Source organism: Liolophura sinensis, chromosome 12 (assembly GCF_032854445.1).
Source record: "Liolophura sinensis isolate JHLJ2023 chromosome 12, CUHK_Ljap_v2, whole genome shotgun sequence".
NCBI classification, from domain to species: Eukaryota; Metazoa; Mollusca; class Polyplacophora; order Chitonida; family Chitonidae; genus Liolophura; species Liolophura sinensis.
The window spans coordinates 16,149,873-16,290,204 of NC_088306.1; the positions used below are offsets into that span (position 1 = coordinate 16,149,873).

At 39.5% G+C, this 140,332-nt stretch overlaps 4 protein-coding genes across 6 annotated transcripts; 3 read left to right on the forward strand and 1 right to left on the reverse strand.

The window, feature by feature from the left end:
* The first annotated feature begins 13,174 nt into the window (after window positions 1–13,174).
* On the forward strand, window positions 13,175–29,368 carry LOC135479736 (monocarboxylate transporter 13-like). Its single transcript, XM_064759639.1, has 5 exons — window positions 13,175–13,322; window positions 24,327–24,526; window positions 26,169–27,011; window positions 27,527–27,758; window positions 29,226–29,368. The coding sequence occupies exons 1-5, from the start codon at window positions 13,175–13,177 to the stop codon at window positions 29,366–29,368; spliced, it is 1,566 nt and encodes a 521-aa protein (XP_064615709.1).
* A 10,279-nt stretch (window positions 29,369–39,647) lies between these two features.
* Window positions 39,648–73,464, forward strand: LOC135479165 (transcriptional coactivator YAP1-like). Of its 3 annotated transcripts, none has more exons than XM_064758928.1 (8): window positions 39,648–40,253; window positions 60,416–60,660; window positions 61,558–61,751; window positions 63,946–63,960; window positions 69,810–69,963; window positions 71,097–71,180; window positions 71,668–71,777; window positions 72,692–73,464. In XM_064758928.1, the coding sequence occupies exons 1-8, from the start codon at window positions 39,799–39,801 to the stop codon at window positions 72,773–72,775; spliced, it is 1,341 nt and encodes a 446-aa protein (XP_064614998.1). In that variant the 5' UTR covers window positions 39,648–39,798; the 3' UTR covers window positions 72,776–73,464. The 3 variants fall into 3 exon arrangements, with proteins under 3 accessions (XP_064614998.1, XP_064614999.1, XP_064615000.1); XM_064758929.1 differs by having other exon boundaries at window positions 39,648–40,241; XM_064758930.1 differs by lacking the exon at window positions 63,946–63,960.
* An 8,617-nt stretch (window positions 73,465–82,081) lies between these two features.
* Window positions 82,082–88,699, reverse strand: LOC135479453 (zinc finger HIT domain-containing protein 1-like). The gene is made up of 6 exons (XM_064759282.1): window positions 88,675–88,699; window positions 87,823–87,999; window positions 86,435–86,526; window positions 86,075–86,163; window positions 85,320–85,400; window positions 82,082–82,652 (listed from the first exon to the last, which is right to left on the reverse strand). The coding sequence occupies exons 1-6, from the start codon at window positions 88,697–88,699 to the stop codon at window positions 82,631–82,633; spliced, it is 486 nt and encodes a 161-aa protein (XP_064615352.1). The 3' UTR covers window positions 82,082–82,630.
* A 260-nt stretch (window positions 88,700–88,959) lies between these two features.
* On the forward strand, window positions 88,960–95,341 carry LOC135479269 (mitochondrial import inner membrane translocase subunit TIM14-like). Its single transcript, XM_064759086.1, has 6 exons — window positions 88,960–89,092; window positions 91,653–91,704; window positions 92,243–92,319; window positions 92,967–93,043; window positions 94,194–94,264; window positions 94,928–95,341. Exons 1-6 carry the CDS (start codon window positions 89,090–89,092, stop codon window positions 94,993–94,995), a joined length of 348 nt encoding a protein of 115 aa, XP_064615156.1. The 5' UTR covers window positions 88,960–89,089; the 3' UTR covers window positions 94,996–95,341.
* Window positions 95,342–140,332: the final 44,991 nt, after the last annotated feature.

Sequence of the window (140,332 nt, forward strand, 5' to 3'; positions counted from 1 at the left end):
CCCACAATGCAACGTTTGCTCGTGAATCGCTCCTGTAAACATTATGATTGACTGAAAGCCAATTACAAGTCTATTGAACCAAATGCGACCTTCATTTCTATCGATAATGTATTAAAAGTATTCGTAATTCTCAACGATCTGTAGGGCAGAACTGAAGTTACTTGGTACTCCGCATAACTACACAGTGCGATGTCTGACATTTGTTTACTGAACATCTCCGGTCGTCTGCACTATAAGGGCAGATAGGCCAGTCAAAAGGTCAGTTTTCGGGCATATGTTTCTAAATATAAGGATTTGAGAGAGTTGGTGGACGAAGGGAAGCCCCGGATCATTCGATTGTTCACTCAAAGGTAAATACTTGTCTTTAAACATCAACAAGTCTCATGTTTATGTGGATGACTTTTAAAATAACAGAACAATTTTTTCGACGTCGGTAATATGGCTCTTTCAGGAATGTTTACTTGTTCTAGTTCACGTCATATTGGCCTTGCGTTCGTCTCTGACGCCATTTGCACGTCCCGGACAATAGTAGACTCAAGCCAGCCGCAAACAGCAATGCTCCTATTGTTTGAAATGGCACTTCGTAGTCCCCTGTCAAGTCTCGCAAATGTCCTAAAGCAAAGTAATGCACATATGTATAAATATATACAGCGTCATAAGGGTGAACCGTTGGAGCTCTCGTGTAGTACCAGATAGTAATTACACTGTTCAGGAAACACTTTCAACTGTAAAATCTACTAGGTAAACTGTCAGGTAGTGAAATATCTCTAAGGACATAAATGTACTGTCTAGTAAACGAAGTACACAGCGAGCACAGAGAATTGATTTATTTGAATTATTTGACTGGTGTTTTACGCCTTACTCAAGAATATTTCGCGTAAACGACGGCGGCCAGCATTATGGTGGGAGGAAACCGGGCAGAGCCCGGGGGAAACCCACGACCATCTGCAGGTTGCTGTCAGATCTTCCCACTTATGGCCGGAGAGGAAGCCAGCATGATCTGGACTTGAACTCACAGCGACCGCATTGGTGAGAGACTCCTGGGTCATTACGCTGTGCTAGCGCGTTAACCAACTGAGCCACGGAGGCCCCACATCCACAACACCCCCACCCCCACCCTCACCCTCATCCTTAACAATCTTTAAAAGCATTTATCACAATCTCGCGTTCTTCTAGGATTTGATCCACATGTATCCTATCTTCAACGCAATGCTTAGCTGCGCAGGAGAAGTGTACGAATTAATGCTTAATGAATGTCACAAATGTTTTGTTTGAAACATGCAAATATGTATTTGATAAATCACATCAGGTTTATAATCGTCCGAAATTTATCCTTTTTTAGCTTTTCATAGCTTTCCTCGTCACCCAAGTATCTCTACGGCATATCATGGTAGTATGGACAAAGCCAAATGAGTAAGTTAGCCAAAAATGAATAGACAGAGTCTTAGGAATTCAGACCGTTTACGTAAATGTACTTACCGATTAGCGGACCAACACTAATATATCCCACGCTAGCCACAAAATTACTGATGCCCATTAATCTGTTCATTTCCCTGAGGCCAAAGAAATCAATCAATATCACAGCCCTGAAGACGTAGCCGGTACCATATGTCAGGCCAATGATGACGGCTATGATACCCTGGGACCAGAATTCTGTGCCGAATCTAGAGAGGAAACAAGTCGTTCCGAGAACAAATTGTACAATCAAAACCAGTTTGTAGCGTGCGATGAAGTTGTAGTCAGCCAGAAAGGTTAACCCAAGGCTGCTTAGCAAATCTCCAAATCCAGTAATAGACAATAGGAAGGCGGACTGGTATTCTGACATCCCTAGTTCCCTGGTGGAAGCCGGATAAAACTGTATCACGCTTTCACTGCCCACTGTGTGGAGAAGCATGAACATTTGAAGAAGGGGCAACACAGGATTTTTCAGTAGAGAAGCGCTGGGTAGCATCGTCCTACAAACTGACATATTCACAGGTCTGTCTCTGGTGTCTTTCAGGGAGAATTGTCTTACAGCTAGTTTAACAGCTTCAAAATAACTTGGAGATCGGCGATCATCTGCTGTATTATCTCTCTTTGAAACGCGGGCTACTTCTCTGTCGGTTTGGGAGACAACCTCTTCCATTTCAGTGACACATACCGCATTTGTGCACCCGTTGGTGGCAATGTTTACGGCTTCATGTTGATAAGGTGAAACTTCTACGACAGTGATAGCAGCGGTATTTGAAAGATCTGTTTCTGCCATCTTGTCTGAACCTGCAGTACCAGACAGCACTCCTTGATCATTTTGTTCTGGGGAAACCTTTTTTGGTTTTACTGTTCTAGGAACTGGCTTCATTAGCAAACAACATACCAGTGAATTCAGAGTCAAACCTGCGGAGATTAAAGCGGTTCCTCTGTAAGTATATTCGTTTAGCAGCCACTGCAAAACAGGGGGAAACACTAAAACTCCTAAACTACCACCACACATCACGATTCCGTTTGCAAGAGTCCGTCTTTTATCAAAATACTGGCCAACCAAACTCAGGCCACATGTGACTCCAATCTGCATGGCTGCTCCTGTAGGGATGCAATTATAATCATGAAATTATTGATAATACACACACTGAACAAAATGCTGGAAAACTTGCCACTAAGAAGTTTGTTTCTTTGATAAAATACTAAGGCACAGAGACTGTTATATTGGAGAATAGTCGGGCAAAAGTCCAGACTTACTGGGCTGAGCATCCTTAATGTCGGGTGAATTTCGTGTTCGATTAAAGCTGCTGTTTGGTAGGTAGACATGCTTATAGCTGGAGGAAACCGGTCGCCGGATAGACTGAACGATTTATTGATTTATTCATGGCCCTATAACGCCACACTCAAGAATATTTTTATGAGCACAGTGTCGGTTGTTTTGTGGATGCAGGACATGTGAGTGACCTAGGTAAACCAGTGACCTTTGGCAAGTTAGTGAAGGACGTTTGTCCGCGCAAACGATCCCAGGGGTAGTGAGTGTCGTCTATTGCTTATGGTCACCAAGAAGCAAAAGAGTAGTGACGGCGGAGAAAATGACGATTGTCTGTTTTTAACCCTAGATTCTTACCTGTAAAAAATCCCTGGGCACAAACGTGTTCAATTCTTGTGCTGAAGAAGGTCGCTACAAATCCACAGAAAGCCAGTAAGGTGGAAGTGGCAACCAGCGCCCTCTCGTGGAAAACGTCTCCAACCCCAAAGATGTAGATGATAGCTTGTATGGCGAAATGGAAATTAGGATTTCAAAGCAGAATCAGTTGTATTCTATGAGAAAGACAAAGAGTGCTGATCTATGATGGAACATTTCTTTGTTACATGCTATTTAATATCTTCAATATCTTAAATATCTAGTTTTAAAAAGACATAATGGCAGGACTTGCTGACACAGAGCTAATCATAGAACGTCATGAGAATCTGTCAAATCTAGAGCAATATGTCAGAAAATAAAATAGAAAATAGAAATAGACACCAGGAATGTGATGAGATATAATAACAGACTTAGAACTTAGAGTACAACAGAATTAACATTCACAAAATTACTGAATAAACAAGAAACAAAAGATATAAACGTATAAACCAGAATTATACGAGGTTTGGATACTGACTAACTTCATTCACCTAAAATATTCCCACGACTTTCCGTCATCAACAAAGGCTGTCGACCGCTCAGATGCATATATCTCTCCTAATTTTTTACTTTATATACGGGTACTTTGGTGGATTGTGTTGGGGTGAAAATTGACCTGAATTTTCCAGTTTGGATTGACGATTGGTATACTATATGGCTATTTGGACGCTTTACTAGATAAAGACTATACCCGACCACACAATGCTTGCATCGTGCCATCGCTTCATGTCATCGTACCATTGCTTCGCACCATTGGGTCATCAAGGAAACGATGGTACGATGGTACAATGATGGTCATATCCGGCTTCCATACCCAACATGCACTTGTCCCAGCCTGAGCACAGGCATTCGGCCTCATCTTGATCAAACTTTAACATAGAGAGTTTCTTGCTTTCCTCCAATGTGTTTCGTCAGTGTTAGAGTTGAGTGTAGTTTTTGGATTTCAAACATGGGGATGAACATGCGATTCTTATCGCTGAGATGACATCGTAGAGGGCGCTGTACAGGGGCGGCCATTAATACTTCAGTATTTTTATTTCTATTGTAACTTCAGAGATGCAGACTATGGGGCATCATGTGTCACTTTCTGATTTACCTACATTATTTATACATCTCTAATTTTTCACCTTCACTTTTCAGAAATCGAATAAAATTGTCCTCCAAACCTGAACTTAACTTAAAACGTGTTGATGAGCGCAGGACTTTACCTGACGTAAATTTATTTATTTATTTAACTGATTGGTGTTTTACGCCGTACTCAAGAATATTTCATTCCTGACGTAAATTATCATGTCCCTCACACTGTGCATAAACATGTGTTTGTATTTGACGTCTTCTGCCCCTCAAACTGTGAGTAGACATATGTGTACTTTTATTGACATATATATGTACATACACATATGTCTTTTTATTTCTATCTATCAAACTGTTTATAGACATATGTCTACTTTTAGTTGATGCCTTTTATCAATCAGACTGTGCACGAGATATGTGTACTTTAATTTGATGCGTTCTATCCCTCAAACTGTATACACACATATGTGTGCTTTATTTGATGCGCTCCATAACCCAAACTGTTAATAGGCATATGTGTACTTTATTTCATGCGTTCTATCCATTAAACTGTATATAGACATATGTGTACTTTATTTGATACGTTCTGTCCAGCAAACTGTATACAGACATATGTTTACTTTATTTGATGCATTCTATCCCTCAAACTGTATATAGACAGAGGCGTACTTCTATTTAATGTGTTCTATCCGTCTAGCCCCACACAAACTCACATGTTACACCGAATCCCATTGCGACACAGCTGAAGATTAACGACACCATAGCTGCCGGTGCTTCGTATATTTCCATCAACTCAACAGCAAAAATGCCCAGAGTGCGATACAATCCCAGCTGGAGGAAGGAGTTCACCATGGAAGCTGGAAACAGTAAAGGGGAACTTGAAAAAACTCACTTTAACGGGAACAAAATCAAAACTTATAGCAATAAAATGATATAAGCACAAACTAGCTGAAAGTATTAAATTAAATTTGAAAAATAACATGTAGCAGACTGATGTAACAAGTCAAATTTGAAAAGATAAATAACGTCTAGAATCAGTAAATTAAAATTGGAAAATAGCATTGTAGTAATAAATCGAATTAAAAAAATGACGACTGGAAGCAAGACACCAAATTTGAAAAGTATCTGCGGCCTTGTCTAAAACAATGGGTACTTCGTTTTTCCTGTAGTTACCACAGCGTATATACACACATTATTTTTTAACTTTAAACTCTCGTGAATTGGCACTTTTTAAATACCATGTAGAAAACTGCAAGGAATACAGCATGATGAATCTTTCGAAAGAAATGTTCTGTTCGCTGCTTAGCAAATCTTCTTTCCAACACAGATAAGGTCAAGGTCAACTTCTAAATGAACACACAGGTGTGTTTATGAGAAATCTGTACGTCAAAACAGACATTCGTATACGAGCGTCAACCAAGATGGACGGCTTACGGGCAATAATCACAAGGCCAATTACCAAAACGACTTTTATTTTATTTATTTATTTATTTGATTGGTGTTTTACGCAGAGGCCAGGGAATCCCATGACCATCCGCAGGTTGCTGTAGACCTTCCCAAGTACTGGCGGAGAGGAAGTCAGCATGGGCTGGACGTGAACTCATAGCAACCGCATTTATGAGAGACTCCCGGGTCATAACGCTGCGCTCGCGCGCTAACCAGCTGAGCCACGGATGCCCCTGCAAAAAGTCGTTTATCACAAACCACCAAAGAACTAACAAAATGTATAAAACATTAAATTAAAACGGATTCATGTAAACAGAATCAGTCAACAGTCCCAATGATATTGGAAAGGTGCAAGAAATGTCCCAGATGAATGAAAGAAATCATTCAGTATCGAAATCGCGTACCAGTTTATAAGCTATCGATAATCCAAATATGTGTCTCAGTTGTGCTCTGACTGCCATATCCAAAATCACGTCTGAGTTGATCAGTACCATATTTTAGGTCAGCCATCTGGTACAAGTTTTCAATCTTTGCCTCCATTTGAGGCGGCCCCTTCGTGATGTATAATTAAAGACGTACAGCAATGACAGTAAAAGCAGAGTAGCAACCACAGTGTGGTCAAGATATGTATATATTAAAGACATCTTAGAGCTTTAAACAAAAAAGGGGCAACCACATAGATTTTATATTGTCATATTTAATCGGCTTCATGCTCTGTATATGCACTAGTGCAGAACCAACCTTCGATGCGTAAAATTAGCATGAATTTTATTTTTAGTATTTTCCTTGGATTGTCAGCGAAAATAGCTTATAGACAGCATAATTTATCACCTCGGTGTCCTTGTCCGATATCACACATGGATCACTTTGACTACCGTAGTATTGAGGTTAGCAGTGTCGGTGACGTATTGTCTGCCGCGTGAAGTTATGTGAGATCTGTGTATTTATTTATCTTAATTGTTCTTTTGGCCCCGGGATCACGAAGCAATTAAGTCAAAATTTTAATCATTAAACTTGGCATGTTCCTTTCCGTTATTATAGCGAAAATTTGTTATATAATAATTACCCAGAATTTACGTTCTCAAACAATAGTTTGACCTTATCAAGAAATAAAGATCTTAAAATGACTTGAAATTTGGGCCTAAGTTTAAGATCGTTTCGCGATTTTGGGGCCTGGCCTCTAAACCAGAGAGACCTGGATAAGCCCCGCTTGAACAAGTCAACTGACAGCCTTGCTTTTGTGAGATACGAATTCTATATGACCGGTAGAAGTGAGCAAGTAAGTACATATGAAGTAAAATCCAATGGTAATACGGTCATAGGTTATCACGCGTCAATTACACTTATGAGTCGTCACAAACATGTATATATGTGATCATAAGACGGCAAATCCTGTGAAACGTATGCGAACTCACACAGATACATCACGTGACATGTGTCCTTCTCTTTCTCACAGCCGTGTATGCGTAGTATGTATTTTTATTAAAGTGGAGTACGTATTTTGCCTGGGTAGTACGTATTTTGTATGTGTAGTGCCGTATGTAATTCGCCAGAATAGTGTGTATTTTGTATGCGTTGTACGTATTTCGTCTTTGTATTATATATTTTGTCTTTGTATTATGTATTTTGTCTTTGTGTTATGTATTTTGTCTGGGTAGCATGTGTTTTACCTGGTGGTATGTATTTTGCCTGTGTTGTATATATTTTGTATGTGTTGTATGTATTTTGTATGTGTTGTATGCATTTTGCTTGTGTATTACGTAGTTTGTGTCTGTTGAATGTATGTTTGTTGTGTCCTGCGTATTTTGCCCGTGTAGTATGTATTTTGCTTGTGTTGTACGTTTTTTGTATCTGTTGTATGTATTATCTGTGTGTAGTATGTTTTACCTATACGTTCAACACGGGAGAGGTCTTTACCTAACTTCACTAGACATGACACATTTTGTTTCCCTAAAAATAGATGGTTGCACACAGTTTCATTTATTTTAATTGTTTAACAATAGGTTTTAACGAATGTAAATGGAGACATTTTTCTTTAATTTACATCCAGTTCGTCAAACGTGTAACCAGTCAAACAACAAAATGTATATGCCAAGTTAATTCTACTCATTATACAGATGTATTAGAAACGAGACGTTATTCCCCTGCCTTCTCAAACACAGCGCTAAACACAACTCAATCCATGAATCAATCATTTATCCTTCTCATCTGTTAAAAATCATGACCTAACATTATAGCCAAATCCGGACATACACCTATAAAACATAATGGACTATACAGCGACGACAATGTGATAGTTAGCGAGTCTCTCAAATCAACTATATATTTACTTAACATTTATCCGTATTCACAAGAATTATTTATTTATTTATTACTTTGATTTGTGTATTAAACAAGAATATGTCTTTGAGAATATTTCACTTGCAGAAAAATAGTGCAAATCAAAAGCAAATACTAGAGGTAAAAAGTATACTCGAGATGTGGACGTAATGACAACTAGCGGAAACCTCTTTATACATTGTTACATTTCCGACCAAAACTGATTTAGTACAGCTAACTTCATGTTAGTCATCAGGCCTCGCAGTGTGGTTCGATACATGTCTCGTTCAGGGAAGTTTTTTCTTTTCTTTTTTTTTTTTAAATTTCCCGGCTGTCATTTTTACCGATGCCTTGTCAATAAACGGTCAACAATTTTGTATTTCAAACCTTCCTAAGATTTTTGGTGGAGTGTGTTTTAAAAGTAACATTTTTCATTTCATTCTATAGATTCTGTTTTCTAACGTCTTCACTTTGTTTCAAGTAGGCGCTCAACTGCGTACTTTCCCTACTTCCTGCGAATTACTTACCGATGGCCACAATCCATGCCTTTCCACCGTCTGGCCTCCACTGACCATCCGGAGGGTTGCTGGAATCTTTCTCCGCCTTTCCAGGCCTTGTGCTAGGTCTACGTCTGACTTACATAATAAACTGTACCCAACGCTAGACCTTCAACATATGGCGATTTACCGGGAATGCTATGATTTTATAGATGGTGTTTTTTGTTTTCGTTTTTTTTTTTTTTCTTTGTCTTTTATTTTTAATTTTTTTTTCATTTTATCAAAAATCAATTATGTTAAGGGGCGACATGGTTTGATGGAAAAATACTAATTCTCGTAGTAATTCTGGCAGAGGCCAGCAGAGGTCCAGCAACACCTGCGGGTCCGTACGGTGGACAGCAGTCGAGACGTATTTAAGGTCAGACGTTACGCCCCACGGGCTGACTTAGACAGATATGTTCATAAGAGTCATGTCCATTTTTATGTGTGAATCGCCTGAGTAAAAACACTTGCTTGTGGCAGAATATTTTACAATTGAACCATTGGCAAATACACCAAGACGCACGAAAAACAAATGAAATAGTTAGACATAAGTCATTGTAGATAGTAATTTATATTGCTTTGTGTGGTCGCGCACAGTAAAACAGCTGCCAGAGTTCAAATGTAATAATATTTTGTGAAGATGAGAAAGTGGAATTTATTTCACGAAGTGTTTCAGTATGTTCATAGTGAAGAGTGTAAAACTCTGTAGTGTACTGTTATGTTATCAGTTACTCTTGTTAATGGGAATATAGATCTGGCTCTTCACGTTTTTATGTGTAAGAAGACCTGACGTGATATAACCGTTTGCATTGGTGCCGTCCCTCAGTGTAACGGAAGAAGCTTTTCAGTGCATATTCTACGTATAGTTGGAATTAAAAACTTATACTTTTAATAGTCTACATGACTATAAATTACATGACTATCCCGATGTAGGGACATCTGAGTTAATGTCACGATTTGAGCGATGAAATAAATCCTTCAGCCATAAAGCCTCAAAGGTTCGATCAGGTTAGTTAAGTTTAAAAGATACTGTTACTAAAACTAACTTACTAAACTACACAACATACCTTTGCACACATACATTAGGGCATGAGCGGTCAGTTAACTTAACAAGTAATTCACGATAAAAGCAAACCCACTCGTGTATTATTGTGCTTATTTATGTATTTTTTTTGATTGGTGTTTAACGCCGTACCCAAAAATTCCACACACCTACACGTGATGACGACGACCAGGTGTATGAGTGCTTAGAAAAATCCACTGACATTTGGCAGGTATATTACAAACTTCCTGACGTAAAGCACTAGGTGTCGGTAAAAATGTGTTATGTACCGGGTATATGTAGATTGACTGAAAACCACATGGAAATAAAACATATGTGTACAGTGTCGTTTGTCGATTTCATCGCTTAAGGGTTGTATAGTTTAAATCTTTGCTCCGTGGGGCATCAAACTCTTTACAATTAACAAGAGACGAGGAAATAAGCATTTGTGAAAAAATGATATGCAACGATTAATAAACAAATAGTCCAGATTTAATGAGTTTTACAGAAGAGATATTAATTTCGGTAACTATTAATACTGTGGACGAAAATACTGCATACCTTTTACAAAACATAAATTTGCCGATAAATTTTAAGAATGAGTTTCACGTAAAGTAACTCTGAAAAAGGAAAGATTCATTTTAACTCATAGTCTCAGCATTTCATTTTATCACCATGACTCCTGGCGAAGGTAGTGATATGCCTTACTCCTTTTTCCCTTTCTCTATACAAATCTTGGTTACAACGGTACAAAGTAAGTTGTAACATTTCGTCAATGAACATAATGTATGTATACATAAGAGACACACATTTGTGACATAAACTCACCTAGGTATCAAACTATAAGAATTTGTACTGCCCTTTTTAGCGATATAGATTGACACCAGGAGAGTTTCAGCTTAAAAGCAGTATTCGTGGCTCCGTGAACGAATGGTTAGCGCGCAATGATCCAGAAGTCTCCCACCAATGCGGTTGCTTAAGTTCAGCGCAGTGACTCAATAAATCGGTTTGTTGCTCGGCTTATTGATATGGACTGTTTGACTTAGAGGATGATTCTGTCGACGACGTTAAATGCCAACAGGTTCAATGACTTGCTCAATCATCCGACGATTCCACTAGATTCCTTCTTCTCTTCACTTGTCGTCGACGTTCACACTGCTTCGTTATACCCGTGGCCAGAAGACTGGATCCACTGGCAAAGAAAATGATCCCAAGCAGCTGTAGAGGAAGCTTAAAATCGCCCGTGGCGTCTCTCAAAGCCCCTAAAAGTACAAACATGCAGGGTGGGTTTACTGCTTGATGTATGCGGTGAAAATGTGTTTATGTTAATGGGTGTTAACCTGAGTGCTGTTCATCTGAAACGCACATATAGGTAAAGGTAAATTTTTAAACTGCCACGTTATTCTTTCTTTGTGATATTGACACGATGGAAATGTAAACGTGTCTGTCGCAACTGTTTTTATCATTTGTGGTCAACAAATAATGATGACGCTGGGCATATGCAGTTCTACAGTTTTATACTTATATTTCTCCCCACCTTCTTGCTTTACATTTATATTTCTCCCCACCTGTGTGCTTTACATTTATATTTATCCCACCTTTGTGCTTTACACACGTATTTATCCCACCTGTGTGCTTTACATTTATATTTCTTCCCACCTTTGTGCGTTACATTTATATTTATCCCCACCTGTGTGCTTTACATTTATATTTCTTCCCACCTTTGTGCGTTACATTTATATTTATCCCCACCTGTGTGCTTTACACACGTATTTATCCCACCTGTGTGCTTTACATTTATATTTCTTCCCACCTTTGTGCGTTACATTTATATTTATCCCCACCTGTGTGCTTTACATTTATATTTATCCCCACCTTTGTGCTTTACACTTATATTTATCCCACCTTTGTGCTTTACACATATACTTATCCCACCTGTGTGCTTTACATTTATATTTATCCCCACTTTTGTGCTTTACACTTATATTTATCCCACCTTTGTGCTTTACATTTATATTTCTTCCCGCTTTTGTGCTTTACACTTATATTTATCCCCACCTATGTGTTTACACTTATATTTATCCCGCCTTTGTGCTTTACACTTATATTTATTCCACCTTTGTACTTTACACATATACTTATCCCACCTGTGTGCTTTACATTTATATTTATCCCCACCTGTGTGCTTTACACATATACTTATCCCACCTGTGTGCTTTACATTTATATTTATCCCACCTTTGTGCTTTACACTTATATTTATCCCACCTTTGTGCTTTACACATATACTTATCCCACCTGTGTGCTTTACATTTATATTTATCCCCACCTGTGTGCTTTACATTTATATTTATCCCCACCTGTGTGCTTTACATTTATATTTATCCCCACCTTTGTGCTTTACACTTATATTTATCCCACCTTTGTGCTTTACATTTATATTTCTTCCCGCTTTTGTGCTTTACACTTATATTTATCCCTACCTATGGGGTTTACATTTATATATATCCCCACCTGTGTGTTTTACATCTATATTTATCCTCACCTTTATCTATCACAATTATATTTATCCCCACCTTTGTGCTTTACACTTATATTTATTCTCCTCTTTACATTTATATTGTTTAAAACATATTCCAAATCGATAAAATTTGCAATTACATGTACTTACCAAGAATTGCATTGCCTGTCATGTTTGCTATACCCGTGATGAAATTCGTTAATCCAAGTCTCCTTGACAGGGTCTGAAGGCCAAAGAAGTCCACCAGCAACACTGCTCGAAAGCCAAACGAAGTTCCATAGTTAAATCCAATGACAACGGCAAAGATAACTTGCGACCAAAACACTGTGGCAAACCTTAATAAGAAACATGAGGCGCTGAGGATTAACTGGGGAATCATGAGTTGTTTGTAACGCTCAGAGAAGCCGCAATCTCCAACCCATCCGAAGAAAAGTCTTCCTACCAGATCTGCGCCTCCAACCATGGACAACAGAAAGGCTGACTCATAATCTGACATTCCTAACTCCTTCGTGAAAGCAGGGTAAAACTGGATCAGACTGTCGCTCGCTATTGTCGAAAGGAAAATGAAACATTCGAAAAATATAAATGATGGGTCCTTGAAGAAGGTGAAACTTAACTTCAAAGTGTTTCGTGCAGGTACTTTCTTTGTCTTGTTCATTGAAGACTGAAGAGCAAATTGCTTGATCGATGTAAATACCGCAGAGCAAAAGGACCTTCTAGTCTTACCAGTGCCAGCCCTGCCGTCGCTCTTCACGTTTTGTGGCTCAAGACATTTTGTTTCATACAATTGCATCGAGTCACCTTCATTGTTACTGGATTTTGTCGAAATTTCTGTTGAAGTCTCATCTATTTCAGACAGTTCGCTCACTCCAGGAACATGATTGATTTCCCTCTTTGGGTCAGAAAGATCTATCATTTCCGTTTGTTCTGTACCACATTCGGTCGCTGCTGATGTTGTGGTATTATTTGTTGTTTTAGGCCTCATTAGAGCCGAGCAGACAAGGATATTCAGGGAGACACCTGCTAATATCAATGCAGCTCCCTTATACGTGAACTCGTCAAACAGCCACTGTACAAAGGGCGGCAACACAATGGTTGCCAGACTAACCCCGGCCATTATCAGCCCCATTGCAAGAGAGAAACGTTTTTTAAAATACTTCCCAGCCATTGTGGAAGCACAGATTAGTCCAGTTTGCATAGACGCCCCTGGAAATGAGAAGAAAAAGAAAACGGGCGAAAGTAAGAACAACACTACACTCAAAAAATTAATCTGTTAATTTTAAAAGAAAGTCTGTTGTCTGAGTGATGCCGGATTGTATTTTGTTATTGCAGCAGATTGTTCTGTTAAACATAACATACATATTCTATTAATCCAACATAAAGCTTCTATTGGACTAACAGAATATTATGTTGAATACGACAGAATATTGTGTTTTATAATGACCGAATACATTCTATTTCTGTTAAAATTAACAAATCAATTTTTTAGTGTAATGAACCGAACTTGGTATCTCAATATCGCATTGTATATTTTCCCATTTTACATAACTTGGATATTACCGCTGCATTTGTTCTTAGTATATTTTATATTTCAGGAAGGGACCTACCGACGGCTTACCGACGGCTTACCGACGGCTTACCGACGAATAGAAAAGCACAGGCTTCATTAGTGACGGCAGTTTTGGACAAGGAACGCTGTACCAACGTAGTTTAGTGAACATTTGGATTGTATTATTATCAAATAAACGAACAGGATTTGAATAGATGATCGGTCATTTATTAAACCCCCTAAAACGCTTTGGTGTATTGAATTTAATACATATCACTAATTAATGTTTAATTAATTAATTAATAAAGGAAGCAAGACGTAATTAACATTTTAATGTTAACATTCATTAACACAACTCTTTAATCATTTATTTGGCCTTAAGAAAATTTTTCTGTTTCATAATACTTGTTTCGAAAAAGATATTTTGCGGGTGATCGCGAATTAAAAACGGTGCAACTCATTATCTTTGACTTTTATTAACCTTAGAACACTAGCTGTCGCAAGAAGAAACACAGCGCCTCCTCGTAACAAGAGACGCTACACCCCCAGCACTGTCCAAAACGACGCATTGATTATACGCTATGCCCGTACCCAGGTAAGCTCCAGTGTGACATAATAAATCTCGTTGATTATATTAGTATGGTCGTATTGTACTGAGATACGAACAGTTTTGCGTCACGATTTGCTTAGCGAAGCGACAGCCGAGCCAAATGAAACCGAACTCTGTCCCTCGAAATGCTATCACGTCAGCATGCAGCCATTTACGAAATCTGATCCGTTAATGTAAACATAAAGTCAGCCAGTAGAGCTGAAACAATTAATAAAGTAGTATTCCAGAAATGTTCTAAAAATATTTTTAAAATTCTATACCGCTTATCTATAGTACCCAGCCACTCATTTGGTGACGCCATTTTGCCATGTTATAGCCATTTAGAGTGACGTCACAAAACCTAGGAGCTCTCCCGTACCATTGGTATTAAACAATGTGACAATGAGAAACCACAAACAAAAACGCATGATACCCAACCAGAGAGTACTAGTATCAGCTCTGTTCCGTGCTCAAAGGGCCGATGTTTCTATTACTTCGGTCAGTCAGGCTCGGTCAGGCGTTGTATTTTAGCGGTCCGGCTCGTCCGGCATGGGTATAAGCATTTGGCCTAGGTAGCAGGACCTTCTGGTTGTCATTCTCATTCAGATTTTGGGAAGATATTTTCGTAATAAATCTGACTTTGTCACAATATTTTGCTTCAAGTAAGGATCCTCTCGAGGCGGTTTTCTTGCCAGCTCACCCTGACAAGTTATTGCATTATCCTGCCCAACATGTACGCATTGTCACATGGGCAGTTGTTTTTAGTTCCCTGCTTATACATGTGTTTCCCAAAATGCATCAGTTTACACTTAAACTAACCGAAAAATCCAATTCATTGCATCTATATCTGTCTATTCACTATAAGAAACCACACTGACAATCGAAAGCTAATAGGTTTTTTGATGTAACAGCTAATTATCATAGGACGCTTTGAGCGCTAGTAATTGGCCAGGTTCATAGGGGCTTCAACAACATGGCAGCTCGGAGAGAATTGTCCGACTGTGCCATATCCGCAATACTGAACTTTATCTTCTCGGTTTTTAAGACTTTACTGAATGTTTTACATATTTTTCTGTGATAACTGTGTCCTATATACTTTTACTATGTGTATATAGTGGCAGACATTATGTCCACTTTAAGACATTTTAAACACTATACTACATGTATTTACAATTTTCGGCTCCTTCCTAAGCTTCATTCCAACTCTTCATTCCTGGTTAAACACGTACGCTGAAAATTATGCGATCATCTTAACATAGCCATCAATAAACGTTTTCCTCCAGACATGTCAAGTCACAATATAAATCGTTTAACACCGCTTTCATTTCTTGACTTTACCAGCGTATGTTAAAATTAAATGATGTACTTGACACACTTGAAATATACGCATTTTGTTGTTAATATTTGCTCTTGGTAGAAACTTTACGCGTGTACAAAGAAGACGGAAATGTTTCGGCCGCTCTGTTTGTATCAACTCCAAAACATGATGTTTATTTATTTGACTGGTGTTTAGCGCCGTACTCAAAGACATTTCACAAATACTACGGCGACCAGCATGATGGTGGGAGGAAACCGGACAGAGCCCACCAAGACTTGATGAGAAGTAAGATAATCGTCGGTACAAGCACCTGTGTTTTTCCGATGGGGAACGGTAGTAAAATGTGCAATTTGAACTACAAGGAAAGGAATGTAAAATTTCCCTCATTTTAGTTTAAATGTCAACAAAAGCCTTGGGTTCCGTTGTTCAAAACTCGTTTAACACTTAATGCCAGATTTAACATTAAGCCTAGACTTCAATTTAGTACTTAGCCCAAAAACAAAAGAGTTATAGTATATTCAATATGAACTATCAATCTGCTGCTGTTATACTTTAACTTTGGACAACTGCATTGCCTGGTGAATTCGGCTGAAATTTAAATATAAAAAGTGATTAATACCAGTATTAGCTTATACACTTTCGAACAGCTCGAACAGCTGTAGAATAAATTAAAACTTTAAGGCATAAAATCATTATTACTACAAACATAGCAGCAGTAATTTCCTTACCAGTGCAAAAACCCTGAAAATAAATTTCCTCGATTTTTGTGCTCATGCTGGTTGATATGAATCCCAATGCTGCCAACAAACCAGACGCAACCAGCAACGCCCTCTCGTGGAAAATGTCGCCAAGTCCCAAGATAAAGACCGCAGCTTAAATCAAAAAGACCACGGCACATTTTCATACAGGTTGTAAAGATTTTATAACCGTGTTACCGCTTACGTTAATAGCGATTTCTGAATTGAGATGGTATAACTCTGATAAGGTCATTTACCAGAATATTTAGGTACTGTAGAGAACGTCATGATGAAAAAATTTTGAATACTGGCGCGGGGACACGAATTGATATTCGTACTGGTAATTTATCATGCCTGGATCTTACATTTTGTTCTGCTAACATAAATGCTGGCTATTCTTGGTCTGTGGATCAACTGTCACATTGTGCCAGCGACTATTATCCCACCCATGTTCGCATTGGTAAGCCGTTATGTAACAACTTCACTGATAGGCTGTCAAGATGGAAAACTGAAGATGCAGATTGGAGTTCTTTTAAGCCTTCACTAAGTAAAGGTTCGAAAACCAAATTAGTTAGTGAAAATTTGGATGAGTTTAATGATGCAATTTTAGGTTACATTTCCAGAGCAGCTAAAAGCAGTATGCCGAAGTCATTAGGAAGACCTTGTCCAAAACCTCCTGTACCCTGGCAAAAAAAAAGCAAAGGTCTTCTTTCCCCATTACAGAGTGGGTTTAGACGGAAACGACGGACAACAGAACATGTTGTTAGACTAGAATCTGATATTAAGAATGGTTTGTTAAATAAGGAATATGTTTTAGCAGTTTTCTTAGATGTCGAGAAGGCGTACGATATGGTGTGGAGAAGAGGGGTGCTGAAGAAAATGGCAGAGATGGGTTTGGGGGGGGGGGGGGGGGGGGTAAAGGTATTGGCATGGGTGAGAAACTTTGTGTCTAATAGACAAATATCTGTTCGTGTAGGTAAAGAATTTTCAAACCCTACTACATCTCCAGTAATGTAGTATAGATTTACTCTTGCAATTAAGCGTGGCGTGCTTCATCCCTTTTCAGGGCTTGGAAAACCCCAAATTCATGATTTCACTCAATCACTTTCACTCACTTGACCGAGGAAGCCGCTTACCCGATAGACACATTCCAATCCCAGCAAAGGAGAGTATAAGTGCGGCTTGCGATGTGGACGCGTCGTACACGTCAATGACTTCCACCAGGAGAATCCCCAGGGATCTGTACACACCCACCCCCAGGAATACGACAACCAGGCCCGCTGGAAAACATTCATTAGGCTTATTATGACGTTATGAAACAAGAATGAATGAATGAATGAATGTATGAATGTATGAATGTATGTATGTATGTATGTATGTATGTATGTATGTATGTATGTCGTCAACTAAAGTATCACACCAAAGACACCAAACTTGGCACCCCACCCAGTCACGTTACATTGACACCGGGTCAACCAGGCATGTTTCCTTTCTCTCTCAGTGCTAAGAAGTCTTCGTGAATAGTTTAATAGGTAATAAGATCTAAAAATAAAAAAGTACCGCGACAATGGGAGCTGGAAAACATTTGCATGACAGCAGTTTATTGTAGTCGTGTTGTGTAAAACAAGATGTCCGAGTGAACTCCTCTAAGGTACTCACGTCTAGACATACGACAAAGTCGGCTTCAGGTGAAAAATGGTAACTAGGGTATAGTAACAGTTTGGTTTAACGCCTGAGTAAAAATCGTTCGTATATTTACTTTTGAACATTATGCCTATTGGAAAAGCTTCATTAGCTGCATCGGGACAACGCAACAACAGACAGCAATTAACTGACATTTGGCTCTGTGAAACAAGATATAATGAAAATAATTTATCTAGCTACTGATATATTTTTGTTTTAGATAGAGAACATTTTTTTTTGCACAAGAGTTTTTACTCTGTTTACTGTTGTTTTTGTATTAGACAGAGATAGATTTTCTTTACCATGGAAAGAAATATTTCCATCTCTCATTTCATAGATGTTGACATCGTGGATCTCTTTCTGGTACAAAAACAAAAGGGACACTCTGCTCTGTTTCTTTACAAGCTGAATGTCAAGTGAACATATAATCCGTTTCAAGCCCGAGGATATGAACAGAAATAACGATGTCTTTAACAGCAACAGTTCACGCAGATATTAAAAGATCACGCAAAGTTACAATGTCCTACATAACCATCGTCATTTTTTGAAATTATCATTATTTAACACAACAGGGCAGTTTTAAGTGGAACTCTTTTATCATTAAAGGTAACAACAGTACTATCGTGTCATGTGAATGTGAAAAATGTTAGGTAACCTTTGTTGACATTAATTTACTGATCACCTGTCTCACCCTTTTCCAGAGGCACAGATGACACCTTTTTCCTTTAGGAACTTCTCAAGTTCTCAAACATTCAGATTCTCAATCCTATTTATTATTCCTCCACTCTAAATTACTTTTTATGATACTTTTCCCAGACGCCCAGGTTGTAGTGAATGTGATCAAAAATAGTTGCCCAACATTTTACAAATAGTTTACAAATAAATGCCAGTAATTTCCATATTATGTTGAATTCCTATAAAGAGATTGAAAGTGGAAACCATACGGTATATTAGGACACCTACCAAAGGCTATCACCCACGCCCATCCTCTGTCCTGATTGGTTATATGGCCTTTGATCCTGTCTTCACTTTTTGTCGTAAATCGGCTAACCTTTTCACTTGTACTGGAAGCCATTGTGTTTTCTGATGTTCAAGTATTCAGACGACCTGAGCAATAGCCTTTCTATAGTCAGTGATTTATGCAAGGCACAAACTGATACCCTAAAGGTCGTTGTTATCTTACTGACTGCGTGCGGTCGCTTGCCAACCTCCCCCTGCCCAATAGCCTAGTGAATAACAACGCATACATATATCTATATGTCCCTGGATGTCTCTCTGTCATCATGGCCGCTATTTCCTCTACTATTCTTATAAGAACAACAACAACGACTTCTGTAGCTCATTGTACAGCAAGGTTACATCTGTAGCTAGAGTTGCCATGTGTAAGAGGGGATAGGTAAACTCGTGAGGTCGTGTGCACGAAGATAACAAACTGTTATATCGTTGTGACCTGTGATCATAGCCTACTGACCCACACGGGTGCAGGTGTATGTGTATTTACTGGCGGCTATCCGGGACATCGCCTGGTCAGTAGGCTGAAGCTTATCAGTTAATCTCTGATATTCAGGGGTCGAATCCAGCTATCGACGATTCGGTTGCGTCTCAGGATTGAATCCAGGTGCATGTTGACCGTGCAACTGATGCGTGTTTTTTCTTCTGTGACGCCGGAGGCGGCAGGTTACACCGGCCATTTCGTATGCCTCCATATAGGCCTAAGAACATGAACATTACTAATGTTCAGCGTTAAGCCGAATTCCAAAACACACTTGTCACCTTCGCTTAAAAATTAAATATGGAAATAGGGATTGAACGGGGCTGTTGCTTACTCTGTTAAGTATAGCATTCGTCATCATTGTTCGTTTGATACACATACACCACCAACGAAAAACTGAAAATTCTTGAGCATGCCCCATTTTGGAGGTATCCATGTCCCTGTGAGTTCAAGTCAAACTCATGCTAGCTTCCTCTCCGCCCGGATATGCATGTAAAGATCTTTCAGCAACCTGCGGATGGTCATAGGTTTCACCCGGGCTCTGCCCGTTTTCCTCCCACCATAATGCTGGCCGCTGAGATGTAAGTGAAATAGTCTTGAGTGAAATATTCTTGAGTCAAATAAATGAATAAATAAAGTTAAAAAGTCTTAAATATTCTTCTGGTGTGTAAACTGTTACGTATACTAAACACATTACTCTCGTCATCTTGTCTGAAAATAACGATAAAAAGAGAAAGAGCAACGTCGACTTGCACGAAACTTTCTTAGCGTTTCAAGGTTGTGATTACCATGACATCGTGATGGTAGTTTGATGGTTTTGATTGTCGAAATGTGAAATATGACATTAAATTGAACTGGGCACTTCCAATGTGTGTTAAACTGTAGCTTTTTCAACTGTTGGTGTCATACACTACATATTAGCCTTCATGTTATGCAAACTGTTGATTGTCAAAAATCGTTTGGTGCAATTTCCACCACTACCTCGATCCCTAAATGTAGTCATTTCACAAACTTTCCCTAAACTTTACTTGCGGTTTCTAAACTCGCTGATGGATCATTGTCCTAACATAGCCCACCCTGACGAAGGGTTTTAACATATTCGACTGTCATAGGTCTTAACATATCAGTCTCTGACGAAGGTCTTAACATATCCAACTCTCACGAAGGTCTTAACATATCCGACTCTCACGAAGGGTCTTAACATATCCGACTCTGACGAAGGGTTTTAACCCTATTAGCAGCGTTCGTGATGGACTTTTTAGATTGTCAGCTTCAACAAAAAAAGGAGTTTTGGTATATTAGCTATTGAACAACTGCGAGATGTTGACAGTGTTGTTTTTGTTTTGTTTTTTTTTTTCTTTGTTTTTTTTTTTATTTAATTGTCATCTTAAAGTAAAAGAAAGCTAACTTATGGAGACAAACAACTGAAAACTGTGCGAAAAAATACATTCATTTATTTTTTTTTAAATATTTTGAAGACCGTTGAAGGCATCAAATCATTTGAATTCTACGGTGGGCTTTATAAGCCATATTGACGCTGGTTAGAACTCTGATGTCACACCTGCCTTTTTTCCTGATTTTCCCCAGAAGGAAGAAATGTTTGAGAACATTAATTTAGTAATCTTTTACCCAGGGGTAAAAAGAGTTATTCCAATATTCTGTGTCGTGATTAGAGTTGAAAAATGGCGTGAAAATTCCTAAACTCTGATAGCATTGTCTGTAAAGCCCACCTTAGGAAATCTAAAAAATAATAAATAAAAGTTTTACGTGGTCTATTAATTGATGCCCACGTCGACTTTTAGCGATCTAGCCTTGGCAGAAATCATTCACTAGAACTGAGCTGCCATCAAAGCAAATCTCCATCATCATATTATATGAGCCAGCAACATGCCGATGAGCATGAGTATCCCCCGGGCTGTGCCCGGTTTCCTCCCATCATAATGCTGGCCGCCGTCGTATAAGTGAAATATTCTTGAGTACGGCGTGAAACACCTATCAAGTAAGTAAAGCATGTACGTGACATATTCTTTTGAAACTTATGAACCCTTCAATGGGATTAGTATTCGGTAGCATGAGGATTATACGTGATATCGCATGTTTGCCTTGATCAGGTTGTTCCTTGATTCAGCCGTTAATGTTACTTGTAAATACTGTAGATCCGTAATTTATGGTGTAGTGCTGTACAGAGCTAACCCTACCAAAAAATCTAAGATGATGACCATGGCGGAAGAAAATCTGGCGAAGAGGACGGCGCTGAATCATGACGAGGCTCGATATGAACAGACGGGCCAGGACCATGGATGGGCATGGGTGGTCGCATTAGGTACATGTAGAAGTTGGCTTCCTCGAACAGTAGTGAGTGATATTCCTTCATAAACCCTTCTTGATGATATGTCGTATGTGAGAAGGTCACCAGCAACATTCGGATGGTCGGGGGTTTTCCCCGGGCTCTATCCGGTTTTGTCACACCATAATGCTTGCAGCCTTCGTGTAAGTGAAATATTCTGGAGTTCGGCGGAAAACACCAAGCAAATAAACAAAAAAAATATTGATATGTGAAGAAAAGCTGGTCATGGCTGATTAGTCATGCACGGTGATTAGCTTTCATTGGCTAAGACATTTTGGGCGTTGGTTCAATCCCAGCTGAGGGCAGAGATTCCAAGACCTTCACAATTCTCGGGATCTTGATGACAACAAGAGGTCAACAGCGGTGGTAAACCTGCTGAGGTAGGGTCGAGCATCATAATGACAGACACTTACTAGCTCGCTGTGTGGTTGAAAATATCGTGCCACATGTCACTGTCCAATGACTGACAGTTTTCTCCAGATAAACCTCTTTCATCCGTCTATTTAAGTGTAATAATTAGAGCGTCCGCCTGAAAGTCAGGAGACCTGGGATCAAAACCGGGTCGGGTCATACGAAAGACTTTAAAACTTGTACTTGCTGCTGCCTCGCTTGGCGTTCAGCGCTGAGTGTCTTTGGCATGATCCTTCAGCGGCCGCAGCACTTTGGCGGCTTGGGCTCGCTCTGCCACAAGAGTGGGTGAGTGAGTGCTCGGGGTTTAACGTCGTACTTAACAATTTTTCAGCCATATGACGACTAAGGAATTCTTAGAGTGTATGTAATGTGCCTCGTTGTTGCAGGACTGGATTTCCACTGCTCTTATGTGCTTCATCTAGTGCTGCTTACCTAGTAAGACGACTTACCGAAGTCAAGTAAGTCGCCCCGCCAGAGCCATTATACTGATACGGGTCAACCAGTCGTTCCCCTATCCCCTTCATGCTGAACGCAATCCCTGCCACAAGAAAACACTATACATGTATGTACACACACCTTATCATTCAAGTTTACGAGCCTTTCTACGTGATTCTATGGTAGATGGGCACCATCAACCCAATAATTTCCCCCCAAATTTGGTGATAGTTGTTGATAGAGGAGTATCAGATATTTAATAGGTATTTTCAGATTCCTTGAGTCTAAATCTGTACCAGTGGTATATTTATTTATTTATTTATTTGATTGGTGTTTTACGCCGTACTCAAGAATATTTCACTTATGCGGCCAGCATTATGGTAGGTGGAAACCAGGCAGAGCCCAGGGGGAAACCCACGACCATCCGCAGGTTGCTGTCAGACCTTTCCCACGTCAGACCACGGCCTCACGCCGGAGAGGAAGCCAGCATGAGCTGGACTTGAACTCACAGCGACCGCCTTGGTGAGAGACTCCTGGGTTATTACGCTGCGCTAACGCGCTAATCAACTGAGCCACGGAGGCCACCACCAGTGGTATATATCAAGTGCTTATCTGTATTAATCCAAAAAATCCAAAATAAAAATAAACTATTTATTCACGTTTTAGCTAATGAATATTAAGTTATTCAACAAGGCTGTGCCCACGAAAGACAGCATGAAAGTTTGAATAAGGCAAACGGTAGCGTTTCTGTTGAGTTGAAGGCAAAGCAGATCACCGCTCTTCGTGCGGCATATAAGAAAAAAGATGTTATTGCAGTTTAATCGACTGGGTATGGTAAAAGTCTTATATACTAGCTTATGCCTTGGGTCATCCAACATTGAGAACACAGCGAGGAACCCAAAATAACTATTGTCGTATCCCCTATTAATTGTGTTATGCAAAATAAAGTGGTAAGTGTGTAAATATGTTTAAATTGTTATGGTTCAGCTTGAGCTCGGACGGTGATGATTATAATAACCACAAACACCTATTAATAGAACACTGCCCAACAGTCCAGTAGGTTCACCATCACGATGTTGTTTAAATAAGGCCAAAGTAGTCATCTCAGATCAGCTGACGTAATGCACGAGCCTCGCTTTCGACGTCCCTGATGTAAAAAGCATGGCGCCCAAGTATATTAGAGATGTAATCTCAACGGAAGCAGTAGGTACATTTCTATTTTAGAATGACACTTTATGACTCCTCATCGTCACATAACTGGAACATTGCACAAAAAAGCATAAGGAACAATGACGTGCAGAAAGGAAACCACCATTTCTTAGCAGGTACCTGTAAGAACTCTTGACGATAGAAATAGCAACCTGGAGAAAGGAAACCGACATTTCTTAGCAAGTACCTTGTGGGCAAAGAAAACCAACATTTCTTGGGAGGTACAGGGCAGATCTCTTCACGTACAATAATTTGTCACCAGGTACCTGACGGACGGCTTGACGCAAAAGTTCCAGGAACAATGACGTGAAGAAAGGAAACCGCTATTTCTTAGCAGGTACTTGTCAGATCTCTTGACGTATTCGACTCATTCAGAGGTGTGTACATCCGCGTCTCGAAACTCCACTATTTTTGGATTTCTTTCAAATGATTCTTGAAGTTACATTTCAACATTGTTTATGTGTGTGTTTCAGCTGGTCTGCTTGCCGTCTTCCTGGCACTGGGCGTTTACAGGTCACTTGGAATCCTTCTGGTGGAAGTCATGGATGCCTTTGACGCGACAACTGCCGAAATGTCCTTCATCCTCTTCTGCGCTGGGATCGGCCAGTGTCTTTCTGGTGGGTGCATACAAAAGTCAGTTACCTCTTTACGCCACAGTCAGAAGATTTGCCGGGTACTTGGCGAATGGTGGTCGTTTACCTGATCAGACCTGATCAGACACGTAAGCAGCCGTCGCTTTGCTCTTCTGTAGAACTTTAAACACGAACGAACACAAGAGACCAATAGCTGTGAGTTCAAGTCCAGCTCATGCTGGTTTCCTCCCCGGTCAGCCATGGGAAGGTCTGTCAGCAACCTGCAGATGGTCCTGGGTTTTCCCACATTCTGCCGGGTTCCTCCCACCATAATGCTGGCCGCCGTCGTATAAGAGAAATATTTTTGAATACAGCGTAAAACACAAATCAAATATATAAAAAAAAATAAATAAAGTAAAGTAAGACGATGGTTTTTATTTATATTATTTATTTATTTGATTGGTTTCTCGCCATGATCAAGAATTTTTTACCTATCTGACGGAGGTGAGGTTTATGGGTAGAGGAGGCAACTGATTTTCGCCAGACACCTGACAAGCCTCTTAATTTAAAGCGGCAGCGTAAACAGTTAAAATTGGATTCGACCTCGCGACCCCATTGATGAAGAATTTGATAGTCACATTGAAGAAGATTAATGCTATCTGAAACTGTATTGTAGTTTACATCTTCATTTATGGCTTTAATGTTTCTTTTTAAAACGTCAAAGACGGCGTAGAACACCAATCAAATAAATAAATAAAGGTCCAAAGTGATGACTGTCGTCCAGGCTTAATCTGGCTGGACGTCAAGAGTTAGACTGTACAGGTACGTGTATGAAGGTTACCGACGGAGTAAAATTCCGCCGTACATACTTACCTAGGTATAATTTTATAGTTTTATATAGATCTGTGCGTCGAAACAGACATCCGTATACCAGCCGTTAATCAAAAAGGATGTCTCACCTCAGAAAGTATATAAAGTACGAAAATAGGACGGAATCATGCAAAGAGAAGCAGTCAGCAGTTTTTATTTGATGTTGGAAAGCCTGTCCTAGGTGACACAGTTAATTCAGAATTCAAATCGATAACCTATTGATGTACTGCATTTATAAATTGTGACAATACACTTTAAAATCATTTGTGTTATAGTATTTAGTGATTTCGGCGTAATTCTGTTTTCCGTTTCGTTTAAGCCGCGCTGTTCTTCTTTGGATTGGGTGATATTTTCCACGAAAGGGCGCTGCTGGTAGTGTCTGGGATACTCGCAGCTTCCGGATTCGTCGTTGTTTGCTTCAGCAAAACGATTCAAGATGTTTACCTTCTGGGGTTTTGCACAGGTGTAAAAGAATATATTCTACACTTATCATAACATAAGGTTTCATATTCAACAAAACATCCTGTTAGTCTTATACAATCTTTATTGCTGAATTCATAAGACATATATTCTGTAAATTAACAGAATAATCTGCGGCAATAATACAATATATTTAAACATCACTCAGGCAACAGATTTTCTGTCAAATTTAACAAATTATGTTTTGAGAATATATATGAGACACAGTATAATTATTACCATTTATATTTTTGTTTTTAATGTTATTATTATTTTTTACTTTAGGTGAAATACTGGTTTATTCTTAGTAAAAAGCGACAAGGTATGACATGTCAGTGAATCCATTCTTGCCCATGGGTATGCAATACTTTGCATCCCCTACTCCATTCTATCTCAATTTACTTTCACTTTCAGGAGTGTCCATGCAAATATGCAACGCATGCGCGTCCACGATTGGCTGGGAAATACTTCAAAAAACGATTCTCTTTCGCTGTTGGGTTGATAATGTCAGGAGTAAGCTTGGGAACTTTAGCCTTCCCGCCATTTCTGCAATGGCTATTTGACGAGTTCACGTTTAGGGGAGCAGCCTTAATCATGTCGGGCATTTCACTCAATATTCTTGTATCTTCTGCGTTGATGCGTCCCAAACTCACACTAAGGACGTTAAGATCGTCAGAAAAGAGTAGAATCACGGAGAAGATTGAATTGGTTGATTTGTTGCCGGTCCATAAAATAACTAAAGAAGACATGGGAAAGTTAGCGGAGAGAAAATGTGATTTAGTTCTCAGGAGCGACAGTTGGGGTAAAATTGAGAATTGTAGAGCTCTTATTTTGGAAAAGCAACGTGAGGAAGAGAGTCTTGTGACAGAAAATGAGAACAACTGTTCCAGAAGCTTGACCTTGGGAAACACCTGTCCGACAAGGTCGCCTTTCTGTACCACTCTCTTAATATCCATGAAAGACTTCGCTCTTCAGCCGCCTAAAGATAAAACAAAGAAACCTTCATGGCGAAAGATTTTATTGATGAGTTTTACCTTTTTCAAAGACCCGTCATTTCTACTATTTGAATTGTTTATTTTCCTCCTGACCATTGGATGCGACGGAGTGATCCAGTTTTACCCTCTATACACAAAAGAGAAAGGAATGTCGGAATACCAATCAGCCTTTCTTTTGTCCATCGTCGGCGCTGCGGACTTAGCCGGGAGGCTGGTTTCCGGGGTCATAGGAGATTGTGGCTTATCCCAACGTTACAAACAGGTCAGTTTGTCCTCCAACATTTCGCATGTAAAATATAGCACCTGGAATTAATCCGAAAACTACTATGCCAAAACACACTTAACTTTACATATTGCAGTATTACAAGTATTACTTTTGTTTATAGCAGCCGAAACAGATAAGGTGTTGTATTTAATGTCGTATATAAGATATTTTAAATAAAATAGCACATTATAAATTCAGTACATACATGAAATATGTAATAAGCCTAGTTGTGGTTATTTAATATAAACGACTACAGAACAGACAGTAAAACCCGAGCAGCGACGACAGTGTTGTAGTTGACAGATCGTGAGGTCTAACTGGTGACGTACGGCCTCCTATCAGTTTACACAGCTGAACGTGCAAACCATTTAACAATAAAACAGGTTTCCTTTTCATACAACCAAAGTCTTTAACTTATTTCATTGATATTTGGCTGACATGATATATGGGAGAGAGGATAGAAAATGGAATATTTTCTACCACATTTTCACCCATTTTTTCTGAACAAACAGGTTGTAGTTTGCCAGTTCATGCTCGGCACTGCTTGCTTCCTGTCAAGATTCAGCACACAGTTCTGGTCTCAGGTCATCTTTGCGATTGTGGTGGGAATTAACTACGGAGCATCGTACTCCTGTCGAGCTGTGCTGTTGGTGGAGCTCTTCGGCCTATCTACCCTACCCAGACGGATCGGCATCAACAGCTTCCTGACCGGCGCAGGACACGCCACGGGCCATCCGGTTCTCGGTAAGTCTCTTTTCGAATGCAAACCAAGCATTTACATTGGTAAATTAAGGTTTATAAGTGATAATTGAACAGGAATTGCCATTAAGTCTTATCTGCTCAAGAACATATACATCATCTGTTCTAATATTTTCACCTAAAATTAATATTTTGAATCACTGATCACTCCAATGACTTCTTGTAACAAACCACAGGCTACGTCAGAACCCGGGTCATGTCATTCCAAAGACATTTCAAAGATACGTGGTAGGCGTACTTGCTGCTGCCTCGCTTGGCGATCAGCATTGAACTGTTAGAGCAAGGAAGCAGGACTGGTTGACCCAGTGTTAGTATAATGTGACTGGGTGGGGTGTCATGTCTGGTGTCTTCGGCAAGACTCCTCAGCGGCAGCAGCACTTTGATGGCATGCACTCGCCCTGCCACAAGCAGACACAGTAAATGTACACACACCTAATGACCCTGTCGTCGTCATATGACCAAAATTGTTAAGAACCACGTAAAAAAACGCCCTGCATAGGTACATACATGATGTTGTACTTCATATACACGGCAAACTGGACAAGGGAGGAAAAAAACAGTATATTGCCACTTTGCCAACACCACCCGCCTTTGCCGCTCTCACTAAAATGAACCGATTTCACTAAAATATTTGCCATCTTGGTCATTAATAATTAAATTGTTTTTGGTAGCAACTACATGGCATATTTAACAAAATTTTCCTCCCACATAGAAAATTTTATACACAATGAGGGCCCCCACGGGTGGGCCGAAAGTTGGCTGGAATCGGCGGTAATTGTGTGATACCGCTTGCATTTCTCACGTTTTGAACATCTCCATTTTTAAACCTTCATAACTCGTATTTACTTCGGCCCTCATTCCTATCAGCAATAGTATACCATTGACTAGAAACTAAACGGTTTTTTTATAAAAAGAAAGCAACTTTACGTCTGGTCTGCCATTTACCTTCATTACAAAAATCGTGCCTCTTCCTGACTGAAAATCAGTCAATCAAACACTGATGTTGTTGGCAGACGTCACTTCTTCCTCTGATTCAAAGCCAATCTATCAAACATTAAGATATGTTTCTAGGGGCTATGCTCCCGATTTGAAGTCAATCAATAAAACATTTCCTTCATGAAGGCGTTAGACCTTCTAATTCAAAGTCAATGTATCACACATTTGGCTTTTTTCCCAAAGGCCTCGGCTCCTCATTCAAATTCAATAAATCAAACATTTCCTTATCTCCCCAGGGAAACGGGTTCTACATAAAAGTCAATGAATCAAATATATTTGCTTATGTTCTCGGAGCCTCGCTCCTCACCGATCAATCAAACATTTCCTTATGCTCCCAGTGGCCTCGTTTATCACTGAAAGCCAATTAATGGAACACTTCATGTCCCGATGTGTGTTGCGCGTCATCACTCCTTCTGATTCAAAGTCAGTCAATCAAACACTTGCTTATTTTCGCAGGAGCTTTGCGAGACGTCACTGGAGATTTCAACGTTCCTCTTCAACTGATTGGCATTGTGTTCTTGGCGAGTGGATCTAGTCTTTTGGCCACAGGAATAATAAAACGTTGTCAGCGCCGACGAAAAACCAGCGCGAGTATTTAAACCGCCTGACAATAGCAAAATGATGGCATACAATATAAGTTAACTAGCTATGTAAACATAACGAGTTGAAACTTTCCTAGCAGGATTACGAACATTAAAGCAAATTTTCACAAGACTGTTTACAAATGTTTCTCTTCCCTGTGCTCGTACAAGAATATATACAAGGTGCTCTGTCTGGGTTTTCTTTTTCATAGTCTTATATCAGCGAAAGGGAACCCATAAATGTTTTTACATTGTTTTATGTATAAGTGTTTTGTGAAATAGAAACCAATAGAACCTTTAGCAATGTGTGTTGATGCAGGATGCGTAGAGAAGTACACGTCTGGGGTCGCGCAGGATTCGTAGAGAAGTACACGTATGGGTCGTGCAGGATGTTAAGAAATGTGTGGTATCACATATGGGGATATCTTGGAAACCACGGTAGCAAGAGCAGCATTCCGATTACGCTTTGATACCGGTTGTTTAAAGAACGTCACTTTTTGTGGATCAGTCTACTTTTCTGTTTCCCGAATTTTTGCACGAGTATTCTTCTTACTGCAGACAATCAGACTTTGGCCAATCACGCCAAGCACAGAGGAATCCAGCTCTCCGTATTTCGTCTGCGGCTTAAGGTCCGGCAGTTGACCTACCGATGATCGGTTGAAAACGGTCTGCGATAAACAGCAAATGAATAATGTTGGATGGTACAAAGAGTAGCCAATTGGAAGACGTTTTACTTGGAGACTGCGCCATTAAATAGTAGGTACATGTATATGTACCATTTCAATTTAATAGAATTGCGGTAACCGTTGTGTGTTGACGTTACGGAGGCCCCTAAAATAGTTTGACGTACCATTGTTGGACTGTAGAATGAATGTTTAATGCCACATCGGCAATATTTCTGCCATATAAAGGTAACAGTAACAGTTTTATGTTTATAGTCAAAGAAATTACATAACCTTCCTTCTTCTAAGAGCAATGCGAAATACTAAAAACTTCAGCTTTCGTGAGAAATGGATTCTGTGCGATTCTCATTTGGACTTAAGCTCGGTATGGTGGGAATATTCTAGAACCCCCTACTCCCATTGTTGTTGGGATCTTCTCGTTAATACACGATCAACAGCATTGTCTTGTGTGGTCTTGTATGAAGCTCCCAGCAATCCACATACCTTCTCCGATACAACATCTGTCACAGGCGGAAGAGTTTGTTAGTAACTTGCCAAACAAATCGGTTTCCTCCACGTTCAAAAACAATCAAACAAATAAAGGTTCACAAAGCCAAGTCACTTTACCTGATGTACGTGTATGATAACTAGGACTATTATAAACCAAAATTGTTTTATGTAGTGTGATGATGGCACTGTTTGCGGTGTTTCCTGATCTGTTTCTGTTTGACAAGTTTCCATCTAAAGTTACCTTCAACCTGACACCATGCCAACTTAACATATCCTTATATACTGCTTCGATCGCATAAAGGATAGAGCGTCCACCTCGAAGTCGGGGGACACGGAATCAAACCCGGATCGGGTCGTACCAAAGACTACAAAAATGATACTTGCTGCTGCCTCGCTTGGCGCCCAGCACTGAGAGGTTAGAACAAGGAAACATGACTGGTTAATCCGGTGTCAGACTAATGTGACTGGATGAGTTGTCAGCATAACGTGGCTGGCTGGAGAGTCATGTCTGGTGTCTTCTGGTGATACCTTAGCAGCGGCAGCACTTTGGTAGCATGGGCTTGCCCCGCCCACAAGAAGACACAGTATATATATACACACACATAATGACTCCTCAACGTCATATGGCTGAAAATTGTTGAAGGACAAGACAGCACCTGGCTAAAACATATTTTAACCAAAAGCAGGATACTCAAGCCTTCAAAAAAGTATCACAGTTTATTATTTTAATGAGATTTCGCCCAATAACATGTAGAACAAAATGACAATAGTGCACAAATGGCTGGTGTGAGTCAAGGCCGTCATCTCCAGAATTTTGTCCAATCAAACACGTTTCTATTAGATTGCGCGGCCTAAGCTGTGACGTAGCCTTTACCCATTCATTACATGAAGTGACATATTATAACACGAAACTACCGCGTAAGACATTTTGAGATGGCTTAAAACGATTTACTTAGGTGTAGCCGAAGGGTCATATTTATCTGTGGAACAGGTCTGTATCATTTACGGACCACCACAGACTTAAAATCAGTTGATTTACAAACTGTCAGTGTAGCTTAATATTCAACGACAATATGATAAATTTTTGTCGTCCATTTTAACGTTTAGTGATCAGTTTCTAAATGACAAATATCAGAGTCAGTGCAAAATTCATCAGGGATGCCGAAGGTTTATGGGATTGAGAAGACGGCATCTCTCCGGACAACACTTCGAATTAATTAAAAATCTTATGATATAATTTTTTCCCCTGAATTTATTACAGCTGAAGAATTTAAAATTTACTCCTTCGTCTTTCTCGCATACAATGGACGTTTTTTTCTGTTTTCTTTTATATAACACGGTAAAATTATTGAAACGCCGTGTTCAAGTCGAGGTGCTTTCTCTGACGTCCCCGGTAACTAGGTCAGCACTGCTTTCAACCTAGAAGCCACCGCTATAAAACTGAAGCACAAAAATCCAGCGACAGTCGAATGCCTAGATCAGCCTCAGTGGTACTTTGATATATTGAGCATGAATCTAGTTGTACAACAATCCTATTGTAATTTTGTAAACATTTTATTGGGGTCAAAATCACCAGCACAACTCCTCCGGAAGCTACGACCTGAACCAAAAATAGTCCGACAATGCATCTGAAACAGGTTCGCTGGAGTTCCTTGTTGTGTAGTAGGCCTACTGTATCAACAGCTCAAGCAATGGAAGAAATATTCTTCCAGCGTATCCAATTTTCGAGAAAACTATATTTGTCACTTGGGCCTTCGTCGCCGATTTAATGCTGGTGTGAGATAATTTAAATGGTAATCTTTCAGTGGACATAAACATTGGTCAGGTGGTGTCTTTCACCTTAAGTACGTCGTTATGCCCCAAGCACGCATACATACATACATACATACATACATACATACATACATACATAAATACTTAAATACACACCCCGGTTTCACTCACCATAATGCTGGCCGAAGTGGTAGGCCTATAGGTGAAATATTCTTGAGTACGGCGTAAAACACCAATGAAATAAATAAATGAATAAATACACGCATGTATGCATGCATAAGCGTGCATTCAGTGCCATTCTCGGACAAGTGTTTTTCAAGATGACCTATACCCATTTTCCTCGGGGTTCTTGTGGGATTTATTGTTTCACACTGTTCTCTTGTGTGATCTCTCATGTAAATCTCGTTGTTCCACTTTCCATTGGCCAATAGCACACAGCCGTTAATTTGCCATCGAGCCAATACTTTACACGGCTTGCGAGTCATGACGTCACCCGGCCAGTGCTAGGCAACAGATAACATACTCAAACAGTTCAGCTTTAATGGTCTGTTAGTTTTTGGTGGAAATGGTTAACATATTACTTTTTTTTAAATACCGGTAAAGTTTACAAACTAATACATATATAGCAAAAATATTGTCTGTAGGGAGTATTTACTGTGAAAATAAAGGCGCATCCTTAAACAACTCATAACTATTTATTTATCTCATTGTCGTATAACGCCATGCTTATTCACTTATATTATGTCGGTCAGTTTATAGGTGGAGAAGACCGGAGTGACATAGATAAACCACCAAACTTCGGCAACTTACTGGTGAACATTTCCGCCATGTGTGGGATAGAGATATGCACACTATATTGGTGGAAAACAGCTATTGACTGCGTAGACGGTCGAGTGAAAAGTGGGAGCAGAGGGTCTACCAACTCCCTGCATTGCAAAAGGATCAATGAATCAATGGCTGACAGCAAGTTCATGTTAACAAAAAAGATGCGTTTTAGATATTTCAAATTAGTGGACCGAATGAATAAGGGGAAGTCACTCTTAAAGAATATTTATTTGTACCTGATGACTGTTGAGTCGCGTCCCCTTGAGCCGATATTTCTGTTACACACAACTGTAGGGTTTAAAACGCAGCCTTTGGGTAAACATACACCCTAAGGTCACAACACCAGACTTTGTCACGGGAATTTACATTGTGTAAACAGTTTTGTTCCAGTTTGTATTGGCTCTCATTTGCTCTAAAAGACCTCTTGTCAAATTAGCCTAGATCAAATTATAGTACCCGTCCACTGTATGAAATTGTCTATGGTATGATTTTGTCTTATTTTGCCACAAATGTCCCAAACACAATGATCGCAAAACGAAAGCTGAAAATTTCCTGTCCGAGGATTGCATTAAATGAACCCACCTCTCAGAATACCTGAAAGATTGAGAGCTATTCAATATATTAGGCCTACCTTAAAGGATTAGTGTCCAGATTTTTCTACTGGTCTTAATTATAAAAACTATAACCTTTCTAAACAGTATATTACCGAGAAGACTTCTCAGAAACGCAGAAATGACTTGTAATAAATGATAGGTATACTACCCTGTCCGGTCTACAGCCGGAAGCCCGGTACGGTTCAGCGGGTGACGTCATATATGTCCATACCCTGGCTGTCTAGGCTGTATAACCTGGGGATTTGTGTCGAAACGATCCCATTTTTTTTTCAGATGGATTCTATCTACACAGAAGTACATATACTGCCTCATCAGTTTGAATCTCTAGTGGAAGATGTTGAACTTCCGATTTATGCCGCTGACATTTCTTGCCAGACTTCAGATTCTGAGTTCTCAGACGTTGAATTTGATGTTTGTCAAGGTATTTCCAACCCCACTAGCAATAGGGACTGGTAAGCTATAGCTTTACCCTGTGTTACACTATATACATTTTGTGTGTTTATCAAAATTTAACAGTTATATACTATTCTTTCCGTCTGTCCCCTTCACAACAAATTTCGTTCTATTCCTCGCGATATTCAGAATCTTTACCTACACGTACATGCGATGACAACTGCGTGTTTATTTTCGGCCTTCCGAAAAGACAATGCCTATATAGCACTGTACAATATAAATACATGTATGATTAGAACATCGGTACTAGTGTACAAATCGAGATTTGCTTTTTCAGTTCAGTTAGCTTTCCGGTTTTTGTCCACTGTGGTCCCATAGAAGCCAAATATTTAGAGTTCAGCTCTAGTTCTCTCGTAGTTTTCAGCTTTTTTTTGTGGTTAAGCCTCCAAAATTCTTCCATTGTGTTCTGTAAACCCGCGTCTTTCTGAAGGTCAGATCGTCTGGGAAGTTGAAAACACTAACCCCTGGGTTCTTCGATGACCTGATTTAAACAACCGTATGCAGAATAACAAATCATTTCGTGGAGAAATTCGATAAGCTTGTTGTCACTCTTGAAGTTTTTTGAACACTGAACCACGTGACGAAGCTCTGACAGCTCTCAAAGGTTCGACGAATGACGTATATCGAGTGTTGGCGAAAAACATGCATGAAACCAGCCTCATTATCTTGTGATTTTAAGTGCTATACTACTCAGATCAAAAATGCCGTGAAGAATTTTTGCACTGCGGAAAGGCGGAAAGTATGTCAAATAAGTATTACATAACAAACATGCGTAGATAGTACAAATACAGGATGTTATTATTTTTGCCAGCCAGTCAGTGTTATAGGGTTTGTGCCAAAAATTCATTCGTGAAAGCCTTCAACTTGACTTTGAGCTTTTGTACTCGAGAGAGAAAAAAACACAAATGTATCTATTTGAGTCTGTTCGACTCGAGCTGGATTTGAGCTCGCCACATGTAGACTGTGCAGACAACTTCAACTTAATCAGTTGAGGTTACAAGTAGGATACTCGCTACAGCACTGTTGGTGTTAAGCGGTGGATCGGGCATGGCTACAGATCTCTTGGAATTAAGTGTGGAATCGTCGCTACAGCTTTCTTGGGGCCAAAGGGATACAAAATCGAAGCTGATTGGGCTGACAGTGGAGATAGGGTTTCCTGGGTAAAATCTTGCAGCCTTAGTCACGCTTGAATAAATCTACATGCCTAAAACTCAGCTTAGGTAAGACATAGCCTGGACTTGCCTATCTCTCACACTAGCCAATCAGAGTCGACTCTGTAACCCTTTAAGTGGAGTTAAATGCGGGAACACGGCTACAGCTCTCTTGGAATTAAGTGCTGTATCGTGGCTGCAGCCGAGTTAGAGTTAGTGCTGGATGGTGGCTACAGCTCAGTTGGAGTTAAGTGCTGGATAGCCACTACAGCTCAGTTGGCTTTAAACGCGGGATCGTGGATACAGCTCAGTTGGAGTTAAGTGCTTGATAGCCACTACAGCTCAGTTGGAGTTAAGCCCGGGATCGTGGATACAGCTCAGTTGGCGTTAAGGGCGGGATTGCCGATACAGCTCTGTTGGCGTTAAGCGCGGGATCGTGGATACAGCTCAGTTGGCGTTAAGGGCGGGATTGCCGATACAGCTCTGTTGGCGTTAAGCCCGGAATCGTGGATACAGCTCAGTTGGCGTTAAGTGCTGGATAGCCACTACAGCTCAGTTGGAGTTAAGCGCGGGATCGTGGATACAGCTCAGTTGGCGTTAAGGGCGGGATTGCCGATACAGCTCTGTTGGCGTTAAGCGCGGGATCGTGGATACAGCTCAGTTGGCGTTAAGCCCGGGATCGTGGATACAGCTCAGTTGGCGTTAAGTGCTGGATAGCCACTACAGCTCAGTTGGCGTTAAGCGCGGGATTGTGGATACAGCTCAGTTGGAGTTATGTGCTGGATAGCCACTACAGCTCCGTTGGCGTTAAGCCCGGAATCGTGGCTACAGCTCAGTTGGCGTTAAGGTCGGGATTGCCGATACAGCTCTGTTGGCGTTAAGCGTAGGATCGTGGCTACAGCCCAGTTTGAGTTAAGCGCGTGATCGGGAACACTGTTCTGTTGGAGTTAAGAGCGGGATCGTGTCTACAGCTCAGTTGGAGTTCAGCTGAGGATCGTGGCTACACCTCAGCTGGAGATAGGCCCAGGATAGTTGCTACTCGTCTCAGCAGTTGTTTAGCGCAAGATCGTGGCTACAGCTCAGCTGAAACCCTTTCGTCTCAGATTCAGTTTTCAAGTTGTACAGAATGTACATATGCACGCATTGTTCTCAGGATTAATTATAAAAAAAATACCGCATTCTACTCATATTTTTTAAGTCAATACAAAATACCAAATGCTACGTATAAGACGGGAAGAAATGTTGTACATCCTAGACTTAGTATATCAAGGAGACAAATCTTTCCACCCTCAGACTTTCCCGGTAGTTTTTCGCCAAGTACCCAGCTTTCATCCACCCATAAATCTGACCATGCACCCTATAACTCAAAACATCACTGAGTGCGGCGTTGTTTTTTATTTACTTATTTATTTGATTGGTGTTTAAAGCCATACTCAAGAATATTTCACTTTTTTACAACGGAGACAGGTATTAGGGTTGAAGGAAACCGTGCAGAGCCCGGCGGGGAGGGGGCATGACCATCCCCAAGTTGCTGAAGCGCGGCGTTCAACAACAATCAGATAAATATTTAAATCCTGACCCCAATAACCCCCCCCCCCCACCCAATCCCCACCCATTCACAAATCCATCTCCTACGTCCACTTTATATCAGAGTACAACAGATTATATTAAAGTACAACAGAAGTTTGAGTACATGCCGTCCACATTATGAGCCCGCTTGTAAGCGTAGTATTTGTATGAGCATGCGCCCTAGTCCTTGCAAATTTCTCATAACATGTTATCTTTGTTTTTTCTCAGCAGATTGTTTTGTATCGTAAATACCGGGAATCTGCACTGAAAGCCTGCATAGCCAGTATAGATCTGCTCATTCACTGCCAATGACTATATTTTCTCCTGTCTACCTTTCATCCTTCCGTTTATGTAGACGAGCTATCTAACCCAGCAATACCTGGCCCGTGGACTGGGCGGGCTTACGGGCCGATATCGACTATGCTGGCAGACTCAAGGATCAACGAGGCCTGAGCAGCCAAATCGATCTGCACGGAATGAGACCGTGGGAAAAGACCTGTGCACATTGGAATGGCTGAATTACAGCTCTTCTGGGCACCCGGCCAACTTTGGGTCCAACTTGCGCATGATCGTTGAGGTCGCAAGTTCAAATCCAGCTCTCGCGGGTGTTAGGCGATGGGGTGGTTTTACATTGAATCTGTCAGGTTTCACTTACTCGCAAGCTTACATCTGTGTATGTACATGCAGTAAGGGGGATTTTTTTTCAGTGTGTAATTAATACCAACTTCAGTTTCTTTCATTTTTTCCATCACGATTCGCAGAACAGCTGAGATGACATTTGAGAAGATGTGTGTTTGATTACACAAAGTTCCCAACTATAACGTTCTCAAAACACTGTTTTGCCCAATATATCGAAATTACGTAAATACACATATGTAAGCTCCATGGAGAATCTGAAGGGACAAGAACAGATATACCAGTTACCGGTTACATCAATCGTATACAGAATTGAAAAAGTGAGCACCAGACTTACATATGCATATATTACATTGCGCATGCGCAATAAGACCTGAAAGAAAACTTATTTCTCAAAATTTGAGAGTATGACGGGTTGCACACATGTATATCTTTACGTCAGAGGATATTCAAGTGTGTCATATAGCAATTATACTGTAACAAAATACCAGTACCTCATCTATATATTATATATCACAATTAAGACGTGTCATTCAGTATAGATGCATCCTACATTTTCCTACCGCATACGTAAGTCCGTTAGCAACTTGTGGATGGTCGTGGGCCTGTAGTGATCTATCAACAGAATCGTGGCTGTGCGGAGAGGGGTGGGCGTGGGGGAAAGCATTTAAACAAAAGGCATGATTGCCACTCCCCCGGTGTCTTATCATCCCCTTAACTTCTTCCTCTACCGTTCTAGGTTACGTGCGTACTTTCAGGATCCCCACCCCCTACCTGTCACTTTTTCCGGATGCACCCTGCGTCTCCACCCACGTACTGTTGACCTCAGTTATTATTCTCGGACCCAGAACTAACCGCTACCATCTTCTCTGGTCGTACGATCGACACGCGGAACTCTCGAACTGAATCACGTCATAATGAGATAATTACAGGAAGATGAACAAGTGTGACTTATCTTAGTTTGTCAAAACTACGTGCACCGGTTTATCTAAGGCTGGACAGAAAAGGCCGTGAATGAAATGTGTCACAGTTGCCTGTAATAAAAACGACAAAAATCTAAAACCCTATATATAAATTGAGATAAGAGCGATGTACATGCAGTATTACTTGCATAACTAAACATTTATATATGCTCCTACATGTATATTAATGGTGTAATTAACTAAGTTCAAATTTAATTTTAAAATGTCTCTTTAAGCGTAGGCCTGCAGAATGTGCCCGTATGTGCAAAAGTTACACAAATGTATTACATTAAACACGTTCTTCTTTATTTAAAATGCTGTGAAAATTTGAAACGTTTGTACTGTCCATCAGTAAGTTTTCAACAATTTTTCATTTGGAGGTACGGTAATTAAGTAGTTATCAGGTATCAGTTGCTAAAGTGGAGGTCAGCGCCGATGCCAGCGGAAGGTGAGAATTTCGTAAGAAAACATCGTATTAGTTCATGCTTTCTATTGGAGAGAAGTTGCTGCGGAGTTAAAATGTGGGGTGAAGTTCGCCCGCCGACGTACTATTTCTTAGGTAAATTTTCCTTATATGGGTATATAGGTCAACAGGGGTGGAGCTTAGAAAAGTCCCGTTCACAAAATAGTTCAACTCTGTAGAGCGTAAGTATATGGGGATCCGTAAGGGGCACAATAGGTGGCCTGCTATGTTCTGAAATAAACAAACGCCACAACTTTTCTCAGCATTGTCATTCGACAAACCAGACTCTTGCAGCGGCTAACTTATATCGATACGTTTGTGATTATTTACTCGACTTCTCTCACAGAAGGTAAACGCCACAAATGAGATAAGTTTTCAAGGTAAGCACTTTTCCTGTGACGCAAATCTTTAGTGACTACTACGTCACAGCGGACCCCCTGCGAAGCTGCACCGGGATATAGTACAAGCTGTGGATGCGATTGTTTTTTTTTTTTTTGTTTTTTTGTCTATGGTTAAATACTCTGCGTTCAGATCGTACTAAATGATCAATTAAAATATTGTGGCGAGTGGCACACGTGGCATTTTTACGAAACTGGGCATTTTCCGATCTTCCTATTTCGGAATTATGTTTTAGTGCGCATGCTTACGTGGAGTGGTCAGAACGAGGCTAAAAATTTCGCCAAAGTTTTCTGTGTCCCCTCATCACAGAAAAGTTGTTAGGAAAACTTCGGGATTTATTTAATTTTTTCGGGTGCGGGTGGGGTCAATACCAGAACAGAGAGGGAGAAGACTCTTCAACGGTGTGACCGGTCAACTTTCAGGCGCCGAAAATGTCGGGGCCACCACAGCAGATGATAGGTAACCAAGTTGTTCATGTCCGTGGCGATTCGGACTCGGACCTGGAAGCCCTGTTCAAGGCTGTGATGAACCCGAGCGAATACGCTCAGCTACCACAAGGAGTGCCATTCAGGCAGAGACAACTTCCCTCATCTTTTTTCAAAGAGCCAGAACCACAACAAACGAAAGGACAATCGAGCCGTGAGGGTAGTGTCGAGGGTAGCTACCGCTCCCCGACCGTTCAGTCGCCACCCCCAGGCAGCCTTCCCATCAACCACCCACGGGCGCACTCTTCCCCAGCTACCTTACAGCAGACGCTTAGAGCGGCAGCCCCTCCGCCCGCACCCCAACACCCCAGACAGAGAAGCTATGACGGGCTGGTAGACGATCCACCCCTACCCCCAGGCTGGGATGTAGCAACGCATGAAGGACAGAGGTATTTTTTGAAGTATGTATTGGAATGCTGTGACTCCTCCGTTCTCTTTAGTCTTTTCACGCAGCCATGTTTCACAATGTCGATGGTCATTTTCACCGTGGATGTAAATTAAACCATGTCGTGGTCATCTTGTTCATAAGACCCCCATATGCCCCATGCCCCCCATGAGACAATCATGATAATTTTGAAAACAAGCGAAATTCTTGCCCACCTCATGCAGTCCTGTATTGGATCTGGCACAAACATTGAGGAACATCTCCTGTCTGCACAGTTTGTTTACACTGTCAGAGTCAAGCCCACTCAAAAAGAGAAGTTTGTGCCAGTTGGTTCAGTTTCGGAAGCGTAAATCAAATTTTACTGACAAAACCAAACATAGAAAGCCCCCAAACTTCACGCCCTTTCATGAATTATTTTTAACGCTATGGGTAAGCGGCCGACCAATCTTATAGCAGAAAAAATGATAGTTTCTTTTTGGTAGTCCGAAAATCAGAATGTTGAACCTTGTATCATTGACTTAAATGACTACTAATTCTGGATTTAGAAAAAAAAAAGATACCACATAAAAGTTGTTTAACGTTGCTGCTGAAGTCTTCTGAATTTAGTTGCTGGCATGTCCATTCTGCATTTCCTTCTGATCTTGTGCTTGTTTAGTGCAAGTGAGTGTTGTAAAATTTTTGTATACATGTATGTACATGTGATTGTTACCTGTATAAATTGGACTTCTGTACATGTGACATTGTGGATTTCCATGCTGTCATTTCCATTTACTATGTGTCAAAACTGGAGTGACATCACTTTATGTGACATTTGACTTTATTGCTTCATGGTTGGCATGTTATTGTGCAGTCTTAATATCCTTTATTAATGGGCAAGTTTTAGTCGTATCTCATTGAAAACACATGGCCAGCTGTTCTGTTTATCTCCCTCTGCAAACTCTGCAAACCTCTCTCTGCAGACTCTGCAGCAGGTGTCATACCCGATAATTGAGATATAGTTCATTTAGGGGTGAATGGTTTTCGAACACCAGATATAAAACAAAAAAAGAGACAAACATGTTCAAAACGGTCAAACCTTAGTTAAAACTAGACATACAGAATCCCACTTCACAGCGTGAATTTTCTTCGAATAGATAGGACTGAAATGTGAACTCGTGTCAGTTTGATAGCATCAGTCTACTGTAGTTATGCATTTTTTGAATGCACGTAAAGCCCTTAAAGTGATACTTTTGATGCCAACACTTTTTTCGGATAAAACAAATGAATCAAACTTCATCAATCAGAATCAAGCAAAGTGTTCACCTGAAAAATACTAATGATTTGGTGAAATACAGCATCTTGCTCTAAATTGTGATTTCACCTTACATGAATTCAACATAAAATATAAATGTTCTTCGAGCTGTGTCGAGGTCTTTATCATACCAGTTCGGCGCAGTGACCCAGGATCCCCTCACCAGTGCGGTCACTGTGTGTCAGTTCCAGCTCATGTTGGCTTCCTCTCAGGTGTTTCAGCAACCTGTGGATGGTTGTGGGTTTCCCCCCGGGCTCTGCCCAGTTTCCTCCCACTGTTATGCTGGCCGCTGTCACTAATGTGAAATATTCTTGAGTATGTCATAAAAATTCAGTCAAAGAAATAAAGCAGTTCTAGTGCTGCAATTTTTATCATAGTTTATTGAAGGTTCTTTCAGCAAACTCCAACAGAGGCACTGATAGAACAATGTTGAGGCTCCAGTACCATGTTTCATCACTTTTCAGAGATTTGAAAATCCCTGAATAACAAGGCTGCTTCTTTGTTGTGGAAAGCCTAATTGGGATGAAGCAACCCTGCACTTACTGTAGATCATATTTGTAACAGTGATTTCTGTTATTATCCCTGTTCATCAGCTGGTTTCATTTCAAAGGGAGATAACTCAGACACCTGGGAAAGCCACGCCTTGCCCATCCCAGTTTTTCAGAAATTTGAAATGAAGAGTCTGGTGGTTGAGCCTTGAGTTGGCACATGTAAACAGGATGTGCCCGTGTCTTAAGTGACTCACTCCACCTGGTCACTGATCTCTAGCCCTGGAAATAGGAAGGATGATACCGCGAGCATTAGAGTGTCGCAAAGATTAAATGAAGCTGAAAGCATAACAGTTGGCAAGTCTGCTTGTGGTGCACTGTACAGTGTGTGTAGACAAAGTTAACCTGGGTAATTGTATATTAAGGTAATATTATTATTTTGTCGGTCTTGCACCATTTAGTTTGGACATTTTCTGCTGTTACATATAGCAAGATTGACATTATCCTTTTGCCCCACAACATTGGTTTTCATTTAGCTAATAATAATGATTTATTTATTGAAGGTATTTCTATCAATTTACTATCAAACTGTTGTTCTCCAAGGCCTTCACATACAAAATAATACATAGACATAGTAAGCAAAGTACAGTACACATATATTTGTATCATATCAAAATATATAACAAGTATAAACCAGCCCTAAAAACAACATTTCGTGTATTTAAGTTTTGGAAGACTTCTTATAGATTTTCAAAAATGCCTAGCTGCTGAGCTGTCCATGGAGGAAGCAACATATACATGCAGAATGTGTTGACCATAAACCCTTTGAGCCTCCAAGGATATCTTTTGCTTCAAGATATGAGAGCACCCTCCCACCGCCACCCCATTAGGCACCAGCCCAGACAGATAAGTCCAAGTCTTAAGCTATGAAGAGAAGAGAAGCTTAGACCAGGGACCTGCACAGCACCTTTCACAGCCAGCCCTGGGAACACAGTGGAGCTTTTGAGAGGGCATGAATGGGAGGGTTTGTGTAGGTCCTATCAATGTAGATCAGAAGCCTTAGGCTACCTTCCCTCAGCCCCGGTACAGCCTGGAGATCCTAGGGTCTACAGGCCCTACACAGCTATAGCTAGCAAGCCCACTGATAAACTTAGTGTACGCCCCACACAAAAAACCCTCTGTGCATAGATAACCTGTTGGATGCTAATAGAGGAAGACTCCATGATTTTTACTTTACTTGCATGTACTGGCTGTAAGTGGCGACTTTAAGCGTGTGGTACATGCAGTCAGTAGAGAGACTGCATTGCAGTTCTGTTCAGAGCTCTGCATGTTAATTGGAAATGACCCATTATTACACTTCTCTAGCAGGCGTACATGTACATTTGCAGGTACATGTACATGGTTTCATTCAGCTAGATTCAGTTTCATGTTGATGGACTTGTGCATACATGTATTGGTACATTATCTCTTTGTACTTTCGGAACTAAATGTACAGTATACATGTAGCTGTAACCTGTCAATATTTACATTCGAAGATTCATTTGATTAAGTACTTCTCTTTGACCATTATAATGCTTCAACTCTTATACAATGCCGTGAAAAGAAAAATTATCAGTGAGTTTATGGCAATTCAAATCTTTTTGAAATGAAACACCCTAGCCCAGTCAGATTTTGGGATAAGTGATGGTTAATCTGGCTCCTCTTTACCAGATACAATGAGTGACAACATTTCACTTCTTAGTGCTGGTGAACAATGCGTTTCTGCTTCAATAAACAGTGATTGCTCTTCCATTCTTGACAATACCATATCTTGCCCATCTGTAGTCACAAAGACGGCAGACAACAGGGGAGAGGTGGAGGAGGTGACAGCTTTAAAAAATGGGTCTTCATTATGTATCTTGTGTCACATCTGAATATTGTCAGAACTTCCATCTTGCATGTTACCGCTGTCTGTACTAGGCTGGTGTAAGGTGTAGGGAGACTTCACCTGGTTTATCTGTGTAGGGACAGGTATTGCATAACTTGTCTCATCAGACATATGAATATGTCTGAACTCCCATCTCACATGTTAATGCTGGCTGTACGAGGTTGTGTTAAGGTGTAGGGGAGACTCTGGGGTTTTACCTGTTCTGAACTCCCATCTCACATGTTAATGCTGGCTGTACGAGGTTGGGTTAAGGTGTAGGGGAGACTGGGGGGTTTTACCTGTTCTGAACTCCCATCTCGCATGTTAATGCTGGCTGTACGAGGTTGGGTTATGGTGTAGGGGAGACTATGGGGTTTTACCTGTTCTGAACTCCCATCTCGCATGTTAATGCTGGCTGTACGAGGTTGGGTTAAGGTGTAGGGGAGACTGTGGGGTTTTACCTGTTCTGAACTCCCATCTCGCATGTTAATGCTGGCTGTACGAGGTTGGGTTAAGGTGTAGGGGAGACTGTGGGGTTTTACCTGTTCTGAACTCCCATCTCCCATCTCACATGTTAATGCTGGCTGTACGAGGTTGGGTTAAGGTGTAGGGGAGACCCTGGGGTTTTACCTGTTCTGAACTCCCATCTCACATGTTAATGCTGGCTGTACGAAGTTGGGTTAAGGTGTAGGGGAGACTCTGGGGTTTTGCCTGTTCTGAACTCCCATCTCACATGTTAATGCTGGCTGTACGAGGTTGGGTTAAGGTGTAGGGGAGACTCTGGGGTTTTACCTGTTCTGAACTCCCATCTCACATGTTAATGCTGGCTGTACGAGGTTGGGTTAAGGTGTAGGGGAGACTCTGGGGTTTTACCTGTGCTGAACTCCCATCTCACATGTTAATGCTGGCTGTACGAGGTTGGGTTAAGGTGTAGGGGAGACTCTGGGGTTTTACATGTACCTGTTCTTGACCTGTGCTAAGTGGTCTGTCACAGCATGAGTTGATTGTAACTACCATAGCAACATACATTGTATGTCTTTAACATTTGTTCTCTTGGAACCTGACTCTCTTAGGTTTTGGGTGTCATGCGTACCGACGCTGGGTAAATGTTACAGTCAGCATCAGATAGGGTCTTACAGGCTATACAAGTACATATATACATACATGCAGATGTAACATGATGTATTGTTAGATGTAACACTACATATAGGTATGTCATTCAAAACAGGACATGTGCAGGTAGTTCTCGAGTGCATCAGAACCTCTACGATGTGTGGGAAATCTGACCAGTAAAGGCACACGTTATCTCTGAAGTAATCTGCTGGATATACAGGAAGTGTATGTACAGTAAGGGACCAGCATCTCACAGGTGTCTTACCTGGGCATACATGTAATGGTGTAGTGGAAGAAAAGCTTGTGAAAGTGTTGTCCGTACTGAAATAAAGGGCACATGATAAAGATATATGGAGATAAAGCATTTCCCCAAATTGATAAGGCTTTGTGGGAACGTTTGGTGACCGCTATTATACAGGAAATCTGTAATATTTTCTGTGAGAGAGAAACAGGGTTGTTTGTTTTTTTTATCTTTTCTAGTTGGTGTTTGCTTCTTGTCAATGATGCATGTCACTGATGTTAGTGATACTTATTGTCAGTGGTGCTTGATGCTAGCCACCCCTTTTGTCGATGTTGCCTCTTTGCTGGTGTTGGCCTTTGTTGGTGTTGCCTCTTATTGATGTTGACTGTTGAATGTTGCCACTTATTGGAGTTGAATGTTGCCACTTCTTGATGTTGACTGTTGAATGTTGCGTATTGTTTGTGTTGTGCATGTTGCTGTTGCATCTTGTTGGTATTCCTATTGGCCGTGCTGTCTGAACATTGGCCATTTTGCCAGTGGTTTGGTCGTGGTTTTTGAACACTTCAGCTTGTCCAGACTGTCCATAATTGTTTGATTCAAATATTGAGATATTATACATGACTTATACAGTTACATGTACAGTCTACACTGTCAGAGTTACCTCAGTATTGTACTGTTTGAGTTAGTGCAGTGTTCCTCTCTGCGAGTCACAACAGTACTTGGTTACATGTAGTTGCTACAGTATTTTCTACAGTAGTGTACTCTTCTTATTTGGGGTTATCACAACATTGCCCCCTTTTCAGTACTTCACTTGGTTAAAGTTACAACTATGCTATTTATGAAGTTCCAGAAGTACTCTGCATATGTACATTTAAGTATGTACGTTGGTACGGCTCTACAACTGTGTTGCACTTACTACAGTACTCGACTTTGTCAAAGTTGCCACAGTGCTTTTCTTGGTTGGATATTAAGTAAAAACCTGGATTGTGATGCATACATATACTAAACCCAAAAAGTGAATGCTGAAGCACATGTTATCAACTTTGTGGTGGAAGCCTTCCATTCCTAGACGGAGACTAATGTTCTAGGGTTCTATCCATCAGGCTAGATAAATGTACAAGGCTGTGGAACATGGGTAAGGGGCCTCGGGTAGTGCAGGGTGGGGAGATAGCAGACTTTGTACCAGGTGGTGAAAATCCCACTGAGAAACAAATAGAGCAAAACTGGCTAAGACAGGGTGCCACTAAAAATAGGAATGATCCCAGGTACGGGATAAGATAGTGCACCCAGAGTCCGGGAGCAGCTTCTGATCCTTAACCCAGCAGTAATTAACGAAGCAATAGCCCTACATATTATTGGTGGCAAACGAAATCAGTAACAAGGAAACAGTAACTTACGAAACAGGGCCAAAGTTTTGTTTTCATCACCATATTGTTATGTAACTGAGCAGCTTGTACAGTTTTCTGTGGCCAAGTGTAAAACTCTGACCATTTCAAGAAGAGAAAAATAGAAAGTTACTATTGAATGAAATTATTTCATTATGATTTATAACTGGCATTACAGCAGTGAATTGTGCAGCATGGTTGGAAAAGGGGTCCATGGTAGAGGACTAAGTCTCTTCCCACTCTTTCTCTCTCTCCTTACACATGTTATGTTAGACACCTGGATAAACTGTGGCTAGTTTTATACCAGGCTGGTGAGAACTAGGCTGAAATTAGACCTAAAACAAGCTGTGGCTTGCAGTTTCCTGAATATTTAACCCAGTTGGTTAGAAGAGGAGGATGTGAAGGTGTATGACTGGGAGTAGAGCAAACAGGGGTAGGCAAGTAAGCTGAACTGGACTGGGGGTACAAGCTGGAGAGGGTGGGTTGGTGGCGGGAGGGGGTTGTGTTAGGGTTGCTATGGTAGAGATTATCAACAAAACACTGATACAGATACATGTACAGTGCTGTAGATGTACATATATGAATGCGGCTACATGTACATCTATATGCTGGTTGAAAGTGTGAGTTACATTTACATGTACATAATCGTAAGATGTACTGGACTTCCTGTAATGTTTTGTGGTTGAAAATTGAGAACCATCATAATGTAGGCTTGTACAAACAGAACATAAAAGCTCTGCTTGTGTATTGCTTTAGGTACTCTGTTAGATCACCAGAAAAGCATATTTTAGTTCATCATAATAAAGTCAGGTTAGTTATTCTGAAATAGACAGTGGGTTTCCTCCGAGCTCCACTCTGGTTCCTACCATCATAATGCTGGCCGCCTTCGTATTAGTGAAATATTCTTGAGTACGGCCGTAAAACACCAATCATAGAAAGAAAGAAAGAAACAGACATTCGGGTAGAGAGTTTACATTCTAACAGTTATTAATGGCATGATTTTGGTCATTGTACATGCAATCTATATTTAGCATACATATCTATATTTACATGTAGGTAAAGTTACATGTGCATAACCTAAAAAGTTTTTAAGCAGAATTTTTGTCAAGACTGCGGTGTAGTCTTGTTACGGATGAAGAGGGTTTTTGTTGGTCAATAAAACATGACTATCATTGTGTTTCAGTATCCATTGGAGGATTTTCTTAATAGTTATCTGAATTTCAAAGTTGACTCTTTGAAGCATGTGTGCAAAACAAAGCACAGTCACCGCTAAATTTAGTGTCGTTAGTATTTTGTGTGCACATGTGAATTTGCATTTATGGATGTGTACTTATATGCTAATGACATTACCATGAAACAATGGACATTCACATACAGTGAAGCCAGCAATAAATGTATGACTATAAATGGAAGCAATAAATTTGTTTCAGCTTTTATAGCACAGCTGTGTTAATTAAACCAAAGTGAATGGTCAAGGAGTAGATCGTCACAGATGCAATTTTCCAAGATTTTCAACATGCAGGTGACATATTAAGCTATTATGATTTAGGGTTTAATGTATGTGTGTAGTATTAGCTGGAGACATGCATGTGAAAGTGCATGTAGTCAAGATCATCTTGATCATACAGTGATTAGAATTCAGATCCTTATATTCATCTTTATGGATAATTTGTTTTAATTTACATATACTTGATATTTTAAAGACGAGGTTATTATTTAAATGGCAAGTCCAGGTGTCAATATCTTGATCCTGCTACCTCTACCTTGTTGGTTGGGGTTGGCATTTTCGTTTAGCACAGTTTTATTTTCAGCAAGAGTAATTGGTCCCAAATGTGATGATTGTGCTGTCTAATACTGTATCTAACATCCTGGTTGATTGTGGAGTTTCTGGCAACGGTTCCATTTACACATATACATACTGTAGTTCTTTTGCATTACGTATGTAATTTTCTGGATTACATATTTTAATGATATTGTGGATTTCAACTTTTAAACCTTTGGCCCCTAAACATTTTTAAACATGTCTAACTACATGATTCCATTTGATTTTGGATGTTCTCATTGTCAGACCTAAACCATGCACTGCCTAGTATTGTAAATTTGTTCCGTCAATGATAGGGCTAAAGTATTGCCAATAAGCCATTATCACTCAGTCATTCATTCTTTTGCAGGCACTGATCAGCTGGGTCAAGACCAACATTTAAGCCCTCTGAATTCTTATGACTTCGCAATTATATGCTTGGTGCTTTATCAACCGTTTGATTAGTCTGACCCAGTGCATTGTAGTATACTAGTAAGCCTTTACAATAGCAGGCAGAATTCATGCACATGTAGCTCAGTCCAATATTCACAGGTAGGGCCAGCGAAAGTCAACAGCAAAATCTATTACATGTACATGTTACTGTAGTATGTGTCCTTTTAAAGTCGAAAGCAGCCAGTCTTCCTCTGTCACACTCAGTGCCAATATATCCAAGTTCTCAAAAGATAGTATTATGTGACTGCTTTCATGTGTAAGGGTAAGGAAATGCATGCCCTGAAGCTATGCGTAGATGTACAGTTCCTGTATACAGACCCCTAGCTAAGATTTGGTGAAGGCATGGGGGAAGGGCATCCCAACCAAATGAGCCGGGCGTCCAGGGGCCTATCAATCTGTGTACCTGTGACCTCTGATCGTTAAACATAATGGCTGTTTATATATAAATGTATGGTCTTCAGCATATCATTTTAGTGAGGCTTTCTACTGAGACCATTTTACTGCATTTTGACACTTGTGAGATATGACTAGTAATGTTTAAATGTCATACTTGAAACAAACACACAAGCCGTATTTTTTTTTATGTGATGTTTGGTTGGTACCTTCGGAAGCAACAGGTGCTTGATAAGACTAAGTAGAAGGAAAGAAGTTAGCCAGGTGCCAAAGTGTCACAGTTTTGTCAAGTTTTTGAAGACATAGCATACTTGTAACTCTACAACCTTCTGTAAATGATATTTTTCGGAAGTAAAGAGAAGTAAATAATGAAAACTCAGGTGAAATGTCCAGAATAAGATGTATGGTAGTTGTAATACCAAACAGGTGTAAATGTGTGACTGTAGGTTTGTTTGACAATGCTAGCGCTAGGTCAGTTGGATTAGTTTGATACAGTCTGGGTGTATGGGTATATGTAATTCATGCCTGTTCATGCGTAGAGGCGTGCAGTGACTCATGGTGGTCTGAGAACAACAGACGAGGTGTGCTTATGTTTGTGGTGGGTGGATAGCAATAAAGAGTAGAGGGGGTGGGAAGAGGTTAGAGGAGACACTTATTTATTCAATCAAGGCTTAAACCAAGATTGTGGGACTATGTACACATACATGTAGGTGTAACTAAGACCTGATTATACATATATTTGGTGGAAAAAAAGAGTTCAGCACTTGAATGTTTACATTGTACATGTACCTACATGTGTACATGGTATATAGACAACATGCAGGTACACCTGATTGTAATCAGTTTGAAACATAGGTGAAAGGTGCAAGTTGCACATTATATGAAGACGAGGGCAATTCTTACATGTAGTAACTGGCAGTTTTCAGTGGGGTGTCTTACATGTAGAAAGTCTGTTCTAGCCTACACATGAATTATCCTCTTACTTAGTGCTGAGCCAACATGTGCACATTGACTAATTGATATGGGGGAAAAACTGTGTACTTATAACTATGCAGAAACAGCAAAACGAACAAATGATTGCGTTTTCTTGCACTTCCAGAAAAATCTTTGAAAAAAAAAAAACAAAACTGAAATGAGAGCAGAACTATAATTTATAAGATGTGTGCCCTACAGATCTAGGAATTGTGAGGGTTTTAGTCTCAAAAGATGGAAATACATGTACTGTGTTTGACCTAAAATATCATCCTCATTTGATTCATGCTGCATGATTTTGAGCGCTCTGTAGGTCTTACAAAGGTGTTTAAGGTTTCTTTCGAGCCAAGGTTGATGTCCTACTGTTCGAATAGTAAGTTTCAGAACCAGAGCTCAGTATAGTATTTTATGCGTTTAAAAATGCACTTTTTAATGCAAATTTTTAACACAAATGCTGTAAGTTTCCAGTGTGACTGTGATACCTAGTGATATTTAGACACAGAAGTTTCCTATGCCAAACCTCCAGAGCTAGTGTTTACTCTGTTCCCAGTGTTTACAGTTACCTATATTACAACCACCTGTCCACCTCGCTGATTGACTTTCCCCCCTAGGTACACACAGGTGTAGTGCCCAGTCATTATTTACAGGCGTTTTTATCTACCCAAGTATATTGTCCCGGACACTTGACCCAGGCCCCCCTCCCCCCTCTTAAAAGGCGGGACGGGGGATAGTAAGCCTTACAACCACGCTAACTATACATGTAGGCCCACGCTTTAAAAATGTTAGGTTGTGCAGTTATGACTTTGTTCAAAGGGACTAGCAAAATATATTCTTTCAGCAGCAGCTGATAGAGATACGGTGTGTATTAAGCTATTTTTAAAAATACAGTGAAAGGGGTAGAGTCGAAGAAAATAAGCTGGTTATAAAGTAGTCTTCTGCGCTGGGATTGTTGAGGCCTATCCACTTGTACTCTTAGTTGATCTAGTTAGACCCTGTTCTCACATCAACACAACCATTGTAACACCTATACCTATGTTTACTCTACCTGGCCTTTTGGCCTACTTACCTGTTTTGCTTGTACTACAGCTCAGTAGGCATCAGACAGCCTGGCTGTGGGAGCTTACATGTATACCTACCTACCTGTATATTCATAAATCTTACTTGTGGGCTAGTTTGGTGTTGGGTGTGTTTACTTGCACCTGCACACCTGACAGGTAAATAAATATACATGTGTCCTGTTGTGAGAAAATCCCTCACCCCTATCACCAAGGGCTAGTGTGTCTGCTCTTTTCTTTTTAAACCTTATGTACATATTCTGGAAGTAGTTTACGCACTTCTTTTTGAAATTTGATTTTTGAATAGACTCCTTACTAAAGTAACATAACATTGTCCTTTTTGTGCTATTTGAAGCATGTGCAGGACATGTGTGCTCAGTAACAGATGTACAGGTCTTACATTTGTAAACATGTGCATGTACATCAAAGTTCTGCGAGAAAGTAGTTAAGGTTTTCAAATTTGATTTGAATAGCACCTGGATAATGAATTTATGAATTTCGCTATTCAAGGTACATGTAAATTATTGTGACAGTTTTAAGCTGTGCCTGGGTGTGATGCTCTGCGGAACAAAATGAGTATACATGTCCATGGAGAATTGTAAATAGAGCTCCAGAATAATGAAGAACGATTTAGTCACCCTCGCGTTACACTAATTCCCATAAAGTTGCGGTGTGGCTTGTTTTTCACCTGTGCAATTTGAAACTCTTTGAGGTTGGCGACCTCTGTCATCCGATACGGTTACCTGAGCAAAGTTCTGTTGCAGGTATATTTTCAGGTTAAGGTTTTATATCGCTTAAAAGGCAGCTTAAAGGAGTCACTTGGTACTTGTGCATGGATAACATACATGGATATTTATAGGCTGACTAAAAATAGTCCTTGGTGTGCTGTTGATTATATTAAGCGGTACACGTACATATACACAGAGTGGTGTTGTTAAACCTGTGACCTGCCCGTTAGTCTATCGTTTGCAACTCTATCTCTGGACTTAAGCATCTCTGCAAGCAAGCAACACTGAAGCGCATGGGATTGGTCAAAAGGCAACGTGTGCACAAGAAAGCTGGCTTTATCACTCCACGCATGTCAACAATCATGCTACAATACCCTTACTGCGTGTATTTTCAGTTTTCTTACAAGAACAGACTTACATGTACAGACCGTGAGGTAAATAAAGGTAGCAACTTTGTTGCTACAGTAAACAGTGTAGATGAAATACACACTGTCCACCAAGTTTCCTTATCATAAAAGGACAGACTCAGTCGCTTAATGTATCATTTTATCTTACAAACATAAAAGCACACTTTTAATGTTATGGTTATGATTCAAGAAAGTTCTAAAAAAAAAAAAATTGGGATCTACTACCATCAAGCATTGGCTTAAGTTTAGAAAATCAAATTAAAGACTTCCAAAAAGTTCAATGCAAACTTTGTAAGTTTTTCTTTTTTGACCAACCCACTCGTTGAGATTTTGGATACTTTTGTTTTCCCACATATATCTTTCGTTTACATGTACATGTAGGTGTACCTCATGTACCGGTATATGTGAAGTGTCTGCAATTTGTTTAATATCATAGCAGATCCTACATCTCTTTCAGTTACACTTAGTGTATTCAGGACTGAGTCAGCAAGAAGACCCTTCTCTTTCCATCTGTTACAACCTGGAAACAACATGTACCCCTTCATGTACATGTAATTTCTGACTCACGCTTTTCACCCCCACCTCCACCCCCACCCCAAGCCACAACTTCTACATGTACATCACCTTTGCCACCACATCACGGCAATCTCAGCTACTCTCATGGATCTCTGCTCCCCCATCCCCCTCCCCCCTCTTAACTCTGTGGGAGCAAACCACTGGCCTTGTATCCTCCTCAAGTGTCTGTCTCTCCTAAGTCTATTGACATAGGGTTTTTTCCAAGGGCAGTTTAGTTGGAGTTCTGTATAAGGGCCAGCACGTACCTTGTTTCCGGAGGAGCAGAGAACAGCGGAAGGGACAGAGACCACATGATTTATTGCAGGTTGGAGGGGGGAAGGTGTAGACCACAGGGGTGAAAGGAATTATTAAAGGCTTTAGACACAAGTTCACCTGTAAATGAAGACTAAAAATGCATATTTAAAAATCTTGGGTTTTGTCTATTGTGTCATATTCATAAGTTCTGCGGGCTTTGTCTACCATTTTACTCTGTTACATGTTACTACATTTGTGTGGTGTGAAGGCACTTCCCTGAAATGCCAAAATTGGACAATGCTGATGCACATATACATGTACATACATGCACATGTATAAGATGAGCAGCCATTGAAGTAACAGAACTGATGCACAATTTGGTATCCAGAACCTCATGTCCATGTACATGTAAGTTACACTAGTGTGTCACTGTTCCATCTGTTGGTACATAAACATATAGTGTGGCTGGTTCAGTAACTGGCTCAGCTTGTTAGCTTACATGCTGGACTCAGTTAATCAACTGTATTCCTTGTAGTTCTTATTAAGACAATATATCCTTGTGTGGTAGTGAATTGGTCATTGTCTGCAGTGATCAGAATGGATGATCAACCTGTAACTTGTCTTATTTCTGTATTACTGTCATACTGGTACACTGAGTTAACATCCCTCCTCCTCCCCACTTTGTTTTCCCCTGTCTCTGCCCCCTCTCCTCTCTCCTGGTCTTGTCCATGCCTGTGGCCTGTTTACACATGGCCAATGGTAAACACTGAGGTGGAGAAAGACAGGAGGGATATCTGTAACAAGGCTGCTGTGTGGCTGACCAATAGCTTTCCCTCCACACCCCACTAAATTCACTCCCTAAACCTCACAAGTGATGGTAACCTTTGACCTGCAACCTCTGACCTCTCTGTGACCCATAGCTGTGTTGTGATTCCTAGCTACAACATGCATGTAGCAGTGGTGCCCAGGTACAACATACTGTACTTGTAGCAGTGATGCGCAGATATAACATACATGTAGCTGTGGTGCCTGGTACTACATGAATGTAGCAGTGGTGGCCAGGTACTACATGAATGTAGCAGTAGTGTCCAGGTATAGCATGCATGTAGCAGTGGTGCCCAGGCACACCTAGCTTTGGGGCCCTTGTACAACATACATGTAGCCTTGACGCCCAGATACATCATACATGTACATGTAGCCTTGGTGCCCTGAGACAAAATACATGTTGCGAGAGAACCTTGCTACAACATACATGTAGCCTTGGTGCGCTGATACAACATACATGTAGCCTTGGTGCTCTGATGCAACATACATGTAGCCTTGATGCAATGATACAACATACATGTAGCTATGGTGCTCTGATACAACATGCATGTAGCCATGGTGCTCTGATACAACATACATGTAGCCTTGGTGCTCTGATACAACATACATGTAGCTATGGTGCTCTGATACAACATACATGTAGCCTTGGTGCTCTGATACAACATACATGTAGCCATGGTGCTCTGATACAACATACATGTAGCCTTGGTGCTCTGATACAACATACATGTAGCCTTGGTGCTCTGATATAACATACATGTAGCCTTGGTGCCCTGATACAACATACATGTAGCCTTGATGCGATGATACAACATACATGTAGCCTTGATGCGATGATACAACATACATGTAGCCTTGATGCGATGATACAACATACATGTAGCCTTGTTGCGCTGACAAAAAATACATGTAGCCTTGGTGTGCTGAAACAACATACATGTAGTCTTGGTGCCCTGACACAAAATACATGTAGCCTTGGTGCCCTGATACAAAATACATGTAGCCTTGGTGCCCTGATACAACATACATGTAGCCTTTGTGCCCTGATACATCATACATGTAGCCTTTGTGCCCTGATATATCTTACATGTAGCATATTTGCTCTGATATATCATACATGTAGCTGTGGTGCCCAGGTATGACATGAAGACCCAGATTCTATAGGAAGAGGATATACATGTAGGAGTGTTGCATTTATGTATGAAAACTAGAAATATGGAAGTTAGTTATTTGGACCAATGAGTAAATCAGTTTCAAGGTAAAAGAAGACTGCTTTTTCTGGAAGTACAGTTTTTATACAGAGAATCCAAATCAGTTTTTTGTCTAACTCCTCATAGTCCGCAAGTGCTAGCATGATGGAAGTCTCGATATACTTCTACATGATCTGCGTGAATTATTATTACTCTTCAGACATGGAGGAAAGATTAGCATTGTTACACTTAAACCACATATATACACAGGTCACAAAATCTTGCTACAACACAGCATGTAGCATACAGATGTGATTCTTGCATTATGTTCACCCACTCTGAGGCGTTACATTTGCCTACCTCGAGGCATTCAGTCCCCCCCCCCCCCCCCCCAACGAGATCAGTGCTTTAAGCCTAAAATTGAGGAAGCTTACCCACTGTGATGGCGTTCACCTGACCATAGAAGAGAAAGCCCAAATACAGCCAGTGCTATAAATACCCCAGGCTAGACAGTAGAGCTTTTATCAAGCCCTAGCCAGATGCATTAGTACACTCCATGTACCAACATCTGTTACATATATATACATGTACATGTATGTCTGCGCCAAGTACATGTATACACCTTAATGTCTTTGCAAAAAGCCAGAATTTTATGCAACTTAAGTATCCTAATTACTGTATTTCATCAAAAGTTTGGCCAAAAAAGAATGTAGCAATAGAGCATGGGAAAGCATTTTGATGCCGACAGCACCTGATAAGAAATCAATCAAACTTAAAAGAAAGTCTCAATTAGTGTTTACAATGTATTTGCATCTCAGTCAAGATTTTGTTCTCATTTATAATAGGTGAAGCATAGGTAATGGTTTAGGTGTGAGTTAGTGCCAGTTGAAAGTTGTCTCTCTGTCAGGTGCATGTATATGCATACAGAGTCTATGTAGGTAGGTCTTGTTACATGTAAATTGGACTACACAGAGCTTGACCCCTGGTGTGTGAGGTCACTGCCAGCTCTATACAGTTCTAGCCTGTCTGCATGGAGCTTGGATCTACTTACTTAGATGCTCAGTCCAAAAAGACCATAACTCGACCCCTCCCTTCTCTTCCTCCCATCTAAACATTCATGTATCAGAAATTTTCTGATCCATGTTTCACGAAGATGCCATAGATGTACCTTATACAGGACAATGGTACAGTAATAGTGAGAAACAAAATATTGTACGACAAATGTACGAGTAAAAAAAATATTGTATTTCGCTTTGTGAAACTGGGCCCTGATTTAGCTGAGAGCTGCACAGAAAGATGTACACTGTGTGTGAAGGTCTATAGAGTACATCTAGATGGATGAGATTATACCCAGGTTGATACACTGTAACATTTCTGTCAGTGGTATGTATGTTCAAAGAAGATGTTACCCAGTTCAAAGTCTTAGCCACACATGTCAAGCACATTTAGTACATTTACATTTGAAGTCCGCTGTTCTGTTATCCTTCCTTTATCTGCACAGTCTTCAGCAGGGGTAACACTGGGTGATTTGAACGTAGGTGGTAATGAAAGAAGAAAGCCTTTTTGGTTTTTTGGCTGTGGCCCTACATAGTAAATACTGCTATCAAGAAAGCTGAATATGTAGACTTTGTTTTTTGTACTTTGTTTCGTACTAGCTTTTAGCATTGGAGAATACTTTCCCCATCAAGACATTACCTGAACAAAGTGTTTTTGTCTCCTTATTTCTCACTAGTTATTCACACTTTTTTTTTGTCCTACACATATTAGCATCAATGTGATTTGGCCCTCTGACTTGAACTAGAAGTTTTTTGACTGAATCTAAATGTACATAAACTGCCAATTTGTATTAGTCGAATAGTACACATTTAAGGCAAATTAAGCAGATCTTTTTTTTTTTTTTTGGATTAGTTGCATTCGACAGGGTGCACATAAACAACCCTATTTTGTAATATGTTTACATGTATGTCATCTGTATCTGTGATATGAAAATTGGATCTCTGAAAGGGTTATATGTGACATCCTCACCGTCACAGAACAATAGCCAGACAGCCATATTGGAGTCCAGCTTACTTGAGCTTGAAAAGTCACAGTACTCCAATATGGCTGTCAGAAGTAGGTCATGCTACCCCTCTATACAGTACATGTACAGTTTATCTTGTAACATTCACCAGGCCTATTATTGTTACAGGTAATAACTCAGCATATGGGATTTTCACTTATTGAGCAGAACCGAGTAAATTATTGCATAAATTTGGATCCACGGAATTACTTGTCATTGCAAGGAACTTCCGAGATTGATTGAAAGTACATATGTATCCACAGATTGAATAAGAATAAACTTGTGTTCAGCTCTTGTCATGTGAAAAAGGAAGAGGACAGCTTTGGTTTTACTGCATCCCTTGATTACTGCGGTTTGAGCGGGACATGATTGTGTTAACTGTCCTATCACTGCCCCTCTCGGCTCCCAACCCCCTCCCCTGTTGACTGACCTAGAAACCCAGCTCTATCCATCAGTGGATGTTGTATGTGTACATCAGGAGACTTAATGCTGAACCAGTGCAGTGTTGTTCCTCCTCACAGGGGTGCCTCTGGCTCCTATCTGGCACAGGCTATGTTGTTGTACAGTCTCCATCCAGACCTCCAGAAAGATAGAGCTCAGTTTGTTCAACAAATAAAACGCCCACTAAAACAGGAAGTGTAGCCTGGGCATTCTGTGGTTTCAGGGCCCTGGCTACAGGACTGGCCAGGCTGGTGTGGGGTTTTCAGTACAAGGCTGGAGTTGGGGGTTCCACCACAAATCCTTAAGTATCACTGTACATGTACATTGGCGTATGCTGTGTGCTGTTACATCAGGAGTTCTTTATGGCCTTACATGTACTTCACCAAAATATGGATGATGACTGATGGAATAATGTGTCCATGTGCAGGATTTGGATTGAGGGTCATGCAGTATTAATAAGTGAAAACATTAATCGTCCATCCAACACATATTTCACCCAGCGAACACACATTTGAATTGCACAAGACTGCTCGCAAGATTCCATCATTCTCAAGCAATTCTTAACGTTGAACAATGTTCCCACTGGCCTGAAAATAATCAAACTCTGTTGAAGCGTTTTCAAAACATTGATAGTCCTTGGAAAGAGAATATGGCCCCTGAAACTGACAGTGCTGGAAATGATACATGTAGGATATTGGATCCAATGGAAATGTCCTGGAAAAGCGTTTTCCTTCATGGGTGTCTAGTCTATTCATTCTGTTAATCAGCTCTCCTACATTTATGTCCATTTGATCAAGTTACCAAGGATGTCTCAGAAATGAGGCATTCTTTCAAGCTGGATGTATATGTTTGAGTTTGAACCAAAGTGTAATTATAGTATGTGTGTGTAAGGACAATGGCACATGTCTGGGATGTGAATTGTTGTACAGAAAGCTAGGACTATGGACAAAGTTCTCTGAGCAGATGTTCTGTTGCTTTGAAGACGTTAACTCGAACATGTAGAAAGTATCGGTTGAATGTGCAGGAATAGAAAAAAAAAATGTTTGCACCTGTACAGGCTTTAATTGCTTCATTACAGTCATCTGAGACAAAAATGATTAATTTTTCAGAGCTGTATGAATGTTAATAGGCAGAACTTCTTGGCCGTAATTATCAGTGTCTTTTATTCCTCTGAATACTGATGCATGTGCTTCTAAAGAAAGCAGTGTAATAAAACATTTGTTTTAAAGTAGATTAAAGTATTTGTAAATGTTTACTTTGTCATCATGGTTGCTAGATTTATATACTTTCTAAACAATTTGCCAATGTGAAAAGAAAAATCGGTTTAAAATTTTATCTGTCCGACGCACCTGTGCTTATATAAATGAATATTTTCACATACTGAACAGAAAGGTTGACATACGTCGCTACCTGCAGTTGAAAATTTGTTGGAATGTTGCCTGTACATCAGTGCAGATGTATGTCATCTTCAAAAAATTATGCACTTAATTTACATATATATGCTCGTGAATAATTTTAGAAAGATCTGTATCAAGTGTGGATTATGTAGATGAACTTACAGATGCTTGTGGGTGTTGATTGTGCTTTGTGTTTGTTGTTGTTGTTTGCCAGTAGCTAGCATGCACACATTGACATACAGTATGTCGATGTTGAGTAATAGAACATGGACCTGTATCTTGATGAAGAGATATTGCAATTATCATAGAATCAGTTAAATTTAAAGGCAAAGAAAACACTAAAGTGAAGTATGTATGAGATGAAAGGCCGTCCAGAGAAATAGTTTTTGTTTTCTTTAGAACTTGTTCAACATGTAAAATGGTTTTCAAGCATCGGATTGCGTGGTGTTATTTAGAGGGTATCAGTGACGTCATTTCTACAGATTTGGCTGGAAACAGTTCGTTTCAAGGTCCATTTGGAGAAAGTGTTCGTACATCATCTGTATGGTTATACATTTTGAATGATGACATTGAGCAGTGTAAGTATGTTAAGTGTCAAAAAGGCTCATGTGATGTCACTGGTCCCAGAATGATCAGAAAAGGCCACCATAGAATCCAAAGTTTCAAATGAATGTTACAATGTTGAAGAATTTCTAAACAAGTGAATCAAACTATTTTTCTGAACAGTGTTCAGTGGCCTTTCATCAGGTATACATTCACACTTCATGTTAGTGTTTACTTTGGCTTCAGAGATCAAACTGACTGATGTGTTAATCAGATAGGTAACTCCATGTACAGTGTATATGTAGTCAGTCTGTTACAGTCTTATACATGTACAGTCAATCAGTCAGTGATGTTGTTGAACTAATCATTTTTAAGCTGTTAGTAACATAGTGAGTCAGCAGTGGTAATCTGTTGTGTATTTATTTTTAATTCATCTTGTTAGTTGGTCACTCAATCTAACAGTCAGTAATTCAGTCATTTCATGCGTCAGTCGGAAGATTAGTTCCCAAGTTTCCGTTCAGTCTCCTCAATGAGACATTAACATGATATAATAACTGTTGACAAGTTATTAATTACTTCTGTGTCCAGTCACCTGGATCAGTTGGTCAGTCAATCAGTCAGCCATTCAGTCTACGTGTCAATCAGAAGATCACTTTCCATGTTGTTATCTGTCTTTGCAGTCACGTAGATCAGACAACCACGTGGCAGGACCCCCGCAAGTCCATCAGTACCTCTGCCCTGAACCAGAACCAGCCGAGCCCCGCCTCTGCCCCTTCCCCGCACTCACCGCAATCCCCGGGCCTGCAGCCCGTACAGAACCTGGGACCCTTACCACCAGGCTGGGAACAAGCCACCACTCCCAACGATGAGGTCTACTTCATCAATCATTTGGACCGGACCACAAGCTGGTACGACCCACGACTGTGTAAGTAGCATGTTCAATTCCTTGTCGAATATAGAAAGGTAGCTTTGTGTTTCAGGCATGAGCGCTGACTGAAATATTTGGCATAAAAGTGTTCTTGCATAAAGTTTGTTAACAGATCGCTTTTTATCCACCAGTATGGCATAAACCCTGAGCTTGCTCTACCGGTGAAAGTCTGTGACATAAACCCTGAGCGTGCTCTACGGGTGAAAGTCTATCCCTCAAACCCTGAGCATGCTCTACGGGTGAAAGTCTGTGGCATAAACCCTGAGCTTGTTCCACGGGTGAAAGTCTGTGGCATAAACCCTGAGCGTGCTCTACGGGTGAAAGTCTGTGGCATAAACCCTGAGCTTGTTCCACGGGTGAAAATCTGTGGCATAAACCCTGAGCGTGCTCTACGGGTGAAAGTCTGTGGCATAAAAACCTGAGCGTGCTCTACGGGTGAAAGTCTATGGCTAAAACCCTGAGCGTGCTCTACGGGTGAAAGTCTGTGGCATAAACCCTGAGCTTGTTCCACGGGTGAAAGTCTGTGGCATAAACCCTGAGCGTGCTTTACGGGTGAAAGTCTATGGGTAACACATAGGACATTTTGTTAGTTTCTTAACAGATTTCATACCATCCAAAAAATTGACATCATTATTTAAGTGAAAACTGGTTCAGTATTGTGTTAAAAAAAAACCGATGGAATAAATAAAGAAATGAAGTAAATGAGTTTGTAGCATTTTATAAAACAGCAGACTATTCGGAGAAACCTTCCCCTGCCTTGGTTATTAATGTTGCCTGGAAATAAAGTCCCATTGTCTGAATTCATGCAATATACATCTGGGTGACAGTTGCCGAGGTGTTAAGAAGAGCATTGCCGGAAAATCATGTATTTAGCATGTCTGTGATACATTTCAGCTGAACACATGCAACGACCAGTCATTCGACAAGGCAATTTACCCGTCGTACAATTACAAGGTCAAGGCCAGCCTTCACCCGCTGCGAACCAACAGCGGATGACGCAGGCTGAGCGTCAGCGGCAGATGCAACTGCGACACGTCCAAATAGAGAAGGAGATGTTACGGAAAAGGCAAGAAGAGTTAGCTAGAAAGGTGAGTACTGCTTGTGGGCACTGTTATGTACATGAAGGCACGGTCATAGCTTTTATCCCTGCTAGTCCACTCTGGTGCAAGAAGACTTTGCAGAGAGGTTGTCTTGATTAAAACGCAATTTAGATTGCCCAAGACATAATTTGGATAGCCAGTATGAGTTGATCATTTCTGGATGAAGTGAAGGAGTCGAGGATGGAGATTTAGATGGGAGTGAAAGAAAAATAAGTATTATTTTTGTGTGAACATGAGGGGAAAGACCACTGAAACTCGTATGCAAAGCTAGCTTTATGAACCACTTTTGCTGTCACCCAAACACCATTTTTACATGGAGTGTGGGAACAGCTTATTCTGTGTAGAGTAGATAGGGGTCTAGTAAACTCCACAAGAACTTACAAAAGTGAAAATCAAACTTGAAAATCACCGGGCTCCAGTGAAATCAATATGGTGTACTTATATGTAGATGAAGCCCACCAAAGTATTCAAGCATTTGACTGTATTAATTCAATCAAAAAAAAGTCTGAAAAAGGAAGTACTGTAATTCTTCAACCATTTCGTGTGTTTGCAAGGTATTTATATACAAGCATATTCTGAAGGCCTTCTTCTGTGTTGACTTTTTGGGCAGCCCTACAATTAGCCAATACAACCAATGTAATTTTGTCCTCAAAATCAATTTAAAAGTGTGCAAAAATTACACTGAAAGTTGCTCATACATTCGCGAAAAGGTTGAGAAATTAGAGTGACAGTAATTTCTGATGAACAGGTAGTTGCAGTATAAACATTTACAAAGCCAACTAATCTACTTAAGTTTTGTACATGTTTTGTTCAGACACTTTTTGATTTCATCACAAAACGGCAAAAAGAATCCCCCGCAAAAAAATGAGTGGGCGTCTTGCCTTCTTTTCGTGGAATGTAGAAGTTTAGGACAGATACAGTGCAGTTACATGAGTGACAACGATTTACTGTAAGCAGTGTCTCATATATGTCTCAGCATAAATGCATATACTAATACCATTATCAGTAGGGTAGGTATCTATAGCAGAACGTTGCTTACAGTAATAATGGAAGTTGTTATTCGTATAACAGCTCTGTGTTAATAGACAACTCTTAGGATTTCCATGTGCTTTGAATCTTGCCAGGCCATGTTTTTGGAGGTGCCCAAGTGAACTTAAATCATAATACAAAATCTCTTGTTCATTCTGTGCGATTCCTGAGTGAACTCACTCACAGTTTAACAAATATCAAATATGTTCCTCTTCTCGCCCGAGAAAACACGGGGCATGTTTTTGATTTTAGCAGTTGTCAAACAAAAATTGCATTTGTATTATCTTTATGATTGTCCAATGCTAGTAGTGAGATTGTCCTACACCAGTAATGAGATTGCCCTACACTAATAATGAGATTGTCCTACACCAGTAATGAGAGTATGTTACTTGTTTGTTATTGATCGAATCCCAGTGTGTTTGTAAACAGAGCAGTCTTGCTATATCTTTGTGTGTGTGTGTGTGTGTGCGCATATATATATATATATATATATATATATATATATATATATATATATATATATACACACACACATTCACATGTACATACATACTTGTTGGATGCATGTAACTATTGACAACATGCTAACCTTGATTTGGCCTTGTATTTGTCTTTGAACATGGAAGTTTTAAGATGTCCATAGAATGTGTTTTAGCTGTCCTCAGTCCCCCCCACCTTCCCAGCCTCAACCCCAAACCCGACTTGAAACATTTGTACTAATAATTAGGGTGTTTACAAAAGCCCCAAACTGCTTTGCTTTTCAACTTAAAAGGAGTTCTCTCTTATTTTCACTCCGTCAATGGTCCCTTTTGGAAATTAAAAGTCTAATGCATGCGTATTGATAAAAGACGAATTTTCCACTCCCCAAGTGTAGATAAGAAAAGAAAGCAAGAAGGGAAGCGCTGGCAATGGTACAATTCTAACAGTTTCTTCTTGGAATACCGTGTTGTTTTCATGTAAGTCAGTCCTACATTCGGAAATAAATAGGATGTGCCTTGAGAAAGTGGTCGTTGTACATTTGTCATTTTCTGTTAATATGCCCTGAATGCCTCAGAATGAGAACTTGTAAAGTGTACTGTACAACACACTCCAACGTAACTTTCCAGCCAAACTTGACTGTTCAATCCTTAAGTGGCCGTTGCTCTTTTTGTAGGGTGTGTGGAGAGGTGTAAGTTTGATTTCTACCCTGTTGGCATTGTCATGGCTATAGCACACTGTCTTCTTGCTTCTGTCAAGGCAATGATCTGCCCATATATCCCTGTATTCGTTCTGTTGGTGGCCTTTTCTGGGTTACCTCCCTTTAACAGTGTTTGGTACACTACCTTCCCAACAGAGGGAGCTCTGCATTGACTTCTTTGAAAATTTAAAAATTACAAACTGAAATGATTTTGTGCGACATAAAGAAGTCTTTTAATATTCGTTATAGATGTTTATTCCACAGTGAACATGAAGGGAAAAAAAACGTTCTTTTTTAAGCATAGTACCAAATAGTGTAAAGGGGAGGCAGCACACATAACCAACGCCTGTGCTTCTCCTTTTGAATATGCATGCGTTGATAGAGCTGTGGGTGTAATGACCTTGACCTTTTCTTTTTTTTTTGTCTGGCCTTGAACCTTAATAGTGTCGTTTCTGGAATGACATACGGCAGCTTTTGGGTGGTGGGCTGAAGTGCAGTTGTAAACATCCTAATATTAGATCAACTATACACCATATTCACACAATGGCTTCATATTTATATGTATTTACCTGTGTATAATCTTCATTATCATTAAGTGTCTACATTATGGATAGGTATGGAAACTGGTGTCTTCTTGTTATTCACAAGTTTGCATGCTCTTTTTATCCTCAATGTTTCGCCGATAAATGTTTGTAAATCCACATAGTGCAGCTTTTAATGGATACCTGTTTTGATTAAAGTTGCTGTTGTTTGTACGATGTAGGTGTTGAATAGCTGAAGTATTACAGTAAAATGCTTTCTATGAAAATCCTTAAACTATCTATAATGCAACAGTTTGAAATTATTTTAAATGACCTATACTGTTTGCTCAGTAATTTGGGCCAAGCTATAATTCTGTCTGTGGTGAACTCAAACTTCACATTACTTGACAGGAAGACCTGACGTTCAGTTAGTTTGGATACATTCACTAAGCCACATAGTTTGGGTTAAGATATTAATATCTTCACGGTCATGGGTTTCCCCTGGGCTCTGCCCAGTTCCCACCCACCATAATGCTGGCCGCCGTAGTATGAGTGAAATATTCTTGAGTACGGCATAAAACACCAATCAAACAAGTGAATAAATATTAATATCTTTAAATCTCTCAGGGACACTGTGTTTGTTCAGTCTAATCCTTGGACTGGCAACACCCTGTCACCAGTGTTCTTGGGGTCTTTATGTAACATGAAAGCCTTATTCTTCAGTTTTCGCATCTGCCTCTCTGACCAATATTTTGAAACATTCTAAGAGTGGTGTAGATAAACAATTTCCTCAGTTTCCATGAAGCTTGCATCTTAAATGACACAAACAAATCATTTTCGTGATAATTGAATGCAGGTGGTCTTTCATGAAGTCTGCTTAGACATTGAAAATTGGTGTTCAGTTACTTGCCAGACGGTTTCCTTCTGATGCTCTGGTGTCCTCCACGAATGAAACCCGTACACTGTAGTATGAGTGAATATGGTTAAGTATAATGTTTAACGCCAATCAAATACAAGTAAACCAAATTTTTTTTTTTTTTTTTTGAAAAAACAATTTCTCTGATATCACAAAGCTAAGTATTTCTCTTCTGACTCTTAATTTTACAAACTTTAAACAAAATAAGTTAAAAATGCAACATGTACTCTAGGAATGTATTATCTTCTGTGCTATGGCGGCCTTGGTGTAAGCTTGCATACGGTGTGTAAAGTGCTTGAACATTTGCGACTACATACGTTCGTGAAACACATCCTACAGTGCAGCAAGTGAAATAGCTCCTTGAACTGTAACTTTCCAAAATATCTAATCCTTGATGAATGTCATGTGGAAAACCGGAGAAATCACTGTTATGCAACAGTGACAAAGTTGATCAGTGTCTTCTGAAGTTGTGTATCATGGTGTGTAAACCAGGATGCTAGAACTGTGCCAAGTTGGATTGTTGTACATTAGCAAAACTCTTTTGACCATAGAGAAAGTCTACAAGAAAATGTTGTAACAAAGTTTGAAGCAGAAGAAACAGGCACTGACTGAGACATTTAATGACCAGAGGCAAGCTGGGCTGGTCAGTAAATGTAGAGCTTAGGCTTTATTAGCCCTGGCTAACAAGGGCCAAGAGGAAATGCTGGTTCTATAATGGCTCATACTGACTGAGAGGGTCTGCAACTCCACTTGTGACGCTCTCTTATACTTGTCATATGAAAACTGAGATCTCAAAGAGGCCAGGAAGTTGTTGGACTGTGAACTCATCATATATGCCTTATTGGATTATCCTATTGCTGGCACTCTACCAGTTATATGTGGGATACCAGTTACTTGTCTATAGCTCAGACAAGTACCTGGTACTGCGAGCTTATGCTGGAATTTTGGACACACAAATGAAAATGAAAGAAGTGAATAAAAAACCCAATGGGCAAATTAGAAATTATTTATTCATAAATATTTACATGGAAATTTAATTGATCTGTGTACACTTTGTATTGTACATAGGAATGTTAATTTTTGCCTAAATCACATGAGGAAGACTACCAAAACCTGTTTGTTTGAAGTTTTGTTGTTTTTTTTTTTTAATAGACAGGAACATTGCTGGTTTGGTAGTGTCTGCTTTGTGCCCCCTACTAGCTAAGCGTTAATTCTCTGGTGCCAGTTCCGTAGGACCCCATCGTGGGTGTGTAGTGCCCACCCTCCAGTACCTTACTGTCACAGGACATGGGATGGGTGGCTGAATGCTAAACTAGCATAGTCATTTACTTTGTTTGTCTCCTTGTGTAAATATAAATTGTTAAACAGGGTTTTAAATTTGTTCCTTCTCTTACCCTGAATTTAGAACTGGTGAAGGAGACATTTTTACATATTGAAAACAAAGAACATTTTTTTTTTTGTTTTTTTTTTGGGGATGATTTTTGACAATATTTATAGGGCGCACACTGAGGCAGAAGACTAGCCTGAGCTCTGCCTGCTTCCCTGAGGGTGAAATTGAAGATAACAGATAACACAGATGCATCCGGTTGAAGGCTAGCTCTTCAGCTCCTCAAGCTCACACTTTCCACAGGAGGTGTTGTCTCCCTTGTGACCTAGATCTAGTGAGGGGGCCCTGTTAGGGGGTTTTGTTGTGACCACTAGGTCCATGGATTGTAGATGTACTTGTACACAAGGATATAAGGTGCAGCAGGCTAGTTCCTGGATTAGATTCCCCTTTTTGTAGCTTCCCTTTCTGACAGCCCTAAGCCAGAGATGTGAATGAGCATTTTCTATGGTAACCTATTCTAGATCTCCTTAATTAGATTACACTGGAAAAACGTTGCAGATTACGTATCATTTTGACATGCTCATGGTAACCTACTGTTTATGCCCCTAAAGCTGATTTGCATAACCTCTAGCCAAACCCATCTCTTTCCATTCACTTTCACTTTCTCCATCCATTGACATGACCGGAAACTCTTGTAAAGAAAAAGCAAGTTGTAAGCTACCTTTAGCTTATCAAGAAAATCAGAAATTTCAGTTTGTGGAAAGTGAAGTAAAGAAAGATAATCTACTTGAGCTTTTGTAATGATAAAGAAGGGAAAAATTTTCTCAACATCTGCTTATCCAGTCAACTTCACAATTATCATGTGCATTGCTGAAGGGCCGAAAGAAGTACTGTGTCGATACTAGTTAAAAAATTATGTAAGCAAACGAGGCAAAGCCAGCGTCATTTATACTTGTATTTTCTCCACGGCACAGTACACATGTTACGTTATCTGTAGAAGCTTGCACCACCTGGTGGGAAAATATCCCAAGCTCTTGGGTGGAAATTTAGAACTGAATCATGGGAAATCTAATCTAAACGGCACCTACAAGAAGGAGACACACGTTGAAACCGAAACTCTGTACTTAAAAACTATGATTTTGCTAACCATTTTTGCTGTGCATTTTACAACCCATTGGCTATGTTTATATTTCAAAGCAACTGTAAAAAAAAGTTACTATCAAAGACATTTTTTCAAAGTCTAATTTCAACACAATAGGATTTTTGAACATTTTTTCCACACCACGCATCAGCCATTCCTCAAACGTTTACTGAGCAGTAGAGAGAAAAAAATACATGGCTGTCCAAAGACGTCATATAATCATCGAAGAAAAGTGTAAGGTGCCGTCTAGACGAGCTTTAGGGAAGTTGAATACTTCTTGACAGTGGACTTGTGATATTCTGATGTGACCCAGGAGCCTCTCATCAATGCGGTCACTGTGAGTCATACTGACTTCCTCTCAGACCGTACATGGAAAGGCCGGCCAGCAATTTGCGGATGGCCAAGGGTTTCGTCGGGGAATGAGTACAGTATGAAACACCAATCAAATAAATAAATGATCAGTCATGCACTGCACGTGTTTTTTTTTATTTTAAACAGACAGAAATTAGATTTAAAATAATTTGCCCATATTACCAGTAGTTGTTTTATAATCACAAAACTTACTGGCTGGAGAACGGTGAGTGGCAGCTGGTTACTGTACCCCCATTCACAGTGTCATCACATGAGAGCATTCAGTATTAAACTGGTTGGTAAAGAACTTCCCACCCCTGACGAAGTTGTCCAGTGTTTGTTTGTTGAGGGTCGAATTCTCCGAACCAGCTGGAATGATAAACACCTCCAGCCATTTTTATTAACAGTGCTTCGAATTTCATAATCAGCGTTCCCACTTTTCATTCTGCCGTAAATATTGATATGACAAGAAACGTCAAAACAGGTTATAAAAAGTAGGTGATGTTTGTTTCATACAAGCGGGTTTTTAGGGGTTTTGTTGTCCATTGTCCTATTGATGAATGGTACAGCGAACTGTGATGTGTTCACGGTCGTGTAAAATACCATGTCCAAGGAATCACTTTGTTGTCAACTTCCACACCTGATAGTTCTGCAAATAGTCCACAAGTCTTGTTGTGGATACAGTAATCAGCGAAATCCTAAGCATCCTATGAGTTAGATGTTACTATTAACCTGTACTAATAAAGTTAACATACGGCAGACTTAAGTACTCAATATTAAATAAACAAAGAGCCGGAATGGATGGCTATTTCGGCTTGCTTTCCACCAGCTAATGTTGATTACAATGTAAACTTTGACTACCTGAATGTACCTGCCCCTTCCGCTCTCGATTGTCACTTGGATATACCCCCCCCCCACCCCCTTACCCAATCACCCAAACACAAATCACCAAATAAATACAAGGACATGTAGCAATAATTTAAAACGGATTTAGGGCTTGTTTCATTTATGTTTAGTTATATATGTACCCTAATTCTTCAACTGCCTCTGCAAACAACGTTTTGAAACATTCTATGAGAGAACTATGGAGTGTAGAGTAATGATTTTCACAGATTCATGAAGCTTGCATCTTTACTGAAACAAACAAATCAGTTCAGGATCATTTTTGTAATGGTTGTATGCATGAATTCCACTGGCAAAAAAGTGCTTTACGCAACCATGGCAACATTATGCCTGCAACACTGTGTGACATGTAATTATCTGCAGATAAATGCAACCTTGCCTGCAGTACATTGTAATTATGGAACAGCAAAATGTCTTATCCTTGTTTTCATCTTACACTGCTTCTCCTTGCTGTGAGGTGAAGGGCAGTGTAACTTGTGACAGATTATCCTGATGTAATGAAAGTCCGCATTTTAGGTACAACCTGTGTATCACGTAAGCAAGTCACAGTTGGTCATTTAATTTAGAGGCCAAAAAAGTCTTTTAACAGGCAGGAGTAACTCAAGGTATACCAGTATTGCCTGAATGCTGCAGGTGGAGGTACAGAACAATCATGGACTCTTCTACTGTTTTATTTTCCAGGAACAACTCCTGCGGCAGCACTTAATTGAAACACCCGAAGTTCCCATCTCACAGAGCCAATCCAGTGAGATGACATCTGCTACAGACCCATTCCTGGGACAAAGCACAAACCCGGATAATCACGCTCGCCAGGAGAGCGCAGATAGTGGACTTGGTGAGTAACAGAGCATGCACACTCCACACACTGACTGGATGCACCACGATTCACTTTATCACTCAGTTTGTGATTACTCAATATGAAAAGTAACCCTAACTAAGTAAATAGAAAACAAAGTGCATGAAGGCATGAAAAGCTTTATCTTAATTCCTCAACCTTTCCACATATGAAAGAGCAACTTACAGTGCAATTTATGCACAATTTTGATTTGATTCTGAAGACATTGGATGGGTTGGCCAATTTCAGAGCTTCACAGAAAGTATAATTTTATCAGTCTACACAGAATAATGCCTTCAGAATATGCTTGAATAAACACCTTGCAAACATGTGAAAAGGTTGAAGGATTACAGTACCTACACTTCATTATGTGAAAAACAACATATTAGTGATTTTTTTTTGTGCGTCTAAAGTACGTTAAGGTTGCACTGATATCGCTATTTGTGCAGCAGCTGAAGATATAAAACTTTTTTAGTCCTAGAAAATATGACGAATGTCACTTCATTGCATATATCTGGGAGCCAAATTGCCTGCTAAACAAGTCATTGGCTCCTAAATTAACGCTTGTTATTTTTTACATAAAGGTAAAATATCAGGATTGCCTTCACTTTTTAAAGTGATATTTCACTCTGTTTTAATGTTGTTACTACATTATATATTCACACTCACATGCTATGACGTCAGAAAAGAAACCTTTTGTTTGTGATGTTCCTATCCCAGCTCAGCTGGATGACATCATAATACAAGTTCAGTTAACTTTAACATTCCTACATGACACCACAAGATACAAGGTCATGCGAGATGTCACACTGTATACACTAGTAGTACGTGCTTCCTCACTGTGTCAGTCCTCAATTTTTTCTAATTATAAGTCTGTGATTGTCTACAGTTAAAGCCTGGCTTAAACTTGTTTAAATACACAAAAAATTGTCAAATTTTTCTCAAAAAGGTGAAAAATGGTAACTCGTTTTTTAATGGTTAATCGCTTTGCATCTCGTGACTGATTACTTCTACCCTCTCATTCGAAAAATATTTGTGGCATTCAACCGTCACTGTGCGATATCCTCTGTGTACTTCAAACCCCAAAGAAGTGCCTGCACATGTGTGAAATTGTGATATTTCTGTTTTATCAGGTGGTATGGGGACCAGTTATAGTTTACCAAGAACTCCTGAAGATTTCCTACGCAACGTGGATGAAATGGACACATCAGATGGGGGTGAGTTTGTCCCTCAGAGTCAGGGGTCAATTCCACAATGCCTTTTTTTTTAGGTAATCTCAAACTATTGGCATCATTGGTTTAGATATACATATATATACATATTTGTCTTAGCATGACATTTGTGAGGTCTGAGAGCAGAAGCATGTAAATAACAGATTTTGGCTTTGCCAAACTAGTATTGTGGAATTGACAGTCATCCTGAGGCCAGTTTCATTTTGGGAAGTGTGATGGTTCGGGCTCCAAACCCAACCTTGGACAAGTAATTTCTAGATTCTTCCTGCTAGTTGTACGTGACAAGGTGGGATTTGATACCTGACTTTGTCCTTGTTAGTCTACTTATTTGCAGGCTTCAACTTACTGGTATTCATATTACAAATGTTAGCTCAAACAGCAAAGAACAGCTTGTAGGCCAGAAAATTTATCTTTTGTATACTACATATTTCTCTACAGTACTAGATGTTTGTGTGTGTTTTCTGGTTGACAGGACACACGAGTAAAGTACTTGGAGATTTTGGCAGTATGGATATCGGCCCATTGGCAGATGGAGGAGACACCACGGATATGGATGGAGACAACTTAGTACCCAGTTTACAGGTATACACTTTGTCTCAAGTTACTACCCTAAATTCTGAACAAATTCCACCTGTGAAGTGTAACTTCAGATGCAATTTCAAAACAAAACTTGTTAGATTTTGAAGACTGAAATGTGCTCGTTAGGTAGGGGCACATACGGATGTACCAGAAATTATAAATAAATCAGGCACTACATTTATATCTGTGGTGGATGAGGTGGTTGGATAGCATGCCAGCGCAGCGCAATGACCCCCCCAATGTCTCTCACCAATAGCCATATTTGGGAGAGTGTGACAGCAACCTGCGGATGGTTGTAGGTTCCCCCCAGGTTCTACCCGTTTGCCTCCCACCGTAATGCTGGCTGCCATCGTATAGGTGAAATATTCTTTCACTACGGTGCAAAACACCAATGAAATAAATAAAATAATGTATCTCTGTAGTCAAACTTGGTGAGGATTTAGGGTTGTGGGTACACTTGTACCCCAACATCAGGACGATTGTTTCATTTTTGTTCGACAGAAATGATATTATCAGTTCACAAAATTATCACGAATGTGATGTTATCTTAAAATATCTTAAAATAATGATCTTGAAGTCATGTATACTAATATTTGCTTTATCAAAGTGCATGTACATATGACAGGAAGATGTCAATGTGTTAAAGACAGTACATGTGTCTCAAAGTTTGTGAAATCTTGAGATCTTAGTCATAAAACATTACTTTTGTTGCTGAAATTTACATTCGTCTCCCAGGATATCACCTTACTCCAAACAAACCTCAAAACCCTTTTGAAAGCTCAATACCACTCAGAGTTGGGCAAAAGGAGGAACTTTGTGTAGGAAATCACACGATTCTATGTCACATTCAGTATTAAATTGTGTTGTTGCTGTCTTCAAATAATCATGATTGATTGGTCCATATTTGTTTTCGACAGGAGGTGATAAGCAGTGACCTGCTTCACGACGTGCAGAGTGTGCTAAGCACACCCAAGATGGACAATCCTATGACCTGGTTGTGAGGGTACCGATTGAGCGTGCTCAGTGACCTGGCCCCTGCTGGTGACCTTGACAGGGGTCACCATCCCATCATATTGCCTCCATTTATTCCATGTTGTTACAAATTGTACAGATTACCATGTATCGACGTCTGTCGAGTATGTGTGCGCACAGCATCATATCTCGGTAGTGCGGCCCAACGAACAACACGACTCATGGTCGCATCACAGGAGAACAACAACAACAAACAAAGAAACAAACAAATGATGTATTTTTCTATATATTTCGATAAACATCAGGGAAAAGCTCAAAAATATTTCTGCAATCTATCTTTTGTATACCTACAAGAAATATGGCTTTCTTCCACCCCCTTATCCTATCTCTTTTCTTTTTTGCTTCTTTTCTTTACTTCCAGTTAGTAAAAGAGAGATATTCCAATGTAGCCCATTCTCACAATTGTGTTGAGTCGTATACCACAAGTAGGACCCTCTGTTGATCGGATCAATATCTGATCCAGGAGGCCACTGTACTGTTTTATTGTTAGGGGAGATAACTCCTGAGACAAACCACTGCTGTGATGCCATCAGTTTTCCTAGTTTGTCTATATTTGTATGCTTTTATGCTACATTGTTGTATTTTGTGGTGCTCGTGTTTGGGTTTAACCGTATGAAGCATGGTTATTTTGTAACATAGATTTTAAAATATCCACATACACACACACATTTATATAAATATATATATATATATATATATATACTTAAAATATATATATATATTTTTTGCGATAAAAAGCATATACACATACCCATTAGAGGTGTTTGTTATTGCAGTCACAGTTAAATTGTGCAAACCTGTAATTGTTTACTGGGCTTCCATATTGAACAATGGCCTCTATAGTTTAGGGGTATACTGACCTCATGCATTAGTCAGGTAAGCGAGATCTACCTCTCTTGAAATGGAGGTAAGAAAGGTGGAACACTTTCAGCATACTCTTTGCTCTCATTTTGAAGTTTACACCTACAATTTTGAGAAGTAGTAAGTTTGCTTTCTCACTGCGTCAGTCCTCAGTGTTTTTTAATTATAAACATTGAATAACATTGCATCAATTTGAAGCTCTTCAAAACCTGGCAAGGTTCAGATAAACAGTAAAATTTACAGAGAAATGTTGTGTGTAGAATCCTGCACTAGTGGTATTGCTGTTTCACAAAGACCAGTTCTTCTTACCTCCTTTCAAGAGAGAGTTCTCTCAGACCTGTTAGCTTTGTATTAAATGAAAATGGTGATGGTAGTTTTGTCATAGGTAAACCAAACTGTGACTTTTTTTCTTGAAAATTCCAAATGTTAATTCATTCTAATTGAATGAGAAAGCACTGCTGATGCTTCAGCCATTTTTGAAGAATTTTTGAATTTTCTGTTAATTATTACAGTAGTTATTTTAATGGGGTTTTTCTCTGTATATTATATTTCTTTTAGAATGTTTCTCTTTGAAGTGCTACTTTTCAGAGGTTGTTTACATTAGGATCCTAAAGCCCCGAACCATGTGACATGCATATTTAGAGTGAAAGAAAGGGACTACATATCTAAAATTCATATACTTCTAGTCCTTCTGTGTTGTACAAAGAGTAATCTTTTCTTGAAAATGAATTATGCCATAGAGGGCACTTTATGATAAATAAGTTTATACAGTAGGTTTATCTTACATTGTTACAAAGTATGAAATGTATCTATGTTTGTGAACTTGAGATCTTTGACAGAGGATAAGGGTGAGACTTTGGAGCAGCAGTCCAAGGGTTCAGTATAAACATTGTTTCATTATGACTAAGTGATGGAAGCCATGGAAGTTCAAACTTCAGATAAAGTGAAAGCAAGAAGTCTGTTTCAAAAGTGACAGTGTAGATACTGACTCTGACTACTAACCCAGCCGTACACACCTCTGTAGCCTGAACAGTGCATGCTGGAGAACAGTTAACTTGATGTATTCATGTAGGCATTGCTCTGTGTATCAAACAGTATTTTAATTGGTTGGCTGCTGGCATTATCTCTGCGGCCAGTTTTGTGATTTAAGCTTGTCTTATCTGATTAAGGACTTGAGAAATATTGATGTGTACTGAGATACTTGTACCAGCTTGTTGTTAAAGATTGTTATATGACTATTATTGATGAAATGTAAGAAGCAGCATTACATACGGATCTTGTGAAGTAAAGCATGTGGCCCTAAGCTGGTTGACTTGACGTAAAGGAAAATGTCACTGTCCTGAAACATGCATGGTGTGTTTTTCATGCGCATACATATAGGTCAGTCTGTGGTTGCCAGGAAACAAGCATGTGTGCTGGGGACCTCTTGTGATTTCCGTATATTGGCAGGATGAATATAGGTGCTTGTGTCAGTTCTTGCTTAAGGCAGTGGTTCAGGTGCAAAAGAAAAACAAGTAATGTGTTTTTAATGGTCCCCAGTATGCAGGACTGACCAGTAGGGAACCCCAAACTGTCCAAACCCGGAATTATCTGTTTCTTGTTATATGTGTGATAAGGTCGGCTGTTGTGCAGTCTCGTGTTATGTGTTTAGGGTCGTGTGTGCGTGTGTTTGTGTGTTTGCCTGCTGCATGACTTGTCAGCCAAGGATAGTAAACGAGCTCATCTGCGGTACAAGCATGTCAAAAGTTCACTGAGTATCCCCAGGATGGAAGAAATGGACTTAGTGAGCCTACCAAACTGTGTAAATACACATCTGACTTGGTGGTTACTCGTTAATGCTTGTATTCAACATCCCTGCTTCACGAGCTCGCACAAGTCTCAGTGAAGGACTGGTGTGTTCAGGCGGGGAGAATCCCCTCCATGTATTGTTTATGTCACTCAGGTCATTTCTGGCAGTATCGACAAGCTGGGGAAGAAAAGTGACTCTTGATGATTATGTTGTCAGCGGCGAAATTAAGTTTCAGTATCGTCAACGGTGGACCATGTGCATGTGAACTTCTTGTTCTTTTTTTTCTTTGTTTTTTTATAAGTGAAAGTGAAAGTAACGCTGATGTTGGGCATAAAGGCGTATACATCTGATAGGAGCATTGGATAAGACCTCTGAAATGGTAGGTCATGTCCGCCACAATCTTCTCACCTTTGTAGCCTGCGATCACCCCTTCAGTGATGTCACATGATTTATTGCCACCAGATGGCACTCTTGACCACTGCCAGATGTGACAAATATGTAAGACCTTCCGTTTCCAAGTCTTCCAGCCATCTCTTGTTTCACCCCCACTCCCCGCCACCAACCCCCATATCCCACGTCCAACCCTATTGGTGGGAAGTTACCCCTGGTGTTTTTGTAATGGACAATTTGCTGTGATGTACATGCGTGTTGTGTCTGCATGGCATTGCATTGAAATAGCAAAGCTTACAGTGGTATCCATATTGTTATGTACATGTACAAGTTTTGCATGTGTTAATGTTAAAAGCAAACCAAGGCACTGTCCAGGGCAGTTTGTGCTTTCGGTTTCATTTTTTTTTTTTTTTTTTTTTTTTTTTTTGTGAATGTTTGTTGTTGAAGAATTTGCCATTGTCATCTGTGATTGCTGTATTGTACACCTACAGTTCAGCATGTGCTGTATTGTGCACATACAGTTCAGCATGTGCTGTATTGTGCACATACAGTTCAGCATGTGCTGTATTGTACTTCTACTGTTCAGGATGCATTTTGGAGCTTTATTGTTGATTTTTTTTTTTGAGAACTTAGTGCACATGATAATGCATACCAGGTATGTGCAGTACAACAGTGGGTTTTACTGTATCCTTTTTTTAATTATTCAAATTTCTGGCATTTTTATAATTTTTGGTTATATTTTCCCCAACCCCGTCACTTAGCGTAACGTAAAAATGTTTTCCAGCCCTGCAGCATGGACAAATTCTGCCATAGTAAATCAAGACTGTGCCTTAATAGTTACATCGGCGAATACACTTTTGAGTCTTTTCCCTGATTTGAACTGGTGATTGGTTCATTGGGCTTTGTACAGTAATGAAAAAAGAAATTTCATATAATTTTTCTACATTACAATCTAGACTTGAGATTTATATTGAAGAGTTTATTTTATTACACAATTAAGCCTCCAATTTCGCCCCTTCCCTAACCCCCATTGTTACAAAGGGGAGTTTAAATGTTTTCTCAGAATGGAGTTTCATGCCGTTTTTCAACCTAACTCCGCCGGACATTTTCATGAACCTTTAACATATATATACGTACATTCCATATCCACAACCTCTCCAGTCCTCTTCTGATGGTTCTGCCTTGAGCTTAGAACCCAGGAAGAGGTCAACTGTGTTCACGTCTCCTAGATGTAGCTGAAGTTTATCTGCTACTACCAGCTTGATAAACTTGTTTCGACTGTACCTTTTTTTTTTTTCTTTTTTTTTGTGGTCTGACACGACGTTTCTTTTTATTTTAGTTTATGTTTCGCTTGGGTGTTCTTATCGCCCTCTCCTCAAACTAAAGTAGAAATGGCTCAACGTTGATATTAATGACAACATCTGGTTTCGTCTTCAGAGCAGCTTTCTTTGTTGGCTTCGCGGAAAGCTGAAGGTTCTGAGCAGAGCAGTCAATGCAAGGCACACAGGTTATATGACTGAAATGGAAATTACTTCAGATTATACCAGAGTACTATGTCTTAATATTGGCAGCTACTGACACCTGCCGACCTGCCAAGTTAGACATACCATATGCAGAGGTAGGATCATGTTCAAAGTGGCTGTATTACAACATGCCTTTTAATACCAAGTACCTAGGCAAAGGGAATTTAATCTTCTTGAGTATGGATAGAGGATACCAAAGCTCAGAGGCTGAGCCTTCTCACCGAATTTTTGTGTGTTCAATTACTTTATTGGCACCGATACCTTTGCTCACAATACCGAGTGCACCAAAACTAAAGACATTTTATTCACAAGTCTGTATTGTGAAAAGAGTGGCCTAGCCAGCCCTGTATAGTGGTTATACTACAGCAGCTCTGTTATTAACATTGTGGTGTGGTAATGGTCTGCTGTAATTCTTCCATCATTTCTCATGTTTGCAAGGTGATTATTCACGCACGTTCTGAAGGCATTGTTCTGTGTTAGCTCATAAAATTTCACTTTTTGTGAATCCGTGACACTGGCCCAGTCCAATCAACGTGGCTTAGTCTCCAAAATCAACTTAAAAATGTGCATAAATTGCAGTGAAAGTTGCTCTTTTATATGTGAAAAGGTTGAGGATTTAGGGTATTGACCTGAACGAACGTCTTAAATTGCACATGGACACCAACGATGCCTTGAGACACAGGTCCATTATCAGTGGAGAGCCACAAACGAGTCTGTCCTGTGTTTTATTTGTTTTTCTTCTCTTTTCCAGACCTTAAACTGGAGTACAAGTATGCTTGCCTTTGAAAAATGTTTAAAATGCTTTTTTATGTCTCATTTATAAAGCAAAATTTGAAACTAGAGACTAGTTTTGGATCCTTGCCTATCTTGTCCTCTTACGAACATTGTCTGTTGCAATAAGCCTTATAACTTTTTATGATTATGCAACCCATGTTGGAAACTTTGCTAATCTGTATTATTATTCTTATACTATGCATTGGATTTTAGCAACGACAAAGGATAAAAAAAAAAAACAAAAGCATTTTGCTACTCATATAACTTGGTTACCAAAGGTATGCAAATAAAAAAAGGCACCCTTGTGTTTTTTCTGTAGGGGATTTTTAATAAAAGTATATTTTATTTAGCACAAAATGTAAATATCTAGGATCTCTCCTCTTACGACGTTTCACTTTTGTCATAGATTTTATAATATGCTCTCATGAATATCCCATTTATACCAAATTAAATATGAAACTGTAAATAAAGAAAAAAATATCAAAAGCTGAATGTATCTGTCTCCTGTGTTTTCACTTTCTCAATTTGTTGTTCGAACTCATCTTCTACAGGCATGTAGCGTGTACAAGGTCAGCGAATGAAAAACACCAGCTGCTCCTGATCTGGTACAGGACTTGATTGAATTTATTTCATTGGTGTTTTTATGCCGCACTGAAGAATGTTTCACTCATACGATGTTTCACTAATATGACGGCAGCCAGCATTATGGTGGGAGGAAAAGACTCGATTGAAGGTCAGAATCCTACATCTCGGCAGCATGTGCTACTGCATATGTTTGCTTTGATTTGCTGCCATCACAAAACAAGCTTGATCTTTTACTCCCAAGAATCTTTTGTGTTCTGGGGGCCTCTTTGGGCAAGGGGGTTAGCAGGACAGTCCGCTGCAGCAATCTCTCACCAATACGGTAGCTGTTCTGCTCATGCTGGCTTCCACTCCAGCCGTAGGTCTGTCAGCAACTTGTGGATGGCCATGGGTTTCCCTCGGGGCTCTGCCCGGTTTCCTCACCATAATTCACCATAATGCTTGCCACCATCGGATGAGTGAAAAATTCTTGAGTGTGGCGTACACACCAATCAAATAAATCTCTGGTGTTCTTGCTGTAACCAAACTGACAACTGATGAGGTGGCCGATTCAAATCCAGACACAGTACTGCAGCTTTCCTATGCTGATAGACAGAGAGCTACAGGGTGAAAGCTAACAAAAACAGGTGGATAACCTGGACACAGATCCTTGGCTAATTTTCACACAAAACTTGACCTCCGTTCAGTAACAATGGATGTTTCATGTAAAGCCATGTCATGCGATGCCGTTCAAGCCATACTAGTAGTTTTTCACTTCTGTAATTCTTCAACCGTTCCGCATCTTTGCAAGGTGTTTATTTAAGCACATGCTAAAGGCATTATACTGTGCAGATTTTTTGTGAAGCCCTGAAATTGGCCACTTCAACCAATGTAGTTATGCCCTTAAAACCAACTTCAAAATGTGAATAAATTACACTGAAAGTTCCTCTTTCACATGTGAAAAGGTTGAGAAATTAGGGTACTTGTGCTCTAGGCAAGGTACACTCCACTCCAACAGAAGTCTGCCATATTGGATTTTGGTCGCCAAAGAACCCGCCCAGTTTCTCTAGCTCCTACCCTTTCCTGAACACACCATCGGCAATACATGTAAGATTATTTTACTGGGGCCACTTTCCTTAAACTTCGTCAATCACTTACGAAAAAACTATGAGAAATATCACTTTTGTGAAAGGGGCCCCTGTTAACTCAAATCCAGCTACTTGGATATGCAAGGTATACCTGGATCTGTAGCATGTTTCAATCTGCAGGCTCGTCAGGTCCCTCACACTGGCTTACACAAAGCACTACTGGTTCATTCCGTGTCATTTCAGTCGGCTGTTATGGTGAACACTGAAAAGTGGTCCTACAGGGTACCTACCTTACCTACAGGGTATTTTCTACCCTGTAGGTAGATTTTCAGACTTCTAGGCCCATTGAATTGGAAGTTATGGTCATCCAAAAAAGCCTCCAGAACAGATATCCTATTCGCGACGGTTGAAAATGAACTTTACAGGGTGTTTTTGGATGGTTATATCTCTTGGAATTTGGGGCTATAACTTGAGAAACCTTCCTCCTATATGTCAAGGAATTTTCAAGAATTTTTTCACAAAAATGCAAGAGGGTCACCACAAAAAAAAATTTTATTTGGCTGATTTGACATGGAATGACACTCCTGTCTCGTCCACCAAAAAACCTGACTGCCATCCCAGACAATAAATGACCTAAAATTTCAATAGTTGCTCATTTTGCCTGATTCTGCATGAATCTGCAAAGTTCTAGCTTTCTGAGGTAAAGAACTAAGACATAAAATACCAATATTCCCCCAGGCTCTGCACGGTTTCCTCTCACCATAATGATGGCCGCAGTCAAACTAGTGAAATATTCTTGTAAGTATGGTGTAAAAACACCAATGAAATAAAACAAATGAATAAAATACCAGTGACAGTGATGTGAATCAGACAGCCACAATGTGTGACAACAAACATTTGATAAACTGATCAGTGGTTCAGCAATCCTCTAGTCTGGACATAGTACTAGTATTCTATCATCTGATTTTATTTATTTATTTGAATGGTGGTTCATGCCGTATTCAAGAATATTTCACTTATACGACGGTGGCCAGCACAATGGAGGGAGGAAACCAGGCAGAGCCCAAGAGAAACCCACGACCATGTGCACGTTGCTGCCAGACCTTCCCACGTACAGCCGAGAGGAAGCCAGCATGAGCTGGACTTGAACTCAGAGTGACCGCAGTGGTGAGAGGCTCCTGGGTCATTATGCTGCGCTATCCATCATCTGAATGTAAATTGACATTTGAGTAAACTGGCATTAATTAGTACCTGACAGGGAACAAATAAAAGCTGAATAAAACACAAACAGGCATTACTTCTAGTAAATTATCTCATAAAACCTCAACAACTTTTAATCAGTCTACAAATCATTCATAGTTTTCTTTCTCAGGCACAAATATACATCAAATGTACACCATACAAATTCTTAGCATAGGGGAGATAACTTTGATATTGTAATATATAAGTTACCCCTTTTATTACACACTTGAAATTTGCAATTTGGAATATGGCACACGCAGTATGTAGTTGTATTTATTTACATGTTTGTAATTGGTGCTTTCAAGATTTTTCACTGATATATGGAAGTCAGTTTTATCAGTGGAGGGAAACCAGAGTGCAGAAGTAAAACCACTGACCTTTGGTATGTTACCAGCAAAACTATCCCCACCTTTGACACGCACGTTTCACTGATGGAGGACAAGTGGCCTTCAACAAAACACTAAACCAAGCCACACAAGGATCAATAATAAGTCTGACGAATCAGTGATCCACAACCAGTGGCCACCTGCACTTAGTAACCACCTGCACTTAGTAACCACCTTCACCTAGTGACCACCTCCACCTAGTGACCATCTGCAACTAGTGACCACCTGCAATTAGTGACCACCTGCAATTAGTGACCACCCAAATTATGAGTTAATCAGCCCAGATGATAACAATCTACGACTGTCAAGCATTTTGCTTTGAGCTTTCATATGGCATTTCACTAACTTTTGAACCCTGATGTCACAATGGGTACATGTATCTAGATGGATTCACTGAAGGTTCAATGACAAAGGGTCACTGCTGAAGGTCATATCTGGTACATCAGCAAACTACATCCTGTACAAACTATCAGAGGATATCATGAAATGGGAAATGCCTTGGTTCACGCTGTGACCCACTGTGACCTGTTGTACCCACTGTACAACTTGTAACATCATCGACAAATTATCTGGTGCTCAATCTGAGATATCAAGAAACAGGAAATGCCTTTGTTCCAGCTGTGACCCGTTGTACTCACTGTACAACTTGTAACATCATCGACAAATTATCTGGTGCTCATTCTGAGATATCAAGAAACAGGAAATGCCTTTGTTCCAGCTGTGACCCGTTGTACTCACTGTACAACTGGTAACATCATCAAACAAATTATCTGGTGCCCATTCTGAGACATTATGAAACAGGAAATGCCTCTGTTCCAGCTGTGACCCATTGTACCCACTGTAGAACTTGCAACATAATCAACAAATTATCCAGTTTCCAATCTGAGACATCACAGAATTGAAAATACCTCATGACTGACAGAATGGCAACTTTTTACAGCATAACTTTTCTTGTACAACTGGCTTCACCCAAAGCTTCATGGAATGGAAAATGCCTTGAAAAGTTCCTTGCACTCCTGTCAGGAACATTTTTCAGAGAATGTAAAACACAGTTCTTCTGAGCCTTGTGCAAGTCCCTTCTGTTTGGTCGACAACCTACTCTCTCTATCATGCGTCCATTTCTGGATCAACCCAGCTCGTCTGTGACTATCAGGTCATGTGACCACCATGGGTGTGGTCTGCTGATCTCAGATTCTGCAGAGTGGATACATCATGCTGTCCACTTTAAACATCTGGAATATGCGTGGAAGAAAAAACAAATGAAATCAAAATTGATTCTGGCATAGTAACTTTTGTTCATTTATTTTACTTGTTGGTAACTGCAAGAATATTCTCAGGTGGTGTTTGCTTTTAGCCTTTTTAGAAAACTGCAGTGTGCAAGGATTTAAAACCATGAAACCATGCCAAGTACCATATTTTGTCTTAAAAATTGGCCCTAAAAAGGTGCAACTTCAGAAACAAATATATTTCCTATTACATTACTTTTGGTGCTCAATCTTTAAATGTTCCTTGTGCACTATTATCATACCTTCCAAACAAAACACAAAACATCACACTGAGATGAATAGAATAAAGATATGGCAAAACTGTACATGTCTAATTAGAGTTTTATCAGTACAAAGAGCTGCCTCATCTGGTATCCCTGTGTGTCCCCAGACACCTGACACTGCTGTACCTTGTGCCACACTGTACACATGTGTAATTACAGTATTTCAGTACAAAGAGCTGGCTCACCTGGTATCCCTGTGTGTCCCCAGACACCTGACACTGCTGTACCTTATGCCACACTGTACATATGTGTAATTACAGTATTTCAGTACAAAGAGCTGGCTCACCTGGTATCCCTGTGTGTCCCCAGACACCTGACACTGCAGTACCTTGTGCAACACTGTACACATGTGTAATTACAGTATTTCACTACAAAGAGCTGGCTCACCTGGTATCCCTGTGTGTCCCCAGACACCTGACACTGCTGTACCTTGTGCCACACTGTACACATGTGTAATTACAGTATTTCACTACAAAGAGCTGGCTCACCTGGTATCCCTGTGTGTCCCCAGACACCTGACACTGCTGTACCTTATGCCACACTGTACATATGTGTAATTACAGTATTTCAGTACAAAGAGCTGGCTCACCTGGTATCCCTGTGTGTCCCCAGACACCTGACACTGCTGTACCTTGTGCAACACTGTACACATGTGTAATTACAGTATTTCAGTACAAAGAGCTGGCTCACCTGGTATCCCTGTGTGTCCCCAGACACCTGACACTGCTGTACCTTGTGCAACACTGTACACATGTGTAATTACAGTATTTCACTACAAAGAGCTGGCTCACCTGGTATCCCTGTGTGTCCCCAGATACTGTACCTGACACAGCAGTGCTTTGTGCCACACTGTACACGTGTAATTAGAGTTTTGCCAGTACAAAGAGCTGCCTCACCTGGTATCCCTGTGTGTCCCCAGATACTGAACCTGACACTGCTGTACCTTGTGCCACACTGTACACATGTGTAATTACAGTATTTCACTACAAAGAGCTGGCTCACCTGGTATCCCTGTGTGTCCCCAGACACCTGACACTGCAGTACCTTGTGCAACACTGTACACATGTGTAATTACAGTATTTCACTACAAAGAGCTGGCTCACCTGGTATCCCTGTGTGTCCCCAGATACTGTACCTGACACAGCAGTGCTTTGTGCCACACTGTACACGTGTAATTAGAGTTTTGCCAGTACAAAGAGCTGCCTCACCTGGTATCCCTGTGTGTCCCCAGATACTGAACCTGACACTGCTGTACCTTGTGCCACACTGTACACGTGTAATTACAGTATTCCAGTACAAAGAGCTGCCTCACCTGGTATCCCTGTGGGTCCCCAGATACTGTACCTGATACAGCAGTGCTTTGTGCCACACTGTACACGTGTAATTAGAGTTTTGCCACTACAAAGAGCTGCCTCACCTGGTATCCCTGTGTGTCCCCAGATACTGAACCTGACACTGCTGTACCTTGTGCCACACTGTACACATGTGTAATTACAGTATTTCACTACAAAGAGCTGGCTCACCTGGTATCCCTGTCTGTCCCCAGACACCTGACACTGCTGTACCTTGTGCCACACTGTACACATGTGTAATTACAGTATTTCACTACAAAGAGCTGGCTCACCTGGTATCCCTGTGTGTCCCCAGACACCTGACACTGCTGTACCTTGTGCCACACTGTACACATGTGTAATTACAGTATTTCACTACAAAGAGCTGGCTCACCTGGTATCCCTGTGTATCCCCAGATACTGTACCTGACACAGCAGTGCTTTGTGCCACACTGTACACGTGTAATTAGAGTTTTGCCAGTACAAAGAGCTGCCTCACCTGGTATCCCTGTGGGTCCCCAGATACTGTACCTGACACAGCAGTGCTTTGTGCCACACTGTACACGTGTAATTAGAGTTTTGCCAGTACAAAGAGCTGCCTCACCTGGTATCCCTGTGGGTCCCCAGATACTGTACCTGACACAGCAGTGCTTTGTGCCACACTGTACACGTGTAATTAGAGTTTTGCCAGTACAAAGAGCTGCCTCACCTGGTATCCCTGTGTGTCCCCAGATACTGTACCTGACACTGCAGTGCCTTGTGCCACACTGTACACATGTGTAAATACAGTATTCCAGTACAAAGAGCTGTCTCACCTGCTATCCCTGTGTGTCCCCAGACACCTGACACTGCAGTATCTTGTGCCACACAGTACACATGTGTAATTAGAGTTTTGCCACTACAAAGAGCTGCCTCACCTGGTATCCCTGTGTGTCCCCAGACACCTGACACTGCAGTATTTTGTGCCACACGGTACACATGTGTAATTAGAGTTTTGCCACTACAAAGAGCTGCCTCACCTGGTATCCCTGTGTGTCCCCAGACACCTGACACTGCAGTACCTTGTGCCACACTGTACACATGTATAATTGGATGGAAAAGTGAGAATGGTCAAGGAAACACACAACTATTTGCACATCGAGAAAGCCATGTTTCGAACCTAGTCTGGCATATCTGTATTTGTATTTTTCTTAGCTTTTATACTGTTATAATACATATACTAATTAGTATTTATGGGACAAAAATGAGAGATGGATCTGCTCCAACAGGTGAAATGTTTTGTCCCACCAGCTGATCTCTTTTACTGCTTCCGTGCACGAAACAGAATCTAGTTTCTACATCATACTGTTGAATTTTTCAACCCTTTTGCATGTTTGCAAAGTTTGCAAGTTATTCAAGCAAATTCTGAAGACATTATTCTGTGTTGAATGAGAAAATTATACGTTTTGTGAAGCCCTGACACTGGTCAATCCAACCAATGTAGTTTTGTCTCTAATATCCAATTAAAAACACTGAAAGTTGCTCTTTCATACATGAAAAGGTACAGAAATTAAGGTAGGATGAGACTGTCCATCATTACTTTTCTTTCACGCAGTGTACATGTACATGGGGTATTAGGAAAAGTGATAATCCTTTTCGCTCATTTCTGCTTGAGCTGTCTTACTGCTTAAGTGTTCTGAGTGACCCGACACTCAAGTGCACAAGCAAATAAAACTAATAACATAATCTACTGTATAGGACTGGACCCTGACGAAACGTAGACAAAACAGGATATCCACAGACAGCACAGAAATGTCTCTCGGGAAATGGTGATTGCGGCGTACAGGCAGACATGTAGTTAGGCGCTTCACGAACTCCCATTTGCTGCAACAAGAAAATCAAGGACTGACTGAGTGACTGAGTGAATCACTACTTACATATTACTCAGGCTTCTAGTCGACCTTGACCTCAAGAACAAATGGTTAACAGTTCCACCAGGGGAGAAATCTTTTACTTGAAAATGCAGATGGATTGGAGTCTTTTGCAGTGAATGTCAGATTGTTAAAATAGAATATCTAGATACACTACTCAGCCTATTAACCTAGTAGCCATGAAACTAATCAAATAAATAAATAAGTATATGAATATGCATCACCTCCTCTTCTATGAGAGCAGAAAAGTTTTTCTTCAGCCTCTGTTTGATGTATTCCCCTCGTGAACGCCTTTTCTTCTTCGCAGCAGAGCTGGCTAAAAATGCAAACACAAGGAAGATGAAAACATTAATTACTCATACGGACAGTTTTATTTCAATATAGTGTGATGGCAGCCAATCACTCTCAACGCTGACATGTTCATAGTGTTGCTTTAATGACACATGATGTTGACACATTCACAGCTCTGCCTCACAGGAACACAATGCTGACACATTCATAGCACTGCCTCACTGGAACACAATGCCCACACATACACAGCACTGCCTCAATGAACACAATGCCCACACATACACAGCACTGCTTCACTGGAACACAATGCTCACACATTCACAGCGCTGCCTCACTGGAACACAATTCTGACACATTCCATTTACAGTGTTGCCTAAGTGCAACACTATGCTCACACATTCACAGCCCTGCCTCATTGGAACACAATGATGACCCATTCAGAGCGCTTCCTCACTGGAACACAAAGCTCAAACATTCACAGCGCTGCCTCACTGGAACACAATTCTGACACATTCAATTCACAGTGTTGCCCAAGTGCAACACAATGCTCACAGATACAAAGCGCTGCCTCACTGGAACACAATGATGACCCATTCACAACGCTTCCTCACTGAACACAATGCTCACACATTCACAGCGCTGCCTCACTGGAACACAATGCTCACACATTTACAGTGCTGCCTCACTGGAACACAATTCTGACACATTCCATTCACAGTGTTGCCCAAGTGTAACACAATGCTCACACATTCACAGCGCTGCCTCAATGGAACGCAACGATGACCCATTCACAGGGCTTCCTCACTTGAACACAATGCTCACACATTCACAGCGCTGCCTCACTAGAACACAATACTCACACACTCCATTCACAGTGTTGAATAGGTGGAACATAATGCTCACACATTCACAGCGCTGCCTCACTGGAACACAATGCTTACACATTCACAGTGCTGCCTCACTGGAATACAGTACAGACACATTCCATTCACGGTGTTGTCTATAACTATTTATATAACAGATTATATAATACACCAAATCACACCTATTATACAAACACCAAGCAAGTCAGTAAACCCTTGTTTGTTCTGGGCACCAGGCATGGAAATGCATATACATGTAGCAAGGCTGAGTGTACAAATCCTTTCATATCACCTGTCCTTATCTGACCTGACCTCACCACTCAGAGCCAAGATCATGCACTTTGGACTGGAAAATATGAACTTTTTGATGTCTCATTGTCACTCTGCTCTTCACATACATACATCAACATTGTAAATGTTACATTTGTTCTGGGTTAAACAGAATAAATAGTAAATACCAGATGACCCGATTTCCATGGACTCCTCAAACCTTGGAGCCTTCTTGCTCATCTTGAGGTCAGCGTGAGGGTCATCTTGGAAATTGTCCTGCTCCAGTGCCTCAAGTGCTTTACGAGCGCGACGTCTTCTTGCAGCCTCATCCAACACACGCTTCTGCTGCACCTCTCTAACACGAGCTGAAACATTCATAAACATCAACAAGCCACGCTAAACAAAAAACACCTTAGATCTGCAACTCGTCATAAAAGGGTTACCCAAAGACATGAAGTTGTTTTCAAGGAATGCTTTGGACAACTCAAGTAAAGAGCTTTTGTATCGATGTTATTTGAGACCATTTACATGTTTACAAGCCAAAGGAACACATTCTAAAACAGCACATTTCCATTCAGTACAAGCCAAATTTCTCTGACTGTTCAATTTTGTTGACTGTTGACATTTTAATATAAAATCAAAATATAAACACTTGCTATGCATCTTGTTTCATGAAATGGAGAGCTATGAAAAGATAAACTAACAAAATAGGCCTACTTTAACAAAGAACAGGACTACACTATGGTCATCACTCAGTTATTTGTTACTTTATCATGGAAGAATCTATGTTAGTAGTAGTACGACAAACAATGGCTGCAGCCTAACTTTACAACACTGTGTTTGCTTTGACAAAGAAATAGATGTTGTTGTTGTTGTTTCACATTCTCGTGAAAACAAAAATATCAAAGAATTATTATCAGCCAAACGGTGAAACTCAGAGCAGGGCGTATGTAATAAAGAGTCAAAGGGCCAGCAAAACAAAAATTTCATCCATCAGCAGTTTTAAAGGAACAACAAATACAAAAAAAAATTTCTCTCACAAGATTCACGTTTTTCCGCCGCCATTATTTCGAGTGTCATACAGATCCAGCATTCAAGACTAAATAGAAAAACGGATTTCTTACATACTCTATTTTCACACAACACTCTGCCCCATGGTCAATACCATGAAAGCTTTGGCATTTTAATTATAGCGAAAAAACTACAATATTTTGCGGAAGTAAACAGAAAATGAAGCAATATTCATGAATAGAACTGATCCGTTACCTGTTACTACTCAAGTGAAGATTCTAAACATTTGTGTCAGTCAGGGGTTGTTGCGGCGTGCAGATTTCGTCAGTTACGCGAAGGGTAAAGTGTTGTGTCACTATTTAGTCCCTTGCTGAATCTTTAACACTTATTTGACCGTATAGAAAACTGGACGCTCCAGGCAAGGCGACTGTCCGCGGGCCAGCTATGGTGAGACATTTGCTGAACTTCACAAATCGATCATTCGGCTAGTAAAGTATCGAAAACTGGCGCACCAGTAGTCCGAGTAGTATGTTGATAAATACATGTATTTGGATGGACGCTGGTCAAAACGCCAGCTAGATAAGTCAAAACGCCTACTGTTTTTGTAGAGGTTTAAAAATAGCCCCCCTCCCTCTCTCTCTCACATAGAAACCATTTACATATGAGTGATGCAGAAAAGTATATTTGTTGCACATTTTTTAACATATGATCGACTTGCAGAGTTCTTTGCAGGAGAGACATCCAAACCTCTTCTTAAAAGAAGTGGCGAATTAATTCTCTTTTTTACTGAAATGATAATAACTAGTCAAGACTTTTCAATAATTAACTTCTCAATAGTCCGAGATTGCTCTGACGTTGCCTTGAGAGCGCTTCATTTAAAACCTGGTGCAGTTACCTGCCTTTGTCAAATATGTCGAGGCTGTCAGTACAGCTGTTGGCTTTGGGCATTATCAAGCCTGCACATTTAAGTCTGTGGGGACTACTTAATACTTAATTTTTTCGGGTAACAACCTGGCACGGCAGTTGCAATAGCTTTTTGAATGAAACGTGTTCTGACGCTGGTTTGGGGCCATCCTTGGCCGAACAAAATTTTGCCATACCTAATGTCCGAGCAATCTTGAACTGCTTCTCAAAGGAGTGAGGAACCCATTTCAATTTTGTTTTTATGTGCTGTCTTCTGTCTATAATCATAGTTTGTTCTTCCGACAAACGCATTGAAAAATGGTGAAAAAACTCCATCATTGTGTTGTTGTTGTAATGTTTTGATTGATATACGAAGCCCAGGAGGTATAAAAATGAAAATTATAAGATTGCGAATCTAGCTCTTACATCAATTGTAAAATAAATTCTTTTTACACACTTTTTGAATGAAAGTCAAGCAAAACACAGTATTGTTTTATTGTCTTCCACGTCCTTAGAGAATGGCTTTTACACCTTTGTCTTTAAGTGACATCAGGGGCTTGGGAAGCTAGAAGCCTTTATTTAATAAGATGACTGATATGTGCACCCTGAGAAGCTATATCAGACATTACAAATTGATCATGTTTATTCAGTTATCATGTAATGGTAAACATACCCTAATTCTTCTAAAATTTGGGACAGATAATAGTAGTGTTGAAAGTAGAATATTACATTTCTTTACCAGCCTTTTGACAAAGTAAGGATTTGAGTATTTTGTTCATTAGATGGTTCAGCCATGTGAGAAAAAAGAAACTCAATATTCCTGCTAGAATTACATATATATTGGCTAAAATGAGCAGATCAGGTGTTTAAAATTTTAGAAGAAATAGGGTATGCAACATTACAGTAAATATATTGCATATAATTGTGGATGTTATTCATCAGGAATCGTTTCTAAGTAATCGGGAAGTTATTTTTGTCCATATACATGATTTTACGTCCAAGAATACCATGGCGGGCACACAACATATCAGGCCTTATGGTTTCCACTTCCAGGTATTTTGGCTACCATTGACCTACATTCATTTGGATATGCCATAACCGCTAACGTCAGATGAATGTCAGAATTTTAATGTATTAAACTCCATACAGATGGCGTAGAGTGGAATATATAAGGGTTATTGTGTACATGGATGAACTGAGAGGCGAGATTTATTTATTTATTTATTTATTTGATTGGTGTTTTTACGCCGTACTCATAAGAATATTTCACTTATACGACGGCGGCCAGCATTATGGTGGTGGAAACCAGGCAGAGCCCGGGGGAAACCCACGACCATCCGCAGGTTGCTGGAAGACCTTCCCACGTAGGGTTGTAGAGGAAGCCAGCATGAGCTGGACTTGAACTCACAGCGACCGCATTGGTGAGAGACTGCTGGGTTATCACGCTGCGCTAGCGCGCTAACCAACTGAGCCACGGAGGCCCCTGAGAGGCTAGAAACACAGTTGGTACCTGTTTTGTACTGCAGACATCACCTATCAGACTAGGCATGAAACATTATTCGGTTACCATTGCTTGTCGGCTTTCCACAGTAGCTGTGATACTCTGCCAGTCATATAAAAAGAGGAGCTGAAATATCCACCTGGGGTTTGTTTTAATGGACTGTAAATATACAGCTGGTTGTACATGTAACTGAAAAAACTTCGTACAATATATCTGACAAAGTCAGTTATCTAAATATGTGCCCTCGCTGTGAGCTCAAGTCCAACTCATGCTGGCTTTCTCTTCATCCGTAAGTAAAAAGGTCTGCCAGCAAGCTGCAGATGGTCTTGGGTTTGCCACTGAGCTCTGCCAGGTTTCCTCCCACCATAGAGCTAGCTGCCGTCGTATAAGTAAAATATTGTTTAGTAAGGTGTAAAACATGAATGAAATAAATAATAAATAAAATAAATAACAATAATCAGCAAAAAATTACAGCGTTTTTTTTTTTTTTTGGTGAGATCTATCACAAAAACATCAGTTCAGACATACATGCATTGTTATGTAATACAGGTTATGTACTGTGGTCTGGTAAATGTGTAACAATTGTTTCTGTTTTATTTTCAGTCTACAGGTCTTATAATTGCAGGCCTAGGCATAGCTGCCGTGGGATTTGCAGGTTGGTTGTGTTTGTGAAGATGATCATGAATAAATGGTTCTTCAGCACTTAGGTTGATGATTTCAGTATGTGTTTTGTGGATTTAATGTGATTTGTTCAAGATCTTATGTACAATTACATTATGTTTCACACATAATGTTTCAGCCTAATGTTACTCTCCTACAAGAGAAGCTTTTCAACATACATAAGTATTAGTTACTTCCCTTTTCAAGGATTTACCCCCCTTGACAGTATGTATCAGTTCATCTATCCAATGCTGTTAGCATGTGGAGGTATCAGTGTGATGGAAGTTGTGACTACCTGTAATCCACCTGAGAAATGTTTGTAAGCTTAACAGACAGGTGAGAGATCTTCCTTCGTGCTGTCACTCTAATCACCTCAGCAACAGAAGCCCCACAAGGAAAAATACATTTGTGATTTTAATGGAATTGTATCTACAAGTATTGTTTATATCTTTATCTGTAATGTCTGTGTAAAGGAGGACATTGGTAAATACTATTCACATGTTTTTTGGTTTTTTTTTCTACTTTTTAATCAGGCCGCTATGCTTTTCGTTATGCTAAAGTCGCTCAGGAATCCCTGAAGAAACAAATGAATGCTTTACCCAACTCAGGGGTGAGTCTGAACCAGCATTGATGTACAGTTTCACAGATTTTGCGGATAGTGTTAGTTCTGATGACAAACAAATCTGTTATTGAAGTTGTAAACAGAACATTATTGAGGTATTCAACTTAACTATTTCAGTGCATGTGGACTCAGTGATTCCCATCACTGAAGGTGATTAGTGTAGGATCCAGGAATTTTTGGAAAAAATTTTTGAGTCCTAATTTGAATTTTGGAGAAATTGTAACCCAGCGCAGCAAAACGGACAAAAATAGCCAAAGGTCTAGAGGCCACAGATTTTGTGCATGCTTTGAAATGCATTCTTCGCCATTTTAAGCTACATGGATTTCTGTGCATATCATGAAAGGTACATCCCTGACATCTAGCAGACAGTTAGTCCTACGATTTATGAATTGGAACAGTGTAAATATTTATGCTTTTTAATTTCCTAGCTATGTGTATGTATTTATCAATGACAGGAATTTGATTTTTTCCAAATTTTTGCCCATTTGATATTTGGGCGGACATAACAAGATCCATGACCGTACAGTCAGTTTTTTTAGTAGATAATTCACATCTGGTTTAACAAATAGTTTTAACATTACTTTGTCATTTTGGAATTCGTAATAGTAATTGTTTGCTGCATTGTATCCTTGCAGGCTTTCAGTAAATATTACAAAGGAGGATTTGAACCCAAAATGTCGAGAAGAGAAGCTGGACTGATCCTGGGAATAAGGTGAGTTATTTGGAATACATAGGCCAGGTTTCCCCAAAATTTCTACAACGACTGGTTGAACCGTATCAGTATAATGGCTTGGGCAGGGCAGCTTACTTGCCTTCGATAAGGCATCTCAGTGAAGCATCTCAGTGAAGCAGCACTAGATAAAAGACCTGTGGAACTCTGTAACAAGGAGGCACATTACGTGCACTGTAAGGATTCCTTCATCGTCATATGACTGAAAAATGGTTAAATACGACGTTAAACCCCAAGCACACACTCACTCACCAAAATTTCATAAATCCAGTTAACTGTGGTAGTTTAGGCTATTTGGAAGTCCCACATGGAGAAAGCCTAACACCATATTTCAATAGGATTTTGATGAATAACACTATTTCACCGATATAACTGAAAATTTCTTGAAAAACAAAATCTTCGGCTGTGTCCATAAAATTTTCCTGATGTGCCATGATAATATTCCGTGTATGACGTCAAATCAGGCAGATGTGACGTTGAGTTAGGCATTTATGCTGGGATGACGTCAAGAGCGTTTGTAAGGGCAGCGTCATTGGTGGATATACATCGGCGATTGATGATGTCATGCGTTCGTGGGTGACATCACACCAGGCCAAGTGGAAGGGACAAAAATATTTTATTTCCATATACTCTGACGACACGTACAGTATCGGTTTTAATTCGCTGCAATATTTTCACGATTTAGGAAAGCAATTTAGACTATCCCAGTCTTTATCAATTCACCTTGCTTTTAAAACACAGATGTTTGGACACCAAAGTAGCTCTTTAAGTAAATCACTTCTGCTTTAAAAAAAAAAAGAACCCCTGTGAAACTGGGCTCAGATGTAGTAAGTAATGGTTATCCCAGAGAGTGACCCAAACAACAGCGTCAAGGGAGTGCTTGTATGTTCCTCATCAAGCTCGTCTTGGAATGGATCTCTCGATGCCTCAGCTGCGGCTGGAAGTCATAAAGTTTGCCTGGTACATTGCACATGGTTAAGGTTAGTTGTTTACTCCGGGCAGTCCAGTTTCATCAACCCATTTAAGGCTAACCACTGTCATAGAAGTATCAAAAAAGTGTGCCATTTACACCTGTAAATGGAGTAAATGTGTAGTTCATTTTACAATTGGAATGTTATCTGTCTGCTTGCAGCCCATCAGCCAGCTCAGCCAAGGTGAAGGAGGCCCACAAGAGGATCATGCTGGCGAATCACCCAGATAGAGGTGTGTACTCACACATATTCCCATACTACAGCTACACAGAAAATCATTTCCTACTGGAACCAATTAATTGCAGTCTGGGACCAGCCATTGTCAATTTGGGATCAACCAGTAACAATCTGGAACTAACCATTGACAATCTCAGTAGCAACCTGGGACCAATCAGTGGCTATCTGAGACTAGCCAGTATCAATCTGGGTCCATTCAGGGTCAATCTGGGACCAGTTAGTGACATTCTTTAACCAGTGACATTTTAAGACCAGCTAGTGACAATCTGGGACCAGTCAGTGACAATCTGATACCAGTCAGTGACAATCTTATACCAGTCAGTGAAAATCTGGGACCAGTCAGTGACAATCTGGGACCAGGCAATGACAATCTGGGACCAGTCAGTGACAATCTGATACCAGTCAGTGACAATCTGGGACCAGTCAGTGACAATCTGGGACCAGCCAGTGACAATCTGGGACTAGCTAGTGTCAGTCACTATCTGGATAAAGCTGAATACAGGCTGGGCACATCCAGTAATGGTCTTGGTCCAATAATAAACACAACAGTAATAATAATAAGAGAAAAAAACTGTAACAGTTGCATAAGTTCAAAGTTGTGTAATATAACAAGCAAGGATCAGTCAGTAAATAACGGACAATTTTTTTCTCATTTTAGGAGGATCTCCATACCTGGCTGCTAAGATCAATGAAGCTAAAGATTATTTGGACAAGCACAAACACTGATGGACGTCTAACTTGTATATTGTTTATATCCAAAACTTTGTGTACAGTCCATAAATCTGATATCAGTATGATCTGGATCACAGATATATGGTTTAGAAACAATTTATTTTCAGAAAGTAACATGTAAGATCTAATTTCGCCTTCTACTTCAAGAATGCTATTAGTAAATATTCTCGTCAATAGAAGTCCATTTCTAAGTTGTGTTTTTGACACTGGTTGAACTTTACTGCATCTGTGTTTCCAGACTTTCTGAGTTTTCCAGCCGTTCACAAGATGTGTTGAATCATTTGCCTTATGCTAAGAAGATTGGTCTTTTGATTTATTGATATATTTATTTATTGGGTTGGTGTTTAGGCCGCACTCAAGAATATTTCACTTATACGATGGCGGCCGCCATTATGGTAGGAGGAATCCGGGCACAACCCGGGGAAAACCCACGACCATCCACAGGTTGTTCACAGACCTTCCCACATATGGCTGGAGAGGAAGCCAGTATGAGCTCACAGCAACCGCATAGGGGGAAGGCTCCTGGGTCATTACAATGCGCTAGTGCGCTAACCAACTGAGGCACGGAGGCCCCCTTGGTCTTTTGATACAGCTATTGTTTCTGTTTATGTAAATTACCAAATGTTGGCAACTCAGAAAAAGACAGTTGTATGTAGAAATCAGACCTATGACAGAATTGATGTTATTTAGTTTCTGTTTTAATGTTAAGATTGATTTAAAAGTTGGAAAATGCTTCATCTGATAGAGAGAAAGTAAGTGAGATATTCAATGAATTTCCGACAGTTCTTACAAATTACTAGTTATGCATTCTAATTTATGAAGCGACATTATTTTTCTGTGAAATGGAGAAAAAGTGCAAACATGTAAGTGATATACTGAATGTGTTGGCTCACACTCTCAAAATAATAATCTGTTAAATTGAAACAAGTCTGTTGTTTGAGTAATTCTAGAATGTTTTCTGTTATTGTTTGAAGATTATTCTGTTAAATATTGCACAAATATTCCATTAGATGAACAAAAAGATTCTATTAGACTAACAGGATATCATGTTGAATATGACCCACTATTATGGTATAATAACAGATTACATTCTAGCATCACTCAGACAACAGATTTTCCGTTAAAATTAATAGATTATGTTTTTTGAGTGCAACTTACCATCTTAGATAGGACAAACTTGTCAAAGACTGATCATGTGGTGTGTAAAGAGGCCACCGTAATTCGCATTACCTGTGCGCTGTGCTTTGTATGTGGAGTATTTTTAGATTGAAATATTCGGTAGGGTTTTGGCGTGATTGGCATGATGAACAAAAGAGCTGTATTTTGGGGAATAAAAGATGCTTTATATAATTTTGGTCTCTTGGTCTGTTTTTAAGGAAAAGGTGACAAAAAAGCCAAAAATAATAATAATAATAATAATAATAATAATAGTTGATAATTACTGAACCTAACCATGTTCAAATCAAACTATTTGAAGTCACATGTTCAACGCCCAAAACTGCCGACTCGAGCTATCGTCCTAGATACGGTATCGTCTGATTGGCTAAAAATAGACCTTGGTATACCAGCCTCCACCAAGATGGACGTTCTAGATGAACAATGGCAAGGCCAATTCCCAAAACATCGTTCAACACAAACTACCAAAGAACGAAGGAAGTATATATTAAGTACGATTCTAAATTAGGACGGAATCATGGCAAAGAGGAGCAGTGAACAGTTTTTAATGATGTCACGTAAAACATCAGAAAAGGAGGTATAAATGAAAGTATTTTTAGTACAGGTACATCGTCTGTGATTTTTGTGTAAGCAAAGTCACCTTGTATGATTCGTGTACCTGAGGATGACACAACTTCCACTTCATGGGGTGCATGAAGTTAAATAATGTTGTATGGAAACATTTTGGTGGGTTGATTGACTGATTGATTTATTTTATATGATTTATGTTTTACGCCGAAGAATATTTCACTTTCACTTATACCACGGCGGCCGGCATTATGGTTGGAGGAAAACACTGGAAAAATCATTGACCATATGTAGCTGGCAGACCTTCCCACATAGTACGGCCGGAGAGGAAGCTGGCATGAGTTGGACTTCAACTCACAGCAACCGAACTGGTGAGAGATTTGTGGGTTTTGTGCCGCATTGGTACGCTAACCATGGGGGCCCTGGTTGATTGATTGATTGATTTGTGTGTTTTACACCGTACTCATAAAGTAATCTATCATATTTATTACGGCGGCGGTGAAGAAAGAAGCCTTTTCAGGCAAGCATTTCAGGTTTTCATTTAGGTGAGCCCTATTTTGATTCGTGTGTTGAAAGGGGTACGATAGGTTCTACCAATGTTAGGTTTCGTACTGTAAGCAGGCCTGTTGACAACACTTGTACACGTGGAAAGTAAGCGGAATGGTCAAAGTGACTATCCAGGTTATGGACTTAACTGGACAATTTAGAAAACAAACAAACAAACAAAAAAAAACAAACCCTACCCTCGTGAAGGTTCCCTAAATTCCGATACAAGCACATACACATCATGGACATACAGGAAATACAACACAGAAGGGCCTCCGTTGCCGAGGTGGCTAGCGTGCCAGCGCGGCGCAGTGGCACAGGAACCTCTCACCAATATGGTCGCTGTGAATTCAAGACCAGCTCAAACTGACTTCCTCTCCGGTAATAAATGGGATAAACACGAAGAAAATAAATATATATAAAAATGTTCATCAGTATTGGACGGTGACGCGAACACTGCACAAAAATTCATTGTAATCTCGACGTCCAATTCACGAATACAACATGAAAACTGACACTTGCCAATATCTGGAGAGATGAACAATACCTTTTGTAAGCCTACCAAGGCCCAGTTAATGGATCTGACGCAATTATATGTGCTTTAAGTTATAATATTTATAATACTTATACTGTATGTCTTTCTGACAACATTGTCCTTGAATAAATAAGGGCTATTCTTATAGACTTGGTCCCAAATGTAGGCCTATATATGACAAGAGATTAACTTTGGATTTTTCTGTCTAGGCCTAATGTATGGTCTAAATAGTGATATTGATGTGTGTCGGGTAGCCTATGTTATTGAAGCGGACATTTCGACGATCAACTAGTTTCTAACAAAATGCCGCTCTTGGTGGGTACCGTAGGCCTACTAGTTGGTTCAATACTGGAGCCGACAGCGCCATGCGTGCTTTCGTTCTTTCTAACTAATTATTTAGACCAGGAAAAAAATGCGAAAGGACGATATGAAAGTACGAATGTTCGAGATCTGACGAAAGTGTGAAGCAAAACAATGAGGTTTTGTCAATACGCCCTTTTGTACTTTCGCCCTTTAGTACTTTCGCCCTTTTGTACTTTTGTTTCATCTTTTTGTTCCTTCGAGTTTTCCTTCATATAAAACATGCGAAAGAGCGACACCACAAAAGGGCGAGGTTCCGCAAACCTTGCTCTTTAGCACTTTTGCCTGCCACTTTTAAATCGCTGAATGCATGACAAAACGGAAGGCAACATAACGAAAGAGCGAAGTGGTTTTGCTCTTTTGTATGTTTTATTTGAAGGAAAACTGGGATGAGCAATAGGATAAAACAAAAGTGAGAAGGGGCGATGTGAATGGTACAAAATGGCGAAGTCGCAAAAACTCGCTGTTTGACTGCTCACTTTCGCGTTTAGTCCTTTCGTGGTTTTGCCTCCCGCTTTTGTCTTGTTCTTTCGTTGTTTCGTTCTTTTGCATTATTTTCGGTTCTAAACTCCATTGTATACATGCACTCTATGTACAATTTTATGTCATGTCAGTACAAGTTAGCTCCCTTGGCACACTGAACGTAGTAATGCAGCTCTCCTGCTATAGTGACACTGCATGGTTGGCGTGCCCTAATTCAAAGGTTGTTTTAAGTGTCCTCGCTTACCTCTACTTACTACTTCCAGTGCACCAACGCAATCCGAGGCACCCTTTTCTAACCACTCAGCTCTGACCATATGTGCATGCAATCAATGTACAGTGACCTTTCCGCCACAACAAACGCATGTAAGCCCTACATGCTCCATATACGAATATTCAATCCGTTTTAAGATGCGATGTAGAAGTAGATGCATCCAACCAGCTCATTAAAAATTACAACAGTTACTCTAGACCGCTCAACAATACATGTGCACTGGCGATCGTTTTCACGTGTGTCTGCGCGCGGTAAGCCAACAAGCTTTCCCATGTCATATTGGTAGACAATAATTGGTCTCAATGAACGCAAGACTTGAACGCAAGAAAACAGTTCCCCTTATTGTCACTAAGGCCACACGAACACTATAATAGGAGCTGAGAAATGTAGAGATGCCCAAAGCTGAGTCACAAACAAACAAACAAACAAACATAAACCCAAGGCCACTTGTGTGTATAAAGCTGTTTACCCATATTTCCATGTCCAAATAAGCCAGATTTCCACGAAAATAGCCAGATTTTCGCGATATCAGTCAGATTTCCACGATATCAGCCAGATGTCCACGATATCAGTCAGATTTCCGCGATATCAGTCAGATTTCCGCGATATCAGTCAGATTTCCACGATATCAGTCAGATTTCCGCGATATCAGTCAGATTTCCACGATATCAATCAGATTTCCACGATATCAATCAGATTTCCACGATTTTAGCCAAATTTCCACGAAAATAGCCAGATTCCGAGGATATGATAGCCAGATTTTCACGATAATAACCAGGTTCACACAACATTAACGGGAAGTCCACAATGATAATACTCAGATTTACATGACAATAACCAAAGTTCTCCGATTATAACCAGATTTTCACGATATCACCTAGAACTTCACGACAATAACCAAAGCTCCATGTTAATAACTTGGCGTGGGATATATCTTGGCATATATATATCCCCTTGTTTAAGCTTTAGATATTTGCATATGTATGTATATCCCTTTGTTAATTTGAGGCTTTAGATGTATGTGTGCCTAGGACAGAATACAAGATGTTGGCATATTGTGGTTGCTGTAAGTATAAAGAATAAAATTGCAAATCCGTTCTGAAACATATTTAATCTAATCAGAAATTCATTCTTTTGGTTCTAAAAAGTATTTTCAGGCCGAAGACTTCACTTTATACATGTACGAGCCTACCCGTAATTCCAGATTAATGGAATTTTGTGTGTTGGAATCAAGCTCTTTGTTTAAGAGAACGACCAAAGCTTTAAGACAGTTTCGGTCTTGTAGTCATCATAGAGATGCTTGCTTTTATTTGCACATGTGTAAGCAACAAATTGTAGCGAATATATATGTTCTTAATAAAACTGGCCGCCCCTGATAGCTCAGTTAGTAGAGCGTTTCGGGGCGGCAGACCCAGGGTCAGTCCTCGGTCGGGTGACTCCCAAGATTTTAAAACAGGAAGATGAAACTTCTTCGCTTGGCGTTCAGCATTATGGGGATAGTGTAACAACTGGTGGACCAGTATCAGTATAATGACTTGGGCGGAGTGGCTTAATTGCCTTCGGTAAGTCGTCTCAGTGAAGCAGCACTAGATAAAAGAGAGAGGTGGAAATCCGTCCTGCAACAAGAAGGCACATTACATGCACTCTAAGGGCTTCTTCGTCGTTATATGACTGAAAAATTGTTAAGTACGACGTTAAACCCCAAGCACTCACTCACTCTTAATAAAACTAGCACTCCGCGCAAGAGAAAACAGAACATATATCTGTTTTCAGCGTCTTTATTTATTAATTTATAAATGTGGCCATTGTTTAACGCAATATACTCTAATTATTCTAATTTTTGGAATATCTGGCCTGCTCTATTTAGCCAATATACATGTAATTGCAGCACTTAGTTTCTGGGTTTTTTTCTTCACGTTTAGTCCATACATAATGAATAACATATTCATATATTTACTTTTCTAAAACAAACTGGGAGAAAAATGTAATTCTTTGCTTTCAGCACTACTAATATATGTCCTGAAAATTAGAAGAATTAAGATTTTCAAGTTTCCACCCTTAAGCAAGGATAAAACCTGAGTTACCGCGCCACATGCAAATCGCTGATCTTTGCCAAGTTAAATATATCTTCCCACAATGTGAAGTACACATATTTATTTATTTGATCGGTGTTTTACCCCGCACTCAAGGTTACTTCATTTATACGACGGCGGCCAGCCATACGAATATCCGTTAGTTGCTGGTAGACCTACCCACGTACGGCCAACATGAGCTGGACTTGAACTCATAGCGCCTGCATTGGTGAGAAGCTCTTGGGTTATTTGGATCGCGCTGGCAGGCTAAATACCTCGACCACGGAGGCCACTGTACCCCATATTAGAGGAATTTTAAACAAATGGTCTTCGAAGGTTACTGACGTCTTAATTATTATCACTATAAGGCCCTATTCATGAACAATGAGAGGCCAATGCCGGGACTAAAACTTTGCCGGTTCTTTCCTTGTTTATTTAATTATTTATTTATTTGACACAAGCGTATAGTCTCTTGTCGTGTCTAGCCAGTGAGGGTAATATCCTTTCCCAAACAATTCACGTTAAAAAAAATCAGTAAATACTCTTAAGAGCAGCGTTAAACATAAATCAAATATAAATAAATCAAATCAAATAATAAATATTCTGAAAAAAATTAAAATCTGAACAAAGAGTGAGTGCTTGGGGTTTAACGTCGTACTTAACAACTTTCCATTCATATGACGACGAAGGAGTCCTCAAAGAGTTTGAGTGTAACATGTGTCCTTGTTGCAAGAAGGATTTCCACCGCTCTTTTATCTGGTGTTACTTCACTGAGACTTACCGAAGACAAGTAAGCCGCTCCGCCCGAGCCATTATACTGATATGGGTCAACCAATCATTGCACTATTCCCTTAATGCTGCACACCAAGCGAGAAAGTTACAACTTTCTCTTTTTTAAGGTCTTAGGTGTGACCTGACCCAGGATTGACCCTGGATCTACCGCTCCCGAAGCGGACGCTCTATCAACTGTGTTACCGGTCCTTGAACAAAGAGTGAGTGAGTGCTTGGGGTTTAACGTCGTACTCAACAATTTTTCAGTCATATGACGACGAAGGAATCATTAGGGTGCATGCACGTGTAATGTGCCTCCTTGTTGCAGGACGGATTTCCACCGCTCTTTTATTTAGTGCTGCATCACTGAGACGACTTACCGAAGGCAAGTAAGGCGCCCCGCCCGAGCCATTATACTGATACGGGTCAACCAGTCGTTGCACTATCCCCTTCATCCTGAACGCCAAGCGAGGAAGTTACAACTTCCTCTTTTAAAGTCTTAGGTGTGACTCGACCAAGGATTGATCCTGGATCTACCGGTCCCGAAGCGGACGCTCTACCAACTGTGCTATCCGGGCCGGTCCTTGAACAAAGAAGAAAATCAGTGGACAGAACATGCATGCACTACACAAGGAGGTGTTTATCAGCGTTATTCAGCCATATAACAACTCACCTTCGTGGAAGTGTGCATGTGTATGGCGGCGTTCATAAGGAGACATGACTTCTAGGCCTCGCTATAGACGCGCACTCTTAAAATGTAATGTTCAAATGTCAACATTTTCAAAGTGTAAACATGGTACATGTTAAATGCCGAAAGATAATGAGTTTCAACAAACTGTAACATTTGAAGGCTTCTTTCGACATTTACACTAATATTATATGGTGTAACACAGGGTTCAACATTGGGTCCATTTTTTTCCCCCTATTTTTTTTCGTTTTATTTATTTATTTGGTTTTCACGCCGTACTCATTTCACTTATACCAGCATTATGACGAGAGTAAAGCAACAAATCCCACGACCATCAGCAGATTGCTGACAGACCTCCCCACATACGATCGGAGAGGAAGCCAGTAAGAGCTGGACTTGAATCCACAGCGACCGCATGGGTGAGAGGTTACTGTGTCATTGCGCCGCGCTGGCACGCTAACCACCTCGGCCACTGAGGCCAATTGGTAAGGAATTCGTATAAGGACAAGGTATTTAATTTGGCTGTGAAACCTGGGTTAAACACCAAGCACTCACTCACTCTTATTTCTTGGGTGGTTTGTGTCGAACGTTGTTTTAGTAAATAGCCTTGCGATTATTGGACTGGAACGTCCACTTTGGTTGACAGCTGGTATGTAGAAATCTGTTTTGACGCCTAGGTTACCCTCAAAGCAAAGAGGAAAGTCAAACTTCCCCCAATGCAACCAATCAAGATGGACGGGGGCTCTTTTAACTATGGCCAGCAAGCAGAAATTCCTTGGCCTTAGTTTCAGCATGCAGCAAACTTTCGTGGCGCTCTTAAATATCATTTTTGTCTGCAAGAAGGTAGCTGAAAATGTTGAAGTGATAAAACATGTGAGAAAGCATATTAACAAGAAGACATTATCAATGCTTTATCTTCCTTTATATCCCACCAGAACTACAGCACGCACATACCAAACTCGTCTCTACAGCCACTTGCTCAGCTCCAAAAACGTGCGATAGTGGAGCCTTTTCATTTACGCACATCAGGAAGAAAACACTTTCCATCTCTTTAGGTCTCCCTTGACTAACAGAAACACTACTCTTGCCTTCTCATTGCCGGTAAAGCTCTACACCACTCGTATCTTTTATTGCTTCTTACTGCCCATAGTGCTCTACTCCACCTACATCCTTTATTGCTTCTTACTGCCTATAGTGCTCTACTCCACCTACATCCTTTACTGCTTCTTACTGCCTATAGTGCTCTACTCCACCTACATCCTTTACTGCTTCTTACTGCCTATAGTGCCCTACTCCACCTACATCCTTTACTGCTTCTTATTGCCGATAGTGCTCTACTCCACCTACATCCTTTACTGCTTCTTATTGCCGATAGTGCCCTACTCCACCTATATCCTTTACTGCTTCTTATTGCCGATAGTGCTCTACTCCACCTACATCCTTTACTGCTTCTTCTTGCCGATACTGTTATACTCCACCTACATCCTTTATTGCTTCTTACTGCCTATAGTGCTCTACTCCACCTACATCCTTTACTGCTTCTTACTGCCTATAGTGCCCTACTCCACCTACATCCTTTACTGCTTCTTACTGCCTATAGTGCTCTACTCCACCTACATCCTTTACTGCTTCTTACTGCCTATAGTGCCCTACTCCACCTACATCCTTTACTGCTTCTTATTGCCGATAGTGCTCTACTCCACCTATATCCTTTACTGCTTCTTATTGCCTATAGTGCTCTACTCCACCTACATCCTTTATTGCTTCTTATGGCCTATAGTGCTCTACTCCACCTACATCCTTTACTGCTTCTTACTGCCTATAGTGCTCTACTCCACCTACATCCTTTACTGCTTCTTACTGCCTATAGTGCTCTACTCCACCTACATCCTTTACTGCTTCTTACTGCCTATAGTGCCCTACTCCACCTACATCCTTTACTGCTTCTTATTGCCGATAGTGCTCTACTCCACCTATATCCTTTACTGCTTCTTATTGCCTATAGTGCTCTACTCCACCTACATCCTTTATTGCTTCTTATGGCCTATAGTGCTCTACTCCACCTACATCCTTTACTGCTTCTTACTGCCTATAGTGCTCTACTCCAAACATATCTTTTACCTCTTCTCATTGCTCGTGAAGTTCTGCACCACCCAGATATTTTATCTCATCGTTTATTACAGCTATTACATCACATTTTGATAAGGTATAACAACACTCCAAGGGATTGGAATAAACTTCTTAAGCTACAAGATATTAATAATAATCAATCTATATTATTATTTAAATCTGCTGTTAAAGAATATTCGCATACAGACTATACCATTTTTTTAAATCATAGATATACATGTACGTGAATTCAGTTACGTGTAACACTTATTGAAACAATTAGGCTATTTGTCACAGGCGCGACACGAGCGGACGAGGACGGTCAACGTTCGCGCGAGAGTGATGATCGTCCTCGTGTATGGAAGCCGGATGAGGACAATCTCGTCCCGCGCCTCACGTGCCATCCACGCGCGATTTGCTCCGTCCTCGTGCCTCAAGACCGCGAAGCGCGGGACGAGAAGTCCTCATCCGGCTTTCATAAAAGCGTCGATCTCGCTGAAACCGACCGGCAGGCCCCTGACCAATGATCGTGAGGTTGGAAGTTCGAATCCGGCTCTGGCTCTTTCCATTGCAGCATTACGTCATTTGTCATATTGTCTTTCAAGGTGGATTAAGAATGATGGCTTTTCACTGATGACTGTGGTTTCCTGCGCCCACATGCCTGACCACATCCGTTTGGGTGAAGCATTTTTGAGTACGTCAGTTAAGCACCGATCACATGAGAAAACAATATTACAGAGTAGACCTAACTGTGTTTTAACATTTTGTCCGGGGTAAATGGCTGTACTCTGGTGGTTATACAGGGCTTTGATGGTTCTAGCATGGGTATTATTTGTATATGACTGAGAGGCCACCGCAAAAAGCCTGCATGGATATATCCACATTGTCACACAGAGACAGTAAAAGTATCACCTCTCTCCCAGCCTACTCTCTCTCACGTTCAGTTAACCCATATACTGTTGCTAAAAGTTCAGAGCTTTTAGCCACGGCCGAAATGTATACAGAAATCTACATTCACATCTGGTAGGCCTAGCTATGCGCTCAGTGATAAATATGTCAAATGGCCTGACACTGTCTGATTTTTCTGGTGTGCATATTACAATGATGAAAACCACAAGGTCGGGTTCTCTTATCTTTATCAATGATATATATGTGCTCTGCTTGTCGCACCTGGTCGTGAAGCGTTCTTTAGCAGGGGTCGGACGAAGCGATTCACGCAGGACCGCGTGTATATATACTGGTAGGCCTATAAGAGGGTGAGTGGCCGTGACGAAGCGAAGGGGCTATCTTATGTCAGGTCACTCAGGTAGAAAATGATTTATTAAGGCACAGGTATGCGCATAACGTTTGCTTTTCAGTGCCTTAGATGGGCCTATATGCATACCTGTCAAGCGTGCTGTTCCGCCTTCACCCCTTCGGCTGATAATGGGCTACTCTTCTAGATGCGGTGAATGAATGACCGAATGTCTCGACGGCGGAGAAAACTCTTGTCCAATCAAAAGGCACGGTTCATTTGGACGCAGTGCGCCCGTCGCACTTGTTAGATTGAGTTTTGATCGTGCCTCGAGATTTGAGGGATAGGGAAAACTTTTCTACGGCGGGTCTCAAAACTTCTGCACGTCAATTCCCAAGGCCTGTTTAATCAGCCACAAAGTTACCAGGAACTTTGAGTGAGTTCGCGAGCACAAAGAGGAAAGGACAGAACGCGAGAATGTGACATTGTCAGCGTCAGTGTGGAAGCCTGATGGCAGATTCGGATGTTATAGCCGAGTGAGTTAGCGATGAAGGCTTTACGGTGGCCGGCAGTCCGATCGCCCGCCTCGCTGCTCGCCCGGCTCTACCTGGCTCTCGTCTGGGCGGCCGTCGTGCACGCTGACACCGGTGCCACCGAACTACTTAGTGCCCGCTGCCGGGCAAACTGTTTGACGGAGTTCCACGACAACCCAGCACACGTGAGTCCTCCTTTATTTTGTTCACTTACCGCTACCTACCTGTACAGGTATGTATGAATACCTCAGTTTATATGCCACACGTGGATGTACCTGTCAACCGATGCCATGTTGGTAAACTGACACCACACGTCAAGAAACAGTTTATTACATGTTGTGATAATATTAAACGTTCTGATTTTTAAACTTTACATTTTAAAATCATTAGATTTTGCCAACAAATTCTATTAACTGGCAGGTTATGTAATTTACTTAGAAGTTAGGTTTGATTGCCTTCTGCATACATCACAAGTCTGCTCCCCTTGTTAATAGTTCCGTTGAATTTAACTCATATATTTTATTGTACATCTACTGAAGAGTGGGATGAAGAAGGTGTTCTATTAACTTACTCTTCACTTTCTCAAACTAAGTTCCTAGTATGTGATTAGCCTACATGTATAAATATATGCATGTATAAGATAGAAATAATTTAATATGTAAATATGTACAATGTAGTGTGAGCTAATGGGATTGAATTAGTTTCACATTGAAGTGTGATCAAGTTCGGTAATATGCTTTCTTAATGTAATAGGTCTAGGAAAGCTGCTTTTAGGAAGACTGGTGAAGTAAATTGAAAAACAGAGATTGTTTAATCCAGTAGAGATACATGTGGTTAATTCAGTTTCTTCCATTTAAGCATTGTAATATATCTGTGGATATTTAAGTAAAGTTTATTATTTATTGATTTATTTGATTGGCTGTTTTACGCCTTGCTCAAGAATATTTCACTTATACGATGGCGGCCAGCATTATGGTGGGTGGAAAGCGGGCATGGCCCGGGGGAAGCCCACGACCATCCGCAGGTTGCGGAGAGGAAGATTTACGTAAAGGGACAAGCTTCCAGTGTCACTGAGGCATGACTCCGTACACCATGGCAACTGTTCATTTGAATCATATTGATGTCTACCTGGGCAGAGTTTCACATGGGTCTACCTGGGCAGAGTTTCACACGTCAGTACTGGGTAACATTGCAAGAAGCATGTAACTACCACGGCAATTTCTCGTGTAAGTGATCTGGACATGTACAGGTTTTACAAAATATATTCATAGTGAAATGTCAACTTTTCTCATAATACAGTAATATGGATAGATACATTGTTGTACTTTGTACAACTTTAGTGATTGGAGTGCAACAAGCAGGTTATCTATAAACATGGCAACTTTTGTTTAAAATCATGTGAATAGGTAGCAGCCTAATTTGGCAGTGTACTGTGGCAAATTTTTCATAAATGATATGAATAGCTACCTGAGATGAGTTTCACAAATCAGAGCTAGTATTCTAACTAGCATGTTTCTACAGGTGGCAGTTTGTGTAGTAAACAGTACGGTATAGAATACATCCAGGGCAAGTGGTTTTTTTTTTTAATCATGTGGAAAAGGTAATTTTCCAAAAATTAAAATGAACAGTTAAACCAGATTGAGTCTGTTAAATGAAACTTGACTTTGCCAGATTAAGTTTAGTTCTTGTGTATACAGAAATTTGTTTTCTCTTTCAGAATGACTTAATATTCAGGAATAAAATGTGCTGTAGTTTTACCTCTGTTAAAATATCACTTGGTACTTTTACCCTGTTCAGGTGTTCAGTTGTTCAGTTGTGGTTTATATACCCAGCCTAAGGGCACCTCTTCAGTTTTGACGCTCGCTTTCAAAGGCTCTGTCCCCTGTACCCCGTTCAACATGCCTGAAATCTTCACATTACTGAAGGTGCTTATTACCACAGAGCAGTCAAGTGTGCCGTCATTTTACTGCGGTATTTACCCTGATCACTCTGGCACGTGAGTTTGAAAAAAAAAAAAAAGAGAAAAAAAAAAACCTTCTGTTAGTGAGAGAGATGAGAATGGGCAACCTCATCTATCAGCGTGTTGTGGTATAGCCCTGGTAGTTAAGTGGTTAGGCACTCTTGGTGTTGAAATACCTCTGGGGCAGTTTGGTGCGTAAGATCAACCCTTTTAGCAAAACACCAACCAATAGAATGTCTGCAGAACAAGTTTTCTTTGGAAATCATGATTTTAAATGAGGTTACTGTTGATAAGTTGTTTTCTCAGTTTTTTTCTGGCCCTGTTTTTTTGTTTGTTCTTGCGGAGAAGATAGTTTAATCAGATGTTAGAATAAGATAAATTTAGATGCCCTCTTGCATTCTGAAGAAGTCTTATTCGTCCCTAGCCTCTTCAGTTTTGATGCTCCATGATAGGACTTGAGATGGCGTTAAACCATAATCTATCACTCATTCAGTTTTTATGCATTACTTCAAGTTTACTTGAATTGTTATTAAATGTCGAACTTTTTATGATCTTTGAACGTGTTTCTGTACAACACATTATAGTTGTTTGAATTTGCGTTGCTGAAAGTATATCCATTTTGCATCTGCGATTTATATCTTTGCAAGCAGCTGAAAAACTTATATAAAGACTCGAACCTAACCTCACATTCGAAAAGAGAGACAAAAAAACATTATGCATTATTGGTAGATTAAATTGAAATGTGTTCAAACTTTTTATGCAGGTGATCAGTTATTTTGAATTTTTATGTGCAAGGCTGTGTCCAAATCATATATTATAATTTTAGTAATACTGCAGCTTGCAAATGTTTGGAATGTTGAGTGAGTTGTATTTTGTTTGCTTAAGTCACCTTGAGCATTTATTACACCTTTTGCTAGAGGTATTCATGAGATACTTGTGATTGATTTGTTACCTGGCATATCAGCTAACATGTTAGTCAGGTCATCAATACACAAGTAAATGTGTGTAAATACAGGTACATTTATGTTTTATTTCTATTTTGTTCTGTCTAGAGGTTGGCCAAACTAATGCCATTGTAACTTACTTAATACATTATATTAATTTTTTGCCACATGTTATTCTTAATAAAAAGATTTTATAATATTTCAATGTGCCAGTCAGTATGTAAGTCAGAAATAGACAGTTTGGATGTTCAGCCTGGACATTTGATAAATTTAGAAGCTCATCTTCTATCTCTACCATATATGTAAAATTTGGTAATTTTAGGGACTGATTTCAGCAAATTGGCAGTGCGAAATATTTCTGCCTGGTACTTACTGACTAAGGCCTTTTTAATACCAGTGTCTGGTTGATATGTTTTGGCCTTCTGTAACTGGGAAGGTCTTCCAGCAACCTGCAGATGGTCGTGGGTTTCTTTTGGGCTCTGCCCGGTTTCCTCCCACCATAATGCTGGCCGCCGTCGTATAAGTGAAATATTCTTGAGTATGGCATAAAACACCAATCAAATAAATAAATATGCTTGGCGCACATGTGATTAGATGTTTTTCAGTTTTTTTCTTGATTATTTTCTCTTTACATATTTTGTGGAGGATTTTCATTGAATTTCATTTAGAAGTGTCCTAAATGTTTACAAATTGAGACCTGACAACTTCAGATTTGCATTTTTACTTATAACACTTCAGAGATGTCTGTCTAGTAGTGAAGACTTTTGTGTAGAAAATTTAGGGCTTCTTTTGAATTATTTCTGCGCAAGCCAAAATTTGTCTCCGGTATGGAAGTGCTCTAAGTTCATACCAGGTAAGCCTAAACCTTCTCTGAACCTCTTGTTGCATATGACTGAAAAATTGTTAAGTCATGATGTTAAACCCCAAGCCACTCACTCACTCCCTGAACCTCCATGAAGTTGGTCAAAGACATGAAGCTAAAATTTATCACCCCTAATTACTTCATTAGTGCCTGAAGTTCATAGATTCTCTGTGCTCATTGTTACATGAAGCATCCTGAAGAATATTGTAAATCATTAGTAAATTATTTAGTTCAGTTTTTAGTTTAATATTTTTAGTTTGGCTTCGTTCAGTATATGATTTTACTGAGAGTGAGTGAAAGCCTCATTTTAACTAAGGCTTTATTATGAATACAACTATTTTCTGTCTTACAATTTTTCAAGTTGTTTGCTGAATTAACGGTTGACAAGAAACTGTGTCCATCTCAATAAGCCTTAAAAGCAAGATCACCATGATTTAAGTTGACAACATTTTTTAGGAACTTTTCTCAGTGGAAGTTCTATTTATCGGGCAGGCAGACATACTGGAGGTGTCAGACTTTGCTAGTGTAGGTTTTGTGGTTTTCTTTGGGAGAACAAAGAAGCTAGTGTTGGCTGTGAACATGTTGAAGGAATGATGGATGTTTTGTTACAGGCTAGGTCCCCCATTACCCATTGTCAAACCTACATGTTGTCTTAAGCAACTACCCCAGCTAGATCTTACTTCAACCCCATCAACTCATTAATGCTGTCTTTTACTAGCCCATTCAAGCTTTCTTTTGTTTTGCTCATCTTTTTTTTTGTCTTCTGTTTTTTTTTTTTTTTTCTGTATCACTTGTTAAGGACGATCTTGGACTTGTAGCTTTTGTCTGTTGGCCTTGTTAAGCCGTGTTAGATTCATCTTTCTCTGCCTGGATGTCATTGCCAAAAAACCCGCAGTAAAATTAACTGCAAACCAGAGAATTTTAGAATTTAAGTTGATGCAGTTTTTACATGAGTGACTGCATGAAATGTTTGCTTGCAGACATCCAAGACTGCACAAATCCCTTTTTTTTTTTTTTGTATTAACCATTAATAAACCTGGTCCCTGTAATGTAATGAAAATATTCTCGAGTACGATGAAAGCTTTAAATAAATGTATAGAACAAAATACTGAAATCACTCTTAAATATGTTCTCACCACAACATGACACCATTGTTTAGCCATAATGATGATACATTTTGAAATAATTTAGTGTGACATTTGCAATATATCAACGGCCTTATCTTGAAATAACATGAAAGTGGGAAAAAAAAATAGTCTTAAAAGATAAATGTTATCAAAATGTTCTACATTCCTTTCATCCTTGGAGTAAGAAGCAGTCTTTTGGTGCAATTTAGCCATTTTAGTGAGAATACATGTCAGTAAGAGTTTGGATTGACTGGTACATGTACCAGCCTTCCAAACTGGCCCTTCCTTCATATCACACCCTGGCAGTGGATGAATATTGACAAAGAAATGGTTGAAAATGTCAACAGCTCATAAAGTAACTTTGATTAGCTTTTTTTATGAGGAAAGAATTTGTTCGACCTGGACCATATCTAGAGTCACTTAGGTTCTAGAAAATGTTTGGGCTCCCAAACTGTTGGCGTCCCAAACTAAACAAGCTGTATTTAAACTAACAAGTACATATAACAAAAATATAATGGCTTACCAATAAAAAGTTACGCTTTCACATAAATATCTTTCGTTCGCAAACTTAAAAGCTCTAGAAAGCATCATTTTGTATTGCATTTTTAAAATTTCTTTATGCACAGTCACAGTGTCACCATTAAAGTTTGGGATCAGAGCCTTTAACGTTTTTCTAGATGTTGCCCTGTCAGCATTTTGGACTCTGTGTGTGAGTTGGTGTCTACTTTGGTGATGTTTTCCTACCTCAACACGAGCTTGAAATATCAAGTTTGCATTTCACAAGTCATTGATCTGTTTCATATATATATATATACATATATACCTAGTTTGTCTTCTTGTGATACACCATTAAGAGGAACTGGTCAAAGTTTCTGGGAGGCAACGCTGAAATTAAGGGGCATAAATATGGCATGTAAAATGCCTTTATTTCAATACTGAAACCGGCCCGGATAGCACAGTTGGTAGAGCGTCCGCTTCGGGACTGGTAGATCCAGGATCAATCCTTGATCGAGTCACACCTAAGACTTTAAAAGAGGAAGTTGTAACTTCCTTGTTTGGCGTTCAGCATGAAGGGGATAGTGCAACGACTGGTTGACCCGTATCAGTATAATGGCTCGGGCGGGGCGGCTTACTTGCCTTCGGTAAGTCGTCTCAGTGAAGCAGCACTAAATAAAAGAGCGGTGGAAATCCGTCCTGCAACAAGGAGACACATTACACGTGCATGCACCCTAAGGATTCCTTCGTCGTCATATGACTGAAAAATTGTTGAGTACGACGTTAAACCCCAAGCACTCACTCACTCATTCAATACTGAAGTCCATAAACTGATTTGAATACCAATGTGATAAATCTATGTTTTAATAACATAAACGCTTCAGGGATTTGCAAAAGGCATGTTGGCTCTGTCTTTGTGGTTCCAGTGCTTTGACAACACATGTAAATATACAGCATGTAAACAGGGAATTTCAAGTGGTAAAGAACAGCAGTTGTTGTGAAGTTTCAAAGATGTGTAGGGCTATTAGAGCGGGTAATGTGAACAACCTGGTACAGCTCATCTTAAAATGTTCACGCCTTAAGATGGATAACTTACTTACGATTCTTCTTCCCTCACACAGCGTTTTTGTTGACCATGTAGTGATTGGTTATCTAAAAACGTAGCCACTCGCTTAAGGCAGATGTTTTGAGTGATATAGCTGCGGCAGATTGCCATGCTTCTGCCTGGAAATATTAATGAAACAAGGTCAGTGGGCTAGTGGCCAGCAAAACTACCAGGATCTCTTTTTAAAAAGCATGTTCCTATTTCTTGAAATTTAAGGATCTGCCCCCCACCTGAAAAAGCCCCCCCCCCCCCAAAATAACTAAAAATATAAATTCTCGCTGAGAAAAACAGGTTTTTTTCTGTTTTTGAAAAGGGAGAAATTTAAGGTAATGTCAGATTTATTCTAAGTGGTGTGTATAATTTTCTATTAATTCAAGGAACAGGTTCTTTCTATTTGTTTTGTTCTTTTTTTTGGGGGGGGGGGGGAAACAAGCTTTTCTGACTAATCATTGATTAGACATATTTAATGTCTAACATCAGTTTATTTTTAAATTTGTAAATAACCATACAAGAAGTCATTTTATAAAAATGGTTTTTAAAAGTTTTTGTAATGAATCAAACTATGATTTTTGTACAGAATCCGAAAATCCGAAAGAACTGTTGTACAGCTTACATGTAGTGCAAACTCAGGTGAGTAAAATCTCAAAGAGGTAGTTTCAAACTGAAGGTAGGCAAACCCCACCAAGATTAGTGTAGATTTTTTCAGAAGTTGGAGTGCTTACACACATTACCAGATAAACTCTCTCATTTGTAAATGATGATAAAATTAGTGCCGGCATTCCCATCTGACAATTCTGTAGACAGTAGCTCCGTGAAAATTGCACTCTCTGGCAACCACACCCACTTTCTCCCTGATTGGCAACTCAAGTTGTTTTGGCCGGAACACAAATTTTCTTAATTAACCCTGGAAGCCAGTATTAATTGAAGATGGAAGAGGGTATTAGGGTGAAACTGGTATATTTTTCCGACCCCTTTATAACCAACCCTGTCACCATTTTGTACAAGTGCGTAGGTTGAAAAAGAAAACATTTGGATCATGGGTCGGATGTTAATACCTCTTAATCAAATTTGCAATGACTGTTTTCCTTTTTTGAGCTTGAATGTGTTGTGGGCAGAAAAAGAAAGGCTTCCTCATGTGGTGTAGCTTTTCTCATTGCCACATACATTTTAACGGGAATTTTTTGGCGTAGGTTCTTAAACTGCTTGTCAGGGGTCGAAAGAGGCGGCATTCCAAGCCTTGAAGAGCTCGTGCCAGCTGTCCAAATTTCCACGTGCCACTGATGTTTTTTTGGCCACAGAATCTCCCACCTTGTGTGGCCACACGCCACGGTTTTGTATGTTTTGTGCGTTCTTTGGCGAGAGGTTTCACTTACTACATGTCACCCCATTACTTCATGCTAGGCGATCTCTTCAGAGTCGTGTGCACAACATAAATTCCTTCCATACCGTAGCACCTGTTGAGCTTTGTAATAAGTGTGCATGTTTCTTTTCCACTTCTCTCTGATTTCTGTTAATCCTTGAGAGAGCCAAATGAATCTGTTAGTAGTGTTTCTTCTTCACTTCTTACTTCACTCTCAGAAAATAAAGTATTATGGTTATTATATTTTTTAATTCCTTGTGACAGCTGGCTAAGTGTTCTGTGTTTCTTCACCACTGACTCGGGCTCGTTAATGGGTCGGGCAGGGTGGCTTACTTGCCTTCGGTAAGTTGTCTCAGTGAAGCAGCAATATAGATAAGATGGATAAGGTGGAAATCCGTCCCTCAACAAGAACATGCACTCTTAGGAACTACTTTGTTATCATATGACTGAAAAATTAAGTACGACATTAAACCCCAAGCACTCGCTCACTCACTCTTTACCACTGCTCTCTGATATCTGTTGATCCTTGTGAAGGCTGGCTCAGTGTGTTGTGTTTCTTGACCACTTCTCCGTGATATCTGTTGATCCTTGTGAGAGCTGGCTCAGTGTGTTGTGTTTCTTGAGCCCTTCTTCCTGATATCTGTTGATCCTTGTGAGGGCTGGCTCAGTGTGTTGTGTTTCTTGACCACTACTCCGTGATATCTGCTGCTCCTTGTGAGAGCTGGCTCAGTGTGTCATGTTTCTTGACCACTGCTCTCTGATATCTGTTGATCCTTGTGAAGGCTGGCTCAGTGTGTTGTGTTTCTTGACCACTACTCCGTGATATCTGTTGATCCTTGTGAGAGCTGGCTCAGCGTGTTGTATTTCTTGACCACTTCTCCGTGATATCTGTTGATCCTTGTGAGAGCTGGCTCAGTGTGTTGTGTTTCTTGACCATTTCTCCGTGATATCTGTTGATCCTTGTGAGAGCTGGCTCAGTGTGTTGTGTTTCTTAAGCCCTTCTTCCTGATATCTGTTGATCCTAGTGAGGGCTGGCTCATTGTGTTGTGTTTCTTGACCACTTCTCCGTGATATCTGTTGATCCTTGTGAGAGCTGGCTCAGTGTGTTGTGTTTCTTGAGCCCTTCTTCCTGATATCTGTTGATCCTTGTGAGAGCTGGCTCAGTGGTGTTGTGTTTCTTGAGCCCTTCTTCCTGATATCTGTTGATCCTAGTGAGGGCTGGCTCATTGTGTTGTGTTTCATGGCCACTTCTTCCTGATATCTGCTGCTCCTTGTGAGAGCTGGCTCAGTGTGTTTATGTTTCTTGACCACTTCTCTGTGATATCTGTTGATGCTTGTGAGAGCTGGCTCAGTGTGTGTGTTTCTTGACCACTTCTTCCTGAATCTGTTGATCCTTGTGAGAGCTGGCTCAGTGTGTTATGTTTCTTGACCACTTCTCTGTGATATATGTTGATCCTTGTGAGAGCTGGCTCAGTGTGTTATGTTTCTTGACCACTTCTCTGTGATATATGTTGATCCTTGTGAGAGCTGGCTCAGTGTGTTATGTTTCTTGACCACTTCTCTGTGATATATGTTGATCCTTGTGAGAGCTGGCTCAGTGTGTTGTGTTTCTTGACCACTTCTTTGTGATATCTGTTTATCCTTGTGAGAGCTGGCTCAGTGTGTTGTGTTTCTTGACCACTTCTCTGTGATATCTGTTGATCCTTGTGAGAGCTGGCTCAGTGTGTTGTGTTTCTTGACCACTTCTCTGTGATATATGTTGATCCTTGTGAGAGCTGGCTCAGTGTGTTATGTTTCTTGACCACTTCTCTGTGATATATGTTGATCCTTGTGAGAGCTGGCTCAGTGTGTTGTGTTTCTTGACCACTTCTCTGTGATATATGTTGATCCTTGTGAGAGCTGGCTCAGTGTGTTGTGTTTCTTGACCACTTCTTTGATATCTTCTGTTTGCTGGCATGTTGGTTTCTCTTCTGCTTCTACTGCAGTTCCTAGATCTTTTTGCATGTTTATTCAAACATATTCTAAAGGCATTATTCTGGGTAGACTGATGAAATTATACTTTTTGTAAAGCTGCAAAATTGGCCAATCCAACCAATGTAGTTTTGTCTCCAAAATCGAATTTAAAACGTGCCTAAATTCTACAAAAGTTTCTCTTCTATGTGCGAAAAAGATGAGGAAGTAGGGTAGTCTCACTTCGGCTAGTGTCAAAGCCTGATCACATACCAGTTGTGCTCTTGTGTGCTCAACTCGCTCAAACATTATCTTTGATCAACAGGGCCAATTGAGGATATTGACCAGTGAGATTCTAGGCTTGACTCCAGCTCTTAATTTGCTGAATCTAGCTTTGGCTATTATTTCTAATCAGGAGGTTAAATATTAGTCAGTCACCTTTAAATGGGAAATGGTTCTCACAGGTACTCTGGCTTCCTCCATCCATATTAAACATGATTGTTTTCCCAGAATTTTGTTCACATTAATGCATAGTCTTCTCTTATTTGAATGTTTCTCCAGCCTCTAAGACGTAAGTTCTTTCAGAACAAATCAGAGGACCATTGGGTTTCTCCTGGACAATATTTGCCTTGTAGTCTCTTCCCTTTCCTGTCTCTCCTGTAAGTTTTTGAGAGTTACATTTATCTTGGAGTATATCTCTTCCAACATTATTTAGTGTATTCATTTAGGAAATATTTTCTGATTAGTTTCTGCACACAATACATTCTCTGAGTTAAAGGGATGCAGCATTAATGCTGATTGGCTGTCAGTGGAGATAGGATTTCCTGGGTTAAATCATTTTTGATGGTCACTTTTGAATAAGTGTACCATACCTAAAATCCAGATGAGTCAAGGCAATGGGTATTGATTCTGTGTCCATTTAAGTTCATGAAACTACATGTACAGTTGGTTTACTATAACAAGGTTATTTGGCACTTTGGCATGAGATTATAATAGTGCTTGTAATAGTGCTTGCTAAAGTGATGGTAATTATTAAGGTACTGTATCATGAACATGGTATCAAGAACCTTAATTAATGATCTCCTTATCTTTTTCCCCCATGTATACATGCTGAGAGTTTTTCATGAGCTATCTATCATATTCCCGGGATTTGCTCATTAGCAGATTTCCAGGTGTTCAGTGTACCTAAAGACATCATCAGGTCCTGGTGTATCTGTTCGCACTTAATCTATCATGTTGGCATCACTTCTATTCGAGGAATCTACTAACACAAGGTGAGCATCTTTGAGTAGGGCCATCTGTCATGATATCCATAGTTCACTCTCTCATCTTCGTCTTTGACCTCCAACACGTTGGTTAACATCCAATATATCTTTGCCTTTCGCGGACTTTACCTGTTGGTGCTTTTGTGTGGTCACCCTTGGTTGTACATAATATCTTCAACAAAACTTAATCCGGTGCTTGTTTGCTGAAGACCGTTTTCTGGTCTTTGTAGAAACATCATCGTATAATACATGTACATGATACAGACTGAATGAGATTTTTGCTCACCCATAATTCTGCTTTTCTATTAGGAGAAGATTTGTCCATTTGAAAGGAAAGTTTATTTTGTTTGGACAATATAATTGTATTTATTTATTTTATTTATTTATTTGATTGGTGTTTTACGCCGTACTCAAGAATATTTCGCTTATACAATGGTGACCAGCATTTTGGTGGGTGGAAACTGGGCGTAGCCCAGAGGAAACCCACAACCATCCGCAGGTTGCTGCAGACCTTCCCACGTACGCAATATAATATTCTTTGAATGGGATTTTATTTGCCTATATATTGCATTAATTGCTTAAATATTGCATAATTTGAATTACATGAAGATTTTTCACAGAAATGAAAAGGATGGAGACATTGATGTTCACATTTAAATCCTCTGCAGAGAAATAAATACATGTAGCCTTATTATGGAAAGTCTGAGCCTAATTTTGTATTCTTGAAAAAGCAGTCGTGACTTGATTCAAAGCATGTGTAAAGTGGTGCTCTAGATAAGTTTGGCTTACACGGACATAAATATTAACACAGAGCCAGGATAAAATTTCGGCAGTATGCTTCAGTTTTAATGTTCAAGGGATCAATAAATATACTCCCTGGAGTCCTGCTGGCTGTATAGTAATATCAGCAAGTCTGTAGTGTTAGTGGTCAAAAGATGCAAGTTTTCCAGCAAGATTGAATTACATGTGGTATCACCCTGTGAAGATTTGCTTTTTCTTGGTTTGACATGTCCAGGGTAAATAGGCGTACAAACCTAAGTAATACAACACCATTACAGTGTAATGGACAAGCTTGTTTAGTTTCAGCTTGGAGATGTGGGAACCAGTGATAAGCAAAAAGGGAAGCCGCAAAATAATAAATGTTTACCCATCTGGACACAGATTGGCTGTGAAGAGGTACATCACTTGTCCAGATGTGTAAAAGTTCGGGAGTTTCCATCGTAATACCTAGCCACCTGGTGGTAAAAATGAGCAATGTTACATACCCAGATGGGCTCGTGGAGGGGGACTAAAAAGTGTAGTTGCTCTAAATTTTTTGCTCATCGGCTTAAATGATTCTAAAGGTTTGTTATACATTTCATGTCAACCAATGGTAGACTGGAAAGTATGTCCTGAGATATATATCGATATTTGTTGCAAATATATTTATATTGCAACTGAATATTGATGCAATGTAGTAACTTGATTTTTTTTTTTGCTTGCTTATGCTAAAGTGTTTAACTGTATGTGAAAGTATCCTTATTACATGTATGTGCTTATTACTTGTGTATCCTTATTACGTTTATTTATTTGATTGGTGTTTTACGCCGTACTCAAGAATATTTCACTTATGCGACGGTGGCCAACATTATGGTGGGAGGAAACCAGGCAGAGCCCGGGGGAAACCCACGCCTTATTACATGTGTATCCTTATTACTTGTGTATGCTTATTACTTGTGTATGCTTATTACTTGTGTATGCTTATTACTTGTGTATGCTTATTACTTGTGTATGCTTATTACTTGTGTATGCTTATTACTTGTGTATGCTTATTACTTGTGTATCCTTATTACATGTGTATGCTTATAACTTATGTATGCTCATTACTTGTGTATCCTTATTACAAGATTATCCTTGATCAAGCTATACATGTAGCTCTAAAGATAATGGCATTGTTCAGTTGAATCATATGACAGCATTTGACATGCAGTTTGATTATATAGTGAAGTCTTTTGTCTTTCCCCCCAAACATAGAGATCTTTCTCCCAAATGTAGAGATCTTTCTCCCAAATGTAAAGATCTTTCTAATACCATGTAATTACATAGGAAATTATATGATGGAGACTTATGTATATATGCATCTTTGGCATCAATGCCTATTTTGGTCATGTGTCATAGTTCACTCTTGTCATTATACTTCTGTTTTTAGTGTTAAGCTGCTTAATCTCGTTATACACAAGTAATTCGTAAAGTTTACTGCTACTTCAGAAAACAGTGAAGTTTAGAAATTCACCATTTTTAATATTATTAGAACATTTTAAACACAGACGCAGTTCAGATTTTTATCCCAGGACAGCAGTTTTATAAACATAGCACAACTATAGGATCTAGCTGTGATGCCAGTTGGATGTGATGGGTAAAAAAATTTAGAATATTTATGGTAATGTATGGAGTGTTCTTATGGTGTTTAAGCCAAGGTAATGGCTTAGCAGAAGTCTCATCTTAGAGATATGTTAAGGATGTAACCATCTGAGTTGTCCAGGTGTGATACACTTAACCTACTATTTACTTACTTCGGAGTACTACATGGCGTGTAAATGGAGATCAATTCCACCTCTGGACATCTGGCACCTTGCTCTTGAACCTTCCCCAAAATTCTGTCATGATCTTAATACTCAGCTGTGTAATATCTGTCAGTGTTCACTCTAGTAAGCAGTTGTAGATAAATGCAGTGTTAAATGTTTTTTTTTTTTCTTTCAAAAAGACGGTTGTTTTATTTATTTATTCTTTCGGATAGTGGGGAAGGTGGGTGTTTTTGGAGTTTATCAATATGGGGCATATATAATGAGTTAAAAATGTGTAAAAATTTCAGTCTTGAAAATTGATGCTGGTTGTTGTAAATCTTGTTGAAGTAGCCTAATATAGGTGAAAGTCTTAAAGAGAAAACATCAAGATAAAGTATAGGATTGTAAAGTAAGCACATGATCTTAACTTTTTTCAAAGTTGTATGAATCAGTGACATTAAGTAATAGATACCAGTGTGTTTATTTGGGTACAAATGCACACAAAAAGTTCAAACTTTTAAAATTTCAAAATTAGGATAGACATATTAAATGATAATGGTGACATATTGTAGATTTGTAAACCAGCCTTGATAACACACAGAACATTTATTTCACAGCGAGGGCATGATGATTGATCTGTATGTGTTTGACATAAACAGACCCTGCCCCTGTCTCACCACACCTGTGGGGTGGAGGGAACAGTTACCTATGTTTTCAACCTTTACGCAGTTGTTCTCCTTTCTCTGTGACCTTGCCAAGTCTACCTGTCATGGGTAACCGCTAATTTGGCATCATCTTTCTTCCTGCCTGTGGTTTTCTTGAAATGCTCATGAATGATGGAACCACGAACAACAGCAGCCTAGTAAGTTTACCTGGACCATTAAGACACTGGCTAGATTTTAGAAGTGTTGTCTGCTGCATGTCGGCAGCTGGTAGATATGTGTATATATGTGTATGCTGGCCGGTGTACACCTACATATAAGTCTAAAGCCCTTGATATATTTGTCAGGTATGTTCCATCCCAGGTTAACACTCTGTTTGTTTTGTTTGGCACGGGGCTAGAAATGAAGAGCTCCACATTGCCCTTTGGTCTCCAGTGACATTTTGTTCCACTATCTATAAGAAGATTGGGCTGCCAGTTTACTACATGAGCTCTCTAGTTGGCTCGCACTCCTGCATTTGATACACCTGGAATGGGGCGCTGCTGCGTAAACCTCATTCCTGCATTGTTTGGCTTAGCTAGTTTTTGATCCTTTGCAACAGGTTCCTGTAAATTGTTACTATGTCAGTCCGGGGTATCAAAAAAACCCCTCCTATACCGGGGTCATTCCGTATCCGCATTATATTTAATTCACTGTCCGCTGGCTGTCCCAGAAGAATGAAGCTAAGCTGTAAACAGATTACTAGATATATATATATACATAGAAGCTCCCACAGCCGGTAAAATTTGCTAATTGCTACATGAGGGCTTGTTCATAATTTTCATTGTGACCTTCACATTGATGGATTTGTTGAGAGAGAAAAAAACCTGGCAGGTATTTACGATAAACGCTGGGCATAGGGAGATCTCACACCTTTTCATTTACAGCTAGCCGTATAAGGTCATCTTCTAAACTCAAGGCTGCGCATTTTGATCAAAGGTTTAGCCAGACTTTACACATTTGTCCTAACAATTTGTCTGCATGAGGCCGAAAGTGCATTTTTAGAGATGAATAAGGTTATAAAATACGGGGTTTTATTGTTGAAACTTTCATTTATCGAGTTGGAAGCAAACCTCAAAACACCATTCTTAGGTCAATACAACTTTCAGACACAGACAAAATGAGTACCTTAGTGATGGAAAAAATTTAGATCCATCAATTTAAGTTAATTAAACTAAAAGAATTATTGACATTTGATTCAAATATTAAAAGTGCTAAGTTTTAAGCTGTGCACATTTATGTAGCTGTATGGTGACCTCAAAGCCAAAACTGAGTCTTTATAAATTACATATTTAATTTGTTATAGATATATACATGAGGTTAAGAAAAAAATGATAAAAAAAAAGAAAATCAAAGTTTTCTGGAGCTTAAATGAACATGTGGGTGATTATTGATAATGTTTAGGTCCATGTGTTATTTGGAAACAGAAAAAAAAGTGGAGAAAAAGTACAAACCAGATTTTAACTGGTTTGTATCAAATTATTGATATAGGTTGCAATGCACTTAATTAAATGTACATGTGGCAAGTCAAAGTTGTGATGAAAAATGACATTCTGTGTCCCACGCATTACCTTCTCCATCTCTGTCGGAATGTGGACTGTATGCGCCTGGTGAACAAGAGTTCTGTGGTAGCCAGAGATGCTCTGTAATTATCGCGAGGAGTCTGGCCAGTGTGAAAATGCTCCAATCTTGATCTGCTGCTACACAGACAGCCAAGCATCAAAGCTTCTTCATCAACCACACATCTCCATGGCTTGATTGAGGAAATGATGGGCTACCAGCTAAAAAGATAGCCCAAAAATAGGGGTATTTCTCTTCTCAATAAATCACCTGAAAATGGTCTACAGAGCACTTGGAACATGTACCAGTTCAACATGGAACTTTATTAAATATAAAAGAGCTGTGTATCTGGTACAGCTTCAAACAGCTTTTGGATCCCCCATAGCTTATAATGTGTGAATACTCGTGGAAAGCTTCTAGCCCCTTCTGTATCAAGGACAGGTATCAAAATTGCTAAGACGCCTGTATTTAGAAAGGGAAGAGGAGAAAGCCTGTTGAGCCCATAAATATTTAGTGCACATTTAACTGGGCATTAGAATTTTGAAAATGTTACTTCTTAAGAGATTATACGTGGTAGTGAGCAAAGTGGACAATTCTCCATTTAGAGAGGATCAAAGGCTCTAATATTAATTGGGCAGTGCCTGGCAAGTTGTGACCTCTTTAAAATCGGATTTCAGTCATATAATTTGTAAGCTGATATCCGTTTTATGTATTTGTTTATTTTTAAAGACTTTTTAAAGACTCCCCCCCCCCACTCAGTAAATCACTCCCCTTGACATATAGCTGACAATTAAACTTTCTGACTTACCTTAATTCTTCAACCTTTTCAACCACCACTGTGGCTAATAGTTTGAATCATTCTGAGAGAACTATGGGGTGTAGAGAAATAAGTTTGTGCAGTTTTATGAAGCTTGCCTCTTTAGTGAAACAAGCAAATTATTTTTAGCATCATTTTCTGAATAATTCTATGCATAAATTTCTGTGAAAAAAGTGGTTTAGTGGTAGAAAAGGTTGAAAATTTATGGTAAGTCCTTAAGTGTGTTTGTAAGTGAGCAATATGCAGTGTTTTGATGAGAATTGGCAATTTTTGATGATGTCAACTCAGTCAGCAATTGAGGCATTTTTAGTATACCCATTGGTTTTTTATCTTTCATTGAATTCCTTTCAAAGAAGCCAAATGATTGGTCAACATTGACCTTGCCAGGAAGGTCAGTAGAGATCATTGAACTGTTAAAATTAGAGCCTAAAGATATAAATATAATAGCTGCTTTTATGTGATTTGATTTTTAAATCGAATTTGAGATGTTTCTGATCAAAATACGTAGTGAAACTGATACAACAAGCATATTGATGATGACCTACATATACACAATTACAAAATATAAAGTCTTGATAGCAGTGAGTTTTACAGGAGTGGTACCTACTGAAGAGATAAGCCAATGTGTTGTTTTGTTTGACTACAGTTATGTTTTCCTCATTAATACCTGATAAAAATGTTTTGGTTTGGTACGTAGCTTAGAAGAAACAGTCTCAAGCTCCTTGGCCGGTCTGGGGGCATCTGAAATTCTCCTTCACAGGCAACAGTTAATGACATCTGACATGAAATGCCAAGAAAATGTTTCATCAACTTAAGATATTACAGACTTGGGTATATGTAACCCTTGTCTTTGAAGATTTTCTTTCTTCACTGGGTGGGCTTTTAATGCATAATTTTATTTTTGTAATACAACGTTTTATCTGTAAATCTAGAGATTTTATAGTTTCTTCTGAACTCCCCCGCTTTCCATGGTAGGGTGTACTTTAGAAACCAAGAAAAATGGAAGGATTGCATGACTTCAAGATTTTGAGATTTTGGTTCCCTGGATTGTTTGCTTCTTATCAACTTCATTGTCAGGAATAAATGGTATTAAAAATCCAATGAAATCAATGTATCCCTAGGGCCCTGCTAGATTTCCTCCTGGTGTCAGCCTGAATGATTTCATATACATGTAGGTGCATAATTCTTAGTTAATCACCAAAACCCAATCCACTGAAAAAAAAACAACAAAAACAACAACGACAACAACAAAGAAATGAAATGTTGAATTAATTTGGGATGTGGATCTAAACGAAATGAGAAATAAAGATACAGATTTTTGTGTGGATTTAATGCGATTAGCACACAAAAGATTTCTGTCCTCTACACACATGCTTAAATCTGTGTCTGTTTTGTATTAATCTACTGTATGATGATTTAGTTTAATTTATCACTTTAGGGAAGTAAAGTGGTTTCCAGTTGAGGTTTACAACTATTATTGCTTTGGTACTTAAACACATTTGCTTTACACTTAAACACATTTGCTTTACACTTAAACACATTTGCTTTACACTTAAACACATTTGCTTTGGAACTAAAACACTTAGTTATTAAATACTTAGACACATTTGCTCTTGCATATCTTGTCATGCTTGTGAGGATGACTAAAGAGAAACTTGCTCATTACATTCTTAAGAGTCATTTGCTCTTCAATATATATTGTCTTTAAATCAACATGGTCACTTCCCAAACTTATGCAGTTTAGCTCTTGTGCCTTTGCAGCGTATGTCATAAAGCTTCTTTTTGTTCTCTTGTTTTGTGCACTTTTTTGTTGGGGTTTCTTTGCCATGTTACATTTGCGACCACCAGGTGCGCAGTTTAGTATGCATGTTGCAAATGGCCCAAGCGAAGCTAATGTAGCAGGCAGAAGAATGTAAACATTTCTGCTCCGAGTGTTATTTTACTACTATAATCTGTCTCAGTAAAGCCTTTGCCTTCTCTGCCAATCACACTCCTGCAATGCCAGTGACAGCAGACTTGTGAAGACCATTGTTTTGCAAATATCGTCAGTTTCTTCTCTAGTCTCCATTAATTATAAACTGACATTGACAAAGGTGCCTTTTCTACGTTCGTTAATGGAGAAGAAGACAGATGGCCTAGACTTGGTTCCTTAAAAGAACAATTCCAGTGTGCTGACAACAGTCTTTATGTCAGAAATGTCAGAAGTTCTAGGTGTAGTCAGAATTGCAGTGCAAAATTAATACAAGTCAGCCTGGGAATTTTTATGAGAAAATTTGAGATTTAAAAGCTTCACTTATCCAGTTGTTTGATGTTTTCAGTGTTCTTCAAGGTGCACACCATTTTTATATAAGCCTGCATGATGGACTCATTTAGACATTTTGGATGCTGGGAATGTCCAAGTGTAAAAGGTTTTAGCTTAGCATTCAAAGAGGCTTGAAAGCTTGGATGTAAATTACAATGATGCATTTTCTTACAGTTTGATGATGAAGATGATGGTGGCAATGATGATATATGAATAAATTCAGGTACTCAGAATGAATGATAACCAGTGTCCTGATTGCACACAAGTATATATTTTATTAGCCTTTGGAGACTCTTGAAGTACACCAAATCGACCACTGAATACAAACTACCAAATTAAAATCTTGGGAGGATTAATCTCACAAGTGAAGACCTGTCCATTTTCACTTCAGAAGATGTAGTTTTAATATAGCACCTGCTGACCACAGCTCTGAGCAAGCTTGAAGTCTGGCCGCTCCAGACTTAATTCTCCATCCAGAGATCTTTATCATGGTTTTTGTCACTCCCTGATGCACAGAACAAGCCATCTAAAGTACCCCAGGGGCAAGACTCTTATCCCTGGGAATCTGACCCCTGTGTTTATATGAAGCTGTCTTTCTGTCTCTGTCCACCAACCCCATGGTGTTATTATTTACAAGATCTAGCTGCCACCTGGCCATAGTTGCCTGTTAAGACTTCTCACAGATATGTTCAATATTTATAATACCAGGCCCTGGACACTGGCTTCAGGCCATGCAATACCAGTTGCAGTGAAATTAGCCATGTAAAGATATACAGTGTAGGCTAAGAATCCTGGAGGTTTTAATGTTGCATGAAGTGTAGTGAAGTGTACTGTAGCATAGTGTAGTACATGTAGTGTAGTGTAATCAGCAGAGCAAAAAGTCAGTGTTGTAGCCAGTTATTGTAGTGATACTTTTTGTACACATCATTGTAATAGTGATACTTTATGGTTACATTTTAGTCATGGTAATACTTGGTGAATACATTATAGTCCTCAGTGATGTTTTATCAATACATTGTAGTGCTCACAGTCCTCACAGTGAAATTTTATGGATACATTGTAGTGCTCACAGTGATATTTTATGGATACATTTTAGTGCTCACAGTGATATTTTATGGATACATTTTAGTGCTCACAGTGAAGTTTTATGGCTACATTGTAGTGCTCACAGTGAAATTTTATGGATACATTGTAGTGCTCACAGTGATATTTTATGGATACATTTTAGTGCTCATAGTGATATTTTATGGATACATTGTAATGCTCACAGTGATATTTTATGGATACATTGTAGTGCACACAGTGATATTTTATGGATATATTGTAGCCCTCACAGTGATAGTAGTACATTGTATGAAGGCAAGTGTTGCAGTAAAACTGACAGACTGACTTAGTGTATTGGTATATTATAGTCAAAATAAAATATAATTAAAGTGTACACCATGGAAAGAAAACACACATCAGAAATCTGTTATGCTGTATCCTGGGATTATAATCAACAAAGAAAAAAAATATAATTAAACTTAAAAACTACATTTGTATCAATTTAAAGGACAGAAAAGCTAAATCATTAAATTGGATGACATCTATTTATGCATGTTGTTGTTGGCTTGGAGACAAATCATTTTAATACTCTACGTAAAAATGCCAAACCTTCTTGGGTGTCAATGTTTGCATGTTGAATGATCTGTGTTTGCCAGCTTGAGTCATTTTTTGGCAAATTTATTATTTAATTGAGTTATCCGTGGTGATTATTTCCACAGGCTATGCCGACGTTTTCACGGCGTGTTTGAAACAATATTATTTTAACGATAAGATAAACGGGGTTTCGTTTTTGCTGATAAGCTTATCAGTTCTCCTTGTCTATCATCATGAAGTTGCTGAAAAAAGATCAGCAGAAAGCCTCATAACCAGAATGGGCCTGGAGTCTACCTTTAGCCAGCTAATTTCTATCAACAGCAGTCGGGGAAAGAATGAACTTTCGTGGTTTCTTGTAACTGCAAACAGTGTCTTTTACATATTTTCCTTTCCTCTCTCCTCAAACCCTATGAAAACATTCCAAAAACTCACCACTTTGTGCCTGGCTTGTAAGCAGATGATTCTACGTACCTGAAGAATTTGTGGGGAAGAAATATAAGCTGATACCTGGTTTCAACATAAAGGTGGATATACAGACATCTTCAAAGAGCATGGCTTTGGTTGAAAGATAAACATCCATGTCTTCACTGAGACGACCAGATGCTTTTCTGACATGTCTCTATCCTTCTAATATGTTAGTGCAGACATTTTGGTCCTGCATGAGGATTAAGTACCTTGCCATATTCAGCCTTCTGAATATCAATTAACATTCTTTATAAATAACTTTAATGAGTTAAAAGATAACATGACTTAAAACTTTGCCTACATGCTCTTGAATTGAACAAGCCTCAAAATGCAAGTAAACAATATTGTTGAGTACGACATTAAACACTAATCAAATAAATAAATAAATATTGCATCATGACTAAGACATTTCCCAGAGATGCCGTGGAAATTTTTTACCTGAATATAACTTTACTTAAACACTCAATAATTCTATATTATGGCCTGTGGAAATTTCGATTATAGTTTCTAAATAATTAATTTAAGGTTCACAAAAAGTGTATATAATTGCTTTTTCTTTGTTCATACGTATTAAGAGCATCAGTAATGTAATTCCTGTAGTTCCTTTAACCTCTCCACTTGTTACTGTAATATGGTTTATAGAAGTGGATATTTTGAGAGGTTGCTTTTATAATGCAGAAAGTAGTGTTTTGATTTTTTAAGCATTTCACGTGGAAGTTTTTCTTGAGTATAGTGTAAAACTTCAAACAAATAAATCTTGTTAAAGTTGCATGGCATGTGTATGTCCGATAATGTATTAGCCTGCTTAATGCTGTATGTGGACATGTAGGTAAGTACTTGTGTACTCAACAGTCTTCACATGAATTCGGAATTTGAATTTTAAGGCCGTTGTGTATTTTGATCAATTGTACGAAGATCATAATTAAAATTTTATTTTCTGTGCAATTTGAAAGAGAAGATACCTGTACAGTAAGTGGATTTCATAATCAGATTTGTATTGTAGTGGTCCATGAGTTGGATTTGAGATTGAGGTCTTGTTGAGGAATGTGTCAATGATTTGCTGTATACTGATACATGTAGGTCTAAATACCTATATGCCTAGGCTAAAGGGTTGGACTGTAACGGTGAATGTATCCAGGTTGTCACATAAGCCATGGCTATAAGTTCAGCTAGCAGAGCGGATTTATCTGGGTTGATTTGACCATGAAAAAAAAAAAAAAATCCAACTTCATTCACATAGGTAAATGACATACCTGTACTGTCCTACTTAGCCTCACCTCTGCGTTTGTATGTGTGTGCTGAACTTTGCTCTCCCAAATATGGACCAAAAGTGGCTTAATTTTCTCCACTCCAGGTTGTCTGTAGTACCTCAAGTTACTTTAAGTTGTCTGAAATAAACTGTACCAAGTGATACACAATATTGTAGTACAAAGTATTTTTTTAAGGATAGAAAAATGCAAGGTAAAATGAGGATCATTAACTAATCAATATTCCTTTGTTTTGCCTGAAAAATATTTTTAGCCAATATTTTTGTGTATAAAGAATGGAAGAGAGAAGGCATCCCTGCTTCACGCCTACTGAAGATTTAAGCATCATTTTGCAGAGTATATATTACAGTTGTGAAGCTTTGCTCATTCAAGCCTTTACTCCAGACTGTAAGCCTGGTTAGTTGCCGTCTGTATTAAATATGGCTTGAATGCCCATGATAAACTCGTTATAGAAAGGCATTGCTAAGTCAGAGGAGCCTTGATCCAGGTGAGTGCTTTTCAAAGTGCTGATAATGGCAGAGGTAGAGTCCGCTATAAAGCTGTGTGCATTCCGGCATTTTTCCTCTGAAAACATGTTAAAGCAGCATGATTTATATGCCCTTCAATCCTGGTCCGTCTTGGGTAGCACTGGCCGAACAACTGCCATATTATTCTCTCGGGAAAGGCGTAGACACCATTTGAATTAACTGACAAAGGTCAAGCAAATCTATTTCGTGCATACAGGTAGATGGCCATGAACAACGGAAGATTTATGGCAATGGTGTTGACATCAGATAATTAATGCTCTGTCTGTCTGTGTAAAGTAGCATCACAGTCCATTTCGTTTTCGTTTTATAGGCACATGACTTTAACTCGGTTTGTTATTTCCATAACCTTTCAGCATCATTTCGACAATATCCCGGAGGCCAAGGAGCTAGTGTGAAGAGACCTCATTGCACTAATTACCTGAAAGTGATGACAGTGAATGATATAGAAATCAGTGTTACATTAACTTACATGTTTTCCTTATTTAAACATTTAATATGGCTAGAATTTAGCAGGACCCATAGTTTGCTACAAAGTCAGGAAAATGTTGTCAGTATAAATTATGGCAGATTCAGAATCTTGTCCAATAAGATGTTTGTGATACACATGTATACGAAAATTCTGTTCACTCCACTTGTCTGACAAATCAAATACCCTCTCACAATGAGAGCTTCAACTGTGGTCACCTATAACAGCACTCTGCACGTTAGACTCAACTCGTCAACCCTTGAAATTCGCATAAAAAATGTCACGAAATTCACTTTCAAAAAGCTTTTGAAACTCACTGAGCATCAAAATGCAGTAAAATTCTTGAAATTCACATCAACAAAACTTTTATCAGTTGATTTAATATTCTTTACATTTGCATGTATGTACCTGTTCAGAACTGTACCGCAGTGAAATTCACTTCAGCAAATTACAAAAGTCAAAAAAAAAAAAAGAGTCCATGTTCCCCTGCTGGCTAAATTTACCCCCATGCAGCCTGTTCCTGTTATTAGTAGCTTTGTGTGGAAAGTTATCTGTAAAAGTCCTGATGTGTCCTCAAAAATCCACCATGCAAATTGTTAATAAATGAACTGACAGAGGCGGTTTCATGACAAGATAATCATATGGATTTCCTTTCTTTCTCAGTTGTCAGATATGTCTTCATGGATAATATTGTTCTTCATGAATAATATTGTTCTACATGAATAATATTGTTCTTCATGAATAATATTGTTCTACATGAATAATATTGTTCTCATGAATAATATTGTTCTTCATGAATAATATTGTTCTTTGTCAGTTTTTGTTGTGTATGTATATGGATATATATGTGTGTGTGTGTATATATATAAGTTCATAGCTGTTCATATAAGATGCAGTTGATAAAAACTCTGGTTGTCTTATATATATATGCCATGCATATATTAACTTCTGTATGCGTTTCATTTTCCCTTCACTGTGAAGTCATTCATAAGAATTACTAAATCTTCAAGGACACTCAAGGTCAAAGCTGTTTGGTTGCACAAGTATCGTCTGGTCATCTAGCGGTGACAGGTTATTGATAGTCTTGTTCATTAATTACTTTCGTCTTATCCTAATGAATGTAAATAGAAAAGTGAAGGTGATAATTCATAAAGCAAAGCCTTGTAACGAGAAAATATGAACTGTTCTCGGCCATGATGGATGAGTTTACAGGAGAATGTTGACAGCTACAGAGCCTTACTGTGACACTGATGTATGTTTTGTCTACAAAAACAACTGATCAGAGATTTGGATGGGAGTTTTTGTCTACACAGTATGTATTTTATATGGTTCAGTCACGTGGACAGTGGTTGTACAACATTTAGGTTTAGAGTATGGAACAGACAGTTAAAAAAGAACAAAATGTGATTAAAAACAATTTTCATCCCCCCCCCCCCCCCCCCCACCGCTCCATTCTGTTTCAGTGGAACAGCGTGAGTGTATGTGTTCTTAAATGTAAATGTATATAAATTAATCGTAAGTTAGAAGGTCTGACAGCAACTGGAGGATGGTCATGGGTTTCCCAGGCTCTGCCCTGTTTTCCTTCCACCATATTGCAGGTCGCCATCATATAAGTGAAATATTCTTGAGTATGAAGTTAAAAACATCAAACAAATAAATAAATTAATAAATAAATATATAAATATAATCTGAGGTTTAAAACATCATTGAGGTGCCAGATTATTGATTAAAACAAACCTCTTGTAGATCGTTAATTGCATAGCTCATTGTAACGCAGGAAGATGTCAAATAAGGAATGTTTTTTCATGCATTAGAAATGTTTCTTCTGTCGTTGACTCGCTTGATGGTAAGGTTTGGAGCTTATTCTGATATTTGTCGTTCTGATTATTTCTGTAGTACATGTCATGTCACATGTACTATTCTGTGATCAAACCATTCATAGCTGATATTTTTCGTTCTGATTATTTCTGTAGTACATGTCATGTCACATGTACTATTCTGTGATCAAACCATTCATACCTGATATTTGTCGGTTCTGATTATTTCTGTAGTACATGTCATGTCACATGTACTGTTCTGTGATCAAACCATTCATACCTGATATTTGTCGTTCTGATTATTTCTGCAGTACATGTCATGTCACGTACTGTTCTGTGATCAAACCATTCATGCCTGATATTTGTCGGTTCTGATTATTTCTGCAGTACATGTCATGTCACATGTACTGTTCTCTGATCAAACCATTCATGCCTGATATTTGTCGTTCTGGTTATTTCTGTAGTACATGTCATGCCACATGTACTGTTCTGTGATCAAACCATTCATACCTGATATTTGTCGTTCTGATTATTTCTGTAGTACATGTCATGCCACATGTACTGTTCTGTGATCAAACCATTCATACCTGATATTTTTCGTTCTGATTATTTCTGTAGTACATGTCATGTCACATGTACTATTCTGTGATCAAACCATTCATACCTGATATTTGTCGTTCTGGTTATTTCTGTAGTACATGTCATGTCACATGTACTGTTCTGTGATCAAACCATTCATACCTGATATTTTTCGTTCTGATTATTTCTGTAGTACATGTCATGTCACATGTACTGTTCTGTGATCAAACCATTCATGCCTGATATTTGTCGTTCTGATTATTTCTGTAGTACATGTCATGTCACATGTACTGTTCTGTGATCAAACCATTCATACCTGATATTTGTCGTTCTGATTATTTCTGTAGTACATGTCATGTCACATGTACTGTTCTCTGATCAAACCATTCATACCTGATATTTGTCGTTCTGATTATTTCTGTAGTACATGTCATGTCACATGTACTATTCTGTGATCAAACCATTCATACCTGATATTTGTCGGTTCTGATTATTTCTGTAGTACATGTCATGTCACATGTACTGTTCTGTGATCAAACCATTCATACCTGATATTTGTCGTTCTGATTATTTCTGCAGTACATGTCATGTCACATGTACTGTTCTGTGATCAAACCATTCATACCTGATATTTGTCGTTCTGATTATTTCTGCAGTACATGTCATGTCACATGTACTATTCTGTGATCAAACCATTCATACCTGATATTTGTCGGTTCTGATTATTTCTGTAGTACATGTCATGTCACATGTACTGTTCTGTGATCAAACCATTCATACCTGTTCCTGTAGGTGTATATTGAATACTTATTTCACAGTCTAATGGTGCGTGTTGGCGGGGACAGAAAAGAAGCCCTGATTTTATATGACAATGAATATCAATTCAGACATTTGTCAATTATGGATCTGTTTTGTGAAATAAATTTAAAAGAAGATGGATTTAACTCGCCAGGTGTCTGAAGGTTAATTGAATTTCTATTCAAATGCTTCAGGTGGGTGCCCTGGTATTGTTGAGACTTACAAATGCATAGTACCACAGAGAAAGTTGTCATTTCTGCCCTTCTGAATGAAAATCGCAAAACCTTAGAGTGAAGTCGAACATTGAAAGTGAGACGTTCAGGCAGTAAACTTCCTAAAACTTTGCAGGCTGTAAGAAAGAAATTTACAAAGAGTACGGACTTATCAGTAGGACTTCAGCCAATTTACTGGAACAAAATTTTGAATTGTTCTTGGTGCTATCTATAATTGTGTGACGGAGAAGGATGTATATTTAGTAGTACTGGACAAGACTTGATGAGCAGATGGCCTCTGTCTAGTCATCAAAAACACACCTGTGATTTGGTGCAGAGGTGTGGCTAAGGTAATCTGATACACTTAACCAATATGTAACTTTTTTGTCATAATTCAAATATCTGGTCATTGAGCCTCTGTCTGTCAGTCAGCCTGGTGGGTGTTTGTTTGACCTTGAGCTAGAACCAGACAGAAATCGTCTGGGATGTCTTCTTGTCGTATTTATCCCACAGTTCACAGGTGATTTTTGATAGGATGGTTTAGACTTGAGAGTTTACATGCACTTAATTTGTCTTGAAGTACTAGACATACAGGATTATACCTAGAACTTCAATGTATACTCCTTATTTGATTATTCTGAAAATGATAAATGAAAGACTTCGGCAAACAGTAGGTTCTGTTGAAAGCTTGAACAGAGACAACATTATTATATTCTATTGACAGCATAAGAATAATTGTAAGCTGTATTTAAATTGTAAAATTTATGTCTCAATGGGCTCTTACCCTTAGGGGAAATTTTGACTGAAATCGAAGTTTGCTTTGTGATCTCTGGGCCTGGAGCTATGGTTTGTCCAGTATTTTCTAGACTCTTCCTAGAAGTCCGCCACCTACAAAAACCTGACATCTTGTATTCTTGAGTACAACATAAGCTCTATAAACTCCATAAAATAAAAAAACTCCATAAACTATGAATGTAAATCTCGGTGAAAGTTGGCACTGTCTCCTCCTGATTGGTTTAAATCATCAACGTTAATGTCTTTTGTCTGAAGTCTGAAGACGTTATGTATTGCGAGGTAGAGCCAGTGGATCGGAAGGTATGTCCACTGTCGACAGTGTTCTTGTCTTGCCGACGACATTTCTCCAGCATGCGCAATGAAGAGCTAACATCGTAACTCATGAAACCTCGGGATTTCTGCCTGGCTCTCTCCACGGTGACCTATCTAGTCCTGTTTTTCTGGTTCTTGCTCACTTCTGCTCAGATGCGTTTCAACCAAACTACCTGAAACAATGACAGACATTTTTTTTTACAACCTAAATCCATCACCACGGATATGGGGGTCATTGGTTATAGTGAAGAATAATTTGGCTTTTGTTGTGAAATTCACTTCTGAGATGTCAGGGTCGAATTGTTCAAAAGTGTATTAGCTAATACCAACATTAAGTCACATGATATGTTTACGATTTTAACAAAACCCAGCAACCAATATAGATGTATACTGAGATCAAATGGAACCGCAGTAGTCTATATTTAATATACATACTGTTACATAATTTGTTTTGGGGCCAAATGCAACACTGAGGACTTAGATTCAAGTCAAAGGTATTAAGCCTTAAGACAGTTTTGAGCAACTGGGCAACGGGGATTAATAGATAGATGAATTTAAAGAAGAAAAAAAAACCATTAAGAATGATGTAACAATCATTGTGTACAGGTGTATTGTTCTTGATGTAAACAAAATATTATGCTGATAGATGTTAAAAAAAAAAAACTGGTTTCAGCTGTGATTAGGGCTTCCGTCTTTTTTTGTTGTTGTACATGTTCAGTGAATCTGTATTACGGCTACAGGAATTCATCCCGCAAAATGCTGCAAGCTTTTTGTTGATAATAAGTTAAAGACAACCATTGTGTTGGATTTCACCAAAAAAAACAAAAAAACAATTCATTCTTCATTTAGAAGATCTGATAAGTAGACTGAAAAAAAATAATGAATAGATGAAAAATTAAGCCTTGGAAAAAGTTTTAGTGTCGGAAAAACCCTGCAGAAAACTGGAAATTCAACAAAATTGTTAACAGGACTGGATGACTTGTTTGGCATTAGCTGATTCATGGTTGTTCGTAATTGTTGCAAGGTGATATAAAAATGAAGATTTGTTTTGTTTAATGAAGCTTAAAATTACCTGTACTTTTTAAGAGGTAATTACATCTGTATTGTCTGTACATGTACTTTGAAGTGAGTACAATTAGGATTTACATGTATATAAATGTTTTATGAATTAGTGCTAATATAGTCAGTTTAAAGAACATTTATTCCCCTCCGCATGCTCACAACAATATCTAGTTCTTCTTTATAATACATGCAGGACAAGCTCTCTTCCTCATTCATCTCTTTTTCTCAATGGATTTAGCTGAGGTTTGATATTAAACACCCTCAAGCTTATTCAGCAGAGAAGCTACTCATTGTTCAGAAATTGAACAGAAAAAAAGTATTCTTCAGTCTACACAGAATAATATTCTCAGAATGTGTGCTAGAATAAGCAGCTTGCAAACATGCTAAAAAGATTAAAGAATTACTGTATCAGTAAATTTGTATTTGCAGACTGCAACTGCAGACACTGCTTCCTGCCAGAAACTGTCGTCTGCCTCTTCCCTGAAGTTTAAAACAAATATTGGAGCTAGGGCGCCCAGGATTAAAACTGAAGCTAACAGTACATGAAGACATTAGTCAAATCTTTTCATTGTTGTTAGAAGTTGATGTCTTAGGAATAAATGCCATTACATACAGGCAACTACAAAAGCAAATAATTTAAATACAACTCTTTAAAAGAAAATCTCATTTTGAGTTTGACTGTTAGTTGTTCACACATGTTTGTACTTGAATAAAATGAATATTGCTCATATGTTTTTGTACATTCAGTTTAAATGATATAGGGAATTTTTAAGAGAATTTAACCCAAATTTATCATTCCCCCCTTAATTTGGCCTTTTTGGGGGGTATGCTGTAATAAGGGCACCTCCAAGGGCAATCAAAATGTTGTTGTATTCGGCCCTGCGATCAGTACCCAGCCTTGAAGTATTTGGTCCGTTTTAATGCCAGTACAAGTTATAAATTTATATATATAGGTACATGTATATATGCATGTTGAAATTTTTATGCAATCCATGAAGTGATGAAATAGTTTCTTTTCTTCTGTGCTCAGTCAGTCTGGGACCTAGTAGCCCCAGGGTATGTGCTGGTATGTGATATAATCGACCCCGTTTACCGATGTATGTCACTCTATTTCTGAACAGGTACAAAGTGATTCCGATTGCAATTTGATGGCTGTCATATTTACAGATGCCACTAAGTTCTGGCTTTGTGCTGTGGAGCGGACTATTTGTTATCTGGCATTCCACTCAGACTATGTGTGCCATTCATAAAACTGCTCACAGGTAGCGCTGTATAGTGACGGAGGGAGGGATAGACTTACCTGTCAGACATAACTATGGGCGGTGCCCACTGGAGGGTAACGAGCTATTTTACTGGCAACCTGAGAAAGCTTTAAGCAGGTAACATTGAAAAATGGCCTCAATTCAGGCAGGTAACATTGAAAAATGGCCTCAATTCAGGCCACGTCATGACTCAACAGAATAATGGTAGGCAACATCAATTTTATTTTGTGTTTCACAAGCGAGCCCCCAGAAACAAAAAATCCAAAAAATGAAATAAAAATGAATGGGAAAATACACCTTTTTTTATTTTGTTCAGTCTTGATGTTTTAATAATTACCCTGTTTTTGCAAGGCTTCTCTGTTTATGTGAGTATGTCTTCATTAGGAATCCACATTTTTGACAAATTAGATGATTTTTCTAGTTTTATTTTTCGTGTGATATTCTCCTCTGACATTAGAAAAAGATTTATTCTGCCCGTAAAACAGCCAGTTTAAACTGCAATGACTTTATTATAATACAAGATGTAAATATGCAAAAAATCTTGTGCCAGAATATGTAGCCACAGATCCTGTATGATGTTCTTATGATCTTCCTATGATGTGGAGTCCTGCTGCTCTCATTGTCATACCGCCCCCCTGATGACTCAGTTGGTAGAGCATCCACATTGGGAGCGGTAGATCCAGGGTCAATCCTGAATTGTGTCACACCTAGGACCTTGAAAGATCAAGTTGTAGCTTCCTCGCATGGCATTCAGCATTAAGAGGATAGTGCAGCGACGGGTTGATTCCCTACCAGTATAATGGCTCGGGCGGGGTGGCTTACTTGCCTTCGGTAAGGCGTCTCAGTGAAGCAGCTCTAGATAAAAGAGCGGTGGAAATCTGCCCTGCAACAAGGAGGCACATTACATGCACTCTAAAGACTCTGCATCGTCATTTGCCTGAAAAAATTGTCCATGTTAAATTCTAAGCACTGACTGACTGACTCACTCACTCACTCCTCATTGTTACTCTGAGTTCAAGTCAGCTTATGCTGGCTTCCTCTCCGACTGTATGTGGGAAGATCTGGTAGCAACCTGTGGATGGTCATCTGTTTCCCGTGGACTTAGTCTGCTCGGTTTCTTCACAAAATGATGCTGATGGCCTTTGTACAAGTGAAATATTCTCGAGTACAGCGTAAAAGGTCAATTGAAACAAATAAATGGAAATGCAGTCCTCATTGGCTCATTTGACCAAAAGTGTTATTCTCATTACACTCTAACAACCCCTGATCAGTGAGGTCCCGGGTTCAAATCCATCTCCCTCTGCTTTGTTAGCGGTTTCATATAGGCGGTAAACTCTGGGAGTGTGGCCTTCCACATAAGTAGAATATCAACCACAGGCTCTGCATCCTTTGGGATTTCTAATACTAGTAATCGCGTCTGGTTGAATTGTACGGTAATATTTGACATCTCAAGGACTACATACTCTGTCGTCTGGTTGAATTTTACGGTAATATTTGACATCTCAAGGACTACATACTCTGTCGTCTGGTTGAATTTTACGGTAATATTTTGACATCTCAAGGACTACATACTCTGTCGTCTGGTTGAATTGTACGGTAATATTTGACATCTCAAGGACTACATACTCTGTCGTCTGGTTGAATTTTACGTAATATTTGACATCTCAAGGACTACATACTCTGTCGTCTGGTTGAATTTTACAGTAATATTTGACATCTCAAGGACTACATACTCTGTCGTCTGGTTGAATTTTACAGTAATATTTGACATCTCAAGGACTACATACTCTGTCGTCTGGTTGAATTTTACAGTAATATTTGACATCTCAAGGACTACATACTCTGTCGTCTGGTTGAATTTTACGGTAATATTTGACATCTCAAGGACTACATACTCTGTCGTCTGGTTGAATTTTACAGTAATATTTGACATCTCAAGGACTACATACTCTGTCGTCTGGTTGAATTTTCCGGTAATATTTGACATCTCAAGGACTACATACTCTGTCCGTCTGGTTGAATTTTACAGTAATATTTGACCATCTCAAGGACTACATACTCTGTCCGCCTTGAAGTCGGGAGACCTGGAGATCAAACCCCTGGTCGGGTGATACTAAAGACTACTAAAAATGGTACTTGTTGCTGCCTCACTTGGCACTCAGCACTGAGTGGCTGGACCAAGGAAACAGGACTGTATGGTTGGCCCGATGTCAGTATATTGTGCCTCGGTGGGTATCAGTGTCTGTTGTCTTCGCATCATATCTCAGTGGTGGCAGCACTTTGACAGCTTGGACCTGCCCTGTCACCAGAAGATGCAGTATATATATATCAGTATAAGTACTCACCTAATGACTCCTCCTCGTCATATGACCTAAAAATTGTTAAGTACGACCCCAAGCATACATTCATTCATTAATTCAAGGCCTATACTGGAATGTATATACATACATGGGTGTCAAGTGGTTATAAAGGGTGTGTTTCTGTAACATAGTTACTAAGTCTGTAACTTATGTACATTTCAGAAAGGTTACATGAATTTTACTCACAATGGTTACGATACTTTGTTACAATGGTAAAACAACAAAAATTGTGGACCCTTGACTAATTGACATATTTTGGCCTAAAACTGAGGGCTATTTATCTTAGAAAAGTGTTTTGAGGTTTGTTTGGAAAGTGGGATGAGATCATACTGGGAAAAATCTATCTTTCAGGACCAAAAGTGAGATGTCTTAAAGGCACTTTTTTGAGTGTAATTTTAGGTTATATACATTTTCAGATATGTGTAGGTTACGGGGGCGGCCTGCACATCAGACACTTGCTATTTGATAGGGGCAATGTGATGTGCTCTGATAATATAAGGAGTGAGTGAGTGCTTGGGGTTTATTGTTGTACTTAACAATTTTTCAGTCATATGATGACGAAGCAATCCTAGAGTGCATGTGATGTGCCTCCTTGTTGGTGGACAAATTTCCACCGCTCACTAAGACGCCTTACAGAAGGCAAGTAGCCACCCCCGCCCGAGCCATTATAGTGATACGGGTCAACCAGTAGTTGCCACTATGCCCCTTCATGGTGAACTCTAAGCGAGGAAGTTACAAGTTCCCCTTTTAAAGTCTTAAGATGTGACTCGACCCAGGATTGACCTGGATCTACTGCTCCCGAAGCGGACGCTCTACCAACTGTGCTATTGGGGCCGGTAATAATGTAAGGAAGTATTATAAATTGCATCATGGTTCTAATGACAGTTAAAAGCTGTTTATGTATAGAACGTCATGCTCTTTGACATGAATTTGTAGACTTTCAATATTCCTATACAATTCCTGTTGTCTTAAATGAATTAAACTGCAGTCCTGAAAACAGTGGTACGATTTTTGTTAGAGTCCTGTAAATTGTGTGAAATCATGGAAATAGAGCGAGTGTTTTTATTTGACTGGAAGTAATATGTTCATGCAATGTTCAAACGGATTGTGCACAAATCCGGCCATTATCAAATACATTGGGTAGGGCTGTAACATCCAGGTCCATGAGACTTAAAACTGTGTCAGCCATTGTAAAATACGCATATTTATATATATGTTGTAAATGTTGGAAACATCACCAATTATGTGGTATCATTCATTTTGACACATAGACAAGTTCACATATTTCACTTAAAATTTCAACCGTTTCTATGCAACTCATTTTCCAGGATATAATTCTATGAGGTACATTCGTCTTAGAAAATAAGATGTTTTAAGACGAGTGATGAATGATAGAGTTTCAGCGCCAAAACTAACATTTATGACTTTTATTTT

Coding starts and splice junctions, on each gene's coding strand:
- LOC135479736 (XM_064759639.1), top strand. CDS start 13,175: ATGGTTGCCAGACTAACCCCGGCCATTATCAGCCCCATTGCAAGAGAG. Junction 13,323..24,326: donor GAAAAAGAAAACGGGCGAAA/GTAAGAACAACA, acceptor TGTGTGTTTCAG/CTGGTCTGCTTGCCGTCTTC. Junction 24,527..26,168: donor ACAGTCAGAAGATTTGCCGG/GTACTTGGCGAA, acceptor TTTCACTTTCAG/GAGTGTCCATGCAAATATGC.
- LOC135479165 (XM_064758928.1), top strand. CDS start 39,799: ATGTCGGGGCCACCACAGCAGATGATAGGTAACCAAGTTGTTCATGTC. Junction 40,254..60,415: donor GGACAGAGGTATTTTTTGAA/GTATGTATTGGA, acceptor CTGTCTTTGCAG/TCACGTAGATCAGACAACCA. Junction 69,964..71,096: donor GAGCGCAGATAGTGGACTTG/GTGAGTAACAGA, acceptor CTGTTTTATCAG/GTGGTATGGGGACCAGTTAT.
- LOC135479453 (XM_064759282.1), bottom strand. CDS start 88,699: ATGGCGGCGGAAAAACGTGAATCTT. Junction 86,164..86,434: donor CTGCTCTCATAGAAGAGGAG/GTGATGCATATT, acceptor TTCTTGTTGCAG/CAAATGGGAGTTCGTGAAGC. Junction 82,653..85,319: donor GGGACACACAGGGATACCAG/GTGAGGCAGCTC, acceptor CGCATATTCCAG/ATGTTTAAAGTGGACAGCAT.
- LOC135479269 (XM_064759086.1), top strand. Junction 91,705..92,242: donor AGCTGCCGTGGGATTTGCAG/GTTGGTTGTGTT, acceptor CTTTTTAATCAG/GCCGCTATGCTTTTCGTTAT. Junction 94,265..94,927: donor GGCGAATCACCCAGATAGAG/GTGTGTACTCAC, acceptor TTCTCATTTTAG/GAGGATCTCCATACCTGGCT.